The sequence below is a fragment of the Ctenopharyngodon idella genome, chromosome 13 (assembly GCF_019924925.1).
Source record: "Ctenopharyngodon idella isolate HZGC_01 chromosome 13, HZGC01, whole genome shotgun sequence".
Taxonomy (NCBI): Eukaryota; Metazoa; Chordata; class Actinopteri; order Cypriniformes; family Xenocyprididae; genus Ctenopharyngodon; species Ctenopharyngodon idella.
Genome location: NC_067232.1, coordinates 34,363,965 through 34,467,588, shown reverse-complemented (window position 1 = coordinate 34,467,588; position 103,624 = coordinate 34,363,965). Strand labels below are relative to the sequence as shown.

Below are 103,624 nucleotides of genomic sequence, written 5' to 3'. Positions count from 1 at the left end.
AGAGTTTTCATTTTATGTTTTAGCAAAAAAATAAATTTGTATCAAGGGGGCGTTTTACCTCATATTTACAGCAAAATCTACTACTACTATAACCACCACAACTAAAATAAACTAAATCAGTAATGAAGTCTTAACCATAACCAATAATTATGAATTACAAAATTATAATAGACTATTTGAAAAGTATTGTTAGCTGACGCTAGCTAACTAGCTAGCTGATGCTAACTTGAGGTAATTTAAAGTCCAAATATTTTTATTCAACCACCTAGAGCATTTGATGGAAAACAAAGGATTTGATGTTCAGAACAGAGTAACTACAGTAATTATGATAGTGAGAAGGGGGCATTCTAAAAATATAAATATATTTTCCTTATTGTACATGTACTTCCTAACTACAAGCCTTACTATTATCATATTATATATAACTGTGATGTTCTGCAAAACATCGAGCTTTAAAACACTTATTTTCTTACTGCTGAAAATGGGATCACTTACCGTGAAATCTGTTTTCTCTCACTTTGCCAGTGAAAGCTTCACAGTAAATACTTCTACATCACTCGTCAACGGAGTCCACAGTAATAACAAAAACGTATCTTGACTCTATCTTGTGGTTAATTTGGGAAAAACAGTAGGGGGGGGCGTTTTAACCCCACTCTACCCTAAGTCTTATTGTTTAAATCTTGTTTTCTTGATTTACAGTGAGTACCATGTTTTACCATGCCTAATATCGATTTAGGTTACTGCAGTGTGAAACAAGTGTCTCATAGTAGTTGCCAAGCGAACACACAGAGTAGCACTATAACAACTTTCAACATACAAATGTATCTAATATGATAAACAGCGCTGCTTTACCCCACATACGCTTGACAGGAAGAAGCGGAAGCTGCGACTTTGGCATAATAAAAGCTCCGCTGCTCTCAAGATGTTTGTCGTGCTCGTCTCTCATTAGCAATTGCTCCAGTGGCCTCATTTCTGCTCGTACAGCACTTGGTCATGCTCTGCTTCATACTACAGTAACGTTAATAACCTCATCCATGAATATGATTTCTGCCCGAGTCCCATCCCGATTCTTTTCATCCGGCTGTGAAGACAACACCCCCCATGATTTGGCAAAATCAAGGCGTCATCAAGCTACGCCTTTGTTTTGAATAAGCGACCTCTAGTGGCGAAAATTACATATTGTGCCTTTAAGCAAAAATGGTGAACCACAGGTGTTTCCCACCAAAGCTGTTATTACAGTACATTAGGGATGGGCACATCGAAACTGCAGTATCGATATATCAATAGCATACTCACACGCTACTTATTTGGTATCGATACTTTAAAAAAATATCAATATTAAAATTATATTAATACAAAACATGGGTTTCAGAGACACTCACGCATTAAACTGAGATGGAGTGATGTTTTAAAAAATCTATTTATAACCAAAGATTTATCTTTATAGTCCAGTCCAGTTATTTGTTTTATCCAGCTGTGTGCCTCAATCCAAAAAGGCTGAGACAAATGCAAATGAAATTGTTTAATGCTTTCTACATCACTGGATTGTATATTTGGCATGTGTTTCAAAAACGTAGGCCTATAGTTTTAGTGTTTGTTTTTTTAGAGGTAGAGAATGAAAGATACCGTATTTATTGATTTCACATGCTGGTTTTCTAATATAGTGGTGAAGGATGTAAGTTCTCCTCATAGGCCTTTGAAAAAAAATGCATTTTTATTTATAAAGCAAAAATGGCCTATAAGGTCATATAAGTTATCTTTGCAAAACTTAGTCTATTTTATGAATATAAAATATGTAACTTCTTTAACTGACAAATAAAATAGATTGCTGCAAAACAGAACCGGTCTGTATTAGCAATAGAAGTATATTTTTTTCTGAAGTGAGTGATAATTGCTTGTGTAAAAATCACTGCACTGATGCTGGATGCTGTGGCTTAGTGTTAGGAGTTGCTCATAGATCATTCATTCCAGATCCTTAGTATGGACAATAGTAATAGTCTCACGTCTTATCAAGCACAACTAATGAAAATAATGTTGAAGGAAAAGACCGAACAGTTGATTCAACATAAAGTTTGAATTTAGATCCCCTGAAGAAAATAGATTTGCAAATTTGTTTAAAGCCCTACTAAATTTGACATTAAGCAAGATAAGATTCAATTCTTGGGTAACAGTTCATAAAACTAAACTGATCTGCTGTAAAATGGACCACTGCAGGTTAGGAGTTGTTTTTTGCTGACTTTATTCACAAACTGTCAATTGCAACAGTGCCATCTAGTGTTTAAAAATTTCAAGACAATCTGGTATGTAGATGCAACTGTGTAAAGGCAATACTAAATGTATTTTAGGGTGAATCTCATTAAAACATGTCCAGATCACTGTTTAGGATTTTTGTTTTGTTTTGGCATTGTGAAACTTATGACAATTAAACACATTTACCACTAAATTCTCATTACTATAATCGGTCCAGAATGAGTCAAAAAAAAAATTACGTAATTTTCCCCCCACAATTTTGACAATTTAAAAAGCGTTTCATGCAGTCTATATATTTTTATACAAACACCAGGCTAATATTTACAGTAGGTACTGTATTATTAGTAATTAAGGTACAGATAAAAAATTTAATATTTACAAAAAGTAATGTCTCAGCAATAAAGGGCCCCTATTATGCTCATTTACAGGTTCCTAATTTTGTTTAGGGGGCCTACTAGAATAGGTTTACATGATTTAATGTTAAATAATAATAATAATTTTACGTTGCTGCAGCACCTGTTTTCTCCCTCTGTCTGAACCCACTCTGTTTCGATTTCTATAAAACGTGCCTTCCGACAAGCCCAGTCTGCTCTGATTGGTTAGCCGGCTTTAGTCTGTTATTAGTCTACCATTCACAGCGCGTGTCTGGAATGTAACACCCCTTACCCCAAAACCGTGTAAATGCAATAAAAACCAAGGCCAAACACACATAAAACACCTTTTACAAACCAAGTGCAAATGTTTTATTGAAATTTTAATCTATTAAATGCAATTAAAATATCATACAGCTACACGATTCTGGATAAATTGAGAATCATGATTTGTTTAAAATATAGATCACGATTCTCCCACAATTCGGAATTAACTAACCCCCCCCCCAGTCTATTTAAAAATATTGAATTAATTTAATTAATTATTTTTTAAAAATCGGTTTCAATTAATGATTCAATGACTCACTCATAAATATTTCACTTATTTCATTACTGGATGAATCAGCATTTTTTAACGAATTTCTTGAATGAATGATTCAATGACAAATACATTTTTTCCAGTCACTTGTCGCCACCTACTGGTGTAATGAATTGAGACAATCGTTATTTGAAATGCCAAGTTAAAGGTGATTTGCTCTATTTTGATCATTATCAGTGTGAGACGGTTTCTCAAACAAGAATAAATCTAGGGTGGGACTTGATTTTGATAATTCGGGAACTGATTGGATCATGGATCTCATGTGAGTGACAGGTGGTCCCACCCTTGTGGCAGCAAACACGTCAGTCAGAGAACAGAAGTCGCTACAAGAGGGAGGGGAAGATATTTTGATTAAAGATTATAGTGTCATGTCATAAATTAAATGTGACACGGAATAAATCATTCATAATAAATACCGCAGTATTCCACAAAATAAATATGTCCATTTTGATTTCATGCTGACTTAATGCATTGTACAAGCTGACCTACAATGACCTTCAATGCCTCTTAAGCATAAAATCCATCGAAATATGATGTTGTGAAATGTTTGAGCATGATTTAACAAATAAAACACTGATAAAATTATTTACACACTGTAAGGAATAGTAAGTAGGCGGCGACAACTGTCGCTCCTCCATGCCAGCAGATGGCAGTAATGCGTTGCTGCAACCAGACGTTGGCGCATACGCGAGCTGAATTCATACCTGTTCCACAGGAAGTAGCGCTAGACTACAGTTAACTGTACAACAGGCAGCAAAAACGACTTCAGGCTGGGCAACGATACGCTACCACGGAGAAGAAAACTCCATCCACCCAGGGGGAAAGTCGAGAAGGAGGGGAGGCCCTGCAACACCGGAGGTGAGTCAAAGCGGAGTTTTGGAGCTAAGTGAGGGCTTTTTATGTCTTTTTAACACAGAGGCCGCATTGACAGCTAGTTGCACCATATGTACCCTGCTAGCGACGCGGCGCAACTAACTAGAACGCTCTAATTATAACGCACGTAGCTGATTCTCGCTTCTTGTACACTATATAGCTTTATTGTTTATACGCGTTTTAAGTTTGACGTGTCGCGTCACGTTGCCTGCTTGCAGTGTTGATGTTAGCGCTAATGCGCACTTGTTTAGCTCAGCTCGTGGCTTTTACCGCATTACTGGAGAAAAAGCAGGTCGGCTTGAAGGGTTTAAACTACTTTAGGTAAGCACAGAGCAGGCCAAGTAGGCTGGTGTTAGTGAAACCTCCTGGGACCGCGAATCAAACCCACATGAAGACGTCAGGCCCGTATGCAGCTATTTAGCAGCATCGCTAGCGGACTGACAGCAGCTGTGTGAAGTATTGGACATGTGACATGTAAACTGTGTAAATAAAACTTTGAACTTTGTTTGCGACAATAACGGTCGATGCTTTGTTAACGTTAGCAAATTTTAGGGTGAAATATCCCTTTAATATAACACTTTCGGTTTTAGAAATGTTATATAATGAGGACGTATTTCAGAACGTAAGTCTTGTGGGTTTGGATCAGTATGAAGGTGAGTGAGTGATGGTAGTAATTTCAGTTTAGAGTAAAATATTAATTTAATATGACACTTGGGATGTTTCTGTAATGCATTCATGATCAACACTTTAATCCTGTCTCATCTAGCTTGAAAATTTAGTGTTAGTTCATCCAAAAATGAAAATTCTGTCATTATTTACTCACCCTCATGTTGTTCCAAACCCGCAAGACCTTTGTTCATCTTCAGATCACAATTGAAGATCTTTTTAATGAAATCTGAGAGATTTCTGTCCCTCCATTGACAGCTACAAAACTGACACTTTGATGCTTCAAAACGTTCATAAAGAGATCGTAAAATTAATATAAAGTGATCATGTCTCTTCAGAAAATTTTGACTAAACCGCTCAATTCATATGGATTAGTTTTACGATCTCTTTATGAACTTTTTGAAGCGTCAAAGTGTCAGTTGCATAGCTGTCAATGGGAAGACAGAAATCTCTCCATTTTCATTGTGTTCCGAAGATGAACGAAAGTCTTACAGGTTTGGAACGACATGAGAGTGAGTAATTAATGACAGAATTTTTATTTTGGGGTGAACTAACCCTTTAAGACTTTTGTTGAACTTTTCAGGTCTTAAAGGGTTAGTTCATACAAAAATCATAATTCTGTCATCATTTAAAAAAAAAAATGAAGATATTTTAATGAAATCTGGGAGATTTCTGTTCCACATTAAAAGTCCATTCCACTAAAATTTCAAAAACTTCATAAAGCAATAGAGAACACTTGTTACGGTTGACCTTCTGTTTGCCATTGATGCGCTCTGTGCATTGATCAATGTTTATATTTGAATAAAAACCTAAAATAGATCTGTTTATAATATAAAGTGAGACATGGATTAAATCATTCTATCTATTCCTTTCTTTTACAATCTATTTTTGAAACATCAAAGTTTCGGTTAAATGTACTTTCAGTAGAGGGACAGAAATCTTTTAGATTTAGCTAAAAATATCTTCATTTGTTGTTCAAAGATGAACAAAAATCTCATTTGGTTTGTAACAACATGAGGGTGAGTAATAATGACAGAATTTTTGGATGTTTATGCAATACAGTGATTTTATTTATTTATTAATTTTTTAAGTGCTCTCCATCATTTAGTTTGTACATGGCATAATAATAAATAGATATAGATATTAAATCACTCTTTTAACTTTTATTCTCAGCTACCATGGTGGGTGAGCGCCGCAATGGCAACCTTCTGGTTCAGCTGGGCCCGAAGCTGCAGGCTTACCCAGAGGAGCTTATCCGTCAGAGGAGGACTCACGACGGCCAGACGGAGTATCTGATTCGCTGGAGCCTGCTGGCTGTGGATGATAGCAGCAGTTCAGGCTGCAGCAATGAGGCGAGCAGCGGTGGCGGAAGTAGTTCCGGTGGCGGTGGCTCTAGTGGCTCCACTTCAGGAGAAAGCAAGACTGAGAGCATCCTCATGTGGATGTCCACAGAAGACGTGTACGCCAACTGCCCCACTCTGCTAGGCAAGCGCAAGGCTGACTCCCAGAGGCCTCTGCTGGAGGAAGAGGAGCGGCCCAGCGGCCAGTTCCCCCCAGACGTCACCTTTGATGAGGGAGAACTGTTGGACATGAAAGATGACGTGAAGAATCTCGTCCGCCGTGCCCGGAAGCAAATGGCCAAGAACAGCGACTTCGGTATAAGCATCACGCACACTATCCACGTGCTGAGCGCCTATGCCAGTATCGGCTCTCTGGTAGGAGTCTTCAAGGAGACCGGTGCTCTCGACCTGCTCATGGAACTTCTCTGCAACAAGGAGCGACAGACCAGACGCAGCGCCGGCAAGATGTTGCGAGCCCTGGCTTCTCACGATGCGGGTAAGTCCTGCATTCTGCAGTCTGGTTTCTGTATTTAACTCATCGCAGGGCTCCAGACTGCGACCTTTTTTCCTGTGGGTACGACTAAATGTTGTTAGAGGTCGCACTGGTGCAACCACCACATTGCCTAACTGCTGAGAGCTACCATTTCTGTTGCACATAATGCATATAAGAAACATCAAACAGCAAATGAAATGAAAGTGGAACGAAACTGCTTTACTTGTTTGAGCTGTGCAGCATGGACAGTTTATCAGCTCGGACAGTAATAAACAGCACAACGCAGCACGAGCTCAGAACAGGCTCTCGCGTGCCAATCTCGATCACATTGTACTGTTACTGGGAGATCCAGAGAGAAAGCATTTGAATTTGCCACAGAATTAACATGGTAGTGAGATCTAGTGGAAAGCATTCAAATTTTGAAAGGTATTTTCTGTTATAAACTACAGGTATCAGATCAAACAGTGCTGACGTGGAAACCAGGAGAAATATTGAGACATGAATGAACAAGTTAAGGCTCTCCAGTCCACAAAAAAAAATCACCAACATTCACCATGGATTTAATGTAGTAACGCTAACTGTAACCATGTTCGCAGAAATAGTCGAATGTTTTACATTTTAGGGTTCATGTACATTTTTGAGAGTAACTTTTCAAGGACTTTTTAAAGTGCTTCACACTTTTTCCAACACTTCAAAGCTTTATTTTAGTGTTGTTTTTAATGTGATTTGTAAAACTAAAAGTAAAAAGATGAAGGAAAACTAATGCTTCGTGCCATTTCCACTCTCTAATATATGGAAAAGTTAGAAAAGTCAGAAAGTCTCATGAAAAACAAAAGCTTTTCTTTAAATTGTGACTGAATTACACAGAAAGCAAGTAAAGAGCGCTCCTTTTATAATCACTGAAGCTGTCGGTCAGTTCAGTATGGTACATTTAATATGAGTAGAATATTTTTTTCCCTATAAAAATTAGGTTTTTGTATGTTACTGTTGTTAATAAAAGTTTTTAAATAATTTTAGATAAAATAAAATTTATCTGCATCTCAATTCAAGTTTCTCAATTCAGATTTCCAATAAGTAAACATGTAATATTATTAGTAACTGCACTTACTAATGCAAAACTATAGTAATATGATTAAATTACCTTTGATTTATACCCCCAGCGCTACCAAATCAGGTGCTGACGTGATGCTACACTCTGTAGAGCTTAGTGCATCGTCATTACGTTTGGCAATCTCTAAATCTCATGTCTGCTGGTTGTGATCTTTTGCTGCATCTGAGGAACCATATTGTAGTTGGTTGTTGAGGTTTAAAGTAAAACTCTCACTTCCTAGGGTATTTCCCTTTGAATTTAAAGTAATTTTTCTTGAACTACTGGTAATACTTACTATTTTACAAAAACTAAAGTTTAATGTAAAGTTTATTTTAAATAGTCTAGGAATTAGGAATAACTTCGTCTTAATATTTTATGTTTAATATTGCATTATTTGCATTATTTGCATCATTGCATTACAACCATTGCATTTCATCAGTAACAACCTTTAATTACAATTACTTTACAGGATGTAAAAACTAAGCAAGTATGCATTTGTTCAATATTGACTCTATTCCAAACAAAGACAGTTGTTTGCGAAAAAGCAGCTCTTCCTTGTCTAGTTGAATTCATTCAGCAAATTTTTTTCCGTTGTAGTTTATGTGCATGTCTTCTTCCTCCAATGCTTAATGTGGATTATATATACAATGGAAATAGATTTCTGTAATCACGTCTATAAATAAGCACATCTAAATTATACATAAACATTTTGAAACAAACTAAAAACAAAAAGTGCTTAAGCTTATGAAACTGAATATTTATTATTTATTTGTTAATGTTGTAAATAATTTGGCTATGCAATTCCTCTTATTCTTGTAGTAACACTGGATTTTAAGCATGTAAAATTATAAGCATATAGAAATATTTTTGATTAATGAATATGACAAAAACAGGATATGAGGTCTTGCTCCTTGGTTTTAATAAATCATATAAGCATAAAAATATTATCACGGAGTTAAATTGTAAGTATGTTCAGAGTGTTAAATATACTGTCTTTAATTGAATTCATTTGATTTTTTTTTTTTTTCCCCTTGTATTGATGCAAAACTGCCAAAACAAGGAGTGTCCTCCATGTTTGATTCTAAGCCAAGAGGACAATCTGTCGTTTAGATCCTCTATTTGTCAAGTCTTTTCGCTCTACAAGTTTGAAAGTTTTACACGCATGCTGTTCTCCCACAGTCATGTGCATATGGATTGTGGTGAATGGAGCACAAAGCCTAATGTGAACCCTTAAGTAAAGACTCACTCTATTGACTTTAGACCGCAGCGCAAGTTTGAACCACAGCTTCCCGTCAGTGTGCTGTGAGATATTGGGTATTGTGAGTCATCAGCGATGGGCAGAGACAGTGGCTGTCTCAGCGCTCTCAGCATTGGCTGTTGGCAGTGTCTAAAAGGACCCTATAGGAGTAGATGAGATAAAACTGCAAAATCTGTTACTTTTACTGTGATTTTTTTTTTTTTTTTTTGGAAAAGGGAAATGTGGTAATGGAGTCCTCCTGAAGGGGGGCTTTCCAGTTCCTCCTCCTCATTCTTTTCACTCTTATTCACAGGATATACTTATTCATCTCTAGTTCCTCTGATTAGGGTGAGGCATTTGTGTCATTTACTTCAGCATGAGGAGGAGACCACAGGCATGTGGCTCATGTTAAGTTGGATTCACCCTGTAAACATGATTAGTAACACAATATACATGAGATATTAGCTAGATTTGTGTATGTATAATATTTATATTTGTAGAAAAAGGTCTCTCTGTGTATATGTGTGTGTGTGTATTCCCTAGTATTTCCTGCCATTGGTTGTAAAAAAGCTAGTCCCAACCCAAAATCCAGGCCAGTGGTTGAGCCAGAATTTGGATTGCCAGACCGCTCAAACAAACAGAGCAATGTTTAGATAGTGCTTTGGTTTTTACACATTTCAGTTTTCTTATAAATGACGCTGCATGTTAGGAGATCAAAATTCTTATGACTAGTGTGCCACATGTTATTTCTTGTACGTTGTAAAATTAAGGAAGTGGCGTTACTACAGTGTTCTGTACTATACTGAAACTTCGCACCCTTAAGCAGAACGTACATGAAGGTCCTTTGAATGGATGTTTTTGCAGAAAGGGATTTCTGAGAATAGTGAAGAATCAGCACTAAAGTTGCTGGTCAAGTCATTTTGCTGTGGGTGAGATATGGATGTTTTTCTGTTATTTGTCTAACTAATATGTTTTGAGTCATCATACCTGTCTTTTATTCAGTTGCTTTACACCAGTCAAACTATCAAACGCTTTGAAGAAGTGTTAATATTTAGTATTAAACAAGACTAATTACTCTGCACAATAGTGGTCAAACTTTATTATTTTTATCAAGACTTTGAGTTCACCCATCAGATGAAACAGCCCTGCCATGTGTAAATCATATATTGAATCTCTATTGTTATTTTATTTTTATTTTTTTATCCATGAATATATGAAAAACCAAGGTCTCTTTTTTGCCTATTTGTTTTTAAATGGGGGAAAAACAAGTGGTGGAAATGTACCCAGACTGATGTGGCATACCCATTTTTTCCAAACACACTGATATTGCTTTCTTTTGTTTTGCCACTTTATTCTCTTGATTTGCATTTTTAGATTTGCAAAGTTTCTGTGAATTGTCTCTGGTTGTTACAGGCTTATGATTGTTCCGTTAGGCTTATAATGATGCATTAAATTCCATTATTTTTGTATTTGTTGTTGATTATTATTATTAGTGAGATCAATTACACTATAGCAATAATAATGAAAGTTCAGTAGTTTATTGATACCTTCTTCAAGAAATTCAATTGCTGTACTAACTGGATTACAATCATTGTGATATTACATATACTCTAATGAGTGTTCAGGGATTTGATTCTCAGAGAATGATTGAATTAACAAAAATGTATACCTGTAATTCAGTGTTAGTTGCTTAGGATAAATGTGCCTGCCAAATGTGTAATAAATGTAAATAAAGACAGTTAAAAAATGAAAAAAAAAAAATTGCATTGATTTAAGATTATATTGTTTGAATTTCAGGGAGTCGTGCCTATGTGCTCCTGTCCCTCAGCCAGCAGGATGGCATCGAGCAGCACATGGACTTTGATAACCGCTACACCCTGCTGGAGCTTTTTGCAGAGACCACTTCTTCTGAGGAGCATGGCATCTCCTTTGAGGGCATCCATCTTCCCCAGGTGCTCATCTTCCTTTCCACTCTTGTCTGAAAATAAGTCCCAAACCCAGTGAGGTACCTGGTTGCCTGCTGACGAGGACTGCACGATTTATCACACGATACGAAAAATAACATTGAACTTAAATGCGATTATTGCTTAAACGCGATTCTTAGCGCGATTATGAAATCGCAAAGGCTGCGATTTATTTTTCTTTTATGCGCAGCTTGTCAATGAAGTATGGCTCCAAATCCTAATCCATCTGAAAGCACTGCGAGTTTGAATCGCTTATAATGTACATTTGAAAAAGCAACACGCGTCAAATATCTTTCCAGACATAAGAAGCATTTATTAACATCTTGTCCAACAAAAGACAACAATAATAACATGTTTTTACTCCAAACTTCATAACGACAGTTGAGCATCCTTCTGTGAGATGATGTGGCTTCTTACACAGAATAAGGCAGTCGTTTGTTTATTAGTCATGTTTAAATAATCGAAGCGTTTAAATCTTCTGTTTATTCAGCTACAGCAATATGATGCCTGTTATCTTCTGCGGCAGGCCATATTTTGGTTTTCTGCGCGTGAGTGGCCTCTGGCTTTCAGATGGAGAAGCATTTACTACTGATGACAGAGCCGTATAGCTCTGACAAGCTGCGCATTAAATAATCGCAGCCTTTGCCAAATCGTGTGCGATTTAATCGCGATAAATCGTGCAGCCCTACTGCTGTCTATCTACATAGGAAACTTCCCTTTAAGACAGCATCCTAACTGAAATTGATTCATTATTGGCAGCAACTCATGTGACTTGAAAAAGCGCTGCTTCTTCCATGAAGAATTTAATGTTGCTAAGCTAACAGCATAATGCTCTGATAAATAATACACACCAAAAAAAAAAATAATAATTTGACAAAACAAGTTCCTTTTCAATATGGTTCACTTGTATTGCGTCAATAGCTGACACGTATGGGGAAAACTCAGTTTTTCCTCAGAATGCTGAAGCCTAATTGGTTCACATCTGTGTACCTGCACAGACAAAATGGCTTTTCAGCCCGCTTATTTAACTGCTTATTTAAGTCACTCTGAAAGCCATTTTCGTCAGAAATTTTCTCCTTCAGTGAGAAGATCATCTCCTCCTCCGAAGAAAATAGAAGCTTTTCTGCTCGCCATTGAAACAAGCCTCAAGCAGCGGATTATCAGCATTTCAGCAACTGCAGCTATCCGGCAACTCTTCAAAGAGCAGATTTTTAAAAGACTTCTTCACTTTTTAAAAGAGCAAATTTGAGAGATGTTTGTTGCAAAATGTCGCTCCACAAGTGTGGCTCATGCAAGGACAAGCACCGAGTGTATTGCTTGCCTGGACCGTGCCCACGCCGAAGCTGCGCTCACGGAGACCAGCTGTTCTCCCTGCGAGAGCATGAGTCTCACACTGCTGCATTCGCAGATTGCTTTCTTTAAGGAAAGCGATCCGGCCTCGAATGCTCTCCCGTAGGGGTGGGCGATATGGCAAAAATATCATATCAATTTTTTTCAGGAAAATCACGATTCACAATTTTATCACGATTCTTTGTTGTTTTTACTATTTTCCAAGTGACTGAGCATTACAGCCAAACTAATTTCCCTATTTTAAAAACAAAGCCTTACAAAGTAACAAAATATAAAATAAAATGAAAAAAGGCAGACATTTAGGCCAAAGTGGCGAAGATAAAAAATCTTTGTCATTATTTTATCTTTGTTATTAAAAAAAAAAAAATCTGCCATAATTTACTCTGTCAAGTTGTTTTAAACCCTAATGAGTTTCTTTCTTCTGTTGAAAATAAAAGTTATTTTGAAGAATGTAACCAGACAGTTGCTGGTCCACAGTGACTGTTTTTCCTACCATGGAAGTCAAGAGACCAGCAACTGTTTGGTTAACCCACATTCTTCAAAATATTTTATTTTGTGTTCTGCACAAGAAAGAAATTAATACAGTTTTGAAACAACATTAAAAGTGAGTAAATAATGACGCAATTTTCATTTTTGGGTGAACTATCCCTTTAAGGACAAGCGGCAGCATGGTTAATATTAGGCTGCTCTGTCACTTTAAAGACCTTCACGTATATCTAATATACAGCCATGCATCCAATTTTCTCTCAGATGTTTACTTTCACTTTAGACATAACCAACTGTGTTTATGTAAACTTTGTGCGTATTTGACAGTATTAGAGCAATCGGACTCTAAAGATAACTTAGTAGCTAATCAGGTGCTGTTTGACAGGCTTTTAGTGCCTGTCTGCTTCGTGTGAACGCGCTCTGAAAAACGCATGTCAGAACAGCGCATCAGCACGCGAAAAAAAAGTTTAACCGGCAAAGCACATGGAAATAATGAACTTTTGTGGATTGAAGTGTCCCGCGAATATTACTCTCTACCGCTACGTTAAAATGTGAATGTACGTCACGTTGAACAGTATGCTGAGACGGAGGCTCTGGAACTGCAACTGATAGAAAGCACTGTAGCACAATACTACAATATTTCTTCATAAGCAGATCGTGGAGACATTTTAATCGTCCACGATCAAAAATCGTTATATCGCACACCCCTACTCTCCCGTTCTCTTCCCCTCTCGAGCCGAGATGGAAGAAACAGCGGAGCCGCGGGAATGAGCAACTGGGCAACTCGCTCTCCCCTCAGTGCGACGAGTCTCCGGTGCTTTTCACCCGTGAAGACCAGCACCCCTCATCTGGTGCAAGCAGCGTGGTTTCATTTGGCGGATCCGAGGAGGACTTTGACAATACTATGTCTCTGGCTGCCTCTGAAGTGGAGGGCTGGGCAAACTCCGTCAATGACTCCTTGCTTGCTGCCAAGACTGTTCTCTTGACTCCCCCGTCTCTCCCTTGGGCCTGTTCGGTTCTGCGGTGGATGGCTTCGCTGAGCATTTTACTGTGGCCCAGAAGTTGTCGCAGGTGATGCGCCACTTCCTGCCTAATCGGGACAGTTCTTCTGCTGCTCCTAGTCACCCTAAGTTGCAGCAGCACACCAAGCCTGCTCAGCCCCAGCCCAAGGCAGTACCCAAAGTGAAGCAGCGCTTCCTCCCTGCTAAGTGCTACCTGTTTCCTAGGCGCCAGGGCCCCCGCCCTAAGGACCCTGAGAAGCAGCCCTGATATTTCCTGATATTTTTTTTTATTTATGTCCCCGAGGCCAGACTACCCTCAAAGCGACAGTTCTGGGCTTTGGAGGCACTGTGTATGTTGTCAATACTGGGTCTGCCCCACCAGTGGTATGCAAGCCCAGACAATTTTCCGCTGTTATAGCGAAGCAAATGTATAACAAGCACCCTCACAAAAAATAGTATCTCATTATCCCATCCCAAGCATCAGCCCCCTCACGGCAGTGCAGTGAGCTGCCTGTGACTTTTCAACCCCTCACCACCTGGAACGCTCGCAGTGGATCTGAAGGACCTTTACTTTCATATCCAGATAGTCTCTCATCACAGACCGTTCTTGAGATTCACGTTCGAAGTTCTCAGAATAAACTGCCTATTCTTTTTCTGGCTGGTGTTTAGCCCGGGATATAGACCCTCCATCTTGCGAGATCATGTTGATACTCTCAGTTCTGCGGGAGCTGCTGGACAGCAGACGCACCCCATCCATGCTCAAGGTTAACTAACTAGGGGTGCACTGAAATTTTGGCCGCTGAAAATTATCGGCCAAATATGACATTTTCAGTTTTTGGCCGAAAGAGACAGACGGCTGAAAATAGGAGCTGCAAATATATGCCACCCCACCCCTCAATGTTCAGTGCTCAGGTTTTACTCTCGCTCTAGCCATTATCACTGTGCGGTGTGATGCTCCGCTCAATATTCTGCTCTATGCTAGGGGTTAAAAATTCGGCCTCAAAGTGACAGCAACTTATAAATACCTGCTGCCAGGTCATTGTTAATCAAACAACAAAACACAGCTTTAACAAAGATTAATCTATATTTAATTTATTCAGTGATTTACACTATAGTGTTATTTTACATTTAGGCTTAATTATTACATGTCTGTACCTGAATACACTACAGTTAGACCTTACTTTATTTGTAACTTTGTACTGTATTTATCTATGATTCTAATTAGAGTATTTACTTTCAGTAACTAAGTGTATTTATTTAATTTCTAGGGCTGATCCGAATACAATTTTTTTATTTTTTATTTTATTTATTTATTTTTTTTTTAAGCTTCGACTCTTCGGTAGTAATCAACGCTGATATTTGAAGCTTTGGAGGGAGGGGGCTGAACATATTCTTCTCTCTAATAAAGGCAGTGTAACGCGTAACATGGGGCGGGTGTGTTGCTGCGGACCCAAGGGAGTGCAGTGTCGCATTTGGTGCAATATGGACACGTGACACGTTCAGAATTAATACACTTTTAATAAACTGAAATTAACTAGCTGAAAGTGGCACGCCTCACGTGGGCAGGGCTTTTATGCTCCGAGAACGGACACTGCGTGATATAAAACACAGGTCTGTTAAAGAGCAATACTTTTAATACGGTAGCGTAACATTTTTCTGACAAACAAATCACTCCCAAATCAGAAATTGGCAGCACAGCAGTTACTGACACAGTTAAAAAATAAAAATGAACGAACTGTAATAAATAAAGAACACGCCGTCCCAGTAAAATCTCACGTTTGAGTTTTAACAAGCTCCTATATTTTGCAGTAGATTAATTTAGATTGATAATAACGGGTAAAAAGGCTAATACATTTTGTTTCTATTATTCTATTTTCCACAGTGTCAAAGCAACGCAGCTTAACCCAAAATACAAGCTCATGCAGTTGTTTGCTTCAGACAGAGTACTTGCAGGGAATACATTAGTAGGCTAAGAAGCAATAGCTATATTTAAGTATAACAAGGTTCAGTTCCTTCAACTGTCCATCCTATTAAAAACGGCCAGGCTATATAAGATATTTGTAAAAAAGAGTATTGTATGTCACCAGATTTTATAGTGTATACATATTCAAGCGCGAACGAGAACTGTTTCGCGAGGGGGTGCCAGGTGTGCGGGGGAAAAAAAACAACAAAAAAGAAACAAATATTCGAATCCCAAAATTGAAAATCGACTACGAACCCACCGAATGAATATTCAAATAATCAAATATATTCTGGTCCAGCCCTATTAATTTCATTAAAAGGTCTAATATAAGTACAAAAATAAGCTAACTTAAAATAATAATTAATTTTTAAAAAGCATTTTCGGTTTCTGTTTTCGGCCAAATGCATCCAGAATTTTCTGTTTCGGCCCAGAATTTATTTTGTTGCATCCCTAAACGTGACCTTGGTTCCCTGAGATAACGGGAGCAGGCATTGCATAGATTGCCGTGCTACTGCGCCTGCACACGAGTCGACGCTGCCGCTCCTCAGTCGAAACATTCTGATGAAAATTTGGCAGGCTGAAAAGCCTGTGTCTATTGTAGGTGTCTATTGTCTATCCACAGGTTTTTGCAGCGTCTCAGAGTGATGGATTCACAGTAAATGCTGCTCCATAATAACGCCATCTCTGCATCTACTCTGAGTTTGGGTATACTTAAAGTAAAAGTTTGATGGTTTAATGTTTGAGAATAAAGCAATTAACACAGCCATAAATATTAGTATTGTAATTTTACAGTTATAATATAAAATTAAATTATTATAATTATATTTTCCTTAAATACTCGCTCCAGTAATTAATAATTTTTTTTTTCTATAATTTTTTTTTTTTCTCCAGTGAGATGTTACAATAGTAATATTCCTTTTTTTTTTTTTTTTTTTTTTTAAATCACATTTTAAACTGCAATCACAGCCTTACTTGTGGGTCAATGACATGAAACTCTCTTCATTTTTTCTTTCATTTTGTCCGGATCTATTAAAATACACTTACATACATACATACATTAAAAATAAAAAATAGCTATTCATACATACATTGATTACAAACATGGTGTAATTTTGAAAATTATGAATGAATAATTTTAATTTTGAAAATTAAAAATGTCCTGGTATTATAATTATGGAGTAAAAGGCCTCAGTGGGATGAAATTGAAAAGCAAAATAGTTTGGCATAATATTTTATTATTTCTTAGGAAAAAAAAAAAAGTGAAACAGTTTTGTTTAAATATTATAAATATTTGATTTCTTTCCTTTTTTTTTTAAACTGAAATTTGTCCAAAAATCATTTCTTTTACCTTGGCACATGTTTTAAGCTCAATTTTTTTAAAGGATTTTTCCTTTTTCTTTATCTTGGAAAGTCTTTAGTTTTCATTGACTCTGTACCAGTGTTTATGTGTAACAGTGTACCAAATTGGGTTTGTCTATTTTAGATTCCAGGCAAGCTGCTTTTCTCTCTGGTGAAGCGTTACTTGTGCGTCACATCATTGATGGACAAGCTCAACACGGCAGGGGTGGAGTCCACCTACGAGCGTCAGGATGTTGGCCCCTCCTCCTCCACGGCAGCCTACCAATCGGAGCACGCACGTGTGCAGCGGGAGTTTGAGTTCACCATGGCCATGGCCAACCTCATCTCGGAGCTGGTGCGTGTCATGGGCTGGGACCGCAACAGGCAACTGCCCTTCACCTCCACAAGCACATGCAGAGGGTTGGAGGAAATAAATAATGAAATCCAGAAACACGCCGTCCGCTCCATCTTTCAGCCGCGCTTCTCCGCTTCGCCTTCCATCATGGTTGCTACAGCGATGGCTGCAGTCACGCCACCAAAGAAGAAGAAAACGACAAATGGTTTCAAGACACGTTCTGACTTCACTTCACGTTCAGCATATGTGGAGTATGTGCAGGACAATCTAAAGAGTGGCATGATGGTCCGTATGCTAGAGGACTATGAGGAGGTCAGTGCTGGGGATGAAGGAGAGTTTCGCTACAGTAATGATGGCTCACCGCCAGTCCAGGTTAGTGCTGTGTGAAAGCTCAATATCAAACACTTTATATGTTTCTCACATCCAGTGTATACTATCTAGGCCATTAAGGTTGTTTGTGGTAATGTCAAAGTTTGGCACCTTTTGTATAAACTTCTTTTTTTTTTAACAACAAAATTTTTGTGGTTACATATTTGTCAGTTATTAGACTGATTTAAGTTTCACTAAAATTAGAAATGTGCATTATTAAGGGTTGTTCACACAGAACATGTTTTTGCATTCCACTGTGGTACTTTTCCATTGTTTTTATCATGTGCACTAGACCAGTGGTTCTCAACCCTTTTGAATCAGTGTCCATTTCATTATCCAGTTCCCTCATCAAATAAAATTTAGGCTATTTGTCTTCCTTGAATAATAGTATTGATTATTATTCTGTTTATAATAATTACAATTATCATTAAATATAAATAATAATTATTATCATTTAAAAAAGCATGATTGGACAGATGGAATATCATCATTTGTTTCCCAGGGAACAAAAAAAGCCATGTGAATAGAAATTATATTTATGTGTGTTAAACAAATAAACATTAAATTTAACATTCAAACTTTAATTAGGTTGCTTATCACAAACTGCAGCCAATCAGCAAATAATTTGCATTCTTATGAGTAATTCCAATGGAAAACAAAAGCAAGAAAAATGAGAGAAGGATTAACCTTAAATATCTGATTTGTTTAGTCTTTATCGTGTCTGGATGCTAGACGGCAAGATGCTTTTGCAAGAAGTCCAAATTGGCAAGTTTTACACCCTTCTGTGTCTCATTTCGAAAGCTGCTCCCTCTGGAGGCCATATTTGTCAGCCGCATACGTTTTTGAGGTTGTCTCATTTCAGAAAAGCAACCATTATAAAATTGAATGTTATTCCTTGTGAGTCATCCAGTCGGGCTACCAAAATGTATCACCACCCTGCCCGATGGGTTATCTAATAATAATAGTGAAATTAAATTCCTTCCGTGATTTGCATTGTTCATTCTCTTGATTTGTTATTTGAAGGAAAAACACAGTCATGGAAGTTTTTGATCATGCAGATTTGTCTGCAGTGTTGTTCAGCCAATGCTAACGCTACTTGGCTTGTGTGAGTGTTTTAGTGATGCAAGGATCGTGGATATATAGGTAGATCGGGCGGGCCAAGTAATAAAAAATAACATTCCAATTAGACTTGAGATAAATTGTTAATGTCTTGGTTTTAATAAAGACACATAAGTCTAATTTCACGATAAAACGCAACGAACGTGCGTCACTCTTTTACTTTCATTTTCAACATACAGTGCCACTTGAAAGTTTGTGAACCCCTTGCAGAATCTGTGAAAATGTGAAAAATGTTAACAAAATAAAAGAGATAATACAAAATGCATGTTATTTTTTTAGTACTGTTCTGATTAAGATATTTTACATAAAAGATGTTTACATATAATTCACAAGACAAAAAAATAGCTGAATTTATTAAAATGACCCCATTCAAAAGTTTGTGAACCATTGATTCTTAATATTGTGTGTGGTTACCTGGATGATCTACGACTGTTTTTTTGTTTTGTGATGGTTGTTCATGAGTCCCTTGTTTGTTCTAAGCAGTTAAACTGAGCTCTGTTCTTCAGAAAAATCCACCAGGTCCTGCAGATTCTTCAGATTTCAAGCATTTTTTGCATATTTGAACCCTTTCCAGCAGTGACTGAATGATTTTGAGATCCATCTTTTCACACTGAGGACAACTGAGGGACTGAAACACAGCTATTAAAAAAGGTTCAAACATTCACTGATGCTCCAGAAGGAAACATGATGCATTAAGAGTCAGGGGGTGAAAACTTTTTGTATTTGAAGATCAAGGGAAATTGTACTTAATTTGTCTCCGGGAAACATGTAAGTATCTTCTGTTGCTTCCGAAGGGAAGTACTAAATGAAGAAAATTGATATTTAAACAAAATAAGAAAAATTTGGACGACATCATCCTGTTCAAAAGTTTCACCCCTGACTCTTAATGCATCGTGTTTCTTTCTGGAGCATCAGTGAATGTTTGAACCTTTTTTAAAAGTTGTGTTTGAGTCCCTCAGTTGTCCTCAGTGAGAAAAGACGGATCTCAAAATCATACAGTCACTGCTGGAAAGGGTTCAATCATGCAAAAAATCCTTGAAAACTGAAGAATCTGCAGGACCTGGAGGATTTTTCTGAAGAACAGAGCTCAGTTTAACTGCTCAGGACAAACAAGGGACTCATGAACAACCATCACAAAACAAAAAAAAAACAGTCATGGATCATCCAGGTAACCACACACAGTATTAAGAATCAGTGGTTCACAAACTTTTGAATGGGGTCATTTTAATAAATTCAGCTATTTTTTTTGTCTTGTGAATTATACGTAAACATCTTTTATGTAAAATATCTTAATCAGAACAGTACTAAAAAAATAACATGCATTTTGTATTATCTCTTTTATTTTGTTAACTTTTCACATTTTCACAGATTCTGCAAGGGGTTCACAAACTTTCAAGTGGCACTGTATCACTTCAGGGAAAACCAATCAAGGAAGACACATGCCTTGAGCACCTCCTAGTGGTCATTAAATAAAACACAAAGGAGGTGAGATGTTGCTTAATAACTTAAAGGGATAGGTTGCCCTAAAATGAATTTTAAGGAATAAATTACTTACTCTGCTATTGTTATAATGCCATATGCCCTTCTTTCTTTTATGGACAACAAAAGAAGATTTAAAAAAAAATAATAATAAATAAATAAATAAATAAATAACAATATCCAGCTTGTCCATATAATGGTAGTGAATAGTGACCAGCATCAAGCTTTTTAAAAATAACGCAAAAATTATCCCATGTGACATGTATTATATTCCAAGATTTAATGAAAATCCTGAGCCTGGCCATTGGTCTTCTGTGCACAGTGCACGTTGATGTGCAGTTCACTCCAACTGGCACAGAAAAAGCAGTTGTGAGAAATCAAGATTAATAAATACGTATTTCAGTTCTACTCAGCCAAAAAAGACAGACAGGATGGAAAAGATAGAAATTCACAGAAATTTCAGTTCAGTTAGAACCAAATGCATATTTGTATTGATGATTGTAATTTGTTTATTTTAAATATGATTGTTGATATTTATGTTCTGAAAGTTTTTGATTGATGTTTCGACTCCTATCCAATTTTCTACGTAAATAATCTTCTTTTTTTTTTTACGTTTTTATTCAGGCTAGTTAAATACGTTTTGGGCTACTAAAATCTGAAAAGTTTCTGCCCGAAGGGTTACCAGGCATTTTGAAATTTTCGCTAACTGTAACCATGGTATTGTGGCAGAAACAGTCGAATGTTTTTACATTATTCATTTTAGGGCTCGTACAACCATTTGAGAATTAAATTCAAGCACTTTTCAAGGACTTTCAAGTGCTTCACACTTTTTCCAGCACTTCAAAGCTCTAAATATTATCCAATTTAAATGTTATTTTTACTTGACCAAAAATAAAAAAATTACTTAATTTTCCGTATTAAAAATGAGGTCTTTACATGTTACTGTTGTTAATAAAAGTTAATTTTATCTGCCTCTCAACTCAAGCTCTTTGCTTTACTGTCAAATGTGCATTTCCAAGAAATAAACATGTAATATTATTATTAACTCTGCTTAATGCAAAACAATAGTAATTCTATGATTAAATTACCTTAATGTTTCAAAATCCCCCCAGCACTACCAAATCAGGTGCTGGTGCCACCATCTGTAGAACTTAGTGGCACTGGTGCTACTGCTGTCAAATGTAAGCTGGAGCCCTGGTAATGGTTGCTTTTTCTGAAATGAGACAGCCTCAATGACATATTGTGGCCGATAAATGCGATATAGCTCCTGTCTACGCCACACGTGAAGGTCACGACACAAAAGCAAAGTGATATTGATTGTAACCTATTATAATCAGTGGTCCATTTACTCTCAAGTCACTGACAGTAAACTGATGCTCCGTTCTATTTCTGACGTACTCCACGCATTTGTGCTACTTCCAACAACAGGACAAATAGATTTGGTACATTCGCTTTGAGTCCAGGGCCCTGACCGGTGTAGACATGGTGCTAGAATGATGCAAACCATATTCATTTGCAGGTAGTTACAAGTTTCAGCTCGTCTTGTCGTGAATCTGTCAAAAATATTGCTTCCGGCTCTGACTGGGAGGGCAGTTCTGCTCCATAGAGAGACAATGCACTAGACCAGGGGTGTCAAACTCATTTTAGGTTCAGGGCCGGATTGGAAAAAAAATAACCATGCGCAGGCCGAATTACCTTTCATAAAAAAAAATAAAATAAAATAAAAAAAACAGTGTGCTGATAGTTGCATTAATATTAACCATATAAACAAATTAATTTGCAAGAAAACTAGTACACTGATCTTTAAAACTGCATTTGATTTAACAGCAAAAAGTATTAGATTTTTAAAATAATGCTTTATTTAATATTTTTTATTAGTGATGCACCTATTTTAATTTTTCATGGCCAATTCCACTTTTTTTTATTATTTTTTTTTAAAGCAAATTTGTTGTTTATTTGTTAAAAAAAATATGTCTAGCTCTTTGATATTAGAGGCAAAAACTGCATTTTTATCACAATCCCAGCAAAGATGTTATGTACATGTGCATGAGCAGTTGTTTTTAATTTAAATTATTGTATAATTTCAAGATTAACAGCAAAAACAGCATGGTCTGACTTTAACTTTGTGAAATTATGCTGCATAAGATACCTGCAGAAAACAAAATCAGCAGACGGACTGAATGAAAATGCAAATTCACACTCTGACAGTAGGTGGCGCTTATGGAACAGCAGTGAATATAGCGTTTCCATGGTTACCGCTATACACAATAGCGATAAATAGGCTAATACTACTTTATACGGAGATAAGTGGAAAAGCCATCAACTTTTCTGAAGACAGTTCCCTTCTGAGATACATTCATATCAACCCCAATTCAATATTTATTTTATTCTTCCTATTTTTCGTGAACAGTGAGCTTGTGTATGGTAGAGTACTTTCTCTGCTGGCGCGTCTGTTCTCTTCTTTGTGTCCGTATTCAGCGTGTGCCTGTATTAACGTCCTGTTTACAGAATTCGTAAATATTTCCACACAAATGAAATTTTGGGAAATTATTACAAAGCAGTTTGTTTACAAGCCCGGAATAAAGATTGACCAAAATAAAACTGAAAAACGTTTTGGATTTATGGCCAGTGGACTAGTCATGCATCTCTATTTTTTTTTTTTTTTTTTTTTTTTTTTATATTATAGTTCAAATCATCCCCCAGACCAGATTGTTCACCTTTGTGGGCCGTGTTCGGCCCGTGGGCTGTATGTTTGACACCCCTGCACTAGACTGATGGTTTTTGTGTTTCAGCTTTTGCAGTGTTTTGAGTCCCATGTTTTTAAAATGTTGTTATCTTATTGTTATTAGTCGATACAATGAAGAAGTGAGTTAAGTATGTGCCATATTGCCAATTAACATCAAAGTCTGTTTAAGGCAATGTCGTTTCACTCGACGGCCATCTTTGAAACTCCTCTCGGGCAGCTATTTCAGTCATGCAAGTACAGCTCCTATCTCTTTGAATGAGGAAGCATCAAATTCTCCAAAGCTGTTCACCAAGCTTATGATTCATATTTAATATCACCAATGAAATCTGACACTACAATCGTCTCATAAATTTTGTTTCTAAATGCTCAAATCGTGACAGTTTTTGCTCTTATGTTGAAGGAGGGACTTGTTCTGCCATATTGCACGTTGGACTTTCATAGTAATATGAGTGCACCATCTTTGTATATCTAAAGTCTATGCTAATATTTAATCAACCCTGTATTAACGCTCAAACATTCAACCCTGCTATCGAAGGTAACGTAACTTGCTCAAAAAGTAGAGCAAGGCACTAGTGGTCATTGGTTCAGTTTCCAAGGAAAGTACGAGTTGCAAATAATGCAAACCTCATATAAAATGAATAGAAAATGAAACTGCTAATATAATATTTATTTTGACCTTTGAGTTTGCCAAAGTTGAAGCATTCATCAGCATCATCTGTTCCTTATCCATTTACTTAAAAAGAAAAGCAATTCAGACCCTTTTTACACTGCTTAAATCCTGTGGCTTTTGCAGGTGTACTGGAACTCCCTCTCCAGGACCTACTGGGTGCACTGGCATATGATTGAAATTCTGGGCAATGGCAGTGGAGGACAGGCTGAGAAAGAGACACAGGAAAAGGCCTCTTCCCTCACAGAGACACTCAAACTCACTACTGGTAAGACAACAGTCATCGAGGACTCTCACACTCTACCACATGTTTGTGTTTGCTTTATATGTGTATCCCTCTCTTTTTACGAGACCAGTGTTCTCTTCTGTATTTGTGAAAATGACAGTGAGTCAGACGTTCTTCTCAAAGCCCCCTGGTGGACTGTACACATTGCCTTACCTGATGGAGGGCTCTCAGAATGACACAGGCACCCTGAGCCGTGCTGAATGGTGGGAAGTGCTCTTTTTCATCAAGAAGTTGGAACCCAAGCAGCAGCAGGAGATCAACAACATCCTGCGACAGAGCCTTGATGAACCGGTACTCACCCCCTCCTCCACTCTGCTCTTCACACAGGGTAGAATAGGCTAGTTTTAAGGAGCTATGAGTGTGTTTATTTGTACTCTGGGTATGAAATTGAAGTAAATTTACCAGCCATGCTGTTTATAGTCTTTGTGAAAAATAAATACAGTACCATTCAGTGCTCCGAATGTCCCCCCTACAAAGGTTTAGGATTTAGAAAAATGTAAAATAAAGAAAATTCATCCCAAATCTCATGAAACCTCTCAAAATAATGTCTGAGTCATATTTAACCATAAAATCAAAAGATAGATAGATGGAGACAAACGAGAACGCTCTGTCTGTGAATGTCTGTGTAACACACATGACTCGTGTGCACAGAAAGACACGTGCCAATATCGTGCACTTTCTCGCTTGAACAAACAACACCACACCAAATTATACGAAAATGCCAGTTTTGTTGGGTATCCTCATAAAAGCAGTCTTAAATTAGTTAAATAACATCTTAAATGAACTTAGAGTTGAGAGAATGAGATGCACGTCATTTTCGGCAGCGGCAGGTCTTAAAGTGACAGCAGCCTAATAAACCAGTTGCTGTGATGTCTGTCATTAATGTTAATCAAAGAACAAAGGTAACAGAGAAAACTGTAGCTTTAATAAGGATTAATCTATATTTAATAATTTATGCAGTAAAGACTGTAAAGTGTTTGATAACTTTATTCAATTTTTAAGTAACACTTTACAATAAGGTTCATTAGTTAAAGGTGCAGTAAGTGGTATTTGAACTACGCTGTTGGACACTGTTGATATTTGAAATCAACCCAAACAATCACACCCCTCTCTTCATTGCTCCACCTCCAAAACTCAGACTCCAATCCTAACCACCCTGCTTTGAGTCGGTCTCGAACCCCGGCCTGATTGCTGCTGGCATGTGAGGCGAATGCACTACCAATGACACTAAGCACCTCATTCTCTAGTGGCCGTCAGCGCGCAGTGGTTTAGCTGCAGAACTCTCACTATCTGGCCACTGTTGCACACGCAATGCAAGTGGATGTCTGTTTATCACAGCTGACGTGCAACAAAATGCAAAATAAAGCGAAAAAAAACAAAAAATAAAGCGCAGTTGATAAACGAACGACAAGGAAGCACAAAAAATGAACACACAGTACACATGAGTAAATACAAAGTGTTCGTTGTTAGTCGCAAACAGCACAGCAGCTCCAGACAATCAAAACCCAGTGGACTAGCATGAGAAGTGGGATCAAAGCAGTTTTCAGGTCTTCCCTCTTAGCTCTCTCCAGTGCTGGAAAGTTTTTCTAATATAAACCCCAGGTCCTAAAGCACTTGCCCAGCCATAAACCTTCATTCCAGTGATATTCTTATGAGTTGTTTTGTATTGTGTCCCATTTCTCATTCTGCAGATTTTTTTTTTTTTTTTTTTTTTTTTCCCAAATCTCCCTCTCGCTCATTCTCTCTCCATCATACACCCCCTGATGCTGATTAGTTAGATGTTTGTTGTTGGACTCGGCCCGACTAACTTCCAAACAGTGGATTTGAAATATCACTGAGTGCCCCTTTAAACATTAGTTAATGTATTAACTAACATGAACTAACCATGAGCAATACATTTGTTACTGTGTTTACTAATCTTCATTAACATTAGTTAATGAAAATACAGTTGTTCATTGTTTGTTTATGTTAGTTCACAGTGCATCAAAACATAAACAAATGCACTCCGTCCGAGGTGCAAGTCAAAGATAAATCTAAATGTATATGAAAGATATGACTGCACACTCACTTGCAGAAAGTTCACAGTGCATTAACTAATGTTAACAAGATTTTAATAATGTATTAGTAAATGTTGAAATTAACATTAACAAAGAAGTACAGTTTATTATTAGTTCATGTTAACTAATATAGTTAACTAATGTTATCTATTAAAACTTATTGTAAAGTGTTACCAATTTTTGAATCTGTTAGGCAGGTAGGAAGGCCACAAGTAAATATGACATTTATTATAATGGGTTTATGTGATGGTTGTTTTAAGTTCACTTAAATTCAAAGTTATTTTTAAAGCCTAATAAATGCTGAAATTGATAGCTTTCAGTTATACTGTAATGTTGAATGTCTATAATTTATGATTCAAAAAATCGGTTTCAAAGAGACATCAGTAGCAGTATTAGTATCAGTGATACTGGCCTTCATTCATAAAAAGATGCCATTAAACAGATATTTAAAATATACTGTCTTTAAGTTGTTTCTACATTAATTTGGAGATTGACTGTGTACAATATAAAAATATTAAAAATTCCAATGTTTTTAGTTTTTTTTTATTTAGTTTTTTTAGTTTTTTTCAATGACTGTAATTCGCTCTAATAAATAATCTTGTTTTATGTTTTCTCTTCGGCTTTCTCTTGGTATCTTTTAGATGGTAGAGCTTGATGAGTCGACTCTCATCCAACTGTCCATCACGGGTGAGGTCGCACGGAAAGTCCTCCACTACCTGAAACAGAATTTGCAGGCCTCCTGTCTGGGCGACCTACTCTGCTCCCACACTTTCATCAAGCACTACCTGAGCTGTGGAGGTGCCGGCCTTGAGGATGAGGAAATGCTCATGGATAGCTCACTTGGAGGACAAGGAGCTTCGTCGTCTTCGTCGTTATCTTCGGCCACAGCGTCGTCCTCCTCCTCAGCCTCTTCCTGCATCATGGGCTCTGTGTCCAAGAAAGCTAAGAAAGAGATCCCAGCAGACACAGGCAGCGAGACAGAAAGTGAACTTCCCAGTGAAGATGACACCAAGTATCCCGACGACCTGGAGGAGAAGATGAAAGGCAAGTCTTTGTATCAAGCCTTTTGTTGTTTCTTTATGGATGTGACTGTTAGTGGAACCTCTTTTTTTGTTTGTTTGTTCATAATGATGAATGTCTGTGAATAGAATATTTTAATATGACCGTACACACCCTGTGACCGTAGAAATATGTCCAACAGTGGAGATATCCCATTTATGCTGCAGTAGATATATTTGCCCAAGGCAGACAAAAACTTGCATGGCTCAACGCTAAGGATTTTTATCTATTGGCCAAGTTGGGCTTCAGTGGTTGATATTTTTACTTGCCCTGCCAAAAGTTCAAACATTATTAAAGACAAGTAAACAAATAAATGGAACAAAGATACAAATGAAAAAAATAATGCTTGAAGTTTTTCAGGTAGGTCTAACTGTATTAGGTAAGAAATGGTACAGAATTTGAATAAAATAATCAAATGTAAAATAACACTGTGTAGTTTCATGGCCGGTAAAAAAATATTTATGGCTGGTAAGTTTTCTTAAGTCACCGGCCTTTGACAAGTGTGGCAAAATTAGTTTTAGGCCCTGGTGGTAAACAAAATACAGCCACATCCAGTAGTTTCTTATCTGTCTCATCAAGTTTCTTAGTCAAATGATTCATTGGGTAAAAGTAGTGCTCAGAGCAAGTAGATGTACATTTTCTCCCTCTAAGCAAGTGTTTTTTGTTGCTGTTCACTGCAGTGTTCAACAGTCCAAAGGTGCAGGGTAAGAAGAGCTGTCTAGAGAAGATGGGGGAGGTGGTGGACATCATGAAGAAGAGCAGCTCAGACTCCGGACTGCAGCTGGCTGGCATGAAAGTCATCAGTAAGATTCTAGAGGAGGAGGGACCTCAGGAGAGAAGCACCCTCAGATCAGACTCGGCACAAACTATCCGGTGGGACTTACAGACCATAAATACCACAACTCTCAGTTCTCTGTTTTCTTATTTATAATTTTTTGAACTGCAGTTGAATGACTTTCGGTATAACACTTTAATTAAAAAGTGTTAAAAAAAATTAAACTTCATTAAAGGTGCTAAGATAACATTCTCTTCTTACAGCACCTTATATAATATACAACAAAGTTCTATACATATTATATTAAAATTTACCATTCCTAATGAGCTTATGTTTTGAAAGTAATGAGTAGTTTTCCCCATAGCGTTTTAACAGACCACTCATAGATCACTCCTCTTGTCATCAATGAAATGGGCCATTTTAACATTTCCGGGGTTCTCTGAAGTGGAAGTCGTCGTAGTTGGGTGAACTTACATAATAGTGAACAGGAAACATTTCCATTTGCTCCAGTAGCAAAAAAATAAAAATAAAAAAATCCATAATAATGTTTCCACCTTTACCGCTGCATTAGAAATAATTGTAGTGTGCCTTTTTTAACACTTTATTTTAGGGTGTCCTTACAGTATAATTATTATGGAAGCTTGTTTCTGCTTCAGAATAAAACAATTTATAAGATAATTGCAATTTTTTATCTCACAATTATGACTCGCAATTGTCAGTTATAAAGTCAGAATTGCGGGATATAAACTTGCAATTGCGAGTTATAAAGTCCAATTCTGAGGAAAAAGTCAGAATTTTTTTTTGTATTTTTTTTTTTTTTTTTTTTTGCTCTCTTAACTATGAAAACAGTCTTTGAAAAGGGTCCATTGTCTATATGCAATGTGTAATGCATTACGTTCCATAAACAGTAATGTAGAATAACTTTTATTAGTTTATATCACTGAAAAGTATTTAAAATAATTTATTTTTATTTTTCCAGTGACAAAGTCTTAAAGATGTTGGTGGAGATGATTGGCAGTCAGCCCAAGCAGAATGCTGTCATTGCGCTGCTGCTGACCCGCAGTCTTATGCTGAAATATGAGTGGAGGGTCTCCTTCGCTACAGAGGGCGGCGTTAAAGCCATCCTGTGCTGCATGCAGGAGTATCCTACTTGTATACAGGTGCAGCAGATCGCACTGGCGGTGAGTGGGGATTCTTGTGACATGTTCTTATGCCTTTAGGGACATGAGTTATGTTCTGCCTGTATAGAATTTCATTGTTCTTGCATTCTTTCAGAACTCATTAAATCATTACTTTCCTTATGAATCTCATATCTATTGAGCAGAATCTGTTTGAAGCACATTGTCAGTACACTGCAAATAAACATTTATGGATACAGAAGTATTGAATCTTCAGAGTGCCTGACAAATATTAATTTTTCTCTCCCAGACTCTGAAAGTCATCACAGGTGCCAGTAAACACGACCCCCGCAGTGTGGGTGCGTGTCTGCCCCTTTCTGAGTCTGGCACTCAGATGATGCTGGAGATTTTTGCAAGCATAGGCTCTGCTACACCAGAAGGCTCCAAAGGGCTCCTATGTGCCATCCCTTCTGCCATTGAACTCATGCTCGGCACAGCAGGGTAAGAGGTGGTTTTAAGTCTGTTTTAGATGTACCATAATTGACTGAATTCACTTTCATTTTTCTACTGTGATTTATGCAGTTGTGGTTTGTCTGTGCGGAACGGGCTGCTGGTCATCATCATGTTGATTTCCAGCCACAAGAGCCTGGCAGAGCAGCTAGTCGCCTGCAATGTCAGTGCCACGCTGAAGAAGTGCCTTTCTGCTCAGAATCAACACAGCATGCTGGCCATTATCGCCCTCAACCACATCTCCATGGTCCACAAACTGGAGAAAAAGGGTATCATCATGCATTATTGTAACTGCTTGCCAAATTTAATTGCTTTTAGATGCTTTTGAAAAATCCAAACCCTGCTAACAAACAACTAATAATTACCATCATAGCATAATTAACCAGGAATGTGGGAATAATTTGAACAGTGGGAGGTTAATGAAGGCATTGGGCCAAAATACATAGTCGTCTCTAAAACAATGATTACCATGGCCCTGTAATAAGCAGTATGTTAATAAAACCATAAACATTCACTCTTGACTTGGGATACAAATGTTTGTACCTCAAATTGCCTTGTTTAAAGTAACATGCAGCACTGTTTGCCTCTGTAGAGTCTCAAGAAGAGCATGACTTTAAGGACACAGAGCTAAAGATGTTGGTGGTGAGTCTGAAGGAAATGCCAGCCACCAAAGAGGTAATACTGACCCTGGAGCAGCTGCTCTGCGACGACGCCTCCCAACTGGAGGAAGAGAGAAACGATGTAACTCGCAGCAGAGACACCTTCCAGGACCTTATCCGCCTCCTGGACCAGCACAGAGCAGATCGGGCTGTACAGCTTTCTATCCTTAGGTGAGCCTTTGTCTTAAACATTATTAGGTAATAGATAACAGATATTTGAAGCTACTTTGAGGTAGATGCACTCACAAAAACATGGTCACATTTGACCCTAAAATCAAATGTTTTTTTAAAAACTATTTTGCATTAAGAGTAGTGTTGGGTATCGAGAACCGGTTCCATTTTAGAACTGGTTCCAAATTTCCAAAAGCCATGGATTCAATAAGATTTGAGTCCGCTTATTGATTGCTGTGTGTGCATTATAATGCAATTTCAAACCATTCAAGTGCAAGACGACGTGAAAGAGAACTCCTTTCGGCACTCGCACGCTGTTTTCAGTGCGCGCACAAAAAAAAAATCGCCTCTAATGCGGGAATACTGAATTGAGTTCTCTTTCACGTCTTCTTGTGCTTGAACGGACAAATACACACAAAATTGTCAAAATATTCTTGTAAATGTGTACGGTTATGTCTAAAGTAAGCATAAACAGTTGAGAAAGAATATGTGTATCAGTATATTGGATCCATACATTAAGCCTTAAAGTGACAGCAGCCTAATAAACCTGCTGCCGTCTGTGTGCTAAATGGTAATCAAACAACAAAAGACAAAGAAAATCACTCACTGATCTTGACTGAATAAATTTTTTGTAACTTTATTAAGGATTCATCTCTCTCTCTCTCTCTCTCTCTATATATATATATATATTATGAAAATTATGAAAATTATATCATTAATTACTCACCCTCATGTCATTCCACACCCGTAAGACCTTCGTTGATCTTTTGAACACAAATTAAGATATTTTTGATAAAATCCGATGGCTCAGTGAGGCCTGCATCGCCAGCAATAACACTCCCTTTTTCAATGCCCAGAAAGCTTCTAAAAACGTATTTAAAACAGTTCATGTTACTACAGTGTTTCAACCTTAATATTATAAAGCTACAAGAATACTTTTTGTTCACCAAAAATAACAAAATAGCGACTTTATTCCACAATATCCAGTGAAGGGCGATTTCAAAACACTGCTTCATGAAGCTTTGATTTTTTACGAATCATTTGTTTCGAATCAGTGATTCGGAGCACGTATCAAGCTGCCAAAGTCACGTGAACTATTGAAATTTCAAAACACTTATGACGTAACGAAGCCTTGGTTACTAAAATCATGTGATTTTGGCGCTCTAAACCACTGATTCGAAACAAATGATTCATAAAGAATCGAAGCTTTATGAAGCAGTGTTTTGAAATCGCCCTTTACTGGATATTGTGGAATAAATTTTGTTATTTTGCCATTTATTTCAAGGAATAGTTTAAAATAAAATAATTTTGTCATTAATTAATAACCTTGCCTATTAATTACATGAAAAAAAAAAAGTGAACAATACTTTTTTTTTTTTTTTTTTGTTTCACACAAGAAAGTTGGAATGACATGAGACAAAAAGTAAATGTTTGTATTTCCTTACTACTTGAAGTCTTGATTTCAATATTGTATTGATGATATTGCTCTATTTGCCAGTGCTAGTAACTCTTTTATTATACTCAACAGGATTTTGAACAAGTTTTTGGATAACTACCAGGAGGATCTGTTGCCCTGGCATGAGAGTATTGAGCCTTGCCTGTCATCTATGACAGCCTTTGTCAGTGACAGAGAGGTACTTTTCTTAATTTTACCCTTTAAGATCATAATTTCATAATGGTAGTATTTCATGACTCTTTATCCTCATTTAGGTCGTACAGCAGTTCATCCGCTTCTTGTATCGACTTGCATCTTTGAATAAAGACTATGCTGTTGTGATGTGCCGGCTGGGCACCAAAGATGCTCTTCTTAAAGCCCTGGACAAACACAGCACCAGCCTCCTCATGGTCACCGAGCTGCGAGACCTGATCACTGACTGTGAGAAGTATGCCAGCCTCTACAAGAAAATGACCACCAGTGTGCTGGCGGGGTGTATACAGGTATTAAGTGGGCCTTTTCAAAAATAGATATTTGCAAAATTGACTAGTTGGTGTGTTGCCTGAACAACCAGTCTACCAATTAGACTAAAGAAGGCCTATATAATTACGCTGGTTTCTGGTTTACCTGACCTCGAACAGACTTGTTCTTTAGAAGGTGTTTACATAAACAGCATGTTATTACATGGTCAGTTCCTAAAACATAATGAGGACATGCTTAATGGTTTGTTAGACTATCAGTGTAAATAATAGACATTTACTTGATGTTCCTTGATGATTCCATTTCTATATCTTTAGATGGTCCTTGGTCAGATTGAAGAGCATCGTCGCAGCCATCAGCCCATCAATATTCCATTCTTTGATGTGTTCCTGCGGAACTTGTGCCAAGGTTTGTTCATAAAACACTAACTGATATAAAGTGTAATCATTAAAGCAATAGTTCACCAAAAATGGAAATCATTTATTCACTCATTTAGTCACTCTCATGTCTTTCCAACTTCATTCATTTCTTTCTTCCATGAAACGCACATGAAGTTCAGCAGAAAGTCTGAGCTGCGCTTTTCATACAAAAGACAGTTTTGTGGCCTGTTTTTTTTATACTAAGAAAAAGTGCCATAAAAGTCTTGCATCTATTTTGTAAAAGCATGTTATAGATCTTATTGTGAAAGATTCATCCATGCATATATATTAGGGTTGTGAAGAGACAGGTAGCTCACGAGACGAGACATTAGATTGACTGACTTATTAAGTGCAAACAATAAGTGCAACCATAATCAAAGTACTATTATTAATATTCAAAGAGCAAATAGAGACCAAATTTTTCTTTAAGCATGATACAGAGCTAAGAGATGGTTACAACTACACAGCCCAGTCTAAGATAGCTTTTATATTTATATTTATATAGATATTTGCATGCATCAGTGAGCCACTTTCCAAATGCGTGCCTTGCGTGGTATTAAAATCGCGTTTGAATGCTAGCTCGCGTTTTACTTTCGCTTTTGCGCATACTCTGTGAATAGGGAGCAGATGTGCTGAGTGCGCATTCCACAAGATTAGACATTTGTCAGATGCTTAGGCTCTGTTGTGCAACGAATCCTCCGCCATGGTCTTGTCAGTCATTTTGTCTCTTACTCTGTCACTTACTTTCTCTGATTCCTGATGCACTACATACAGCTCTGCAGATCGTGTTGGATGAACCGTTTTACCAACCGAATTAAATGGTTTTTATTTCTATAAAAAGTAAAACGACAGTGGAGGCGTAGTGTAAACGTAGTGGTGGCATATTCTATCCTAATCTATCCAATATCACAAGACAGCTTTTTACCTCAATGAGAAATCTTGTCAAATATTAATCTCGCGAGATCTCCTGGCATGAGATCTTGTCACACCCTATTTATTTATTTACATGTCAACTTGATCTTTTGGTAAAAAATGACAGGCTTATGACTTATGTCGCACTTCTTCACTTAAACTCTGCCCCTTCACAATAGACTTCATCTCAAAGCCTAATCAACAACCAGTGGGTAAAACCAAGACCCTGGCCAACTTTTTTTTTTTTTTTTCTTCTCTAATCTGTTACACACGGATGTACGTCACAATATGGAAGAAAATATCTTTTGATTTTTTCGTCAATTTTAAGTTTTCTGAAATCAGAAGATAGCTTTGTGAGAGAAATCACCATCCACATTGTATGGAAAAGAAAAGGTCTAACATTCTGCCTAACATCTGTTTTTGGACATGCTAAAACTAAATAATTTTGAATGACATGATATTGTGGGAACAATGATTTTTCTTCTTGGCTGATGATATTCATTTAAAAATAGTCATGCTATGTTACTGGTTACAGTTTAAGTATAACTATCCCAATTCCCTGGGATTTAGTTGAATTTGTGTGATGTTCTCCAGGCTCCAGTGTGGAACTGAAAGAGGACAAATGCTGGGAGAAGGTGGAGGTCTCCTCTAATCACCATCGAGCTAACAAGCTGACAGACAAAAACCCCAAAACCTACTGGGAATCTAACGGCTGTACTGGCTCCCACTTTATCAACATTTACATGCATAAAGGGGTAGTCATCAGGTATGCTGGCTTAGCTACTCTTCATTTCAGTGTCATTTTAATGACAAAAAATGCCACCAAAATTAATAAAATGCCTCAAATTCAAGAAAAATGTCCCTATGTAAGATTTATATTAATAAAATATGATATAGTCAAGCAAAAATCACACAAGCAAGAGTGCTGTTTTTCCTGAATATCAGCATGACTGCAAATATAATTTTGATTTTATAGAACAGTTCAATAAACAAGAAGGTAATATTAACTGACTTAAATTTGACACCTTATATTTGACACCAAACTTTTTTGGCCTAATTTCAGCAAACATTAATTTCTGTCACTGCAACTGATGAAAATCCTTTATCATTTTCTTCATTCACAGACAATTGACTGTGCTTGTAGCCAGTGAGGACTCGAGTTACATGCCAGCTCGTATTGTAGTTCTAGGAGGAGATGATCCCACAAACATCAATACTGAAATCAACACTGTGAGAAAGCCCTTCTCATTCATCTTACAGAGGTGATGATTGCACACTGCACATTAAGATGATACTTTTTTTTGTGTGTGTGTTAAACAGGTAAATGTGGCACCCTCCGCCAGCCATGTGGTTTTGCTGGAGAATATGACCCGTTTCTGGCCCATCATTCAGATCAGAGTCAAAAGATGTCAACAGGTCAGACATATTGAATGAAATGTGACCGAACTTGCCTGAAGTTCTACATAAAGCCTGAGATGCTCTTTATTCTGCCTCTCTTACCAAATGTTTTTTTTTTTTTTTTTGTTTTCTTCTGTCAACAGGGTGGCATTGATACACGAGTGCATGGGTTTGAGGTTCTGGGGCCTAAGCCCACATTCTGGCCAGTGTTTAAGGAGCAGCTGTGCTGCCGCACTTATCTCTTCTATACTACAAAAGCTCACACCTGGTGTCAGGAGATCCTGGAGGACAAGAACCAGCTGCTGCAGCTTTTTAACAAGTGAGACCTGCTGCCATAGTTGTATTTCATTTATAGAGCAGAATTAAAAGGATGGAAGATGTTCTTACTGCTGCATTTTATGAAATCCTCTGATATTTCTGTGCATCTCTCTCTGGGCTTCAGGTTAAACAGCGCCCTGAAACATGAGCAGATGTTTGCTGACCGTTTCCTGCCTGACGCTGAGGCCGCCGAGGCTTTAGGCCGAACCTGCTGGGAAGCTCTCATCACCCCCATTGTACAGAGCATCACCATCTCTGGTAAACTTCAGTTTACCTGACCAAAGTCTGGTCTTATTATCTTCTGGCCAAGTACTGCCCACTTAGACAGGAAGAGACTGTCTAATGGATATGAAGGTTTCAGATGCAAAAGCCTCTAAGTGGCATCTGAAAAGGACCTATTAATTTCCATTAAAGTGAAATTACTGAACCTAAACATAAGAGCTTGATAAAAATGCTCATTTTAGAAGAAAATTTCAGACAGCACTTAGAGGACTTTGCATCTGAAGTCTTCATATATAAAAAGTGACAAACCACAGTTTTTGTTTTGTTTTTCCATACTGTTCAGGGAAGGTTTAATGTGAAATACGTTATGCCATAATAATATATTGACGCTGAAAAAATATATTCAAATAATGGTGTCAATCTTCTCAAATGTGCAATCTGGTATCTCCAGTTTTGTGTGCAATACATGTTATTTTCAAGTATGATTTGAATTAAAGGGGACATGTTATGCTATTTTACAAAGTCTTGATTTTGTTCTTGGGGTCTACTAGAATAAGTTTTCATGCTTGAATGTTCAAAAAAATATATTTATATTTACATTTTACATTGTTGTCTTTATGAAGCCCTTTTTCCGTAATGTGCTCCGATTGGTTGGCTGTCAGTGTGTCATTGGTCAACCACTTTGAGCATGTTTCGGGAAATTTTCAGGAAGTTCAGAAACGGTGATTACTGATATAAATAATAACTCCCTTTGGAGTGACTTTGTGCTTTGTAACTTTCCAGACCTTTTTCCATGCTCAAACAACAACATTACACACTAAAGAAAGTTGTAAATGTAAAAAAGCATAGTAGGTCTCCTTTAAATGTATTATCTTCTTCTTTATAACAGAGACTTCTACTCTCAGCCCTCTGTCTTGGTTGATGAATGAGTATTTAGAGAATGCTGAATCCTCCAAGAGGTGCAAGAGCTCAGCCTCCATCTTCAACTCCCGTGTGCGGCGTCTCACTCATTTGCTTGTTCATGTGGACACCAGCACAGTTGATACAGAAGAGCTCAAACCTCCCATCAAATCCAGTGAGTGGCTTCAAAACTACAACAAAAACCACAAAAGTTCCTTCTAGAGGCTGGAGTGCCACTACTGTGGGGTACTTTTATATGAATGAGACATATTTGTATATTTGGTGGTCCTGTCTTGTAAGTCTTTTCTGGTAATCCAAAGAACAGGTGTGATATTGTTAAACCACCTTCTGTAGATTGTGTTAAATGAAAGCTTCTGTATTTCAAGGTATTTTTCTTGTTTTCAGAAGGTATCAACAGAAGCAGAGATTTAAAGAGTAAGTAATAGTGTAGAAGCTAATGTTGTTGTTTTATCTTTGACTTCATTTTATGTATTTTTCAGCACCCCATCCATTTGCTCAGCTCAACTTCAAACTAACCATGACAAAATGCCTTTTATTATTTATTTAATTTATTTATACATTTATTTGAATTCTTTTTGTGCTGTCTTTATATTTGATTTTTTTTATTTTTATTTTTTATTTTTTTATTCCTCTGGCTTCCTATTGAATTGCTGGTAGAGCTGCACAATTTGTTAAAGATAATCCACTGAAAATATTGCGATTCACAATTTGAACTGCAATATTAAAACATCTCATTTGGTGCTTGGATATCAAGTTATGAAGGGGGAAAAAAAGCATGAACTATATTGAAACAGCTGCTTTCATGTTCACATGTGTGTTCAGATACTGCAAATTAGCAATGCCCATTTATCTCCAAAATGAGTCATGTTTTGCCCACTTTCTGCTGCCAGTCCTTACAAGAACCAAACTCAGATCTCAAAAATGAACCCAGTTCTCTTTGCATTCACATTAAAACCAAAACTTAAAGTTGATCTATATTTGGTCCACATTAGTCTGTTTTTTTTTTTTGTTTTTTTTTGTTTGTTTGTTTGTTTTTTTTAGAACTCTAGTCCACTTGAATATTATTTTGTTGTAATATAATATTGATAATTATGTAGTATTTAGTTTTATTTTCCAAAAACCTTTTCCTATTTTTAGTTGACTGTTTTTAATGTTCTCGTCATTCCAATTCACATAGTCACCTCGTCTGTTTCTCCAGTCCCGTGTCGTTACATTACATTAGATTTGAAGTTTTAAAAGTGAAACCAAACTTTCCACCTCCCAGTTAGATATGAAGCAAGCACATTTTTAGAGCTGCTCTGAGACACTGTATCGTCATGCTTAGAAAGTGTGTAGTAGACATAAACAAATGCCACCCATTCACTTTGAAGTACGCAGCAAATGCGGACTAAAGGTTTAATTAAACATCAGCCTTTTGTATTTTAATAATCACACACCCATATTATGATTTTGAGTGTCACTTCACTTAATTGTGCAGCCCTAATTTCTGGCATATTGCGTTGGCTGAGGTTTGGTTGGTAGCCATTTTATGTGTGTGAACTTGCTTTTGACATTTGCAGCAAGTTGTCAAGAGTATTTATGTGCTTTCATTGTGTTACAGATGGTAAAGAGGGAAAGAATAAGGAAACGAATGCAGTAAGCTCATCTTCATCCTCTACCAAACCAAAAGTGAAGAGTGCTAGCAGCATCGCAGGCATCGCTCTGTGCTGGCAGGGTGTTGTTCAGCGACAGGTTAGACGTGTATTTTAACTTTGGAGAAATGTATTAAAAGGAGCTACTACACTTTTATTTGGTAGGGGAAAGAATAAGTTAAAATACCTGAACATGCAAGTGACTAATCCTGCAAAAATGTGTGGAATTTACTGCAGAGCTCTACGGCACAAATTACACGTGCATGTTTTGGGTTATTTGAATAAAAAGATGTTGATATCCATCTGTGTGTCTCAACCTAAAATGAAATGTAGATCTTGTCTTATCAATTCCTATAATTCTGGCATAATTTTGTTTGGCGCTTTCCAGGTAAAGTGTTTCCTAGATTCGACATGCAGCCTTTCTGACTTCGTGGAGCGTTACAGGGGTATGTTCCTACGGCTAAAGAATGCGATGGAGGAACTTTTTGGCCAGCACACGGCCTTCGTGCTTGCGCTCCGCCAGGGTTTTTCTGCTGCCTTGCTCCAGCTCTCCATTCTCACCGCTATGCACGTGAGTCAACAGGGAATACTTGCAAGAATGTCATGAAACTTAAGAAATTTTATGTTTATTCTTTTATATTAATATTTTATATATTACATTTAATATTTTGATATTAAACACTATTTTTGGACCATTTAAGATGTTTTGCATTGCAATGAGAATTTGAACATCTTTTTTGTTTTATTTATTTAATAACTCACTTGAAGGTGAGTGAACGGTTTGCGCAATACATTGACAAGATGATCCAGGAAAGTGGAGTGGACTCTGGGAATGTGGACACCTTGAACCAACTACAGCAGTTCCTGGAGCCCATGCTGTTCCTTTCCGGTTTGGAGCTGGCCAACACCTTTGAGCATTTTTACAGGTGTGAGAACAGCTGCTAGGGCTGAGCGATATTACTAAAACTACACTATATTGCCAAAAGTATTGGGACACCCCTCCAAATCATTGAAAACTTCATGTGGCCTTCAGATTAGCTCAAGAACAGTGCATCGAGAGCTTCATGGAATGGGTTTCCATGGCCGAGCAGCTGCATCCAAGCCTTACATCAAGTGCAATGCAAAGCGTCAGATGCAGTGGTGTAAAACACGCGGCCACTGGACTCTAGAGCAGTTGAGACGTGTTCACTGGAGTGACAAATCACGCTTCTCTGTCTGGCAATCCGATGGACGAGTCTGGGTTTGGCGGTTGCCAAGAGAACGGTACTTGCCTGACTGCTTTGTGCCAAGTGTAAAGTTTGGTGGAGGGGGATTATGGTGTGGGGTTGTTTTTCAGGGGTTGGGCTTGACCCCTTAGTTCCAGTGAAAGGAACTCTTAATGCTTCACCATACCAAGACATTTGGGACAATTTCATGCTCCCAACTTTGTGGGAACAGTTTGGGGATGGCCCCTTCCTGTTCCAACATGACTGCGCACCAGTGCACAAATCAAGGTCCATAAAGACATGGATGAGTGAGTCTGGTGTGAAGGAACTTGACTGGTCTGCACAGAGTCCTGACCTCAACCCATTAGAGCACCTTTGGGAAGAATTAGAGAGGAGACTGTGAGCCAGGCCTTCTCACCAACATCACTGCCTGACCTCACAAATGCGCTTCTAGAAGAATGGTCAAAAATTCCCATAAACACACTCCTAAACCTTGCGGAAAGCCTTCCCAGAAGAGTTGAGGCTGTTATAGCTGCAAAGGGTGGGCCAACTCCATATTAAACCCTACGGATTAAGAATGGGATGTCATTAAAGTTCATGTGCATGTAAAGGCAGGCGTCCCAAAACTTTTGGCATTATAGTGTATTTTCTAAATATTTTGCTACCTTTTTTATAATTTTTGATATATTAATCATTCCTCTGGGAAAATGCAGGCTATTAATGCAGTTTTGTTCACCCCGTTTTTCACATTTTCTTCCTCTGTGTACAGGTACTATCTGGGTGATCGGTTGTTGGGTCAGGGGAAGGTGTGGTTAGAGAGCGCCGTGGTTGAGCAGATCGGAACCTGCTTTCCAAACCGCTTTCCACAACAAATGCTGACCAATCTAAGTGAATCTGAGGAGCTTCAACAGGAGTTTCATCTTTACCGTCTACAGCAGCTGGACAAAAATCTGGAGGACTTTGATGAGGTAATTAATAAAATAATCTTATGCAAGAGTGAGGAATCAGCAAATACTGTATCGCTGGCTGAGAGAGAGAGTCAGTGTCAGATCGTGTTCGTATAACTATACAGTTGTTATAGTGATGATTTAAAGTCTGTGTAAAGCAATATTTAAATGTGTTCTGAGTTTGTCACACCACTGAAAAATGTGTTATTAACCACCCAGCCAAATTTGAATGATTAAAAAAAAAACACCAAGTAAACAAAAGTTATCAAAATCTTGAAGAAAAAAAAAAAAAAAGCAGTATTCTCTGCTCTCAAACGCTGGGGGCGTGTCCACTGCCAACGCTGTACACTCATCGGTGGGCGCATACTGCCGACCAGGGGCGTAGCACCGATTCTTGGGCCCTACGCAAAGATATTGTGTGGGGGGCCCTTTGCCAGCATCCCATGATCCATGCTATTTATTTTATAATATTATATATTTTATTTTATTTCACACTTTTTAAAATAATAGTGTACAACTGTATACATAGCACTCACTGATAGAAAAACAGTTGTACTATATATCATGTAACACTCATTTATTTGAGCTGTGCTATATTTAAATAGACCACCCCAGTAATATTAGACATAAAAATGACAGTTTAACAATACATTAATTGGGAATGTGTTTTATTAACAGACTGTGTGCCTTGTATTCCAAAACATTACTATCTTTCTCAGCTATTTAACAGTGTAGACACCTCTACAAGCATGATGAACACAGGATTGAAATTAGCCATTTATTAGGCTTCATGTCTGATATTTATGCTATCATAACACATGTATTGTTTAAGAATAGTTGCTGAATAGTATAGATGGTAGAAATAATGGCACTTGTGATATTACTTTAATCTTTCACGACTGTCATTGAGATGACCAATTTTTATATATTTTACATTTTTGTAATTTCTGTAAAATGTTAAAAGTGTGTTGGATTTGTAAACAATAGCAGCCTGGATCTTTTGATGATTTTTTGAGTGTTTAATGTTTTTATCATCACACTATCTTAAAATTATATGACCAAGTTTGCTCATATTAATATTTTAATGCAAGATCCACTCAAACAACGTTTACATATTGTTTTCCATATTTACAATTTATCTCTAAAGATTTGTCACACACTTTTCGTGTACTTCGATAAGAGCGTTTATTACATGCTTAGAAACAAGTTGTTTCTCATTATGTAGGAAAATGCAGACTCCCGTTCAGCGAGCATCTATTTACACTACGTAAACAGCGGAATATAGGTCGCCTCGCTCGAACAATATAGGTTATCACTTGGTCTCTTTGTAAAGAAATTTATGAGGAATTGTTTTCCCTCACTGTTTACTTTTTGCCTGATCTTAGCTTGAACGGTGGCGGCGGCGTGATTCGAAGATCACCACACTCCGGAGTCCAGCGCATCCGCTCCGTTCCGCTCTCCCTCACAGCCATTTAGCGCTTTGCAACGTTCCTAGACAACCAATATAATCATGCAAAATGCATGTATGCTGTGCTCGTGGGAGGCGCCTCAGAGAACAGAGAAATAGTGCAGACGCAGAGTATGTGCACAATTGTAAAATAATAATTAATATTAATAATAATTTCTGGATCGTCGAGGGCCCCTCACACGCCAGGGCCCTGTGCACTCTGTCACCCTTTTCCTCCCACTTATGACGCCCCTGCTGCCGACTGTGGCACCAGTCGTGGCAGGACGGGAGGATGATGGCTGAGGTGGGAGATGTCAGTTTGGCCCCATCACCGGTAACAGCGGATTATCAGTGAATCCCAGTTGTCTCCGATGAAAGTTTGTAAAACTATCCGATGTAAAATTATCACTGATCAGCTGATCCTCAGCTCTCCATCAAGGTGGCTCTTCACAAAATTAATCCACCTCTTCTTGATATCGTCGTTTTTAGGAAATTTAAATGAGACCGAGCTGTTTTGTAAATTATCACAACCAGGTAATATGCATTTATGTGACAAAGGCATAGCAAGCAATATGTAGGCTGTAGTAACTAATGATAATGACAGTAACTCGCGATTGAGCGGGCGAGCCACTGATGCTAATACCCTCTAGTTATTAGTGTTAGGGGCGGGGCCATGCTCAGCGGCTCCAGTGCGTCATCGAGGCCTGATTTCAGGCCTGCCTAAAAAAAAAATCATGAACCCAAAAATGGTGAAAAACTGTTTAACGGTCTAACTCAACAATTCAGTACTACATAGTTCACAGTCTTTGTAATGTGTTTCAGCAATACATTTCTAACATCTATAATGTGTTTAGAAACAAATCTCTGAATTGCCTTTACACTGACTTGAAATGTTAGCATTATGCCAAGAGACTTTATGGAAGTATGTTTCTGCCAAAAAATAAAAAAAAGTGTGATTTTTGTCTCACAATTCTATTTTTCTTACAATTGTGAGTTTATGTGCCGCATTTATGACTTTTTTTCTCAGACTTGTGAGATATAAACTCACAGTTGTGAGTTATGTAGTCCAAACTCGCAATTGCTAGAAAAGAAGTCATAATTGTGAGTGCTTTTTTATTCCGTGGTGGAAACAAGCTTCCATACTTTCTTCTAGAGCAGTGCTTCTCAAACCTGTCCTGGGGACCCAGGACTCTACCAGAGCATGTGAGTGGAGCAGATCGATATTTCCTCCGGAGTGCTGAGCGCCTTTATGAAGATTCCGCTCCGCTCGCTTAGTCCGCTCTGGGCAGACCATAAAGTACTCACCCTTCAGCAGATTGAAGTCCTTCAGGAATGACGTAGAAGACCCCCTTGTGGTTGTTCTTTTTTGAGGCTCAGTTTGTAGTTATAAGTAAAGTCTCACTGACTGCAATCATGACAATAAAAATATGTATTTTATTGGTTACAATACAAAGCAGTTAATGAAAACTAAAATAAAAACTTAAAATCAGCTTAATCTAAACTGCATTGTGCTTAATGCTTTTAAGCGTCCCTCGTTAAGGTATCAGGTGTCCTTCATACTTAATGCAGGCTGTATCTAAGGCAAGGGTGTCAAACTCATTTTAGGTTGAGGGCCGGATGGCGGGAAAAAAACGTAACCATGTGCGGGTCGAATTACCTTAGTGCGCTGACAATTAGCCTACATTAATATTAACCATACAAACTACAGATTAATAAAGTGAGGGAAAATGCTGCTCTGTGAAAACTGTCTTTTTACAGTGAAAAGACTTTATTAAATTTTTAAATAATGTTTTATTTAATATTTTTTATTAGGGATGCCCGATTATGATTTTTCATGGCTGATTCTGGTTGCCAATTGTTTTTTTTTTTTTTTTTTTTTTTTTTTTTTTTTGTTTAAGCAAATTTATTTGTTGTTTATTTGCTCTATAACAGGCCAAACTGGCCTTAAACAAAAAATATCTGTAGCCATTTGAAATGAGAGGCAACCACTACAATTTAATCATGGTGCAAACAAAGCTGCTACACACATGTAGCATGAGCAGTTATTTTTTATTTAAATTAGATTGTATAATTTCTAGATTTAAAGCAAAAGCAGAATGGTCTGACTTTTGTGAAATTATGCAATAATTATGCTAAAGACACCTGCACAAAACAAAATCAACAGACTGAATGAAAATGCAAATTCACTCTGACAGTAGGTGGCGCTTATGGAACAGCAGTGATATATCGTTTCCTTGTTTACCGCTGTACACAAAGCAGCGCTGCGCTTATAAACACTACTGTATATGGAGGTAAGAGGGCAAGAAAATGCCATCAAAACTATTCTGAAGACAGTTTCCTTTCATAGATACATTCATATAAACCTTACCCTCATTTCAATATTTATATTTTTCTTCCTGTATTTCACCAACAGTGAGTTTTCTGTGCCTGTACAGTATTTTCTCTGCTGGTGCATCTGTGTTCTCTTCTTTGCATCCGTCTTCAGCATGTCCTCTCTCTGGCCTGTGTTAACGTCCTGTTTACAGATTTTGTAATGTTCCCACACAAATGACATTTTAGGAAATGATTGAAAAGCTTTTGGTGTGCAAGTCCGGAATAGAGCTCGTCCAATAAAAAAATTTAAATCCGTTCCGATTTATGACCAGTCGACCGGTGCATGTCTGTTATCTATTATTGTTCTAATCTTCCCCCAGGCCAGATTAGACACCATCCTGGGCCGCATGTTTGACATACCTGACCTAAAGAGTGCTTCACCTCTCAGTCTTTTTATACTACTTTTTCAATCTTCCTGTTGTAGGAGTATCGGTCTCTGTAAATCCTGTTTAATCATCCCGAAGTCCTTCCACTGTCGCCTACTCTGTTGCGCTGTTCTTCTTCTAGCACTTTTCTCCTTCTTCATTGTAGCCTTCATTTGTTTTACCTGTTTGTGGTTTTAACACCTTCTCTTATTAACCTTTGTGGTTGGTTACAAACATTAAGTTCATAAACTTAATTTTCACACCTTTTGTTCTACATAATAAACAAAGGAAGCTAAATGCAGTTGTTTATACCCTATATCTTTATCATTACTTAAAAGCAAGCAAATTAACATTTCTTTGAAACAGCTAAATAGCAATATCAATATCTAAAACAGAGCGAACATCGTTTTACCTGTGAGCGTGAGCAGTACAGCAGAAAGTAGGGGTGCTAGGGGTTCTGCAGAAAGAAAATAAAAGAAAAAATTAGTCTATCTTGCATTCTAGGTATTTATCAGCATTTTACTTAAACATCTAGTCTATACATAGGGATGTGCTGGTAAGGAAATATTCCCACTAATTAATAAACTTGTGAAAACACCGGTGTTACCGATTACACTGCATATTTTACAAGAAAGGGATCCGTGGGGCTCCAAATCCCAATGCAGCCCTCTACTCTGCAGGACAGTGGCCCTCGGGGACTGTTGCCCATCCCTGTTCTAGAATTACTTGGTCCTTTTTAAATGATAATAGTGCATTTTGTTGTTCATCATGTTTTGATCAGATGATGGATGAAGATGTGTCTGAACCCGAGGAAGAGAGTGACGTGAAAGTGTTGGTGTTATCCCCACGTTGCTGGGTTGTGTCAGCTCCTTGCTACCTCGAGAACCCCAGCAAACACTTTCCTGCTCAACTCTGCAATTACCTGGCTGAATTCACTGAGTTTTACACCAACGGTTAGTTGAAACTCCACTGTACTGATATGTAATCTCTTGCAATATGCATGATACAGTTGGTAGGGCATCACCATGATTCTGTTGTAGTTTGAATGTTAATCTCTATGTGTGTCTGTCCTATAGGTCAGCGCATGTATAGCTTGACCCACAGTAAGCCACGCCGGCTGCAGTGGACGTGGCTCGGCCATGCAGAGCTTCAGTATGGCTCCTGCACTCTCTACGTCTCCACACTGCAGATGTACATCCTGCTACAGTTCAACCAACATGAGGTATTCTTTCAAAATCAATGCAAACCTGGGCATGATTTGAATCTTAATATGAACTAGCTTCAGAATCGCTCACTTCTTCATTTTCTACAGGATGTGAGCGTGGAGATGCTGCAGCAGGCCACGGGTCTTTCCCCCGCTATGCTGAGCCATGCCCTCAAACCTCTCACTGCAGAGAAGGGGGTTCTCACTCACACCGACTGTAGCCAGGACCCCATGAAAGGTGAGAACACCACCTCATTACAACGAAATGAGAAGACGCATCAAATAAAAATCCTCCCTTGATTTTGAAATACGATTATTCATTTTTTTGCTTGGGATACAATAAGGAAAGTATTTTAGGAATCTCATGCACTACCGGTCACAAGTTTAGAATTAATTATTTTAGTTATTTTTGAAAAAAATCTCTTATTCTCACCAAAGCTGTGTTTTTTTTTTTTTTTTTTTAATCAAAAATACTGTAAAAACAGTAATATTGTGAAATAATATAAAATAACTGTTTTCTATTTTAATAGTTTTAAAAATGTCATTTTATTCCTGTGGTCAAAATTGAATTTTCAGCAGCCAATTTGAAGCTTAATAATAATAAATAATCAATAATAATTAGGCTTCAAATCAGCATATTAGAATGATTTCTGAAGGATCATGTGACACTGAAGACTGAAGTAATGGCTGCTGAAAATTCAACTTTCTATATTAAAAAAGAAAACAGTTATTTTAAATTGTACATAATCGCATTAATATTACGGTATTAATGTATTTTTGATAAAACAAAATGCAGCTTTGGTGGGCATAAGAGACTTCTTTCATAATTGTACCAAACTTTTGATGGGTACTGTAAATGCATTTAAAAATGTGAAAATCTGAATTGCTGAATTGAGTCATTCAGTTCAGAGTATTGAATTCTGAATTAAAACAATGCTTTTGAATCTAATTTAAAAAATGCTGTGATTAACTTTTCAGGGGTCCTGAGATTGAACAAGAAGTCCCTCTCGCAGAGCTCAGAGAGAAACGGTTACCATTTCCTGCTTCCCAAGCAGACCTACCTGAATGTGGATGAAGATGCTGCGCTCACACTAGAGAGGAAGAGGAACTACGTCTACTGTCTCATTGTGCAGATCATGAAGAATGAGAAGGAGATGCATATTGACAATTTGGTGTTCAAGGTAAAGTATGGATCTGCAAAAGAGTGCATGACCTATAGGCAGCCCTTTGAATAAAAATAAAAAAAAATGTTAAAGATTTGATACAATACTCTCAAACCTGTTAGGATCATGTCCAGATCATAGTTCATCCCAAAATCAATAGATACTATGTTTTGCATGAGGCCTATTTTATTACTCTTAATTTTGGTATTATCATCATTTTCATGGCATTAAAGCATTTTCCTCCAATTTTCTCATTACTGTAATGTAAAAAAAATCTTATTACTGTAATACAAAAAGAAAGTCGGTACTTTTGACAACTCTAACTAGTGGTGTGACAAGACACTTAGCTCATGATGAGACGAGACACAAGGTTGGGTTCACGAGAACGAGAAGAGACAAGATTTTTGCACAGTATTTTTAAGAAATCCTCAATGACAAAATTCATGACTGGAAAAATTGAAGTAAGCTTAAGTGAAAACAATTAGTGCAACCAAAATCAAAGTACTCTCTCAATATTCAAAGTGCAAACAGAGACCAAAACAGAGACCAGAGCAAAGAGGTGGTTACAACTACACAGCCTAGCTTAAGATAGGTTTGATATTGGAAGACAGGCTATTGTATGTAGCCTAACTTGCGCGCAACAGGGAGCTCACGTTTAACTTTCACTTTCAAATTCGTGATCGCGTGTACTCTGCGCATTCTACAAGATAAGACATTTATCAGACACTTAAGCTCTGTTGCTCAGCGAATCCTCCACCATGGTCTTGTTAGTCATCTCGCCTTACTCTTGTCACGTGATCAGTGAACTGTGATTCCTGCTGCACTGTGTGCGAGACTGCAGCTCATACTGGATGAGCAGAGCAGATGTTTACAATAGTTTACAATTGAAACAACCAATATTCAAATGGATTAAATGGTTTTTATTCCTATAAAAAAGTAAAACGACAGTGGAGGCGTTGCCGATGTGGGCACCATAATGTAATATAAACGTAGCGGTGGTATATTCTATGCTAATTTTACCCTCACGCTCCATCATGGCGATATCACAAGGCAGCTTTTCACCTCAAACAGAAATCTTGTCACATTTTAATATCGCGAGATCTCGTAACACGAGATCTTGTCACACCCCTAGATTTAACAAATTTTTACACTGAAAGAATATTTTGTGAAATAAATAAATGGTCATTTCCATGAAAACTGTCATCATTCAAATCTAATAATCCTGAAAGTAGACTTTGGTAAATATAATTATATATAATTTTCTTTTGATTTGATTAATTATGAACAAATGTGATCATTGAAAACAAACCACACACATGTAACTGAAGATGAGAGTTTTTGTGCTTTTTGCGTGTTTCTTGTGCTGTTGCAGGTGTTGGACAGGTGTCAGAAGCAGGAGGCGAGTCAGACTCGCGCCTTGGTTCGCTTCAGCTGCAGCACTACTGACGTGCTCTCCTGCATCATGCATGTCATCAACAAAGGCTACCTTCGACGTAACGAGGACAGCCCACACATCGTGGAGTTCTTGATGGAGGACCCGTCCACACCTAGAAAGGGCCAGGCGCAGTTCTCCTTTAAGATTGACGGGAAAAAAAGCTCTGCAAGCAGCGGCGGCAGCAAGGCCGACACCAGGTGTGCAGATGACCCTTAACCCTTGAACCCTAGACCCGCGTGCAAGAAAGGAGGCAAAGAACGTGGCTTTCATTGAAGTTTTTCCCTCCCCTCTCAGGGCTTTTCTTTTTCTGAAACAAGAGATGCACTGATGTCAAACAGTTGCTCTCGTCGGGGCGAATAGCTTGTCTGTCCTGTTTCTTTTTTTGTTGTAAGCTCTTTAAATTTCCTGTGTGTGCTGCTCCGTTCCAAAACCTAGTGAGCTGCCTACCTAGACACGCTTGTGATGCTATTAGGAAGATATGCAGCATGAATAACAAATGTTTTGTCGTTAACTAACATCAAGCACTCTTGGAATCGGTTGAGTGTCCCATGCAGAGAGCTGTTTGTGGGATATGCGGAGCTGCTGCGCATGTAGAGCATCCAAATCATTCAAGAGGTTTTGTGTGCCATAGAAGGGAGCTGCCTATGTCAGCAATAGACAGCAAGGCAGCTCAATGGTTTTCGGAACAGTCTCTGTGAGGCAGGATTTTCATTTTGGCACAGGAAGTGGTTTGCTGCTTGTTTTTACTTCATCTGTTTTGATCTAGTTTAACATATGCAGTTGCACTAACTTTGACCTACGCAAGGACAGAGCTGGTCCATTCCTCATGGGTCGGTGTGAGTATTGGCGTCAGCCAAAGGAATGCCTTAAGAGATGCTCTTTATCTTGTTGTTAATAGCACTAACATTTGTGATCATCAGTGGACTGAAATTCAGTCCTGTTATAAATTGAAGGCGGTTCATTTCCTGCCTGTGCCGTAGTTGAAGGGTTAGTTTAACCATTTTTGTCATTTCCTCACCCTCGGTTTGTTCTCCCATAAGACTTTCGTTCATCTTCGGAACACAAATGAAGATGTTTTTAATATTATCTCATCCTTTTGTCCCACCATTGAAAGTCCACAAAACCAAAACTTTCATGTATTAAAAAGTACAGCAAGACATCATATTAATCAAGTGGTTTAATCCAAATCGTCTGAAGAGACGCAGATTAATTCACATTGATCAATGCACACACATAGAGCACATCAAACATGGCCAATTGCAGCTCAACTGTATTTGAGTGACAACATACAAACCTCATTGGTTGTTGCATGTCAAACCAAGAGTGTTTGAACTTTCATTTGCCATATTCAGTTTGCTCTGTGTGTTAATGTTCATGTATAAGGCCTAAATTAAATTTGTTCATCTTCAAAACACTTAAGGATATTTGAACAGAAGTCTTATGGCTTTGAAACAACATCTGAATGAGGAAATGATTCAGTTTTGGGTGAACTATCTCTTAAGGAGTCCGTCTACTAGGAAATTGTTTTTTTTTGTCCACTTTTTTTAAAAATCTAATACTTATGTTTCTTCAGCACAGAATTTTAGCATAGATATGCTAGATATGTTCAAAAAAGTGATTTAAGGCATTTATGTTTAATACATAAAAAAATAAAGACATTTTAAATTTTGAATCATGTTTGTTGCTCATTTATTCTATGTAAAAAGAAATGAATCATTTTATTTCAAGATTTAGCTGAATGATTCAGTGTTTTGTCATTCACACATTCATACTTATCTAAAAGAGTTTTTACTCTAAATTTATTTTATATATTAATTTTAAATCTAAAACATTTTTTAAAAATGAACAAATTATATTTATACAGAGAAATAATTCTGTTGGTATCTTATTAAAAACTGCTGTATATAAAGAAGTTAAAATCTATATTTGCTCAGGATAAATGTTCAATAAATGTTGTAGATTTTATATGGTAATAAATGTTGATGAGTAAGTCCACATGGAACAGCACTGCAGAGTTCCACAGAATTGGAAGACTAGTCCTTCTTTCAGCTACCAGTGAAAGTCTAGTACTATTAATTTCCATGTTATTCCATGCTGTACTACTACTACTTTAGTACCATTAGTTTCCATGTCTAAAACCATTCCACACATCCTAAAATCAGCACTGCTAATGTGGAAAGGTCTGCAGATTCTGTCTGGGCCTGCTGTTAAGAATCAAAATGCCCTTCCCTGAGAAAGTCTGCAATGCTATATCGCACAAGTCCACATAATGACATTTTTTATGTATGTGTGTATATCTCCCTCTGCAGCCTGGGAGGCCTTATAGTTCCCCCGCAGCATATGGAGGACGGCGTGCTGGAGGCTGTGCTGTTCTCCATGGGTCGCACAATGACTCAAGAGGAGGTCAAGCAGCTGATGCAGCGCACCGTTCAGCAGGTGGCGGGAACCCTGAGTCTGGATTTGGACCGGGCCGAGCACCTGCTCATGCACTGCAAATGGAACGTGGACTTGTTGATCCAGCGGTACACTGACGACCCAGACGCCCTGGTCCTGGCTGCCGGCCTCAAGATCCGCAACCCCCAGCCGGCCCCAGGCCCCGTGGCCCAATGTCCCGTGTGCCTTTCCCAGTCCAAAGAGAGTGACCCCCCTCCCATGCTCTGCTGCATGCATTACTGCTGCAGGGTGAGTGTGGGGTTAAAACCTTCTCAAAATACACTATTGTACAAAAGATTGTTTAAATTTTTGCTTCTATTCATCAAGGATGCATTAAACTGATCAAATATGACAGTAAAGACATTTATATAAAATTTGTTTTTCAAATAATTGCTGCTTTTATAACTTTGTATTCATGAAAATAATGAAACGTAGTTTCCATAAAAGTATTACGCAACAACTGTTTTCAACATTGATGATAATCAGAAATGTTTTTTGAGCAGCAAAACAGCATATTAAAGTGATTCCTGAAGGATCATGTGACACTGAAGACTGGAGTAATGATGTGGAAAATTCAGCTTTGATCACAGGAATAAATAATGTTAAACTATATATTCAAATAGAAAACAGCTATTTTAAATTGTAATATTTCAGAATATTATGGTTTTACTGTGTTTTGGTCAAATGCAGCCTTGGTGAGCAGAAGAGACTATAGCTATAAAGCATGATTTTCTAGATGCAGTTGCTAGTCGGTTGCAGGTAGTATTAAAGGGAGGGATATTCTTATTTTATGAAGCATTTTATTCTGTTTAGTGCAAGTGGATCACAAATATTTTTGGTCAGTTTTCATGGAAGAGAAAGATGTTCATGTGAACAAATTTAATTTTGACTTTTTTACACTACATATAGATGACCAGCCGCTAACATACAGACTAATTTCATTATTCAGTTTTGATTTCATTAATATGTCAGCGACACTCATATGTATTGGTTAGGGGTGTGATGAGACGGCTCACGAGACGAGACACGAGATTGAGTTCACGAGAACTAGACAAGATTTTTAAACTGTATTTTTAAGAAACCCTAGTAGAAATAGTCTGCAGGTGCATTTGAAATGTTTTAACTAATCGTCTTGTAATGAATGTCGTTTCAGTTCTACTTTCTCAGTATTAATTATCATATGCAGTAAAAGACATATACTGAAGCACTATAAAACTGACTGACTTCTCTCCTGTATGATTTCACAGGATAAAGTCTCTTCAGACCTTAGGACTGTACATGATTTATGAGAAATAAAAAATGGTTTTTATTTCTATAAAAGACAAAACGGCGGTGGAGGCCTAATGTAAACGTAGTGGTGGCATATTCTATCCTAATTTCATGGCAATATCGTGAGACAGTTTTTCACCTCAATGAGAAATCTCGTCACATTTTAATCTCATGCGATCTCACACCCCTAGTGTTGGTCAATGCCCTAATATCTTTTGCTACATGTTAAACATTTGTGCCATTTCTCTGTTTCCCATTAGTCCTGCTGGCAGGAGTACCTCACTGCTCGTATTGAACAGAATCTGGTCATGAACTGCGACTGTCCGATCACAGACTGTCGGGCTCAGCCAACTTCGAAGTTCTTCCACAACATCCTCACTGATAAGGACACCATTGCCAAAGTATGTGCAGGTTCAACATATGCTCACTCTGTGGGTTGAGGGACCTGAGAATGACTTTGTGTCCTGTGCTTTCTCCTGCAGTATGACAGTGCCCTTCTGCGAGGCTTTGTGGAGTGCTGCTCCAACCTGACCTGGTGTACCAACCCTCAAGGCTGTGACCAGATCCTGTGCAAGGAGAACATTGGTAGCATGGGCACCTGCTCCAAGTGCTGCTGGTCTTCCTGTTTCAGCTGTAACTTCCCAGAGGTGACTTTCAAAGAGTGACTGATATAGAGAAACTTGTTGAGATCATGTGCGGGTCGTAATTCAACTCTATACACTGCCGGTTAAAAGTTTGGAACATTTAAGATTTTTTTTTTTTGTGTGTGTTTTTGAAAAAGTCTCTTCTGCTCACCAAGACTGCGTTCATTTGATCAAAAAATACAGTAAAAACTGTAATATTGTGAAACAGTATTACAATTTAACATAACTGTTTTATATTTTTATAGTTTTTTCAAATATAATTTATTCCTGTGATCAAAGCTGAATTTTCAGCATCATTACTCCAGTCTTCAGTGTCACATGATCCTTCAGAAATCATTCTAATATGATGAATTGCTGCTCAGTTATCATCACTTGTAATTGGTGGTCAATTAGTAATGTTTCTTATTATTATCAGTGTTGAATAGAAAGTTTAGTAGACCAGTATTTATTTGAATAAGAACAAGCATTTATAATGTTACAAAATATTTCTGTCACGCTTGATCAATTTAATGCATCCTTGATGAATAAAAGTATGAATTTCTTTTTTTCCCCTTCTTTTTTAATCGTATGTACTCCCAACCTTTGAATGGTAGTGCATTATGGTTTCCACAGAAATATGAAGCAGCACAACTGTTTCAACATTGATAATCAGAAATGTTTCTTGAGAAGCAAATCATCATATTAGAATGATTTCTGAAGGATCATGTGACACTGAAGACTGGAGTAATGATGCTGAAAATTCAGCTTTGATCACAAAAATAAATTATTAATTATTTTAATAAAATAATACATTATCATATTGTAATTGTTAGTATTCTAATTATTATTTTTCCCGAATGGGAGTGTATGGCAGCCCTATCAACGAAACATGAGAAAATAAAGAAATTTGGCACAGTTGTAGAGATGGTCATGAATAGTGATTGGACCGATTTTGGAGTCTCTAGAACCAACTCTATAGCGACCACCACCAGTTCAAAAATTAACTTTTCTAAAGGTTATAACTTTTGAACCCTTTGTTCTAGAAAAATTTAACTTAGTACACTCGATTTCTCTCTTCATGCTGATGCCATTCAACATCTTACATTAAGACTCCGGCCATTACAGTAGTGGACATTTTGAAAAGTACAGTATTCAGTTTTTTCGCTACTCCTCCTTCAAAATTTGTCCAAAATTTGATCAGATGATCTTTGGACTGAGACGCACAGAAATGACTGAACAGAATTTTTTTTTTATTCATCTTTGTTTAAAAGTTATGTTGTTGCAAACTTAATGAGGTCGACCCGAAATTGATTTAGAGGCTGTATCTCCACCAAACTTTGAGCAATCGAAACGAAAATCGGCATGCTTCGTCGGAACCATGATTTGAGGGTCCATGCCAGATTTGGAAACTGCGCCACCTACAGGTCATGAGATCTGAAAAATGGCTATTTTTGCTCATAACTTTTGAACAGTTTGTCAGAAAATCATAATCTTGGTGTCTATGCTGATTCTGATTTTGCCAGGATCGGATGAGCCATCCAGCCCTCATTTTGAATTTTGCCATAAATTCCAATATCTTTTAAACAATTTGACAAACAGTATCTTCACAAAAATTCATCAAAGGTGTCGTCATCAGAATGTCCTGAAGGTAGCTGAGAAGTTTGAACACAGTGCCACCTAGTGTTCCAGAGATATAACGATTTTTGCAAAAATGATTATAATTGAAAACATTGTCCAAATTTTTCTCTTTGTCATTTTGTTCCCTGGCTTATGGAGATTCTGACGATGTGTCATGTCATTTTTCTTAAATGTGACTGTCCGCCATATTGAAGCAAAGGAAAAACAGTTTTTTTCGCTACTCCTCCTACAAACTTTGCCTAATTTTGTCCCAAATCAGCTTAGATGATTTTTGGACCGAGCCACACAGAAATGGCTGAACAGATTTTTGATATTCGCTATCGTTCCTGAGAAATATGTCTCCAAAGTTGACCCTGCCTGTGTTTGTTTTCTTATGCTAGTTAGCTTAGTATGCTAAATGGTTATTTTGTAAAAGTTGCTTCTGTTCCAGTCTTTCTGAGAATTAAATAAACCGAACTTATTAAATATAACATGGGTTGCATTTTTATAAAAATTCTTCATTTTGAGTTAATTCTCGCTTGAACTACTGAACTTCAGCAGGTGTGTGAACATGCGCCTGCCCAGTGGCACAACGACAAGATTGATAGGTATCTGATCCAGAGATTGTGGGGTAACTTTATAAACTTGTGTGTAATGTTGTGTCATTTCAATTTCTTTATTATCCGGATAAGCGTTGTACTAATTTATTCCACTTGGATTAGATATACGTGTGTGTTTGTTCATTCTGTGTTCGTTCTCATCTGAACTTCTGCTCATTTCTGCTCATCCGCATTGCACTAAGCCCCGAAGAGCCCCGTGAAACTGCTTGCAGTTCTTGTTATTATCATTATTTTAAAATGTATTAAAATAGATTTAAATTATAAATCTATTTCACGGTATTGCTGTTTGTACCTTATTTTTGATCAAATAAATGCAGCCTTTGTGAGCATAAGAGACTCAAAAATATTTTAAAATCTTAATTGTTCCAAACTTTTGACAAGTAATATGTTTAGAACCATTAATATGTTTTGCATTGCATTGACAACAAAGCACATAATTACAAATTATTAATAGATCATGGTAGTATGTTTTATTGCCTTTTATGTTGTGTTGATTTAAATAAGAAAACAAAATATAAATATTTTATTGTATTTTGTACTTTTTTAGTATTTTTACAGTTTAAAAAAAAATAATAGGTACATTGTGATGTCATGGCTTTTGCCGCCTCTGAGGAAAAAATTCACTCTCAAAATCTTTTGTTTTGATGCCTAAAGATGGACTTTTTTTTTTTTTTTATCAGCGATATAAATCTGAGTTGGTCTGCAGAGCAGCTCCAGTCTTGTCTTGACAGTCTTGTATACAGTTTTTCATATACTCTAATCCAAGTCAATACATTTTATGTATGCCACCATTGGCCCCAACCTATATTATGTGACTCAAGAGGCCTCAGTTCATCACATGTTTTCTCATATGATGGTAGCACAAAGAGTCATCAGTTCATCATCGCATATCGGCACAAGATCATCTCATGGTTTTTATTAATGGCAACTTTTATGTGAGGACATTCCATTCTCTTATAGGCCTCAACATACACAGTTAAATATAGCTATAATAGTTGAATAATTGTGTACTGTAAATGGTTTATATTCACATTGATTATACTTTATTAATTTAAATACAGTTTAATAGAAATCTTACACAGTGAATGTTGGAAATTACAAGGAGGTTACATGTGTATTGTAAGATACAACCAATAAGCTTTAAAAGTATAAGCCATGGTTTTATGAAATGATTGAGATAAACACCTGTGTTTGTGCTGCCTAATCTGTACTCACGCCTCATTAATCTCTTTCGTCCAATCATCAGGCGCACTACCCAGCCAGCTGCAGTCACATGTCTCAATGGATGGATGATGGAGGCTATTATGAGGGGATGAGTATGGAAGCACAGAGTAAACACCTGGCCAAACTTATATCCAAGCGATGCCCCAGCTGCCAGGCTCAGATTGAGAAGAATGAGGGTTGCCTACAGTGAGTGTACATGCTTTAATCGGTTTCATCACTACCACTATAGAATGCTTGAAGATGTCTAATTTCTGTTTACTTTTTTGAACTACACTACTTAAATGTGCACTTAAAAAAAATTTGTTTATAAAGAAATTGTTAGATCAGAGAATGTGTATTAATGATCAAGTTTGAACTAGAACTGTGCAACAGTTAACTTTACTACTAAATTTATACCTTATATCTATCTCTATGTAGTATGACATGTGCCAAATGTAATCATGGATTTTGCTGGAGATGTCTGAAGCCATGGAAGCCAACACATAAAGATTATTATAACTGCTCAGCCATGGTAAGTATCTTCAGAAGACTGATTGCAAAATGATCTTGTACGTGTGAACTAAGGTTGCAGATAAATCATTCTTGTCCCTCGGAGTTAAAGAGTTTGTTAGTTCACCCAAAAATAAAAGTTCTGTCATTAATTACTCACCCTAATGTCGTTCCACACCGTAAGACCTTCGTTCATCTTAGGAACACAAATTAAGATATTTTTGATAATCGAAGAGGTATATGACTCGTCCATAGACAGCAATATAATCAACACTTTCAAGGTCCAGAAAGGTACTAAAGACATTGTTAAAACAGTCCAAGTGATTAAAGAGGTTCAACCTTAACTTTTTGTGCTCAAAAACAAAACAAAAATAACTTTATTCAACAATATCTTCTCTCCTGTGTCATTCTCGTACGCTGTTTACGTTACTAATACTGAGCCAGCGTTCTGACATAGCACCTGGTAGTGCTGGACGTAACAGAAATTTTGGCACCTAGGTTTAAATTCAGACACTGATTTTAAATATTTGCATGTTGTAAATATTCAGACTTCTTGGCCCAGCCCTAAAGGTTCTCTGTATCTCTTAATATGCAATCACAGGTGAGTAAAGCTGCAAGGCAAGAGAAGAAGTTCCAAGACTACAATGAGAGATGCACATTTCATAACCAAGCCAAGGTTTGTTGGAGCTATTAATCAAGTTCATTTCAAACTTTTGAAATTCTGTTCAAGTTTAGTATGTAAGTATCTGTCTGTTGCTTTCTGTAGGACTTTGCGATCAACCTGGAGAACAAGGTGTTTTCTATAAATGAAGCTTTACAGATGAAGTCTTTGACATTTGTGATTGACGCCTGCAAGATTCTTGCTCAAGCTCGAAAGGTGGGAATCTTAAATGGCTTTAATTTATTTTGATATTTTCATTTGTTTTCTTTATCCTTATGGTTGTATTTGTGTAATTTGTCGTGTAGGTGCTGGCGTACTCCTGTGTGTACAGCTATTACAACCAGGACACTGAGAAGATGGATGTGATGGAGCAACAGACAGAAGCTCTGGACCTTCATACTAACGCCCTGCAGATCCTGCTTGGTGGGTGTTAGGGAAAGCTCCCTCTGCACTCTGACATTCAGTCATTGTGTACTGTTTTTGAGTAATGATGAGAATGTTTTGGAAAGACAAATGCAACGAAGACCACAAACTTTTTTCAATCGACCTTGGTTATGGAAGTATTTTTCCCATTCATATTCTTGAAATGCCTCCTGAGATTTTAAATTAATATTTCAATAATTTAATGACATTGACATGTTCATGGTTTTCTAATGTCAGTTAATGGTGACATGACATGCAGGTAAATAGATAAAATATCTAATCTTTTATTAGTAACTATTTTATTTTGACTTTGTAGCTAGACTTTAAAGTGGACTCAAACCTCTTTTTTATTTTATTTACACTGCGAGTTGCAATACTGATATTCATGTCTATTAATGCTTCACTTTCACTCGTTCAAACTCTCAAGCTTTAAATAATTCTCTTTTTTTTTAGCTTTTATTTTGCCGTAATACTGACGAAATGCTGTAAACTTCTGTCCACAAAAAATGTTGGAAATTCTGTGAATGTTTAAATGAAGTAAACCTAGCACACGTTAAACTCCTAAATGCGCATTAAACTCGCAGCGCATGCATGGAGTTCACTGCATTTGCTGTGAACCGAGAAGCTTTCAGACACTGAATATAACATGTTATTGCAAAACATGTCCTACACACAAAAGCCTTCATTATGTTAAAAATAAATAAATTCATCAAAATAAAAATTGTTAAAAGGTTACATCTAAAGGAAATCTGGATATTCGGGACATTCATTGCTTTTATCTTTAAATAATTTTGTTAGTATTAGTATTGTTAGTATTGTCCTGACTTTCAGTCAACTCCGTCAGGATTTTTTATAATTCTAAATAAATCAGGAAATGTCATGGTCGTCTTCAACTCTGAGAAGCACTAACTATTTCCTGCTCATTGTGGATCTCACAGTAAGACACATAGTCCTGGAAGTTTTATATTTTTTTTATATTTTATACAATGTTGAAATCTCTGCGGCCACAGCATTAACATGTCAACTCCGTCATCCCGGTGTAATCGTTTCTGTAAATAGTTGTGGGATAAATCTTGGCATTTTTGATATGTCTATTAAGGCAGCTACAACTGAGAAAGAAAACAGAATTGCTCCATTGTACAACACGTGGTTAAGGTGGAAAAATATTCAATTTTTTCATCTCCGTCAGACATCAACTCCGTCAGGTCCAATGGTTGACAAGTGCTCTCAAAAAGTCTATATAATGTGATTCAATATGTTTTTTGCATATGGTGAATTTTTCTAATATTGTTCATGATTCTATGTTCATATACTGTATATCTGGCCCCACCAGGACCTTTGTCAAAACCGTCAGTATTTGTCAACACGTCAGTATTTGTCAACTCTGTCGGTTTTTAACATCAAGTAAAGGTTTTTGTTAATTTTGAAAGAAATGTCTTTTTCTTCTTTCAATTCATTGTGTTAAAATATTAAAACATCAGCTGAACTACTTGATATCATGTCTGATTTACCTAAGAACATTCGTTATATATGTTTAATATTAAAAAGGAGGTTAGAGAATTAAGGAATTTAGGAACTGGATTATTTATAATAACCCCAACCCAAGAAAACAATTTAGAGAATTAATTTTTTTTCCACTTTGCTCCTTTACTGAAACACCGTTATTACATAACTGAAGACTTTACACTGTTGTTGGATGTATCAAATTAAAATATCATACTTTTTAATGCGTCTGACGGAGTTGACACAAATTTAAGTTCTGAAGTGAATAAATGTGTTGTTTGTTTTTTTTTTTCTAAAAATTTACATTTTCAGAAATACCTGTTCCCTGACATGGTTCATTAGCCGAGACCTTTGTCTACAAATAAATCAGTTTAAAAATAATGTATTATTAAATGATGATAACTAACTTTTAAAACATGTTTTTTGTCCCTTATCTCAAGAATCAATTAATTATTAGCTTTTCATCTACCTGCTCTAATTCAATTATGTTTCATGATGGTTGTGATTTTTGGTTTCAGAGGAGACCCTGCTGCAGTGCACTGATCTTGCATCCTGTGTCCGACTCCTAAAACCTGAGCACCTTAATACTGGCCTAGAGCTTATTCGCCGTATTCAGGAGCGTCTTGTGGCCATCCTCCAGCACTCCACTCAGGTAAATCTACTCTTACATATTCTCACTTGTGTACTTTTTTTAGGCTTAAAGGGGGGGTATCACACACAGTTTCTGCCAATCTCATGTTAATCTTGAGTACATTCTAGAGTAACAATGCATTCTTCATATCTCCAAAAAGTCTTTAGTTTTGTCATATTTATAAAAGATAGATATGCTAAACCGAGTCTTTCCGAAAAAAGCCGAGCTCCTGGAGGCGTGTCTGCAGTCAGTGCTGTGGGTGGAGCTAAAGTCACGAGCGCGCACAGCTTTTGCGTAGAGATCGTCTGCTAGCTGCGACATCATTATAAATAAATAGGGAACAAAAAACATTTGTGGTGTTTACATTATATGCACTTGCGCACTGATTGCCAACAAAACACAGACATCTGATGCATCTTTACTCACCAATCGCGATCTGCAAATCCAGCGCCGAACTGGGACTTGTTTACAAAGTATTCATCACCGAAATCCCGGGAACAAACAAACATACATGTACAACTCCATTGCTGCCCCGGAAAAACAAACTTCATCCTCTGTTCCCTTGACGCTGGGTTCTTTGGGAAGCTGAAAAAGGTAATCTTTCCCTCACAACCAAAAACAAACTCCTTTGGTGACAGGAGCTGCGTCTCATTTCGGAGGCTGCGTCCTTCGGAGGTTGCATTTGAAGGCTGAATACTTCATCAAGGATGTCATATTTAAGAAAAGTAACCGTAATAAAATTGACTGATATTCATTGTGAGGTGTAAAATACTGTAATTTCTTACTTGCGTTGCAATCTAACAGTTATTTTTCTTAAATGAGACTGCCTCGATGATGTATACAGCCTTCAAAGGGCGAAGTGCCTATACAAGGAATTCCGCTCTCTTTTGACGTCATACAGGCCATACTCGAAAAAAACCTCTCTGAAACCGGAAGTAGTGTATTTGGCACAGAAATACTCCGTCATACGTCCAACTCGTGTTTTGAAACTTTGGCCATGTTTAGCATGAGAATGCAACTCTTTAACAGTGTAAATAAGTCAGAATGCATGAAATAGCATTACACCCCCCCTTTAAACATTCAAAGCAACACATTTGACCACATTTTGACCTGATAAATGGTCTTTACTGGCAGGACTTCCGTGTAGGATATCAATCCAAGACTGGGTCAGACCAGGAGACGGCGCAGGCCTCTAATCTGGCTAACCACACAGATGCCAACAAAGAGTGAGCAACCACACATTTACAGAGAAATGCCACTGACACTGTGCAGGTTCTTTAATTTTTTGTATAATTTCAGGTCCAAATCAGATGGAGGCTCTGAGTCCGGAGACTCCGACAACAACAACAACGAGGACCCCGGCGATGAAGCAGAAGAGGATGATGAGTATGACGATGAATACGTTCCTGAATGGCACGAGGATTACGATGAGGAAGACATTGATGATGACGACTTCTTTTCTGATGACGATGAATCTGAAAACTTAGAGAGGGACTTCAGCCCTTTTGACTAAATGACCCTGAGAGTGATACACAATGCTTACCGAATGCCTACTAATGTATAAGTAGACACTACAAATACCACACCCATATAAGAACGAAAAAAAAGCGAATATTTGTTGTGGGAATCCAGAGTTTTGAGCAAGTTTCTCTGTAGCGTGGTCTTTGCTTCGCACTTAGCACCTACTTTGAGCCCTAGCATAAATTGGTTGTTACACCAAAAGTGGTATTTCACGTTTATTTAGGTTTATGCTACAGTTTCTTTATCTTACGAAATTGTAAGTTCGTTCATGGCTGATGAGGGTACTCCACTAAGTTCAATGAAGGATCTTAATTATTGATGTTATATTGTAGAGGTGATATTTTTTGAAACTGTTCATAGTTTTGTTATTAACAAATGACATTTTTTGGTAAAAAAATTGAAAAAGAAGGGATGTGTAAACGTTAAGAAAGCAGTTTTTTTTTTTTTTTTTTATCTGGTCAAAGGTGTCGGCATTGTGTGTTTAGTTTGAATACCAAAAGAAAACTTGCCTTTATTCTATTTTAAATTTCTTTAAATGCCTTCATATATGACATTAAGTTGGTTGATCGCCATTTGAATGATTGTAAGCATTTGAATTTGGTAATATTTGCAAAGATTTTGAAAAGAGAAAAACATCAGCATCCGTGTTTAAGGGCTGCATGAAAAATGACTAGTCTTTCAGACAACAGTCCATGACAAGGATGGTGCTTTATCTACCTGCTGATTGTGTCAAGCACCAGAACCCTACAAACTCCAAAATTTCCTTTAGCCTGTCTCATTAAGATGCAGTAATGGCAATAAATATTTAAAAGTATTGTAGCTTGTCGCATTATTTGCTAAGCAAAACATACTGTTATCGCTTTGTTTTTTTTCCTCAAAAAAAAAAAAAGAAAAAAGTTTTAATGCTTTGGACGTTTATGTTCACTTGTATAGAGATGGAGATATAAAATATCATCCAAAGTCCAATTTTGAATTGAGATAAACCTATATATTCATATACTGTCCATCTTCTGAAATGTTTTCTCTGTTCAACTTAACTCAAGTTACTCAACTTCAGCTCACAAAATAAATGCTTTTCTTCAAATTGAGTGTAGAGGGGGTTTTTTTCCTATTATTTTTTGCATGCAATACAGTGTGGAAAATTAGCCAAAGAAAAGCTCCCAGACATCTTTTAATAGTGAGGAGGAAATCTTAAGGCCGGAACACACCAAGCCGACGCCGACGAACTAGTGGCGACGAAAGCAGACTGCGGGGTTGGCTCACGTCGGCAGTGTCTGGGTCCAAAGTTGCCCTGACACACCAAACCAATGCTCAACACCTGACGGCCAAGTAGCACGTCCGTTCTGCGCCTGCGTAAGATGAAATGCATTTCTGTACCAGCAGGTGGCAGTAGCTGAACGGCCAATCAGAATGATCAGATGGCCCGACGGACCGACGAGCTCCGACGCCGATTCAACATTTCGAATTGGCCAAAAAAAAAGCCGTCGAGGACCAACTTCAGCCGACGGTGCGGAACACACTGAGAAAACTTAGTCGGCCGACCGCCGGCTTGGTGTGTTCCTGCCTTTAGGAGGAACTGACCTACCTTTGTTTTTTTTGCACTCCACTTAATTATCTTTAATTCCAGAAAGCATGCTTGGCAAAAGTCCTAGAAGTAGTTCAGGCTACAAAACCATCTCAAGTCCCCTGCATTTTGATCTGAGGGCGTTAATGCAGGATCTGTACTAGTACTGAAACTAAGATGCAGCAAGAGGTCTGTAATACCTGCAGAAAGCCGTCCATTAGTTTCCATTCTTCTCAATGCCAGTTGCTCTGCTGCTGCTGCAGGACCCTCAGAAGTGTGAGATTTGAAGTCTGACATCTTTGCCATAGACACTCAAGTTGTTTTGATCCAATTACCCAAGCTCTAAATGTCATTTGACTAATCACTCTGGAGCCACGGAACGTAGGTGTGTCCCAATTTGCATACTTGTGAACTATTCTGTGCCATTGAGTGCAAGTAGTGTGTTAACATTGAAAATTCCAAAATCCACTTCAATTTTCGAATGATGCACTTAATTCAGGACATTTTTCTTAGTCAACTCAATGGCAAAATGTATCCCAATTTAGCTGAACTCAATCTAACCACAAAAACGAAGGGCCTGCCCAATACCCACACTTGAGGTTTTTGCACTTGACCACTTGCATGACATATTTCCTGTATTTGGCCACTTATGAAGCAGATTTACTGTGGCAGTTCCATTCAGTATGGGGTGAACCAGAGATTCAAACATTTGATTTCTGTGTTTGGCTACTCTTGCCATTTGTGGAATTGACTAAGGCCCGGTTTACACCTGGTGTTTTAATCCATCTCTTTTGTTAACTTTCAACCACTTCCGTCTGGATTTCTTCTATATATGGGTTTCAGATCTTTCAAGCAAACAGACAAAATAAGCTCACAATTTATATATGAATGTGCCCAGAGAAGATGGAAACACGTTTACATGCTAGGTCTGTAGGCAGAGAGCATGTGGTCTTTCGTGGCTGTTCGAACACACTCAACCACACAAGTGCTTACACTATGAAAGTAATCCAGTTTTCGACTACCTCTGCAAGCAGTTTACACCTGTATGTAACGTTGCCCACTTCTAAATACCAGATGTAAACAAATGTTTCAAGATGGCCCCTGACAATGATACTGCAGCACTGTAGGAGCCATTTAGAGTTCAGTTATATTGGACCCCATAGTATCCAGCAAGCTCCACGTTACACAGTTGTAGGTATGTAATTTAAATCAATCATGCAGTTTTTCCTCTTCCAGCATTGGAAATTTAAGGTAGAGAAACTTTTAAATTTAAGCATATTTTTGGAATTGGTTCACATTTTACCAAGAGGCTGTTTGAAACCAGATGCAAGTGAGTGATAGTTACATTAGGAGTTACACTTAAACAGAAAACTGATCTCACACATAATGAAGCCCTCACCACTCTGAAATGTGATTACAGCTGAACTGTGGCTCAGTTATGTTCCCTAAATGCCCAAAGACACAAAATCAACCCCAACAACCACATGAGCAAGGTTATGAAGGCAAAACTATTCAAACCACCAAAGAGTTCTAATTTATCAAGTTTATTTACTCAAATAAGTACATTTATCATCTTCAATATTCTTCTTCATCCTCCCCACAGTCCTCAGTGGAATCAGCACCAACCTCCTCGTAGTCTTTCTCCAGGGCAGCCATGTCTTCCCGAGCCTCCGAGAACTCCCCTTCCTCCATCCCTTCACCCACGTACCAGTGAACAAAAGCCCTCTTCGCATACATCAGGTCAAACTTGTGGTCCAGGCGGCCCCATGCTTCTGCGATGGCAGTGGTGTTGCTTAGCATGCAGACAGCTCTCTGCACTTTGGCCAGATCCCCTCCTGGCACGACGGTGGGTGGCTGGTAGTTGATTCCCACCTTAAAACCAGTTGGACACCAGTCTACAAACTGGATGGAGCGCCTCGTCTTGATGTTGGCTATGGCGCCGTTGACATCTTTCGGAACCACATCACCACGGTACAGCAAACAGCAGGCCATGTATTTTCCACGGCGAGGGTCACACTTCACCATCTGGTTTGCTGGCTCGAAGCAGGCATTGGTGATCTCCGGTACGGAGAGCTGCTCATGGTAGGCCTTTTCGGCCGAAATGATGGGGGAGTAGGTGACCAATGGAAAGTGAATGCGAGGGTACGGGACCAGGTTGGTCTGGAACTCCGTGAGGTCGACGTTTAGCGCACCGTCAAAGCGCAGTGACGCCGTAATGGAGGACACAATCTGGGCGATGAGCCTGTTCAGGTTAGTGTATGAGGGACGCTCGATATCGAGGTTCCGCTTACAGATGTCAAAGATGGCTTCGTTATCCACCATGAAGGAGCAGTCCGAGTGCTCGAGAGTGGTGTGGGTCGTAAGGATCGAGTTGTAGGGCTCAACCACAGCTGTGCTGACTTGTGGGGCAGGATACACAGAAAACTCCAACTTTGACTTTTTACCATAATCGACAGACAATCGCTCCATCAGCAGAGATGAGAAACCAGAGCCTGTTCCTCCACCAAAACTGTGGAAGATCAGGAACCCCTGCAGACCGGTGCACTGGTCCGCCTAGAGAGGAATCAGAGGAAAGAAGGAGAGGTGGGTTTTTAAATACAGCCAGCAATCTTGCAAATGACTTTAAAGTCAAGTCAAGTCACCTTTATTTATATAGCGCTTTTTACAATGTAGATTGTGTCAAAGCAGCTTTACATTGATAACTGGTACATTATTTGGCTGCACAGCAGCTCTTAAAAGAATAGTGTCAATGCAGGCAGATCAAAGCACTGTTGAATATCAAAAGTCAAGTCAAATGTCAAGTGTCCCCAACTAAGCAAGCCAAAGGCGACAGCGGCAAGGAACCCAAACGCCATCAGGTGACATCAGGTGGCAGACAAGTGGCAAATAGGTGTTTAAATGGAGAAAAAAAAAAAAAAAAAAAACCTTGGGAGAAACCAGGCTTAGTCGGGGGGCCAGTTCTCCTCTGGCCAACAGTTATGATAGCTACCTGAATCGTAACAAATAAGTCCGACAGGATCGCAACATTCAAAGTATTTATTCCAGTCCCATCCAATTGAGGATTAAAGGGTTGAATGTTCACAATAAAAATGCCACAGAAAAAAAACCATTCTAGGCTCCCCAAGAACTTCTCAGTGAACAGTTCTTAAAACTGTCTCATTCTTTCCAAGTTCTCATTTTTTTCCCTAAGTGTGAAGAACATTTTATCTGAAGAATCTTTTGTGCAATGGCAAAGTTCTACTTTGCACTACTAGCTCATTAGTAGTGTTCACTATTGCTCAACTCACCATTTTGCGCATCCGGTCGAGCACGGAGTCTACAATCTCTTTGCCAATGGTATAGTGACCACGAGCATAATTATTGGCAGCATCCTCCTTGCCACTGATGAGCTGCTCAGGGTGGTACAGCTGTCGATAGTGTCCGTTACGGATCTCATCTGCATTTCAAACAAAAGAGATAAGAATATAAAGCTACACTCAACATAAAGCAACATGAATCTTGAATATGAATAAGATAAAAAGCCTGAATTGAGTTCAGTCTCACCAACTACTGTCGGCTCCAGATCAATAAACACTGCACGAGGAACATACTTCCCAGCACCAGTTTCACTGAAGAAAGTGCCAAAAGAGGAGTCAACCAATGAGCTTCCATCATTAAGGATGGTCCCATCTGGCTGGAAGCCATGCTCCAAACAATACAACTCCCAGCAAGAGTTACCCATCTGGATACCTGCTTGACCAATATGTATGGAGATGCACTCCCTCTGGTTTGACCAAAACAAGCACAAACACAATCATGACTGCAGTGAAGTGGTTAAACAGTACCATAGTGAAGATGACAATCAATAAACTCACCATTATGCTCAAGTATCACAGCAAGTAGGAACTAATACAGAGCCTTTAAATCCTGGAAATATAAAACACAAACTAAGCTTCCAAAAGTTATTAACTGTTGCCTTTCTAAAAGAAATCACCTCACCTCCACAGCCACACCAAACCACCCACCTGATCTTCATTTATACAGGTGTCAAATTAGGGCGTGGCTCTTAATGAACTCTACCTGAGATAATGCTAACAAAGGTAATTAGCCTTGCAGATTCAAACAGAATAAGCTTGTATTTTTAAAGTTGAGTTTACAAAAATAAACTATTTAACATAATACTACAAGTAGATCCCCAAAGGGCAGATTTTCTTGATTTAATATTTAGGCTATTGAATTAATGTGTTTTGTCAGATTAAAATGTGTTATGAACCAGTTTCATTCACTTTAAATATCACAAACAGGTTCATCATGTGTGAGTTTGATGTGATGTATGAATGATTGCAAGACTGTTAAAGCCTCATATCATGCCAGCAGGAGAATATTTGCTGTTCCACAAGATTGATTGTCAAATCAGGCCATTAAACTTTGTGGGGTAGTTAAATAATTCAAATTCAATCATCAGCTTGCCTTTTCAAGCTCGTCCTAGGCTGTTGATCTTATCTTCACCTAATTGAGCACACCGCAGATAGGGATGGTGGTGGCAAATGCTTTTTGATTTGCTGAAGCATTGAAAAGTCATTAGGCCTGGCGTTGCTTGTTTTTCACAAATTGACGTGTATCTCCTGAACGCAACATCCAACCTTGACAAAGTTTAATACACATAGATCACAGGACATTCTGAGGATGCACACCAAGTGGCATCATAATTGCACATATAGGGGGCAATACAACTGTAAATCCATAATAATGCCGTAATTGTATAATCAATGAAGTTGAAAAAACATGGCCACCAGCAGCCAATCAAATTTCAGCTGCTAATAATGTTAAATTTGAATGGCCTACTACTGCTGTAAAATTAATATAATTATACATTTTGTGTAAACAAGTATGTGAACCAATTTTTGAGAAAATTGTCCACAAAGTGGCGGGATAGTAAGCAACTTCATGTATTCGCTAATAACTCCACATCCATTCATGACAGCATCAAAACTGTTTCTTCTGAATCTTTGCCTGAATCCATTACAAGTGCATATCTCATTTTTATATTTTTCTATAAAATGTAGCCTATCTGCCATTTGAATTATCTAGAAAAACATCCTTTTTCAAACACCTCCTAGGCATTTTGTCAGATCTTCAACAATCTTTGCACACATCTGCTCAAGACCAATGGATCTCAACCTTTTTGACTTCAAGGCCCACCCATTGTCCACAACAAATTTGAAGGATCCTGGCTCTTGCCTGATTGTAACCCTTCTTCTTCCAATTATATTCATCTGACCTTTTCCTCTTTGGTAATACAGGTGCTGGTCATATAATTAGAATATCAACAAAAAGTTCATTTTTTTATTATAAATTATTTTTAAAAATGAAACTTTCATATATTCTAGATTCCCTAAATGTAAAGTAAAACATTTCAAAAGTTTTTTTTTTAAATTTTGATGATTAGAGCGTACAGCTCATGAAAGTCCAAAATCCAGTATTTCAAAATATTAGAATATTTCCTAAGATCAATCAAAAAATGGATTTGCAAAACAGTAAAGTTCAAGTATTTTAAAGTATGTTCTTTTGTGCACTCAATACTTGATCGGCAGGACATATTACAGCAAATGACTTGCTCTTAGCACAAATTACTGCATCAGTGAAGTGTGGCATGGAAGTGATCAGCCTGTGGCACTGCTGAGGCACTATTGAGCCTTCAGATCATCTGTATATTGTTGGATCGACTGTTTCTCATCTTTCTCTTGAAAATATCCCATAGATGCAGGTCAGGCATATTGGCTGGCCAATAAAGCACAGTAATATCATGCTCAGCAAACCACTTGGAAGTGGTTTTTGCACTGTGGGCAGGTGCTAAAGTCCTGCTGGAAAAGGAAATCAGCATCTCCATAAAGCTTGTCAGCAGATGGAAGCATAAAGTGCTCCAAAATCTCCTGGAAGATGGCTGCATTGACTTTGCACTTGATAAAACACAATGGACCAACACCAGCAGACATCACGGCCCCCCTAAATCATTATTGACTTCAGAAACTTCACACTAGACTTCAAGCAGCTTGGATTCTGTGCCTCTCCGGTCTTCCTTCAGACTCTGGGACCATGATTTCAACATGAAATGCAAAATTTACTTTTATCTGAAAAGAGGATTTTCGACCACTGTTCACTGTCCAGTTCTTTTTCTCCTTAGCCCAGGTAAGATGCTTCTGACGTTGTCTCTGGTTCAGAAGTGGCTTGGTAGTCCTTTTCCTGAAGATGTCTGAGTGTGGTGACTCTTGATGCGCTGACTCCGGCTTCATTCTACTCATTGTGAAGCTCTCCCAAGTGTTTGAATCGGCTTTACTTGACAGTATTCTCAAGCTTGCGGTCATCCCTGTTGCTTGTGCACCTTTGCCTACCCAATTTCTTCCTTCCAGTCAACTTTGCATTTAATATGCTTTGATACATCACTCTGTAAACAGCCACCCCATTCAGTAATGACCTTCTGTGACTTACTCTCTTTGTGGAGGGTGTCAATGATTGTCTCCTGGACCACTGCCAAGTCAGCAGTCTTCCCCATTAGTGTGGTTTCAAAGAACAAAAGATACCCGGAATTTATGCTGTAGGGATGGTCATTTAATGAAACTCAAATGTAAATATTCTAATATTTTGAGATACTGGATTTTGGACTTTCATTAGCTGTACGCTCTAATCAACAAATTAAAAAAAAAAACTTTTGAAATGTTTTACTTTACATGTAGGGAATCTAGAATATATGAAAGTTTCATTTTTTAAAATAATTTACAATAAAAAAATGAACTTTTTCACGATATTCTAATTATATGACCAGCACCTGTATCTTAGACATCTCTCTTTCTACAAATCTTCCTTCTGCTCACTCTCTCCTCCCCCATCATGTGTGGATACTCCCCTTACTGCAGATTGGCTACAAGACTAGGTTTAAGCCTCATCTGTAAAACTGGGGGAAATACTGTTAAAATCAGATACCATAACCCCTGGTTTCAAAAACAAAGCTTAAGCCTAGTCCCAGACTAAAATGCATGTTTGAGCCATTTAAACTGAAGGCAACTTGTACTGACATATCTTAAAATATGTCAGTGTCATTGTTTTGTCTCAAGATGTACAATAGTAAGGTTTTTGTTTTATAAGGGACATTTATAAAAGCTACTTAAATGTCCTAATTGAATTAAGGCCTAATCCTGGCTTAAAGCCTCATCTGTGAAACCAGGCCTAAGACTTTTACTCAAGTAGTATTGGAATTTATGATTTGGTAACTTGTAAATGGAGTAATTTTTGTGGTAAGGTACCTTTACTAACATTGTTTTCAGGTACTCTTTACACCTTTGTAAACCCTTAATATGAAGCAGATTTACTGTGGCAGTTCCACTCAGTACGAGATAAACCAGAGACTCAAACCTTTGGTTTCTGTGTTTGGCTACTCTTGCCATTTATGGAATTATGGACAATTTCAAGACAGGCCCTGATATAATGATACTGCAGCACTGTAGAATCCATTTAGATTTATTCAGTTATATTGGCCCCCCATCGTATCCAGCAAGCCTTAAGTTACACTGATCAAAGTTTCATAACTCCTACAGATATATCATGCAACTTTTCGTCTCTTCCAGCATTGGAAATGTAAGGTAGACAAACTAAATGAGCATATTTTTGGAATTGGTTCACATTTTACAACAGGGCGGTTTGAAGCAGTTAGAAACCATAAGCAAGTCAGTGATAGTTACATTTACATACAAAACTGATCTCACACACGAATCCCTCACCACTCTGAAATGTGAGGTCAGCTGAACTGTGGCTCAATTATGTTCCCTAAATGCCCAAAGACACAACCCCAACTAAAGCCACATTTGAGCAAGGTCACGAAGGCGAAACTATCCATAGAACCAAAGTTTAAATGCTTTTAAGTTTATTTACTCAAATTACAAGTACATATATCATATTCAATATTCTTCTTCATCCTCCCCACAGTCCTCAGTGGAATCAGCACCAACCTCCTCATAGTCTTTCTCCAGTGCAGCCATGTCTTCCCGAGCCTCCGAGAACTCCCCTTCCTCCATCCCTTCACCCACGTACCAGTGAACAAAAGCCCTCTTTGCATACATCAGGTCAAACTTGTGGTCCAGGCGGCCCCATGCTTCTGCGATGGCAGTGGTGTTGCTTAGCATGCAGACAGCTCTCTGCACTTTGGCCAGATCCCCTCCTGGCACGACGGTGGGCGGCTGGTAGTTGATTCCGACCTTAAACCCAGTCGGACACCAGTCTACAAACTGGATGGAGCGCCTCGTCTTGATGTTGGCTATGGCAGCATTGACATCTTTCGGAACCACATCACCACGGTACAGCAAACAGCAGGCCATGTATTTTCCACGGCGAGGGTCACACTTCACCATCTGGTTTGCTGGCTCGAAGCAGGCATTGGTGATCTCCGGTACGGAGAGCTGCTCATGGTAGGCCTTTTCGGCCGAAATGATGGGGGAGTAGGTGACCAATGGAAAGTGAATGCGAGGGTACGGGACCAGGTTGGTCTGGAACTCCGTGAGGTCGACGTTTAGCGCACCGTCAAAGCGCAGTGACGCCGTAATGGAGGACACAATCTGGGCGATGAGCCTGTTCAGGTTAGTGTATGAGGGACGCTCGATATCGAGGTTCCGCTTACAGATGTCAAAGATGGCTTCGTTATCCACCATGAAGGAGCAGTCCGAGTGCTCGAGAGTGGTGTGGGTTGTAAGGATCGAGTTGTAGGGCTCAACCACAGCCGTGCTGACTTGTGGGGCAGGATACACAGAGAACTCCAACTTTGACTTTTTACCGTAGTCGACAGACAATCGCTCCATCAGCAGAGATGTGAAACCAGAGCCTGTTCCTCCACCAAAACTGTGGAAGATCAGGAACCCCTGCAGACCGGTGCACTGGTCCGCCTAGAGAGGAATCAGAGGAAAGAAGGAGAGGTGGGTTTTTAAATACAACCAGTAATCCTGCAAAGGATTTTAAAGCGTTGAATGTCCACAATAAATGCCACAGAAAAGCCATTCTGGGCTCCAAGAACTTCTCAGTGAACAGTTCTTAACTGTCTCATTCTTTCTAAGTTCTCATTTTTTTCCTAAGTGTGAAGAACATTTTATCTAAAGAATCTTTTGTGCAATGGCAAAGTTCTACTTTGCACTACTAGCTCATTAGTAGTGTTCACTATTGCTCAACTCACCATTTTGCGCATCCGGTCGAGCACGGAGTCTACAATCTCTTTGCCAATGGTATAGTGACCACGAGCATAATTATTGGCAGCATCCTCCTTGCCACTGATGAGCTGCTCAGGGTGGTACAGCTGTCGATAGTGTCCGTTACGGATCTCATCTGCATTTCAAACAAAAGAAATAAGAATATAAAGCTACTCAACATAAAGCAACATGAGTCTTGAATATGAATAAGATAAAAGGCCTGAATTGAGTTCAGTCTCACCAACAACTGTCGGCTCCAGATCAATAAACACTGCACGAGGAACATACTTCCCAGCACCAGTTTCACTGAAGAAAGTGCCAAAAGAGGAGTCAACCAATGAGCTTCCATCACCAACAATGGTCCCATCTGGCTGGAAGCCATGCTCCAAACAATACAACTCCCAGCAAGAGTTACCCATCTGGATACCTGCTTGACCAATATGTATGGAGATGCACTCCCTCTGGTTTGACCAAAACAAGCACAAACACAATCACGACTGCAGTGAAGTGGTTAGGCAGTAACACAATGAAGATGACAATCAATAAACTCACCATTGTGCTCAAGTATCACAGCAAGTAGGAACTAATTCAGAGCCTTTAAACCCTTGAAATATAAAACACAAACTAAGCTTCAAAAAGATATTAACTGTTGCCTTTTTAAAAGAAATCACCTCACCTCCACAGCCACACCAAACCACCCACCTGATCTTCATTTATACAGGTGTCAAATTAGGGTGTGGCTTTTAATGAACTCTACCTGAGATAATGCTCAAAAAGGTAATTAACCCTGCAGATTCAAACAGAACAAGCTTGTATTTTTTAAAGTTAAGTTTACAAAAATAAAGTTTTAAAGTTGATACTACAAGCAGATCCTCAAAGGGCATATTTTCTTGATTTAATATTTAGGCTATCTGAATTCATGTTTTGTAAGATTAAAATGTGTTATGATTTATGAACCAGTTTCAATCACTCAGTGAACATCACAAACAGGTTCATCATGTGTGACCATCAAGTCTGAAGTGATGTATGAAAGATTGCAAGACTGTTAAAGCCTCAGATCATGTCAGCAGGAGTCACTGAATATTTGCTGTTCCACAAGACTGAATGTCAAATCAGGGCAAAATTTAGTTATTGTATTTGAATAAGGGAAAGTTTTTGTTCTACTTACAGTAGTCAAAATTTGAAGTGGATCAAAAAAGTTCATCAAAGTTGTCCTAAGAAGAAGGTTTTAGGACAACTTTGATGAAAGGTTTTGATCCACTTCAAATGTTGACTACTATATTTGAAGTAAGTTTTCTACAGGTCTGTAAAATGGAGAAATATTGCAATGTCTTTGCTATTAAAAATTTCATTACACATACTTTCTTAAAAATAAAGGTTCTTTATCGGCATTGATGGTTCCATGAAGAACCTTTAACATCCATGGAATCTTTCCATTGCACAAAAGCTTTATAGTGGAAAAAGATTCTTCAGATTTTAAAAAAAGTTTGTTTTTTAAGAACTGTTCACAGAAAGGTTCTTTGGGGAACCCGAAATGGTTTCATGGCATCGGAGTGAAAGTCCCTTTTGGAGCCCCTTTTATTTTTAAGAATGTACAGACTTCTTATTAGGTGTACTGATGAAAAAGGGAATGAAAAAGGAATGAACAAGGAATGAAACAGGGGAATTACATAGGGGCATGACATTTAAAAGATTTACTTACAGCTGAATGTATTGCTGTCTAAATAAAACGAAGATACAACATTATTTATCTCTTTCAATATAATTTAATGTAATAATTCCATAAAGAGACACCTGAATACCATATGATGCTTGGACCCTGATAATTGTAGCTATATGTATGTTTAAATTAGTATTACTCCTAGTCCTCCATATGTAAATAACATGGTACATGAATTTGCTGACTATTGAGTAGCATGCATGGTACATATTAAAGTATAATCATCATCATTATGGTATAATGATTATTTTCTTAGACTGTAAAAACACTTATTTTGGAGATGTTTTTTTACTGTATGGCACTCATGTATTCAGTCTAATTACATCTTCCTTTTTGCCTAAAGGCTTAAATGTAACAAACTTTTGTCAATCATGTAACTTCTATTGAAATTATCTATTTTCTCTGAGACAAGTTTTGTGAAGTAGTAAGCTAAAGCTATAATTTCTAAGTAGCTTGCCCAAAACTGGTATTGCTTCGCCATATCACTTCCACATCTTCCTTAAATGATTATAAACCTTATATAATTTGTCCCCTTCACTTGCCAGACGAGGGCTGCTTGCCTGCTAGTGCTATAAATTTACTGTCTATACATATTGCATATTCCCTTTTAAAATAGTGATTTATTGCGCAGGTAATTGTCACTTACAGCATATGGGTTAGTATCCATCTCTAACCTGTCACAAAAACTGAAGAAGACAATGATTTCATAGTCGTTTTGGTGGCTGGATTCTGCATGTGTCACCATCACATTAACCACATGGAGTTCTGAAGAAAAAAAAATGTTTAAAGAAAATATTTAAACTCTATTTAAAATTAATATTCATAATTAAAAAAAAAAAACATATTTAAGCTATATTTAAACTATATAAATTGAAAAATATATAAATGAGTGCAAATCAAACAATAAGAAAACTATGGTTCAATAGTGAACAGAAGATATATGTAAGAAACTTAACTAATCTATTGAACAAAAGTAAATTTCTCACTGAGGTGAAAGTCGTTAAAATACCCGTTAAAATAATATTTTTGTTAACAAAATGAGAGTCAGCCTTACATTACTACTTTCTTGTTTATTTATGCCATCTTTTGTGCACTCTTATTTTGAATCTGTTGCGTCACATCCGCTGGCCATTTGGATTGTTTCTGTGCTTGTGTTCTTGGTGAAGTGAGTGAGTGAGTGCGTGCAGTGGACAGTTGAACGTTAGTTTGCGTCAAGTGAGTGGCTCATAACTCAAATCAAATGTATTAAAACAGTTTTATTATTTTAATTGTTTGCGTCGATGCGGCGTAAACAGTATTATATCTGAATGGTTGTGTGCGCAAATTAACGTGGTAGTGACACGGTTCGTCTGGCCCGCTAGCTGCTCACTGAGCAACTTGTGGCTGCTGTACGTCACTGACCAGTTCAGTAGCCACAAACTGTCGGAAAATGGGGAAAAACCGTAAGCGTTTGAAAGGAAATGGGAATGCTCCAACACCTGGACCTGGACCACAGCATGGCATGCGTCCCACAGCACCAGGACCTCCTCCACCCAGACCCCCTCCTCCTCACGGCGGGTTTCGCGGTCCTGCTCCTGTCCGCCCGATGGGCCCACCTGGACAGAGGTTTCCTGGGCCCCATTGCGACTACGGGCCCCCAAACCCCAGAATGATGATGATGGATAACATGGAGGGGGATAGACGGTTTATGCATGAAACACAGGGATTCATGATGCACGATGAGCCTTTCCACCCGATGGATTTTCCTGACAGACATGAGTTCCGCCCGCCTTTTGATGGTCCTGATCCACGTTTCCAGCATCATTCAGAGTTTGGGAACAGACCACCAGAACCGCGGTTTTACCATCCAGAGCTTGAATGTGGACCGCGTTTCCGTTCTCCAGAGTTTTGTGAACGACCTCCAGACTTCTGCCCGCCTGAGTTTATGGGAAGACCCCCGAACTTCCACCCGTCTGAGTTTGAAAGCGGACCAGGTTTCCACAGGATGAACTCTGGATTCGACCAAATGGAGCAGTATGGTCCAAGAGACTCGCATTTTGTGCCACAGATGGATGTACATGTAAGTTTTGGTCGTCCTTATTTGTCATCTGATGTTTTTGTCTCGAAATGTGGTTTAATACTGTCGCGCTAGCTGCTGTTGGGCCAATCGCTTCGTAATAACGTAAACCGAGTGTTTGGATCTATTCATGGAGGATTCGGATTCAGATGTGATCGAATCATTAAAGGGATAGTTCACCCAAAAATGAAAATTGTCATCATTTACTCACCCTCAAGTTGTTCCAAACCTGTATGAATTTCTTTCTTCTTCTGAACACAAAGATGATATGTTGAAGAAAATGGGTAACCAAACAGTTGATGGACCCATTGACGAACATAGTATGGAGAAAAAAAAATACTATGGAAGTAAACTTGGGTCCATCAATTGTTTGGTTACAGACATTCTTCAAAATATCTCCTTTTGTGTTCAGCAGAAGAAAGAAATTCATACAGGTTTGGAACAACTTGAGGGTGAGTAAATGATGACAGAAATTTCATTTTTGGGTGAACTATCCCTTTAATGATTCCGTTTCTTTAACGATTCACACAAAGTTACTGAATGACTTAAGAAAGAGTTTTTCAGAATAGTTATTTAGCCCAGGGGTTTTCAGTCTTTTATATGCCACTGCACAGACCTCCATATATGATTATCCTCATGTGAGAAACTCTCCATCTAAAATTTAAAATGCAACTATATACTTAAGCAGGGGCGGCGCTAGGGGTGGGCTAAGGGGGCTGGAGCCCCGAATCTTTCAGGTTTGAGGTTTCTTAACAGTGCTGTCAAAATATAATTTTGCTAAACATATCTCTCTATTAAAATATGTTAAATGGTTCAATACCGCTTTTCTACAGTATCCATACACTGACAGCGAGTTCACGCACACCGCAGATGTACAGACACGCCTCCTGTCACTCACTCAGAGCAGCGGCAGGCCTCAAGACTCTCTTTCGGTCCGGTTGAAGGGTTTTTGTTATGATTTAACAGCTGATATGATGACAACTTTAGCACATTTGTCAGCTAAACATTCATTCAGCGTTTCCCATTAATGACCCTGTGCCGCCGCCACTGTTTCATAATGAACCGAAAATTTAAAACAGCCAAAATGGTCTCTAACTTTGTATTTTGCCAACAAACTAAAATCGAAACCGTGATATGGGTTTGTGCCTTTATAAAACGGCAAAAGACAGTGATTAAATATATATGTATATATATATATATATATATATATATATATATATATATATATATATATATATATATATATACACACATTCTGTGTGTGCTGCGTGTTTTAAAAAGTCTGCACTTTGCTCACGTGATCAGCTGGTGATCAAAATAAAAGGATTTATCTTTTGCAAGTGTAGAAATTAGTAATTACCCAATACTGTTGTGTAAAGTAACTACTTATAAAAATTCTCATTTATTTTACAGTGCATTTGTTGCAATATATGGATATTACTGTCATATGAATAATTATATAGGCCTAAATCATTATATTATTATTATAATTGTTTGGCATCCTAAAACACAATGTAAACTGAGACTCTGTATCACAACTAAAAAGATGTTTGAACCCTCTTTCATGTCCAGGTACAATGCTGTTTTTTTGGTCAATTTGCACTCTGTACATGGGTTGAAGCTCTTAATTTTGAGCTTCCAAAGTGCACCAGCTTGATGCATTTAACCTTAAAATGTGCAAAATTTTCTTATGGGGGGGCATGCCCCGGACCCCCCTAGAGGAGGTACACCAAACATAGTTTTAAAAATTCCTGTGGGAAATAATGTACATTTTATGAACTTTACTCCAGCATACAACAACAAAGCTCCTTTCATGTCAGTAAAGCTGTTAACAGAAAATTAAAATGTCATTAATTGGACAAAATCGATTTGGGCTAAGCCCCGAATGTTTACCATGTCTGGCTTCGCCCCTGTACTTAAGTATGGAAAAGTCTATATTATAAATATGTTGATTAAGTTAGATTGTATTTGTACAATACAATGTATTTATTTGAATCAATTTATTATTTTAATCAAATGTGTTTTAGTTTATTTAGTTAACTCAGTTTTTTTTTTTTTTTTTGTTATTATATTTTTTGCACTGCTTTTCTCTAAACTTTTCCACGGACCCATTGGCACTCCCTTGCGGCCCCTCATGAAAACCTGTTATATAGACTATTGATGGAGAAAAATTATCAAGTTGGATGAGAGAGTGTAAAAATATTAACTTTTTTTTTTTTTAATTGAAAAGTTTGGAGAAGAATGGCACTTTCAGCTAATATCTCATGTGCTTTTGGGCCCTTTATGATTGGTAGAGCTGGATAAGATGAGCTGCTTTGAAGTATCATAATACTGACCAGTGTTGGGGGTAACACGTTACAAGTAACACAAGTTACGTAATCAGATTACCTTTTTCAAGTAACTAACTAGTAAAGTAACACATTACTTTTAAATTTACAGCGAAATATAGTTACTTTTTCAAATAAGTAACAATGCTTTTCCATTTATTGACTGACAGCTCAGAAACAGATTCAGTATTCCTCAAAGTGAATAAAAACAAGTGCAAACTCAGAATATTATGCAAACCTGCAATAATTAAATGTTAAATCACACAAATATACTTTATGTATTTAATATTTAATTTGTTTGAGCTGCGCCCTCTACTGTACAGGCATGAATTTGCATTTCCTTCAGCCTGAGGTTTATTCATTTCATTTTTGGTGTGACAGGGCCTTTACATTTGCCAAAAATAGAACTTTTTTTTTTTTGTTATTAAAAATACAAACAAGCAAGACCAGCTAAGAAGAGAAAGTAACACAACACATTACTTTACATAAAAAGTAACTAAGTAACCTAATTAGTTCTTTTTTTTTTTTTTTTTTTAGGGAGTAACACAATATTGTAATACATTACTTTTAAAAGTAACTTCCCCCAACACTGGTACTGAGATTTTAAAATAGCTTAAAGTTGGCATGAAACTTAAGTTGATAATCTTTTCTTCCCTATTGTGACATATATCAGAGTGGTAAAAAAACATGGGGCGGGACTTTTTGTCCATCAGGGATTGATTGGATCATGGATGGTTGTGGTTTGCTGTTGGTCGCCCTCATGCCAGTAAACACTTAATCAGAGAAGAGATGTTGCTGCAAGAGGGAAGGGAAGTTATTTTGATTAAAGATTATAAAGTCACGTGAATTTTTATGATATAATGATGTCCACTAGGGGTGTGACGATACACAGCTCTCTAGATGAGATGATACATGATATTGCATCCACGAGAACAAGACAATATTTTTACATTATTTTTACAAAATCTTCAATGATGAAATGTATGACTGAGAAAAATATTTTATTCGACTGAAAGTCGCAAAATGCAAAACAACGCAGGTGCATTTTGAAATGTTTTAACTAATCTTGGTCTGTGACTAACCATTATTTTAGTAATTGAGTAATCATTCAATTATTTTGACAATTAATTGGATATATATTTTTTTAAATAAAAATAGACCTAAGTGAACAAAAGCCTTTAAAATGACTTAAAATACATAACAATGAGGCAATAATAATTGTTTCAAATGAAGTATCAAAAGCAAATAATCATATAGTTTTATTGAACAACACTGTTAAAATACATAATGTAATATGCATAATATAAATGTAATCAACATGTACATTATGCATAATAACACATGCCTACAGAGGGCGCCAGTGGCCTGGTGATTGTTACACTTTACGGCAGATCAAATCCTTGTTTAATATTGGCCAAACAACGTTTAATTCAAATGTCCACTTAATCCTTCAATATTTGGCAACTTCTTTACGACAGAAAGACAACTTGTGAACATTAAAACATGCAAACTCAGAGCGAGGGTTTAAACTATTATTTTGAAATCGCGATGAGCACCAATTTGCATATTTAGAAATTGATGTTTTATCCTGTGTTGGCGTTACAAATATGGTGAAATGGCACATGACCAAGTCCCAGATGAATGTTATAAGCAACCCAAACATATGGTCACAGATAAATCATTTATAATAAATACTGCAATATTCCATTAAAAACAGTTGTCAATTTTATTTTCTAAGTGACTTCAATGTAGAATTAAGCAAATAATTTTTTTTTTTGTTTCATGTAAATAAGGGCAATCATGCATTTGGAGAAAGAGGAGGGTTTGCTGGACCTCCACTAGATTTCCGGGGCCCGGGTCCAGTGCAGCCACCACCTGAGGCGTTCAATGCCACTGTAAGTTCACCCTTGTATTTAATTCAGTACTAAATTATTGCTCTTGTTTGTATGAGCTTGTGGAAATGCAGTGCTTTTTATTTCAGAGCATGCCTCCTCCTGGGAAAGCATTTCCACCCCAACCTCCAAAGAAAAAAGATCAGCTGGCAAAGACTGAACCTCCTAAATCAATGGCATCAAAGATATCAACGTTCAAAAATATATCTGCAAAGTAATTTATAGTCATACTTTTTTTTGCTGGAAAATTGACAGTGGTTCTGAGAAAGGAGAGGTTGATGAAGTAAACTGCCATGTGTGTTTTTGTTTCAGCACTCCTCGTGGACGCTCATTGGGAGTCATTTCATTTATTGGTGTAAGTACTAATAATATTGTGAATTATTTTAGTGTAATATTAATAATGAATAATGTGGTGAACATGTCAGTGTGTCTTAAACAGACGTGATGGTAAACCGCAACACAGTTTTTGTGATTACCAGCTGTGACGGGCATATGCAACACAAAACACGTTTTGTATTATATTAAAATGGTTTAATTTTAGTATCATTGTGCATTATGTTAATAGCCGTAATGAAAGCAATGCATAATTTACCTGTAAGTTAAAGGAAACAAGAACATCCTAACTATGAACTCTGTAACCAAATAAGTGTATTACATGACAAAGATTGTATCAGTCTCTGATTATGTATTTTGAATAATGCTGAATATTGTCATGTGGTGTGGACAGACAAATTGCTTGTCGCTAGAATCTTAGTACCTTCCAGCTAAAAATCTTTGCTGACAAATCAGAAGTCAGGACTGGAATTACCTGTTTTAGGATACTTTTTTTTTAATCTATTATTTTCTGACCATTTAAAATGACTCTTGTGCTACATGTTTATTTAAATGAGTTTATTTCTTGCTTGAAAATCGCAAAGCTTTTTGATTATCAAACATTTTGATAGCACTGTTTTTCATTTCCCCTCAGAATAATTGTGGTTTCATTGAACGGGAGGATTTGAAGAAATTCTCTTTTGTTTTTGATGCCTTTTTTGGAAACCGAGCTCACTTGGTGCCTGGGGTTAAAGTGCATTTCACAGTAGTGAAAAATCTGGTAAGTGTTTATGTATGTGCTAAAATACCAGAATTCATTTGAAGTATTTTGTGTATTGAAAATGTTCTAATTTTTGTACTGTAACTGCTTGTGATGTCAGGGAAAAGAATGTGCGGTTGACGTGAAAGTGGCACCAGGAGGAACAGACGACATTGACAGTACGGTGTATGAAGGCGTAGTTATCACAACCCTGCCTGATGTGAGTAAAAGTCACATTAGTACTTTTTGTCCAATCAAGAAATGGGAGATGGACAAGTTATCCATCCATGGTATCTAATAGGGATGGGCATTTTTGGCAATTTTTCATTTCGATCATCGATAGGTTTCAAAAACGGTTAATCGAGTACTCGGCGGGGGGCGGGGCATGGTCGTCATGGAGATAATGAAAATATCTGAAGACTGTTAGGAAAATGAATGTTAAAAATAAAAATATGAGATGAAAACCTGTCTATGAAAACATGACACCGTGATTAGAACAGTGTTAGATTGATTATGATGCAGCAGTGTTATTAATAAGGAAGCATCTAAAAGGAATAGCCGCCTGAGGTGAGTGACGCCAATAAACTGAAGCCCGTTCTGTGACACATCCTATGATATTAATCAGATAACTTAGATACATAATGTAGACGTAACATTACAACTTTATCGGCACAAAAGGATGCAAATGCCAGTGAACTTACGCGCTATAGCGAGAGTGAGAGAGAGAGTGTGAGAGAGACAGAGACGGAGCTCGCGCGCGCTTTCACGACAGCGTGCTGAATAACGGGTAAGGACAGAATTTACTGTAGATTTCTATAAAGTTCTTATTATAATGCCATGTTTATGGCAGATCTGTGCTTTATTTTAATCACATTATTAAGTGATTCCATAAATCGCCTGCGCGTTTCCGAAGCCATGCGAATTAGCTATGCCATTGAACAAATATGACGAAAAATGCACTGCTGCATTATTATAACATAAGTATTTTTATTCTTATTTTTATTTTTTAAAGAAACATCTAAAAGCAATATGACCGTCTCAAATAACTCAGTCAATATCGGGCATTGCATTTGAGCATGAAACTAAACACTGATATGCAGCGCATTCAGCATCTTAATAAATGTTGATATCCCGACCCAACGCATCCTATAGTAGATTAATCAGATGTAGCTATTACAACTTTCATCTGCAAGAGGTTTGCTAATGCAAACGTGAGTTTGACCGAAAGTGTAACTCCAACTGTGCTTTAAAAAGTGTCACTAATATTTCAGCAATATTTTGGATTCAATTTGCACTTTCTGATCAACCAAAATGTTATTTTACAGTATGAAAATCACTGATTATTATTGTTAAATTAATTATGAATAGAATTGAAAGGATATTTTCAGCACAAGATAAAAGCGCTGCACAGCTTACATTCTCTCTCTTCTCACGTCTTTTGACGCATGCTGTGGAAAGCTAAACAATCGGAGCTCAGGGTGCCGCCCAAAGTGCTACTATATCCAATCAGGAGGAAAAAGAAAAAATACATTTCGATCTTCGTTTACATGATCGAGTACTCGGTCGCTGTTGCACATCCCTAGTATCTAAGGGTCAGCATCTGCTTTCATTTTATGGTAAAAATTAGGGATGCTGCTAACAATTAATCAAATCGATTGTTGATAATTTAATCAATGAACATATTAATACAAATACTTAGAAAAGTTTGGTCTCTAACTGAAACAAATAAGCTTGTATTCTTCTAGTTGAGACGTTTTCAACGATATGACACATGTCTATCTGTTATGTACAAGGATTTTACAATCACATTTTCATGTAAAACAGTTATTTTTTTCCCAATATGAAAGTAGAGCACTTCTAATATGTCAGCAAATTAAAAAGCACTTGATAAGTGTTGGTCACATTCCCTATATTCACTGTAAAGCCAAGCTTCTAAGCTTTAAAACGACACCTGTTTTGTGTCAGTTAAGCAAGTGGTTAAGTAACATGATACCTTAGCAGCACCCCCGCTTCAGATTAAAGAGGTTAAGGTTAACGATTAATCGTTGGTTAATTTTAACAACGATCGATTATGGGAATTTATGTAAATTGACATCCCTAGTAAAGATGGATCCATCTAATAAAAGTATTAATCTCACTATTCAATATTAATGCACTTGTGTACTGAGAATAGAAATATGAGAGCTTTTCAGGGGAGGAAGAGTTAGAGTGCTGAGCGTTGAGGGAGTTCTGCAGGTGTGTGTGTGTGTGTGTGTGTGTGTGTGTTTGTGTTTGTGTCGGCCTTGAGTGAAAAGCAGAAACAGTGAGTGGGAACTCTGAGCAGCCTCGACCCACAATCACAACTTCAGGGACAAAATGACTTTAACAAGAACATTAATCAATTCACATATTGAAGCAGTACTCATATCAACTGTCATCACCTCATGTACAATCTTTTTTTTTAACAGTGTATTCATAAATTAACAAATGTGCTGAACAGACCCGTTTTTTTTCCTCTTGTTCATGTATGTGTGCGTGGGTGACTGACTGCTGCTGGCCTTGGTGAGTTAGATAAGAAAGGACTGAGAATGTCTGAAGAATGTTTTAATTCCTTCAACAACATGCAGTGGAGGTCCATCAAGGCCACGGTTGTTGTAGTTTCAGAAATTTCACTAGTTAAATTTAATTTAATTTATCATGTTGTTCCATCTGTCCATGATGACATACACCATACTTAAAGGGATAGTTCACCTAAAAATGAAAGTTCTGTCATTTACTCACCCTTATGTTGTTCTAAACCCATTAAGACTTTTGTTCATCTTCAAAACACAAATAAAGATATTTTTAATGAAATCTGAAAGATTTCTGTACCTCCATTGAAAGTCTATTACCCAAAATGCCAAAAGAGATTATAAAATAAATCGAGCAGTTTAATCAAGTTTTCTGAAGAGACATGATAATTTTATATGATTAACAGATTTAATTAGGGGCCAAGCACCGAAGGTGTGTCGGCATTTATTGTAATCGTTGGTGGTGTTGTTCTTCTTCTTCTGCTCTGTAAGTCTATGGCAGCCCATAGAACCGTATGGTAAAAATTTGTGAGATTTAGCACACAGATAGAGGACAGTCTGAACTGTCACCATAGCAAATTTGGAGTCTCTAACTTAATGCCTCTTGCGCCACCACCTGTCCAAATTTTCACTCACGTTTATGCTAATAACTTTTGGAACATAAGGGCTTTTTTCCTCTGATTTCCTTTCCTTTGTTGTTTTTTTGTGTTTTTTGTTTGTTTTTTGCTTATAACTTAAGAACGATTTGTCCAAAAATCATAAAAACGGTCTCGTTAGAATTGGGGCATCATGATGAGTCGAGTGATATCCATCTCAAATGATATCCAACCCATATCAGCCATTTTGGGCTAGCCATTTTGAATTTTGCCATTAAATGCTGTATTTTATGAACATATTAGCATATCGTTACGAAACTCTGTCTGTGTCTTCGGCACTATGCCCTGACAGTACTCAAAGTTTCAGGGCAGCGCCACCTTGTGGTGAAAAGTTATAATGAAATTTACAAAAAAGTTAACAACTTTTGATTAAATTAGCCTATTTTAATGATACTGCTCTTAATAGATTCCTTGGGTCATGCCGAGAACATATTTTGCCATATTTGTCCAAACTTCCTGTCTGCCATTTTTGATTTTCTTTTAAAACCTACTTATTCGAACTCCTCCTAGACCATTCGTCCAATTTTCACCAAAACCGAATCGTATCACTTCAGACTTGGTTTGATTCATTCATCAGGTTTGATTTATTTATTTATTTTTTACAGAGAACCCCTAATAGTTGTTATAAAACAAAGTATGTGAGTGAAGCATTAAAAGTCTCTTTCTTTATGTGTTTGATTAGGGCAATGTCAAGGAAGTTAATCCTGGCTGCATCAGGACCATTATCTCTACGGATCCCATTAAACTGCCCTTCGGAAAAGCGGACACCGATATAACTCTGCTACTGTATGATCGTGTGGAGTTCCAGTTGCTGACAAATGTTATTACCAAGGAACAAAGAGCCACAAACATCAAACCTAAAACACCAGACACTTTTCAGCTCACCAAAGAAATCAGGGAGATGGTAAGTATCCCATCATATCCCACTGAGCTTTTTTCTAGGTTTGTCTGTGAAAGTGTAGGACTGTTGAATTATATATGCTCACTGTGCACTTGTAATTGCTCATTACTTTTATTTTATCCAGAAAAATCCATATTGAACAAATTGAGCATTGTCTCTGTATCTGTATGAAGCTAAAAAATGGCAAAGGTTTTAGAGGCGTCTGTTTGGACCACAGTTACATTGACGTTTTTGAAGGAAAAAAGTGTGTGTGTCTATTAAAAGTGCAAATGTCTGTGTAAGGCAGTCTTACTCGGCAACACATGCTACTAAGAGCAAACTGAAAACGGGAAGTTAGTTAACTTGAGAGCAAGAGAAAATGAGTTGAACCATGACATTAAATCTAAATATGTATATAAGTGTTGAGTGTACAGTATATATAATATAAAGATTGTTTTAGTGTGCCAAGCATGGTAGGGTTCATAAGGTAAACATGTGTATATTTGTTTGGCTTTTTTCCTTTTGTTGTTACTTTTAAGTTTGTGGTAATTTTATTAACCCTAACACCATTTCTTAACCAATCGTGACGTGACATGACTGGCGATAAAAGGTGTCTTTTCCATCTTAATCAGAGTTTTTGTCCTAACCAGCTGGTACAAATTTATTTTATTTTTTTAATTATTTTGTATATCATTGTGTGTGACTGTGTTTGATTAGGATATGGCATGCACTACTGGTCGAAAGTTTGCAATAACGAAGATTTTTTAAATGTTTTTGACATTTTTTTTGTTCTAACCAAAGCTGCATTTATTTGATAAAAATACAGTAAAAACTATTGTCTATTGTAATGTATTTTAAAATGTAATTTGTACCTGTGATCAAAGCTGAATTTTCAGCATCATTACTCCGGTCTTCAGTGTCACATGATCCTTCAGAAATCATTCTAATATGCTGATTTGCTGCACAAGAAACATCATTTTCAATATTGAAAACAGAAGCCTTCCTAGGTGTATATGACTTTCTTCTTTCTGATGAACACAATCGGAGTTATATTAATAAATATCCTGACGCGTCCAAGCTTTTATAATGGCAGTGAATGGGACCAATGAGTATGAAGCTCAAGAAAGTGTATCTATCCGTCATAAACGTACTCCACACGGCTCCGGAGGGTTAATAGAGTTCTTCTGAAGTGAAGTGATGCGTTTGTGTAAGAAAATTATCCATATTTAACAAGTTATAAAGTAAAATATCAAGCTTCCGCCAGACCGCCTTCGTATTCAACTTACGAGGAAAGTGTAACGCCTCCTGCAGTTCAAAATGCTTACGCTACATCCTACGCCTTCTGTATTGGAATTACGAATAAAGCGTAACTGACGCGACGTGAATATGGAAGGCGGTCTGGCGGAAGGCCTTTATTAATCCCCCGGAGCCGTGTGGAGTACGTTGATGATGCATGGATGCACTTTCTTGAGCTTCAAACTCGTTGGTCCTATTCACTGCCATTATAAAGCTCCGATACGTCAGGATATTTATTAATATAACTCCGATTGTGTTCATCAGAAAGTCATACACCTAGGATGGCTTGAGGGTGAGTAAAGCTTGGGGTAACTTTCATTTTAAAGTGAACTAATCCTTGAATATCGAAAATAATAATGAGCACCATTATTAATAATTGAGCTCAATTAATAATTCATTTTAAATGAGCACTAAATCAGTATATTAGAATGATTTCTGAAGGATCATGCTGCATACTGGAGTAATGATGCTGAAAATTCAGCTTTGCTCCATTTCACTGTATGTATGATCAAATTAATGCAACCATAGACTTCTTTCAAAAACATTAAATTTATATTTTTCAAATTTTTGACCGGCAGTGTAAGTATCGTCCTGCACCTTTGTGCTAGACATGAATGATCCTAAATCATGCAGCTTGTTGAGGAGATGTGTGTAATTTACTTTTCTGTGGTGGTCAGGCTTACCATATTAGCCTAGCAGAGAAAAAAATGTGATGTTATGTAGATTTACATTGAAGGAGAGACCCAAGCCATCTAGAGACCACAGTATTAAAGAGACTTTAGTGTCAGCCTGGTTACCACCCAGAACACCCTAGCATCATGGTCCTGAGTTTTGCACAGATAAACACTACTCAAATGTTCTTCTGAAAACATAATATATTTCTAATTATTTTATCACAGGGTGTGGTCATGAACAAGAGCGATGGAAGCCTGACAATCATGACAGAGAAACATAATAAGCTGACGGCTTCTGCTGCTGACCATTTATCAGATGATGAGCTGAATGTCATGGATGAAGTAGAGCTCACTGTTTTGACTGTGAGTAAAGTTATTAGGCTCTTTGTTTCACCAGTTTGACACTTTGGCTTTGTTGTTGATTGTATTCAAAGCTTCATAACATACAAATGCTGTGTGTTGAAGGTGAATGACACAAAGAAGGCTGTCCGACTCAAAAAGCTGCCTGGGGGCTCTGTGACCTTTAATCAACAAGCAAGAAGCAATGAAAATATTTCTGGCTTAAAGGACAACGCATCTGGCACACCTGGCAAAGACAAGGTAGTTTAGACTAAAAAAAGGCCTCGTTTTTTCATAGTTGTCCTGTTGTAGATAACTTCAGGACATTGTTGTGCTCATTAAAACTTTCACTTTCTTCTAAATCACATTCACATCTTCATCTGCAGTGGAGGCCTGTGACCATGGAGGCTGGTTCTCAAGAGTCAGCTTTCTCCTTCGATGTAAGCAGTGAGAAATACGAGGGGATGATTGCCAGAATCGCCCCAAAGAAAAGCCCAACCCAAGAAAAGGAGGTAAGCTTTCACAATCTCGCAATCTGAACATAAGAAACTGAAAAAGTATCTCAATATATACATTTAAACTTGTTCTGGAGTAAGAATAAGATAAGGAATAACATAAGTTGCTATATCACACTTTAAATCTTAAATCTCTAAAACTGCATGAATAGGTGATAGATTTGCATAGATTTTACCATAAGGCCTCCGACTTTCTTTTACCACTTCCAGTTCATCCACTTTGGTTTTCCATGACTTCCAATAATATGCCTACCTTACAGGGCTGGGTATTGACACATATTTCATGATTCAATTTGATTTCGGTTCACAATCTTTCAGTTCAATATCGATTAATTAGGGCCTTTCAGGTACAGTACATGGCAAATTTTCTCAAGGAAAAAAAAAGAAAAAAGAAAAAAAAACTAATGCTGTAAACTATGCAGGGAACCCCAGTTGGTACATCACAATAACATTAAAGGTTAAAATTAACTGATGTGTAGGCTACTTACATTTAAGGATACACATAAGCAGTGTTGGGTAAGTTACTTCAAAAAAGTAATTAATTACTAATTACATCATCAATGTTGTATTTAAAATACTTTTCTAATTACTCTGTCTGAAAAGTAATTTAATTACTCAATAAGTAACTTACTAATTACTTCTTAAAAACCTTGACCAGATAGACAATAGAAAGGAAATTCTTTTAATAATTTAGCCAAACATGGAATAGTTTAGCCTTTTATAGCTTTTTAAAACTCTATTAAAACATATACTATAATACTTATTTACTTTTTAGTAACAAACAGATACCACCAAAAGTGCACAATACTCGATACAATGGTAAAAATATATAAAAATACAATTAAAACAATGCATATATTTTTTTTTTTTCTAGGTAGGTCTAATAGTAGTAAGTAAAAATACCACAGAAATTGAATAATCAAATATAAAATAACTCTGCATAGTCATAACTGTATAAATTAAATATAGATTAATCCTTATTAAAGCTTTTCTTTTGTTGTTTGATTATCATTTATAATACAGACAGCCAATAGTAGACAGTAGCATGTTTTAAAGGCTGCTGTCACTAAGACCTTATGGACGGAGACAATACGCTGTTACACATGCTGTTCACATTCACATAACCAACGCGAATATACGCCAAGATGGGCATTTTGACATAACGTTTTGAACGTTTATGTGTAATAAACCGCGAAAATCTGACACTCGCGAGAGGCGGCTATGTGTGTGTGCTTTGGTCGAGAGTTTATACTTGCATCAAAACAGGGTCAGGAATAATACAAGATTGCAGTCATTATTACACACTTAATTTATTTTTTTCAGACACAAAGCCTTAAAATTCCTTTATTAAAACTACACGCTTTTAGCGTGACTGTCCAAATTAGTCCAGTTTAGCGATGACATTACATTGACTTGATGAGTTGGGTGATGACTAACGAGTTGATCTAAGGGATGATCAGTTCGTGTTGGTTCTGCTGCTTCGCTTGAACTGAGGTCTGTCAATCTGTCACGCCACATTAAAGAGCTTCAAAACGGCACTTACTGTCTGTATTTCATTATAAAAGGGACAATGGATCTGAGACTTTGTTTCATATCAGAAGTAGCTAAGCACAAAGCTTATTGCGATTTATTGGATGGGACGTGTGCTACAAAGCTCTGTTCATTCACTAAAAACAGCATAGACTGAAAGATCAATTCTTAGGATTGAAGACTTAATATTGGTTCTTCAAAATGAGAATAAATTAAAAAAGAGAATTCTTTTCCTTCTATTTTTTTAACCCAGCCCTACTACCTTATGTACGTCAATGTTTTTGTATTTGGAAGCATTTTATCTGACTCCCTAGACTCTTCCAAGGCCTACTGACCTTGACTACAGAAAGGAGTATTATTCACTTGTTGTTTCTCACAGCATTAGGCTACAGAAAGCGGATTAGGCTTGAAACATAAAGAGAAAGAAAAAGAAAACAACATATATTAAGAAGTACATTTTTCCCAAAATATTGATTCACACGCATATATGTAAATGATATATATGTATAAAACTTAAACTTAAAGAACATGTGAATGATAAACAAATCATCCCTCCTTGTGACACATCCTCCCTTAAAGGACAAGCAAACTGAGTGCTCATTCAAAACAGTCAAAATGCATCTTTCATTTAAAAAATCATGGGTTATCTCTTTATCTGATGCAAAATTAACAAAAAAAAAATAATAAAAAATAACCATGCTTATAATCATGTATAAGCAGTGATATTGATTGAATACACAAAGAAAAATAATATTTCCTGTACAATAGTTGTAGAGTTTCTGTTGGCTTCCAGAGGGTTTTTGGAAAGTCCCTTGAGCTCTGCGTGTTGCATTGCAGAGATGCATGGAGCGTTTTGTAATTATTTATAGAACCAGTGTGGGAGGTTTTAATGTCATCTTTTTGAACCTTGATCATGGCATTATTTTTATAGCAGTTGTGTTCCAATTATTATTATTATTATTATTATTATTTATTTATTTTTTAGCAGATGGACAAGCAAGAGCTCCCTTTGGGTCTTCTGGTCACCACAGTGGAGGGCACTGAGAAACGGTTATCTTTTAGGTCAGGTGACATGATCACAAAGGCCACCATGATGATCAGTGACAAGGTCCAGTTCAACATTTCCACCAACAGCGTAACCAAGGAGGAGTGGGCTGTCAATGTAGAGATCCTGCCAGAAACTTTCCAGACAGACTCTGAAGAGCAACGAAAGATAGTGAGTGTTTTTCTGTTGTTTTTATCCATGGTGATTTGGCACAAGATGTTAAGTCTATACAACATTTAGGTAGTTGTTTGTAGGCACAAGAATTGATTAGCAGCTGCACCATATCTTGCCCTGCGTCTCAATCAGCTCCCTAGCTTCCTAGGTGGTGAATCAGTATATTGCGTAAATGAATGTGGCCGACTCCCTAATCAGTGCCCTGATTACTGAACTAGGGAGCTGATTGAGACGCACACTTGGTCTTAGGTTAGCCTAGTCCATCTAGCTTTAAAAGATGAAAGTAGCCCTAGGCTTGCACAGTTGCATCATTGGTTATAATATTAGGATATTATAGTTATAGGAAAAAAAGCTCCATTAATTGGTAGCAAACAGAGTGTAGGGAACGCACCGAAATTAAGATCATAATGTTTTTTTTTAATTATACTTTGGAGGTAACTATCAGTTCTACGAGAGATAGAATGATTTTTTCAAGCTATTATAGCAGTGTTTATCAAACTTTTTGACTTGAAAATTCGTTCCCGTGATTTATTAATTCATTTGCTCATTTTAGGTAAATTGTGGCCACAAATTAAAGGATTAGTTCACTTTAAAATGAAAATTACCCCATGATTTACTAAAAATAAAATATCTAGCTTCCGCCAGACCGTCTTCCATATTCAACTTACAAAGTTTAAAACTCTCGCAGTTCAAAACACTTACACTATGTCCTACACCTTCTGTATTCAACTTACGAAAAAAGTGTAACTATATTGTAATAAAACATTGTAAATTATTTGGGGTTAACTTGCCGTTTAGTTGTTTCAGGAAGAGCGCGTTCACAACATGACATTCTGAATAGCACGTAACTTCAAGTTCACTTGTACATCTGCGTCATTTTGTGCAGATATAATTTGTAATATTATGTTTATTTTGTATATATCGGATTAATCTTACATAGGATGTGTTTCTTTGAGTTAAATATCACGCTAGCAAAGTGATCCATTTTACCAGTGTTCATTCAGTGCATCAGCGCGCGCAGCTCAAACATCAATTCACAACTAATAATAACTATGATCGGGACTGTCATATTAAATAACATTAATGAGAACGCTATTTTAATAAATCGTTGTGAATTCATTGGGTTTAGATGCCTTTTTTAAGTGCGTTGTTCCAGGAAGAGCGCGTCCACAATAGGAGTACACATTCTGACAAGCACGCATCTGAGGCAGCAAGTCATTTAATAAATGATCAATCACATCAACTAATTTTACAATCCTACTAGCCCTTTATTTATATTAAAACCCTTCTCATTCATTTGGTGAGGAACATGTCATTTTAAGCAGCATTTGCACTAGAGCTGGGTATTGACACAATTTTCACAGTTCGATTCGATTTCTGTTCACATGCTTTCGATTCGATTTCGATTCGATATCGATATAAAGTGGAGGAGAGGATGTTCACATGCGCTCTGTGCTGCTGCTTCTCTTTAACTGAGGTGCTACAGCGATCTGTCACGTCACATTAAACAGCGCCAAAACGGTATTTATTTTTTGAATCTCATAATAAGATGGACGTCATTTGAAATCTGAGACTTTGCTTCATATCAAAAGTAACAAAGCACAAAGATTATTGCGATTTATTGGATGGGAGGCGCGCTACATGTTCTTTTCATTCATCAACTGAAAACAGACTAGACTAATCGATTCTTGGGATTTAAGAATCGATATCAGTTTGTAAAAATGAGAATCGATTAAAATTAAGAAATCGATATTGTTTACCCAGCCCTAATTTGCACACCCTGTCATGCTGTTGACTATAAGCCACTGCAGTAAATGCATATTGCAGTATTAAGGCTGACGATTAATTGATCGTTAATTTAAACGAAGATCGATCATGGGAATTTGTGTAAATTGACATCCCTAGTCAGGATATTTATTAATATAACTCCGATTTGTGTTCATCAGAAAGAAGAAAGTCATATACACCTAGGATGGCTTGGGGGTGAGTTAAGCTTGGGTTAATTTTCATTTTAAAGTGAACTAATCCTTTAAGAATTTGTTCCCACAATTTATTAAATTGTTCACTCATTTTACTCGTTGACCAGTCTCAATGTGACCATGGTTAATAATAATTAGTTGCATGTGAATAGCACTGTACTCACACACAAAGCACTCTTCAGAGGCAGTGAATCTGAGTTATAATACACAGACTGATGTAGCTAATCACTATTATAAGGACATCATCGATGACAGAGGTCCATAGGAAGATTTGGCCAGGGTTACACCTCTACCCACCTCAGAAAACACCCTGAGATTTTTAATGATCGCAGATTCTTTGCTTGCTTTAACATCTCAGGCATCTCAGACTAGTGTTTTCTAGTGTTTTTCAAAATACAGGTATTTTGGTACCAAGTTGATATTAAAAAATTTAAAAATGTAACGATGTCTGCCTTTGTGCAGTACCAGTAGTACCGAGTACTGGCTCTGTGAAGGTCATCAGTGTGTTTTTACAGTGCGTTTTTGAAGATTTGAGCATTGTAGCTAAACACAGACGTTTGAATGATATTTCTCATAGACAATCAACAGTGTGATTGAACCAGTCACACTTGTTGTTTGAATTCACATATCAGACCGTGTACACTTGTAAACATGAGCTCTTTTTCAGTAGCTCTGGGATTTACATGGTCCAATGTAAACTGGATAATTTCTTGTGCATGCTTTTTTTATCTCATGTCAGTTTCTGAAATGAGATCTGTGAAAGTAATGATTATTGTTCAAAGATTTTGGCCTATTTTCTTTTTCACCAGAAAACTAAAAATGGGGTTTATAGCATTTTTGTATTTCTAAATTTTGGTGCATCCCTACATTTTAGCATTTGCCAAAGAACCAGAACCAGTGAGGAACAGATGCTATGTTTTGCCACAGTTAATCTTTAAAATATGATCTTTGTAAGGTAATTCAAGATTTATTTTTGCTTATGACATGCTTCTATCTATTAGGGGCTTGTTGTCAAGCTGGATGATAATTTTGGGTTCATCAAGACACAACAGGACCCGCAGCTATTTTTTGACATAAATGAGGTTATGGAGGACACCAAACTCACTTTGTATGAGAAGGTTGAATTTACGTTAGTACCGGTAAGTTCTCAGCCGCTGAAACATCATGACCTCTGTTGCATTACATTATTACTGTGTTATTACAGTAACAAATTTTGTTAATGGACCTTTTGTAACTACTAAATTTTTTCCTGCCCAGTATTTTGTTACTTGTAGTTCTGGCTTTTGCTGGAAAAGTAAAGGATACATTTTGGATACTGATCTGTCAATCCAGTTTTTGATGTAATTGCTATACTATTTGAAGAATGAAGCAGCTGAAGGGGGAAATCACGCTGTTAGAATAAGAAGACTGAATGAAAGTGTCTTCACGTCGGCACCAAAATTAGAGGCCTTTGGGGTAAAAGAGAAGGTGCAGTACATGAGTTTTTTTATATATAGATTTATATTTATAGATTTATATACTAGGGTTTGCACGACCACTCGTTTTACTAGTCATCCAAAAATAGTTGGTGGGTCAATACCTAATGAATCAAAATACACTGCAGCATCAGTGGTCAAAAACACATTGCTTAGTTTCTTTTAGCCTCTGTGCAACATTTGATTAGCTTCAGTGTAGTTCGCACGAATTTTGGCTTATTTGAACAAAGACCATCTCATATGTTTGGTACTTTGGTGCTTTATGAATGATCAGGGTTCACTGTTTTCACTTTTGCTAAAATATATTTGTCTGTGACAGGCTAATCTTTCTCTTGCTGTCACCATGTAAGGAATAAGCCCAACTCAAGTGATGAGATCCACTACTAATTGGCAAAGATCCCAGTCCATGCGGCAGAATAATGACTAGTATCAGAACGAATTGACTAGTCAGTGCAACCCCTAGTTTATACAATACATAGTTTATCAGTTTAGTAACTTTCCATGGTTTGGTTGATCCCTAAATGTGAGTTCTACTGCATTTGCTTGGCTGCCTGCAGAAGAAAATGACCATCAAATTGCTGAAGGATCCAAAAGAACAAATCAAGGCAGAGGTCAAAACAGAGGACAAAAGCAGTGAATCCATGGATGTAGAGTAAGTAAATCATGAGTAAGTAGGTCAGTTTAGCCCATTAGTGCGCAGTTGTTCTGAAGGAGTACTTCATTGGAACATAGTTACATTGAGAGAAAGTCTGACAGTAAAACAATAAGTCTCCTTTTTGTCATAGATGGGTGGAAGTGAAATGTTTGGTCACAATGCAAAAATGTGCCTTAAAACTAATTCCTAATTTCATCTGCTTTACTTTTATCTTCTGTAATTTGCTTTCTTGAATACAAAATACAGTATGTCTGACAGAAAAGAATAAATAATTAGTTTAAAAAACATTGATAAATTATAACTTGTTTATGTCGCCAAGCACCTGGAACGGACATCAAATGCGATAATATAGAGATTTCACATAATGATAAAAGTTAATTCTGTATATATAGTTTAGATCTTAAGTATTTCCTATGAAAAATGTTGTTTAAACATTTGATTCAATACTTGTGTATTGTAATTAATTACATTCAATTTTGCTAGTTATCTATATAGTATGTATATTTAAGGTTTTCCATTGTAGATCTTACACTTTTCAGTTTTATTTTTTTAAATATTATGTTGTAACATGTAATACATTTTTATGCGATTTGTCTTGACAATTTCTTGATCTTTAGCAAGCCAAACAAGGGAAAAGACAAGGCATCTCCATCTTTGTCATCTGTAAAAGATCTGAAGAAGCAAAGTGAAATTAAACAAGAAAGGACCACAGCTAAAGGTGATAGAGCGCGGAGCAGAAGCAGGGAAAATAGTCGACGTAGGTATAGTCGAAGCAGGAGCAGAAGCAGAGAAAGTGGCAGACGCAGATATAGTCGCAGCAGAAGCCGGAGCCGAGACAGAAGCAGGAGCTACCACAGCAGATACCGAAGTTCCAGCCACGAGAGGAGGGACAGTCGATACAGACACAAACGCAGTCGCAGTCGTAGCAAAGAGCGCTCGGAGAGATACAGACGGAGTTGCAGTCGCAGCAGAAGCAGAGAAAGGAGCACCCAAAGTGCCAGGAAGAGAAGCCGCAGTCCAGCCGACAGATATGATCGCTATGCAAAACAAAGCAGTAGTAAAGATTCAAGCAACAAAAACAGAGCTAAAAGCCCTGATAATGTAGATGAAGAATTATTGAGAAAAAAGAGAGAGCTAATGGAACTCAATGAGATGATTGCACGCAAGAAAGCTATTGTTGCTATGGAGCAGAATGCAAAGAAAATTGAACCTGGGGTTGAGGTAGAGGGAAAAAGTGGAGTTACAACTTTTGATTATCAACATGTGCATCGTGAAAACGTGTGGATGCCTGACCTAAAACCGGTGAAGTCCATCTTGAAGAAACAGTCTGAACCTCACACTGATCCTCAATCTCAGGTTTGTTTTTTGCTTGGACTCCTAGCTTTTGTTTTGTATCTTATTTTCTATTGCATCTCACTGTCTCTCTTATATTCTTTAAGGCTTCTGCAAGCAAGGAAACTACTGCTCCGTTTATAAAGAGTGAGAGTCAAGAGATGCAAATAGGATACCGTCAACAGACTAGTGCTTTTGGCTCAAATACACCTGGCTGCTCTACATTTGAAAGTAATTCTGAGAGGACTTTGAACACTGCATGGTCGGAGAAGATATCTTTACCTCAGATTGAGGATCCAGAATTGATTAGAAAAAAGAAGCAATTAGAAGAACTCAGTGAGTCCATAGCACGCAAAAGAGCTATATTTGCCTTGGAACAGAAGGTCAAAGTTGTTCGGGAAGTGCCAGAAGTGGAAGCAGAATATGAGTTTGACATGCACACAGATGAAAAATTTGTAATGTCTAAAGGAAACTTATGGAGCTCTGAAATAAAACCTGATGTTCAACCGAAAAAGTCCATTTTGAAGAAACGCTCAGAGATTTTCAGCTCTCAGGTTTGTTCATTGTAAAGGATATTATAAAGATTAGCACTCCTTGGTGGAAAAAAACAGCTTAAGGTGGTGACGCTGGTTTTTTTTAAACATGGTAGCTGAGTAGTTGCTGGTAGTTTGCCAGGTTATGCACCCCACCAGCTATGGTGCTCTGATTTTGGCCAAGAAGGTATTCTACGTTGTGACCCAACCATTTTACAGTCCATCTGATTGATCATAAAATGACTGGTTTGCACCATCTAGAAACCATACCAAACCAACTACCATCTGAAGCTGGTTTTAGCTGGATGTCCTATCAGTGCTATTAAAAAAAACTTTTGAAGCGCTTTTCCACCATCTGGCTGAACAGTTCTGAGCATGAAGAGTTTGGTACCAGCAGCATTTCCAACACGGCTCAGAATGGTACCATTTCAAACCGTTCCATGCATTAACTTTTCAACATGTTTATCCAACTGTACTCTTTACAGGAGAAACATGTTGGTGGAAAAGCTTTAGTGATGTGCAAAATCAAGGCAGGTCACGTACACCACAATGGAAACTGGTGTGATTCATCAGAAGTAACCTTTTGGCTCAATGGTGGAAAAGCGCTATTGGAAGCCAGAGCGAGCACAGTGTTTTAAGGAAAAGCTACCAGTCACTACAGTGTAATTTGTGAAAAATTATTTGTATTTTTTTTATTTGTATTATTATTTGTATCTTTGCAGAGTGACACAACCTCAGTTGATGAATATGGTCAACCATGTCAGGATGATTCTACTTTTGCAAAGATACTTTCTCAGACGCCAGCAGCTTCACCATTTAACAGGTCCTCAAATCCACGGCCTATTCATCCTAGTACTTTTGCCTTTTTCAAGCAGTTCATAAATGAGTCTTCAGCAGCCTCACAGGTGACTGGATCGCCTCCTTTTAACAAACTAGCAATCCCACAGACACTCGCACAAGCCTCCAGTTCAATGTCTTTGCATGACCAGAAATCTTCCAACTTGTCCAAAGGTAACAATTCTCATGATGACCAACAGAGGGCAACATCTCGCCAGCCTCATGACCATCCCCATAGCAGTAACGCTTCAACAAGTCAGACTTCACCATCAAGTCAAAATCGCAGTGTTACAACTCAAATGGAACGCTTCCTTAGTGCTCTCAACAAGGCTGACACCAGTGTTGTTAACTCATTGTTTCAAGAGGCAAGAAAGGATCTGGCTTCAATGAACACCAAGAAACCCACTCAACCACAATTAGATAGAAACATACCCTTCATGGATGAGATATATGATCCTTTTAAGGAAGATGAAGACAATGATCCGCCTTCCCTTATGGGTAAACATTCTGGCCCAGAACGAGTTAAAAACCCTGTGAAGATTGAAACCCGTTTGAATGACCCTAGCAAAGATGACCTCTTGCCTCATGAAAGAGCTGTTCAAGATGGTAGTGGCTTTTCTCAACTTGTTGGAATGAAGTATGGTGTAGACTCTACGGCAAAAGCTGAAAAGAAAAGTCCATATGGGCATCCGATGGTTTCAGAAAATTGGAGCATGCATAAAGATCCAAATCGGTTCTCTGAGCAATGGAATCAGTATGAAGAGGGTACTGATCCATATGCAACAGAGCATGAACATTACACTGATCACAATCTGTATAGGGAGCGTAGTCAGTCTGTTGAGTACCAGAAAGTCAATCCAAATGTCCTGCTTTCTTGCGTCGAGGACAGAGAGATGCCTGATAGTAGTTTTGACAAAAGCTTAGCTCGTCAGCAGTCCGAAGAAAGCAATGAAGATAAAGACAGAAAGTCAGAGAACTTTGAAAAGATTCAGAGTCTTCTACAGACAATAGGACTTCAACTAGACACAGCAGAGGTTAGCAAATTAGCAGACAGGACACAAGAGCGGTTGTATGGCAAGATGAGAAAACCTCATAGTGCATCTTCTCACTCCTTTGACCAAAGAAGGGAGCGATCGATGAGCCAATCTGAGCACAGGGGTAGTAGTAGTAGGGCAGATTCCTCAGACTCTGAAGGTGTCCGATCCGTTTCCCCAGCTCAGTCTTCGAATCGTAAGGTTTACATGAGCTATAAGGACTCTGTAAAATACAAAGAACAGAACAAAGTGGAAGAAGTAGACCTAACTAGCATTAAGAGAACCGTAGTGAATTTGAAACCAGCAATAGACAAACAAGATCCTTACGAAACTTCATCTGAGCCGACCGCAGCTTCTCAAGTTTCATTTCAGCCAGTGACCGGTTTAACCACAGTTCAACCAGATAGTTCCCAGTATGCCCAAACTTCCAATGTTCCCACCTTTTCAGCTTCACAATATTCACAATATCAAAGTGGTGATCTACAGTTTTGGGGTATGGCCCCTGGTCTGTACCCTTATGGCACTGTACCTCCATCCCCTACTCTAGGTTATGCTAGTGGTCTCCAAGCAATGGCTCCACAAATGATGGCTACTTATGGTTCGTACACTGCACAAATGGCCAATCCATATTGTGTGCCGCCTCCACTCTCCATGCAATATTCTTATGGTCCTCCACCTACTCACAACCCTCTCCACCTCTCCTCAGTGGGCTCTTCCTACGATAACAAAGCAGCTAAGCAAGTCCCAACAAAGCCTGTTAGATGCCTCAAAACAATAAAAACAGTCCAGACAGTTGAAACAGTTAATGCAGGGCCTGCCAGGGCACTTGTTAGCATACAGCCTACAGAGGACAATCAAGCAAAAAGTACATCAGAGGAAGCCAAGAGTAAACAGGTTGCTACCATTACAGAAGACGACATCAAGGCTAAGCAGAAGAAACGGGTATGACATCTTTCTTCAAACTTCTCACATGTGGAATCCTTTGTTCGGTGATCCTTAATATCCATGTTATAGTTAATTTTATACTCATGTCATACTTTGTAATTCTGTGATGTGGCAAATATCGGAAGCTATTCAAGGACAATGTTGCATTGAGCTAATTGTCTTCAGCTTATAAACGCACCTGTAACATTTGGAACCTGTGATAAATCTGCTGATTGTTTTAGCACAATTTTGTCAGTGAGAGTTTTGTTCTTATATAATTGTGCTCTGGGCAGCTTGAACAGTTTAACCAGAGAATGAAGCTGAAGAAAGAGCAGCAAATGGAAGCCCAGCGAGCACGTGGACAAAATCGGAATTCAGCTACAGGTATTAGTATTTCCAGTCTTTAGGTTCAGGCATTTATTGACTTCTTTATTATTTATTGAGCTTCAGATGTAATTACCTGCATAGTTTTTTTTTTTTTTTTTTTTTTTTTATTCTTTTGTCTTGCAAGAAACTTACTTTTATTCCCAAGAAAAATTTAATCAGGTAGTTCTTAGATGATAGTGGGGACTATGATGTAGCTTACTTAGCCCTAACCTAGTCCTTTGTCGTGAGTTTAGGAAACAGTATTTTGGAGATCATGGAATGTTTCAAAAGAAGGGCAGGGAGGGGGCATAATTTTAACCCACCAGACCAACAAGACAATTTTCGTATACACATCAAACATAACCTAGGGCTGGGACGATACATCGATTCTCGATCAATACAATGAATCTGGATCGATCCTGATATTTTCTCTCTCTAATCGATTCTGAGCTTAGTTTTAACAGCAGATGGTGCTCTAGGCTAGTTTTTAACCGCACACTCTCAAACGCTCATGAAGAAGACTGCTGGACAGCGCTCGTGCGTTCGGTTGAGTCACGTAAGTGGTTAAATATACTTGCACCTTGGCTCAGAATGCTTTTATGATTTGTAATTCGCTTCAACCTTTTCGAACTTTATGAATGATTATTTTAGGTTTAAGTGGTGTGTGTAAAGGAACTGGAAGCAGGCAGTGTGTGAGTGTTTCTAAAGCACATAAAGTAGTGCCATCTGCTGTTTAAAAACTTAGAATCGAGTCGAGAGAGAATCGCGATACATCTGAAAATTTCAGAATCGCTCCAGATTCTTCGTATCAAGATTCAATGTATTGTCCCAGCCCTACTATCTTAGTATCACAACAAAATCAATACTTGTCAAAATGCTAATAAGTGGCATCCGGATGAACTGCATCATCAGAAGTCAGGGGTTAGCAGAGTCGTCATTTGTCAGATTAGTGTCTTTGTTCTGCTTTCTCTTTATCAGAAATTGGGCGATGTCTCTTCATATTTCAGCACAATTAGCATTCACACAGGGAAAAACTGAATATAATGGCTTGACGCATTCTGGGATCCATGGTTGAAATTATTGGGGGGGGGTTTATGTTTTAAAGTATAGGATTTTTTTTCAGAGAGCAAGGTGGAAACTTTCACTGTCTACACTGGATATGCGCATTAGAAGTAGATTGGTTGGAATATATTCAGTGGGGCTGTCTACATCGGAAGTCTCCGTTATAGCATGTTGGGATGCACTTTCCATTGACAGTTGCCCTGTTTCTCTCGTTTTTTTTCTTCTTCACTTTTAACACTATATTTTTTGTGTTATTTAAAATCATTATTATAATGTCTAAATGTTTTTGCAGTGCATTTATTTTAGGGAGCGCCCGCATGTACCATTGCTTTGAGAATTTTTGCCGGTGAAATACAGTAATTTCAATAGGAATCCTCATGATCAGGTGAAGGTGAAGTATTTCCACAAATTTCTCAGTGTTCAGTTGGTCACGCAAATTCACTGCATTGACCAACAGAATGCTTCTTGGTTTGAAAGTGACTTCTGTGTGAGCTGCGAAATTTTGCTAATGTGACCTCACCTTTACTTCATAGTCGTGGTTTGTTGATTTCTTTCCATATGTAAGTGCAATTGTATCAAAAGTAGCATTATGTAAAACAAATTGCTATTCTAAAATATCTCATGCTAAGTCATTTTTTTGTTGTTGAATTTGTTGGTTTACTCATGATTTAGTGCATAGTTGGGGCATCAGCTTCAACGGCGCTTCTAGATTAGACAATCTCAAGCCGACTCGACGCCAGTCACTTCCAGTGTAGACGCGTGTTCTCGCAAAACAATAGATGCAGATCAGATGGCAGATAAGATACATGGTACTTTACATCTCTTTATTGTTTATCAACTTATTTGCCAAAATTAGATGAGGATTGTCAGGATTAGGAACAGGTCTTCTGTTATAAATATCCCTTGGTAGGTCTTGAAATGATGTTAGATTATGGACCATCCTTTTTTAAAAAACAAAACAAAAACAAATGTTCACTTGGTCAAGCCTGTTGAGGTTAATGTACACCCTATATTGTAACACATTTACAGGTAAAAGTTCCCCCAGTGAGATAAAGAATGTGTGGATATGTGGCCACTCTCTTGTGTTTTGGGCTGAGAAGAGGGCTACTTCCCCTGAGTATGGAGTGCAGTTGGGCATGCACCCAAACTGTGTGCGCATCTGGTGGAAGGGCGTGCAGGGCATGACGTGGCAACAGCTTGTACCTTTGCTGCACCAGCTCAAAGACAACTGGCCCAAACCTGATGTGCTTATAATCCACTTGGGTGGAAATGACATAAGCACAACTGCTCCAGAAGCCTTTTTTGAGACTGTGAAGAAAGATATGACCTCATTGAAGAGCATTTTCCCCCAGTGCCTGCCGGTGTGGTCCAGCATCCTTTCACGACAGTCCTGGAGGGGTACAGAAGATAGCAAAGAAATGGACATCATTCGTATGGCCATTAATGACAGCATACAAAAAATGATGCCAGAACTGGGTGGCTCTGCTTTGAGCCACAGCAACATAAAACCCACTTTGGGACACTACAGACCAGATGGGGTTCACCTTTCTGGGAAGGGCATTGATATCTTCAATCTCAACCTACAGGCTTTTTTGGAGAAATGGGAGCGTGAGACTAATAAGACAGAGACATGTAACCCATCAGTTTGAGATGAGGAAATTTCTTAAATGGTCATTTGTTTTGTTCAGCTAATGTAGCTGTCAACTTGTACAGTGCCATGTCTTTTGTTGATGTTTTTGTTTTTTGTAACTTCAAAATGTATTGTTATACAGCTTATGTCAAATGAAAGTAAATCAGATTTCTTTTCGATACATACAAATTACAAAAATATTTTGCAAGAATGTTAGACTTTTACTTGTTTGAGTTTTTACTTGTTCTGTTTTATACATTTAGTTTAATGACAAATAAAGACGAGACAATTTAATCACCTTACCTTACTGTTGTCTTTTGGTAAGGAATGAACTTTGCTTTGTATCATACACATGGGATTTCAAATATAAAGAAAGTTATCTATACCTCCCCTTGCATGATTTTTTTAAATTTTATATTAGTAAATTTAGCAATCAGGAAGCGTCAGCTCCATTTAACACATTTTACAATAATTAAATGCATTGCACGAATTAATCTGGGTCTGTTAGAAAAGTAGTCTCAATAGTGCCAATGATTTCTGATGCTTTAGATCAGTGAAATCCAAATGGTATGTGTACCACAGGGGGTTGTTTTTAATTTTGTGCTAAAATCTGTACTAGTGATTGGTTTCACTCATTGTTGATATTGCGTAATTGTTGAGCTTCTATGGTATTTACGTTCCACCATAAAGATTGTAAATACCTTTAAAAGAAAAATAATACTAATTTTGGAGAAACTGCCAGGAGTCTGCTTAGTCATGGAAACAAAGCGACTTCTTGAACAGAAAAATGCGCCCACATTTATAGGAAATATAAAAATAACATCTTAAATTTGGTTTAACTCATCTCAGATGATCATTTCCCATTGTTAATCACAAAATGTCTAGACTGCTTAATCATGAGACTATATTACAAGCATGTAACTGTTAAAGGGTTAGTTCACCAAAAATGAAATTTCTGTCATTAAGTACTCACCCTCATGTCGTTCCAAACCTGTAACACAAATTAATATATTTTTGATGAAA

The 103,624-nt window shown here is 37.6% G+C and overlaps 4 protein-coding genes across 7 annotated transcripts; 2 read left to right on the top strand and 2 right to left on the bottom strand.

The window, feature by feature from the left end:
• The first annotated feature begins 3,912 nt into the window (after positions 1 to 3,912).
• On the top strand, positions 3,913 to 62,363 carry LOC127524473 (cullin-9). 3 transcript variants are annotated; one of them, XM_051915973.1, is made up of 42 exons: positions 3,913 to 4,077; positions 5,932 to 6,594; positions 10,716 to 10,870; positions 17,166 to 17,747; positions 23,882 to 24,023; positions 24,142 to 24,332; positions 26,740 to 27,142; positions 27,838 to 28,030; positions 28,912 to 29,113; positions 29,361 to 29,551; positions 29,633 to 29,829; positions 30,153 to 30,390; positions 31,919 to 32,024; positions 32,101 to 32,328; positions 32,623 to 32,713; positions 34,231 to 34,402; positions 34,761 to 34,866; positions 34,957 to 35,052; positions 35,178 to 35,353; positions 35,477 to 35,610; positions 36,464 to 36,649; positions 36,883 to 36,909; positions 38,096 to 38,226; positions 38,515 to 38,697; positions 38,895 to 39,052; positions 40,101 to 40,299; positions 45,245 to 45,416; positions 45,540 to 45,685; positions 45,776 to 45,905; positions 46,646 to 46,848; positions 48,203 to 48,462; positions 50,575 to 50,947; positions 52,228 to 52,368; positions 52,450 to 52,614; positions 56,074 to 56,237; positions 56,469 to 56,562; positions 57,142 to 57,216; positions 57,307 to 57,417; positions 57,507 to 57,624; positions 59,646 to 59,779; positions 60,893 to 60,984; positions 61,058 to 62,363. In XM_051915973.1, the coding sequence occupies exons 2-42, from the start codon at positions 5,937 to 5,939 to the stop codon at positions 61,269 to 61,271; spliced, it is 7,737 nt and encodes a 2,578-aa protein (XP_051771933.1). In that variant the 5' UTR covers positions 3,913 to 4,077; positions 5,932 to 5,936; the 3' UTR covers positions 61,272 to 62,363. The 3 variants fall into 3 exon arrangements, with proteins under 3 accessions (XP_051771933.1, XP_051771932.1, XP_051771934.1); XM_051915972.1 differs by having other exon boundaries at positions 36,880 to 36,909; XM_051915974.1 differs by lacking the exon at positions 36,883 to 36,909.
• Positions 62,364 to 64,371: 2,008 nt separating this feature from the next.
• LOC127524480 (tubulin alpha-8 chain-like) lies at positions 64,372 to 66,852 on the bottom strand. The gene is made up of 4 exons (XM_051915992.1): positions 66,698 to 66,852; positions 66,387 to 66,606; positions 66,131 to 66,279; positions 64,372 to 65,396 (listed from the first exon to the last, which is right to left on the bottom strand). The coding sequence occupies exons 1-4, from the start codon at positions 66,698 to 66,700 to the stop codon at positions 64,419 to 64,421; spliced, it is 1,350 nt and encodes a 449-aa protein (XP_051771952.1). The 5' UTR covers positions 66,701 to 66,852; the 3' UTR covers positions 64,372 to 64,418.
• Positions 66,853 to 70,723: 3,871 nt separating this feature from the next.
• Positions 70,724 to 72,760, bottom strand: LOC127524479 (tubulin alpha-8 chain-like). The gene is made up of 4 exons (XM_051915991.1): positions 72,602 to 72,760; positions 72,291 to 72,510; positions 72,037 to 72,185; positions 70,724 to 71,752 (listed from the first exon to the last, which is right to left on the bottom strand). Exons 1-4 carry the CDS (start codon positions 72,602 to 72,604, stop codon positions 70,775 to 70,777), a joined length of 1,350 nt encoding a protein of 449 aa, XP_051771951.1. The 5' UTR covers positions 72,605 to 72,760; the 3' UTR covers positions 70,724 to 70,774.
• A 2,126-nt stretch (positions 72,761 to 74,886) lies between these two features.
• si:dkeyp-121d4.3 (uncharacterized) lies at positions 74,887 to 102,986 on the top strand. 2 transcript variants are annotated; one of them, XM_051915976.1, is made up of 19 exons: positions 74,887 to 75,828; positions 79,946 to 80,047; positions 80,134 to 80,258; positions 80,357 to 80,399; positions 81,012 to 81,137; positions 81,238 to 81,336; positions 85,004 to 85,225; positions 87,397 to 87,534; positions 87,637 to 87,771; positions 87,897 to 88,022; positions 90,544 to 90,771; positions 93,755 to 93,892; positions 94,116 to 94,220; positions 94,786 to 94,880; positions 95,501 to 96,239; positions 96,323 to 96,769; positions 97,471 to 99,561; positions 99,837 to 99,927; positions 102,001 to 102,986. In XM_051915976.1, the coding sequence occupies exons 1-19, from the start codon at positions 75,199 to 75,201 to the stop codon at positions 102,618 to 102,620; spliced, it is 6,300 nt and encodes a 2,099-aa protein (XP_051771936.1). In that variant the 5' UTR covers positions 74,887 to 75,198; the 3' UTR covers positions 102,621 to 102,986. The 2 variants fall into 2 exon arrangements, with proteins under 2 accessions (XP_051771936.1, XP_051771935.1); XM_051915975.1 differs by having other exon boundaries at positions 90,541 to 90,771.
• Positions 102,987 to 103,624: the final 638 nt, after the last annotated feature.

Coding starts and splice junctions, on each gene's coding strand:
- LOC127524479 (XM_051915991.1), bottom strand. Junction 72,186..72,290: donor TCTGGAGCCGACAGTTGTTG/GTGAGACTGAAC, acceptor TTTGAAATGCAG/ATGAGATCCGTAACGGACAC. Junction 71,753..72,036: donor TCGACCGGATGCGCAAAATG/GTGAGTTGAGCA, acceptor ATTCCTCTCTAG/GCGGACCAGTGCACCGGTCT.
- LOC127524473 (XM_051915972.1), top strand. CDS start 5,937: ATGGTGGGTGAGCGCCGCAATGGCAACCTTCTGGTTCAGCTGGGCCCG. Junction 36,650..36,879: donor CAAACCTCCCATCAAATCCA/GTGAGTGGCTTC, acceptor TCTTGTTTTCAG/AAGGTATCAACAGAAGCAGA. Junction 46,849..48,202: donor TTGACAATTTGGTGTTCAAG/GTAAAGTATGGA, acceptor GTGCTGTTGCAG/GTGTTGGACAGGTGTCAGAA.
- LOC127524480 (XM_051915992.1), bottom strand. Junction 66,280..66,386: donor TCTGGAGCCGACAGTAGTTG/GTGAGACTGAAC, acceptor TTTGAAATGCAG/ATGAGATCCGTAACGGACAC. Junction 65,397..66,130: donor TCGACCGGATGCGCAAAATG/GTGAGTTGAGCA, acceptor ATTCCTCTCTAG/GCGGACCAGTGCACCGGTCT.
- si:dkeyp-121d4.3 (XM_051915975.1), top strand. CDS start 75,199: ATGGGGAAAAACCGTAAGCGTTTGAAAGGAAATGGGAATGCTCCAACA. Junction 90,772..93,754: donor CTGAAGAGCAACGAAAGATA/GTGAGTGTTTTT, acceptor TCTATCTATTAG/GGGCTTGTTGTCAAGCTGGA. Junction 96,770..97,470: donor CAGAGATTTTCAGCTCTCAG/GTTTGTTCATTG, acceptor GTATCTTTGCAG/AGTGACACAACCTCAGTTGA.